Below are 144179 nucleotides of genomic sequence, written 5' to 3'. Positions count from 1 at the left end.
CACGGCAGTTCTCCGGGCGGATACAGACACCGCGCACTCATATAATGAGTTCACCCGCCAACTCAGGCTTACTTTCGAACACCCAGCGGGCGAGGTGGAGACCGACACCAAACTCTACCATCTGCGGCAGGGAGGATCGTCCGTGAGCCGGTACGCAGCTGAATTCCGGACCCTCGCTGTGCAGACCGACTGGGGAGATGCCGCGCTCCGGACATCCTTCTACGAGGGACTGGCTCCACGCATAAAAGACGAGCTCGCCGGGCGAGAGCTTCCTGCCACCCTGGAGGGGATGATCCAGCTCACCCTCCGTATTGATCAGCGTATCCTCTCTCGCCCGAAGCCAGCCCCGAGGACCCTGCCGCCTGCACCCACCTTCTCCTACACCGTACCACGACCACCCACTGCTCTCACCGCCCCCGCTAATGGATCTGTCGGATCTCCACCTCCTGCCGTGGTTGACACCGGAGCCGTGGAACCCATGCAACTAGGACGCGCCTCCCTGACCGTGGCGGAACGCGAACGACGGTACAGAGAGGGGTTATGTGCCTATTGTGGGTCAGCGGCACATCACCGGGCGATCTGTCCACTTCGCCCGGGAAACGCCCAGCCCCGGTGAGTTCGAGGAGAGACTCACCGGGCCCTCTCCACCTCTCCACCACGACCAACGCCACCATTTCACGTCTCACGGTCCAGGTAATTCTCCAATTTGGCCACAAACGAGTTCGAGGTACGGCGTTCATCGATTCCGGTGCCGCTGGTAACTTCATTGACTCAACTTATGCCAAAAAATTGGGGATGAAGATTGAGGCGTTATCCCAGCCAGTTCAGATCACTTCAGTCGACGGTCGGCCCCTCTCATCCAGCCCTATCACTCACCAGACCCAACCAATCACATTCATCATCGACCAACACCAGGAACAGCTCCAACTTCACCTCACCTCCATCTCATCTCCTCCCATCATCCTCGGCTACCCGTGGCTGCTGCAGCACGACCCCCTCATCTCCTGGAATCAGAATCGTATCCTCCAGTGGGGACCGACCTGCACTGAACTTTGCCTACGGGCCCAGGCTGGGACGTGTTCCACGGAGTCCGAGGCCCCCGATGTCGACCTCAACGCCATCCCTCCTGCCTACCGTGACCTGGCTGGAGTCTTTTGCAAGAGGAGAGCCACCCACCTTCCACCTCATCGACCTTATGACCTGGCGATAGAGCTCCAGCCGGGTTCCGTTCCCCCCCGTGGACATCTCTACTCTCTGTCCAAGACCGAGACTCAGGCGATGGAGGAGTACATCACCAACGCCCTTCGACACGGAACGATCCAGCCCTCCTCATCTCCGGCGGCCGCAGGTTTTTTCTTTGTGAAAAAGAAAGGGGGGGAACTTCGCCCGTGCGTCAACTATCGGGGGCTAAATAAGATAACCATCAAGAACCGACACCCTTTGCCGCTCACCAACTCAGCCCTGGACGCCCTCTCTGGTGCCACCGTGTTCACTAAGTTGGACCTCCGGAGCGTCTACAACTTGGTGCGCATCAGAGAGGGCAATGAGTGGAAAACGGCCTTCATCACACCCACAGGACACTATGGGAGTTTGGTCATCCTGTTTGGACTATGTAACGCACCCTCGGCCTTCCAACAATTTATCAACGATGTCCTCAGAGACATGTTAGGCCGATGGGTGTTCGTTTATCTGGACGATATTCTTATCTACTCCCGCACCATGACAGAACACACCCAACATGTCCGGGCTGTCCTAAAGACATTGTTCGCCCACCAGCTGTACTGTAAGTTGGAAAAATGTGCTTTTCACCAGCACTCCACCACGTTCCTGGGTTTTGTTATCTCGCCCCAGGGTGTGGCCATGGACCCGCAGAAACTAGATGCTGTGCGCCATTGGCCCCTACCCAGGACGCTCAAACAGCTTCAACGGTTTCTCGGGTTTGCGAACTTCTACCGTCGCTTTATCCGGGGCTACAGTACAGTTGCAGCACCATTGACCAATCTGACCAGGCCCGCATCTCACCCCTTCCAACTCACTCCTGCTGCCATCACAGCCTTCAGAGAACTCTGCCACCGATTCACCACCGCCCCTATCCTCCTTCATCCTGATGCCAACCAACCATTCGTTGTGGAGGTGGACGCGTCGGACGTGGGCGCTGGCGCTGTTCTCTTCCAACGAGGTCCAGACCAGAAGCTACACCCATGTGGCTTCTTCTCCAAGAAATTTAATCCCACTCAGCAGCGATACGGGGTAGGGGACCGCGAGCTGTTGGGCATAAAGCGGGCCTTGGAGGAATGGCGTCACTGGCTCCAGGGCGCCAGTAAGCCATTCGTGGTCTGGACGGATCACCAGAACCTCATCACCATCCGGAACCTCAAACAGCTGAATCCACGACAGGCACGGTGGGCATTATTCTTCGAACAGCTGAGGTCCTCCAGTGGGGTCACTCTTCGCCCGTCGCCGGACACCCGGGAAACAGAAGAACTCTACAGTTCGTGAGACGGGCATTCTGGTGGCCATCCATGAAGAGAGACATCGAGGAGTTCGTTCAGGCGTGCCCGGTGTGCGCCAGGGCTAAGGACACCAATTGACCAACCCCCGGAGAGCTTCAACCTCTTCCCGTTCCTCGCCGGCCCTGGACGCACATCGCCTTAGATTTCATCACGGGCCTGCCGGTGTCCGAAGGGAAGAACACTATCCTCACTATCGTCGACCGGTTCTCCAAAGCAGCTCACCTGGTGGCCCTCACCGGACTCCCCTCAGCTAAGGACACCGCTGAGCTGATATTGGAACACGTAGTCCGCCTGCATGGGTTCCCCAAAGACATCGTCTCGACAGAGGGCCCCAGTTCACCGCCCGGTTCTGGAAGGCCTTCTGCCGTCTGATCAACTCCACCACTAGTCTGTCCTCCGGCTACCACCCCCAGACTAATGGTCAGACGGAACGGACCAACCAACAACTGGAGCGCTATCTGCGATGCTTCGTGTCCGACCACCAGCGCTCCTGGGCCCGCTACCTCACCTGGGCAGAACTGTCTCACAACCTTCACGTCTCCTCAGCTACCAACTTGAGCCCATTTGAGGTATGCTACGGGTTCAAGCCTCTGATGTTCGCCCATCAGGAACCGGAGGTTGACGTACCCTCGGCCCAACAGTTGGTCCGTAGGTGTCGACGGCTATGGGAGCGAGCCAACCGGAACATCCAGCGCACCAACGCCAGTTACATCACCCAACACCGCCGTCGACACCCTCCGGGACGGTTGTTTAAAGTAGGTGACAAGGTCTGGCTTTCCACCAAGAATCTCCATCTCCACACAGAATCCCGGAAGCTTTCACCACGATTCATCGGACCATACCGCATCAATCTACAGATTAACCCTGTCACCAGGGCCTCCGAGTGGCGCAGTGGTAAAGCGCTCGCCCTATCATCCGGAGGTCGCTGGTTCGAACCCCGGGTGATGCTGTTTTCCTCTCACAGCCGGAGGCACAGAGAGAGCTGATTGGCCGAGCTCTCTCAGGGGGGCGGGATGAGAGGTACTTGCGCTCCCACATTAGTCACGGCGCTACAGCCAATCAGGGGCATCTGTGAGCTCGCGCACACGGAAGGAGCGGCTAGCGCTTTCCTCCGAGTGTGTTACTCCGCCCCTAACGGTGCGTGAGCGAGCAGTTCGAAAAGATGCGGTCGGCTCGCGTCACGTGGTTCGGAGGAAACACAGGATAGCTTTCGTCCTCCCGACTGAGTGGTTGTAGTAGCCTTGATGTGTGTGGGAGCCCCCTAGTGACGGGGAGTAATTGGCCACGACTAGATTGGGGAGAAAATCGGGGAAAAAAGAATTGGACAGGACTAAATTTATAAAAAAAAAAAAAAAAAAACCCTGTCACCTACCGGCTCCAGCTGCCTGCGGCGCTCCGGATCCACCCGGTCTTTCATATCTCACAACTAAAACCCTTCACCACTTCACCTATGGTTCCTGTTACGTGCGGCTGTGGTGCACGTGTGTGCGCGTGCGTGGCTGCTGGTGCTGCTTTCTCTCTCTCCCTGCCTTTCTCTCTCTCCCTCGCTCTCCCTGCTGCAGGAGGTCCCGCCCTGATTGAGCGTGTCGTGACGTGCGACAGGATTGGCTGGCCGTGGAGAAGCGCGTCCTCTTAAGCTGGCTGGTGAAACCCGGAAGCGCGCGTGTTGGGAGTTGGAGATGTGTGTGTTGTGTCGGAGAGTGTACTTGCTATTTATTATAAAACTGTTGAGTCGCGCCGGTGTGTTTGTGGGTTGTACAGTATTGGTTTCTTTTTTCTTTTGTTTATATCTTTGTTTGCTTTTGTTGTAAATATTATAAATAGTTTCTGTTTGGTTGTATATACTTTTTTTTCTTTTTCTTCGGAAGCAGTAGGGGTTGGGTGCCGTTTCCTTTAAAACCCATTTTCTCCTGTTTTTCTGTGTTAGTTAGGAAGTTAGGTTAGTTTATGTATTTTGTTTAAAGTTTTCTTTTTGATAGGTTAGTTAGCTTGTGGGAGGAGATAGGGGGAAGTTTTGTTTATTGTTTTGGCCTTGGCCCAACCCCGAAGCCTAGAGCTTCCTGTATGTGTATGTGTATGTGTGTGTGTGTAAATAAAAGACCACGCACACTCTATCCTGTGGTGAAGGATTCCTTTTTTTTTATTTTCTTTTTTTTCTTCTTTGTTGCGGCCCTGAAACCTAGACTAAGGGGTCGTAACAAGTGGGGGCTCGTCCATTGCCCGGGCGTAACAAGTGAGGGGTCGTCCATTTCCCCCATAACAAGTGGGGGCTCATTCGTTGCCGGGAGTCACAAGTGGGGCTCGTGTATTGTCCCAGTAACAAGTGGGGACTGTTCATTTCCGAGCATACTCGGCTTTGGTTTGTTTGGCTGCCTTCTTAGGTTGGACAGTAGTGTAATAATGGCTTTTGATTTGATAGCTTTTACGCTTGATCCTACCTTAGAAGAATTTGACCGGTGTCGTAAGGATGACTTGTTCGGCATTGCAGAATTTTTTGAAATTGATGTGCCACGCAAGGGTCTTAAAAAGGAGATAAAAAAAATATTACGTAAAACATTAATTGAGCAACAGATTTTACCTCAGGTGGCTGGAGAGTACACTGAGGACGAGGATGCTTCAACGCCGACGGAGGTTGACGGTAAGCCGTCGGTTGCGCCACAGTCACCCTCCACGCCCCCCAGGCATAAGGTAATTAAATCACCCACAGTAACACCGATTGACAGGTCAGAACAACTTTTGGTTCTAAAAACGAGGGAGGTAGAGCTGGAAATAAAACGAGAGGAAACAGAGACTCAAAGACTTCGGTTGCGGGAGCTGGAGCTTGAGATGGAGCGGGAACATTTTCGGCGAGATTTCAGCCGGTTACACCGGGCTGAGAGCGCGCCGGAGAGTTCCCCTGCCTCTCCATCATTCGCTCAGTTGCCTGCAGCAGCTGCGCCGGGCTCTTCTTCTTTTGTTTCTGCCCCAGTTACTACTTCCCCACCCCAGTTTGATGTAAGCAAGCATATTGTTTTAGTACCTCCTTTTAGAGAGACCGAAGTGGATAGCTATTTTATAGCTTTTGAGCGTGTGGCGGCTACGTTACAGTGGCCAAGAGCAATGTGGGCTCTCTTGTTACAGTGTAAGCTGACTGGTAAAGCGCAGGATGTGTGCTCTGCGTTGCCTATTGAGCAAAGTTTGGATTACGACACGGTCAAACAGACGGTCCTACGTGCCTATGAGTTAGTGCCTGAGGCTTACAGACAAAAATTTAGGTCCCATAGGAAGGCAGATAGACAAACCTTTGTTGAATTTGCCCGTGAAAAACAAACATTGTTTGAGAAGTGGTGTGCTGCAACAAAAACTACCACTTTTGAGGCTCTTAAAGAGTTAATCTTGTTGGAGGATTTTAAAAATTGTATTTTTGAAGATGTTGTATTGCACCTGAATGAGCAAAAAGTCACTTCTTTGTCAGCAGCTGCTGTTTTGGCTGATGAGTTTGTGTTAACACACCGTACTGTATTCTCTCCTGTTATAAGAACTGATAAATTCGCTGCCCGTGGGGTTGAAGGGCAGGTGAAACCTTCAGCAGGCAGTGTGAAACCTGCAAGAGGGGGTGTTTTTAGAAGTTCTCAAAATCGTTCAGGAGGAGGTAGGGTCTGTTTTTATTGTTTAGCTCCTGATCATCTGATTTCAGACTGTGAGGCCTGGAAGAAGAAAAACACATCAGTAAAATCAAAGTCTGTGGTTTTTATAAAAAAACAAACAAATCAGATTTTACCTGAGCAAACAGTGGCAGCGTATAAGCCTTTTATGTTACAGGGGTGGGTGGCAGACAGCCCTGAAGGCGTGCGCAGAGCAGTGTCCATCCTGCGAGATACAGGTGCAGCGCAGACGCTAATGCTAGCTGGTACACTTCCACTGTCTCAGACCACCTATACGGGCACTGATGTTATTTTACGTGGAATCGGAGCAGGCTGTATTACAGTTCCACTTCATCAGGTACATCTTGAAACAGAAATAGTGACGGGGGTAGTATCTGTTGGTATTTGTACCGAACTCCCTGTTGAAGGAGTTCAGTTAATTTTAGGAAACGATCTGGCAGGTGGTGTTGTTTTCCCTCGCCCGATTGTAACAGAAAAACCAGTGACAGATGATAATTTTGTTTCCAACCTGCCTAAAGTATTTCCATCATGTGCAAGGGCAGGTCACCAGCTTGTACTCATTTTTATGTGTTTATGTTTAGGCATAATTAGGTATATGTCCTCCGTGTTATGGACTTTAACGGACTGGTGGAGTACGTCCAAAATTTTTGCTTGGAGCGGAAAATGTTTTAGCGGACGCACTGTCGAGAGCGTGAAATTTTCTTTTAGTCAAAATGAGATTTTGACTTTTATGGGTGGGGGTGTTACGTGCGGCTGTGGTGCACGTGTGTGCGCGTGCGTGGCTGCTGGTGCTGCTTTCTCTCTCTCCCTGCCTTTCTCTCTCTCCCTCGCTCTCCCTGCTGCAGGAGGTCCCGCCCTGATTGAGCGTGTCGTGACGTGCGACAGGATTGGCTGGCCGTGGAGAAGCGCGTCCTCTTAAGCTGGCTGGTGAAACCCGGAAGCGCGCGTGTTGGGAGTTGGAGATGTGTGTGTTGTGTCGGAGAGTGTACTTGCTATTTATTATAAAACTGTTGAGTCGCGCCGGTGTGTTTGTGGGTTGTACAGTATTGGTTTCTTTTTTCTTTTGTTTATATCTTTGTTTGGCTGTTGTTGTAAATATTATAAATAGTTTCTGTTTGGTTGTATATACTTTTTTTTCTTTTTCTTCGGAAGCAGTAGGGGTTGGGTGCCGTTTCCTTTAAAACCCATTTTCTCCTGTTTTTCTGTGTTAGTTAGGAAGTTAGGTTAGTTTATGTATTTTGTTTAAAGTTTTCTTTTTGATAGGTTAGTTAGCTTGTGGGAGGAGATAGGGGGAAGTTTTGTTTATTGTTTTGGCCTTGGCCCAACCCTGAAGCCTAGAGCTTCCTGTATGTGTATGTGTGTGTGTGTAAATAAAAAAACCACGCACACTCTATCCTGTGGTGAAGGATTCCTTTTTTTTTTATTTATTTTTTTCTTCTTTGTTGCGGCCCTGAAACCTAGACTAAGGGGTCGTAGGCGTATGATTCTCATACCCACCCCCCCTGCTCCTCCTCCCCGAATCATTGACGGCGGTCCCGCCTACACCGTGCGACGGATCCTTGATTCGCGGCCTCGGGGCAGAGGCACCCAATACTTGGTTGATTGGGAAGGCTACGGCCCCGAGGAGCGGTCTTGGGTTCCAGCACGGTACATCCTCGACCCCGAGCTCATCCGGGACTACCGTCACAGGGTATCCTCCACCTCAGGACCGTCCGGAACCGGTCCTGGACAGGGGGGTACTGTCATGCACACTCGGAACGCGACCAGCACTAGGACCCGGAAGTTAAGCGGTCGCGAACCAGGAAGTATAAAAGAGGTAAACAAACCATAGCACCTCGCTCAGTCATTGAGTCGCCGATGCCACGTCGGAATTCTTCAAACCGTGAGTACTCACATTCTTGGTTTAAAATCCTGATCGAGTGTGTATTTATAGGACGCGGGTTAGATTGTGTCTTTCCCTTACTCCCCATTCGTGAGAGTCCTTAGATCAAATAGCGTGATTATCCTGCCTACTTGTGTTCTTCCGCGTTTGGGTTTACCATTTACGCAACAAAGGGCTAACCGCTAAAGCTACGTCTTCTGGTCACTCCAGGTTAGTTCTTGACAATAATCCATTTCTTCTGTGTTTATAGTATATGGTTGAAACTTTAGAGGAAAAAATAAGACTTTATCATTATTATTGTTGTTTTTTTAAGCCACTTAAGCTGTAATGTGCCATACTGTACACTTTCTTAGCTGACATAGTAAATGTGGCTTGCATTTCTTTAAGAGACAGTTTTGTTTTCTTTAACACATTTATTGCACACACTACTGGCAACAGATTATAAGTAGCTGAGTCCACATTTACTAAGGTGTTATTTCAGATGAGATCTAATCAAGAATTTCAACACATCCTGTCATGATCTGACAGAAAGGTTGATACAATCTGTGCATGAACAGATGGTATACATTTGTATATATTATATGGTATAAATCTTATTTGCACAAATCTATTTCCTGTATAGACACATGTCAAATGTTCTTCAACTATTAAGTTTCTATAACCTAGTATGTGGTATAACGTTTTTCCTTTTTATTACGTATTCAAACTTGTGCTAGTTAGATTGAATCCTTCCCCCAAACATCTCCAAAAATATATCTGGTCAAAACTTCCTCAAGAAGGCATTTTCTTTGTCCATGTGGTCAACTGCAAACTTTAGTCAAACATGAAGGTGTGTGAAGGTGTGTGTGTGTGTCATGAATGGTGATATAAAAAACTCAACCATAGACTGTGACCCTGGTGTTTCAGCAGTGGTATACTTTATTAGTATAATTTCAGCTATTTTTTATGTGGTATGATATAATATTTATTTTTTGTATCAACTCTTACAAAACTTACAAATTTTGGCAAAGGTATGAAAACTTTTGAGCAACTACGTGAGGACCAACCATTGTACAGTAAATATGGGTGAACAACATGGCAACATTTACTACCAATGCTATTTTTCTTAGCCTTTTCTTGGGGTCTAAAAATAAAGTGGTAGTAGAAGTATAGAATCATGCACAGTAATTATGGTAATACTTTAAGGTGCAATTTACTGTACAAAATAGACGCAAACAAGTTCAATGGTTATTCCGCCTCACATCTGTTTACAGATGACATTTGACATGTCCTCTATGTCCTTGACATACGCATACTGTCTTAATCAGGCCATGGAGCTGTCCGGCCCAACTCCCCTGGCCAATAGATGCTGGAAGTGCACACCACTTACTAATAGACTAAAAAGCAGCACTCCCACTTGCCTCCATCAGCTTCCCTTTTCTGCACAAAACATTTTTCTTTAAGGACTTTACCCATGATTATCGAAGTTGAACTTTTATTTTCTCTGTTTATTAAACAAAGATATAATTAATAATAACATAACTTTATTATTTTTTTTAATCTACAATATAAATCTTATTATATAAAAAAATCCAAATAAAAGTAGAAAAGTATTATTCTGTAAATATCTATAAAATATACAATAAACACGTCAGAAAGGACATAAAACAAAAACTTATTAAAAAGTAAAGTAAAAAAATGACCAAGGAACAAGCCACAAAAAAATTTATGTAACAAAATTTTTTTTATTAAAAAAGTAAAAAGAATAGCCATAAATAATTCATAAATTGCTTATCAGAGGCATGATCATGACAATAATTTTTTTTGCATTAAATTGCAAAATAACGGCTGCTCAAACCAAGGCAACACAACATTTTAAATTGTAAAAATGTTCAGTAATAATAACAATACATGTAATAACAAAACAGTACAGTACAGTAACATTTTGGTATTTACTTTCTACAGGTCCTGTGAGGGGACACATGCACAGTACCTGTAATCGCTCCTTGGCTCATTGTTTCTCTTTCGGTTTATTCCAGAGTACCCCTGTAAAAAAACAGTAAGCAGTAATTTAGAAACTTTCTCTAGAATTGTCAAGCAACAATAACAACTCAGATAGCAAGGTGATATTTATACTGCATTGTCTAACAAAAACATGTCCCAACCCATTCCTAACATTAACAAAGTTTGCTTAACAACTAGAAATTTTAATATTAGCCCAAAGAGAAATCAAATATAACAAAATAATTAACTACTGTATATGATTAACTCTATAGTACCTGATTAACAGAAATAATAATATATAACTATATAGATATAAATAACTATATAGATAGTAATTAACTTTTAGTATGCAATATTTGATTAATTCTAAGAAAAGAGACATTCAAGGCCATGATAACCTCTTGGATTTTGGGATGGGACCACTGTTGTAATTAGTCGTTTTTTATACCACCTGTACAAATCTTTGCATCTAAAATTTTAATCATATACCAAGTAAATTAAATACATGTTTATATATTACACAAAAATAAACTGCTCCCTCACATTTTAAACATACAATAAGGCACCAAAATTATCTCTGTTAATAATGATGGTTAACACTTAACATAAAACAATGAACACTATTTAACTTTCAAAAGACAATTTAAAACAATGTAAAAAGGCTTGGTGAGCACAAAATCCATGAAAATATAAATGCTTGAGTTACTCACATGTCAGCACTGAAGTAAGTTCTAAACACATTTTCACAAACTTGACAGCTTGCTAAGCATGAACTTTATGCATTGCTTTTGCTAGAATAACTTTTATGAATAAAATATTGCCAAGAAAAAAAATAAAAAGGGTTGGTTTACAGTTTAGTTCAGTTTGTTGGTGCAGATGCCAATAATTGCAGACTTGAAGACAAAGGACTTCCTTGTGCTTCTCTTTGGAATTTAAGCTTTATAAATAAGATTGTTTTTGCAGTACGTTTACATATACTTGAATGAAAGTTATCTTTTATATTGCTGCTTCTAAAAGTTATGTTAAAGATAATAACACAAAGCAAATTACCTCAATAGAACAGTAATGAGATTTGATCAGCTTTGCACTTATATACTCCAAAAAAATTTTCCAAAAAAATACTGAAATGTACCGTTATGTAAAACATAAGCAAATTGGACTAGACCACAGTGCATTGCAAAATACAGAAGATAACCGTATTAAATAAATACAGAAGACTACTAGTAAAAAGTGCAAAATATTTCCCAGAATACATTGTTTTCTACAGCACATTACTGCTTTAATGGAAAACAGTACATTACTGACAGATTGTGGCTGTTTTTTAACAGCAGTTTTTTATAGTGCACCAATTCCAATAACATTAAAACTTGGGGTATGGCTCTGTAGTCCACTGGTGGTTTGCTGTGGTGTCTGCCACTACGACATTGGCAGCCTTTGATAGGATCCTTTGGGTGCATGCAGTTGTATGTGTGTAGTGAGAATAGCAGGGTGCTCAGGACACAACCCTGGGGGACTTCCCTGGTGAGGGGTGGCTGAGACATGTCTACCCATCCATACTGTGGTCTGCCAGCTAGGATGTTGAAGATCCACTTACACTAAAGTCTGAGTCCCAGGTGCTCCAGTTTGGTAGTGAGTGTGGAGGGATTCATGGTATTAAACGCTGAACTGTAATTTACAAATAGTATTTTAACATAATTCCCCTTCCTAGTCTCCAGGTGGGTGAGTGTTGTGTGAAAAAGGTGTGAAATGGCATCATCGACCGACCGGTTTGGATGCAAACTGTAATAGCTCAAGCAAGTCAAGTAGTTAGGAGATAATGAATTCTTTGACCAGCCTTTTAAAGAATTTCATTAACTGAGTGTGAGGGCTACAGGGCAATAGTTGTTGAGAGAACCATGAAAGAGTTTCTTTGGGAACAGGAATGAGGATGGCCTTTTGTAAGAATGACAGAACACTATTATGCAAATTTAATTTTAAAAAATTGCTATTCTTTAACATGGGAATAGGCAGGGTTAAAACTGTACTACAGCCAGCCCCTAGAGGGCCTCAGAGACATTTAACTTCATTTTTGATTCCCTTTTATGACATCCAGTCATATATACTGTACAGTCACTGGTTCAGACAATGTAGCAGACAGTTATGGCATACAAATTAATCGACCGGCTCAGCAAGATGTTGCCAGTGGTGTTGTTTATAACAGGTAAGTCATTTTAGCCTAATTAGTGTTACTTTTACAGACCTTGTACTTATTTGAGATATAATTATATATATATCTTAAATAGATCCAAAGGATAAAGCTGTTAGTATTTTGTGACATGGGGGTTACATGCTCATCTCTTTTCTAAATGTATTATGTAAATCATAGGAATATACACAACAGTGGGATTCACAATGCAAGTGAGCAATTTTACAGATGAGGACCCACTGTTTGGTCAAACCACTTTGAAGTCATGGAAAAGGTTAGTATTATCTTTTTTTTTTTTTTTTAATATTTGTAAAAGTCACTGACATCTTAGTAATTATATGTAATTCATGTTTTTTTTTAGCATTTTTTTTCCTTGCCCTTCCACTGGAGATGTTTTCGAAATCACAGAAAAAAGCTGTTTTACCTGTATAATGAATGTCACTGGTAAAGTTTGTTTTCTTTAGTAATGTTTTACTAAAGTACTATTCTACAGTATGTGTATTTAATACAAAGGCAAGACATTTTTATTCATATATTACAGTACACTACACTGCCTGGCCAAAAAAGTCACCATTTCAGAAATGAAATAGAAATGACTAGAACTGGATTAAGAACCCTTCAACACATTATTAAAACCTGGAAGGATAGTGCTGAACTGTTAACTTTGTGACATAAAATAAATGGTAAAAAGATTTTAAATTAAACAATTTTAGTAAAAACATAGCTTTGTTTAAAAGTGAATGTAAAAGCATTTCCATACGCACACAATGTGACAAAAACTCACCTGAATGTATTGAATGATCAGGGTTTCACATCAATAGAGTTTTTTTTCTCTGATGATGCAACCATATTCCAGGACTCTAATAGTGAAAAAGTGGTTCTGGGAGCATGAGGAATGAGTTTTATACATGAACTGCCCACCACATTGTGTGCTGTAATTAAAGCTAAAAGTGACTAAATAAAATTTTAGAGTATGCGACTTTTTTTTTTGCCAGGCAGTGTATTGTACTCTAATTGATAAAGTAAGGTTGTTTGTAAAAAGAACTTTACCTTTGGAGAATGCCATGGCAATATGTGACCCAGTCTGTGAAAATTCAGTTTTGGTGATTTACTTTTTTCCACATAAATCCATATGCAAAAGGATTCCATGTAGAGTATAGGAAAATCACACACAAAAAAAGACTTTAGCTTGGTTTCCACAGACTGAGTCACATAAAAGTGTGCTAAATCACTTACAGGATCAACAAAAGTCCTGAGGCCAATCACATCTGTTGCATACAGCAGGAGCAAAGTTAAGGAGCAGCTCATGGTATATTATATTTTTCTCACATTTTCAATGACATAAATTTAAGTGTTATGTATGATGAGAATTTACAGTATGATTTTGCTAATTTTTGGTAATTAGAAGTGAGTTTTATTCAGAATTGACAAGCTGTTCATTTTGTGTTTGTTTCTCATGTCAGCTTAATTCTTGTTAAAACCAGTTTCTCCTGTTAAAAGTGTTAAACACATGCACTAATCTTTTAGATTGTGAGTAATATTTACTCACAAATTGATTGTGTAAGGAAAAGAGATGGTGTGGTGCAGTTGCTGATAAAGTATTGCTGTGTAGGCCATGCGCAAAAAAACTCTGACCTAAGCAGGGGCTTATTTATACTGTAATACCTAGTCACCAAAATAAGAGGTTATTAAAATGTAACCATAAAAAAATCATAGTAATCATATTATATTTTCTTTTGTTCGTTCATTTATTTATTTATTTTAGTTTGTTTGTTTATGTGACAAAGTAAGGCCTCAAATACAAGCTAGCCATTTATTTATGCAAATAACCATTTATTTGAATTAAGGGATACTTGGAATGCAAATTAATATTAAAGCTCATGACTCTTAAATAAAACATCTCTTAACACTTAGGTTTGTAATCATGTTTGGACTTCGAATTCATCAACTGAGTTTTTAAACAGAAAATGTACACATGAGTCTGGACATCAAGAAAAGAGTCAAATCTATCCTGATAAATTGGGTATGTTTCTGCAGTACATCATATAGAAATTATTTACTTAGGAAACTGCTCAGTGATGCTCATTATTGCAATTTAACTACTTTAGTGTTACAGGTAACAGAAAGAAATGCCAACAACAACAACAACAAATATGCAGGTGGTCAAGCACTACTTCATGAAGGTAAAACAATCTGAATACAACATTTGAAATATTTTTTCGGCATATTGGTTTAATCCATATTGTTTAACGTGCATTTATTTGTTAAGCTAACATGAAAAACCAACATGTGCTGTACACAATGTCTTAAAGAATAATTATTTAAAAATTTACAAAAATTTGTGGAAATGTATGATTATTATATACATTGCATAAAACAAATGTATGATTATTTCCATTCTCTTGTTGATTGTCAAAAACTTGAGCATGGTTCAGTGTCGATATGAGATCCTCAAACTGCTGAAAACCCAGGACTCTGCAGTTGGGAATAACCTAGGCAATATTAAAGATGGCACAAAACAACACATCAGGCTGCTAATGCGCTCATGTGAAAAACCTTTCACCAAAGGTGCATGGTGTATGTATCAAGGTATTCAGGCCATAACAGACTACAAGCCCCAGTGATTACCCCCACAGAACTTAAACCAATCATCATGAAATGCTTCGAAAATCTATTTATGAGTAACATCAGGACCAGACTCCAGACCAGTGTAGAACTGGATACTTTGCAGTTTGCATTCCACTCAACCCTTCCACAGAGGATGTGGTCATCCAGGATCTCCCCTTGGCAGGAGTAAAATATTTGTTATTAATTATACTGTTTAATTCCTATACTTAAATTTTAAATAGATTTTTAATATACTGTTAATGTATGTTTGTACTTTGAGCAATGAAGAAATGGCAGAGGTCTATTGAATGATGCTGTTACTGATAAAAATGAGGGCATAATTTTCTCAATTTGAGCAAAATGGATAAATCAAGTGGTTTAATGATGCAATTAGTAATGTACTGTACATTACCTTTTTTAGGCCACATATTCAAATATTTAAAATATGTCTCTCTTACTGTATGCATGTGTTTATCTAAAAATGTAGGGAGAGAGATTGTTTTTGTGCTGGATGGCTCTGATGCCATTGGAGAAGACGATTTTGAAAGGGCCAAAGACTTTATTTATAATTTGATGAATAATATTTGGAGAAAATGTTTCAGGGTAAGTAAGGGATAATCATAACCATACACCGTCAATTCTATGAGTTTACTAAAATTCAGTTTACTGAAATATCTAGTACAGTACTCTGCAAAAGTCTTGAGCCTCCCCTAATTACTTCATGTTTTTAAAGAGACAGCCTTTCTTGTATTTTTTCAATGTACAGTAGGGTTGAGGAATAAACCCTACAATGAAGGGTTGAGGAATAAACCCTACATTGCTTTTTTGGCTCTCATTTTCAGTCCAGTCTCTGTACCTAACCAGTTTCAGAGCAATTCACTGTCCTAAGAATCGTTTAAGCATAAAAAACATCTAACTTAAAGCATAACCCAGTAGAAACATGTGCATATGATGACTGATGATCTAGCTGGTAATTATCTAGCATGGCACTTTGTACTGGTGATGCAGAATTCTAAATGGTCAGAACAGACGTGAGAGGAAATGAGGTTGCTTCTGAGCCTGGTACATAAACAAGTATTTTTTTAATTTTTGGGCACTTTGCACTTAATTTAATATGAAGGACTCAATGGTGACCCAAGACTTTTTTACAGAAGTGCATTAATAAACTTGCTAGAATATAAACTGTGGGCAACAGTAATATGTATATTAGTTTTATTACTTAAACTTTTTTTTATTTTACCTATTAAAACATATGGACTGTGCACATATGTCTGTGCAAAAATAAATTTTTGAATTCTGAAAGTTAACAAAAAAGAGAAATACAAAGAAATGTTAAAATTGTGCTGAAGGAGGCTAATATGTTTAATAACACTTTTCAGAAAAAATCATTATTGTGGCTGTCTGAAATTATTTAATCTGAAAGTTATTGTGTCAAAGTTATGTTTTTTAATTTTTTCCAAATTTCCAAATTATTTTTCCAATATATTTTTTTAATTAATCTGTGCCTTGTGTAGCTTGTTTGTATATGTGTTAAGTTTTGTATATGTAGAGTATACACTGATCAGCCTTGATCACTTGACCACCCGGCCTATTATTGAGTGGGTCCCCCTTTGCCACCAAAACAGCAATGACCTATGTGCTTTGATACCTTTCTATGGGAACCGGCCTACCCTGGCGAGCCTTCACTCGCCATGTGCATCAGTGATCCTTGCCCACCAATGACACTGTTGCCAGTTTACAGATAATCTAAAGAAAGAAAACTTGTATGGTCTTGTATGGCCAAGTTTTTTAATTAATGTACAGGACTCAGACACAGTCTCAGTGTTTAAGTCTAGGCTAAAAACCCATTTATTTAGGCAACATTTTTGTAAATAGATTTGCCTTATTTAAAGGAGCGGATATCGGGGAATTATGGACTGGTATGTTTAGATGCTGTCCTCCCAACTCTCATTGATCACTCAGGTTTGTTGACGGTGAGGTCGCTTTACATCTCAGGGACCCCTTATGTCTGTGTTTTCTTCTGGCTCTTCCTTTTACTTATGCTGTCATAGTTAGTCCTGCCAGAGTCCCTGCTTGCACCTTGCACTAAATATACATTCACATTATACAGTGTGAGACTGTGCCCATACTGTACCTAACTGTTATCTCTCCTACTCTTCAGTTCTCTCCTCTTCTCTCTCTCTCTCTCCTGCTCTGCCTGTCTCTATGTCAAGCTATACAGTACATGTCGCTCCTGAACTGTCAGTGATCCAGACCCGTCTGACTCGTCCTGGTGTCCCGCTGCTGGTTAAAGATCTCATCGCATGGATGCCCCGTGTGGTCTGCTTGGGATGCGTGTGGTGACTGGGGACGGTTCCACTTTTCCACAAAGATGGGCTTGGCCTCGGCGGATGCTAACAGCTGTTTTCTAAGAACTTGTGGCTGCAGTCACTCGAAAGTTCAGGACTGGTACAGTATACCTGTACAGTATACCTGAGCCTCCAATAATGAACTGGACACCATATTAACTTAAACACTTCCAGCCTTCTAACACACACAGTATGATTGCAGATCAATCCCTGTTATCCGTTTTCACCCAAATGAGGATGGGTTCCCTGCTGAGTCTGGTTCTTCTTAAGGTTTCTTCCTACTGCCATCTGAGGGAGTTTTTCTCTGCCACTGTCGTCGTCGCCCTCAGTTTGCTCATCAGCGACAAACTTATCATTCTTACACATTCACATTTCATATAAACTTAAATAATTCTTTAGATTGTGTAAAGCTGCCCTGCGACAATGTCAATTGTTAAAAGTGCTATACAAATAAAATAAAATTGAATTGAATTACTGATGCACATGAGGAGCGAAGGCTGGCCTGTGTAGTCTGATCCCATGGAAGCAGAGTATCGATCAAATTGATGAAAAGGTTATTTGGTTGCAATAAAAAGGTTTCAGAACACACAGTGCATTACTGTTATAATACCTACTTAATATTAGGCAGAGGGGCATAATGTTATGACTGACTGATGTGTATGTATAGTTGGCCTACAGTCAAATTCTCTCTTTAGTGCATCTTTGCAATAGTGCAGTATGGAAGAGATATAAGGACAGAACTCTCTCTGCAAGACAATAATGATCATCTCCAAGCTTTGGATAAGGTGAAGAGCATAAAACGCATTCAAGGCCTCGCCAACATTGCTTCAGCTCTCTATCATGTTCTGTATGTACTCAAACAAGTACAATAATACAACTATATATTTTACTCATCTTGATACAAAGTCTGTATTAGCTGTTGTGTTCTGTACTACCCACAGCACAAACATTTTTGTTCCTCAACATGGATCAAAAGAGAACACAGAGAAATATATTATTCTACTGTCCGATGGACAAACGGCTGTAGAAACAAGAAATTTCATAGGGGATGTAAACATGCCGGATATGAGAGAGATAGCTCAGAATTCTCTTGGGGTAAGAGTATACTTTCACAGTCCATATCTTAACTCTTGTGAAAAGCAAGTAGGAATTGTGTATACAGTATGCCAAGATATAGTATTAGTTCACTGTCACAGAAAAGCTTTATTCTTTTTCATTAAATTTTGTAACTATAAATGCAACTGTAATTAATTTTGGATATTTAATAATAATAATAATAATAATGATAATAGTTTTTGGGATACAAACCAACGTTGCCGCACCACAAGTGTCTGGACCCCTTGAGTTGTGTAGCGTGTGCGCACAAGGCAGAGAGGTCTCAGATCTACGTCTGGGAAGCTGACTCAAGGACTCGTGAGCCCAGAGTGGCATGAACATCCAGGCTATAAAATCTAACAAATGTGTGCGGAGAGGTAACCCTCTGCGTCACACACTTGCTGCAGGGGAATACCTCATGCTAGTGCAATAGATGAGGCGATCCCCTTGGTTGAATGAGCCCTGATTCCTAGAGGCGAACTAAGCCCACGCGCCTCATAGGAGAGGGCAAAAGCATCTCTCACATAGTGTAGTGGCGGCCGCCCCCCGGTTTGCCCCAAAACATGTAAAAGCTGCTCTGGCTTACGCCACTGGCTGATGCGGTGGACGTAAATCTGAAGAGCACGTACTGGACAGTAAGTGAAGTCTCTCCTGCTCCGAAGCTGTAAGGCGGAGGACAGAAGGCTTCAAAAAATAATAGGGTGCATGTTGTAAATGGAACTTTCGGGAGATAGTTCAGTAAGGATGCAAAATGGCCCTGACTAGCCCAGAGGCAAGTCTAGGCAGGATGGGGAGACTGACAAAATTCAAAGAGGTAAAGGCCATTAGAAAAACCATCTTAAGGGTCAGAAACCTGAGGCGCTGACTTTAGTGGTTTAAAAAAAGGGGGGTGTTTTCCCACAGTAACCCCATCAATCAGGACGTGACAGGCTGAAATAGCAGTTACGTACGTCTTGAGAGTACTAGGGCACAAGCCCGAAAACAACTTTTCCTGCAGAAACTCCAGCACTAACACAATTCGGCAGTAGACTGGGTCTACCTGCTTCGTCATGCACCAACATTCAAATACATTCCATTTGAGGCCATAAGCTCTTCCAGGGGAGGAAGCCCTAGCATTTAGAATAGTCTTAATTACGCTGGCTGGGAGACCAGCTTGACTTAGTTGGTCCCGTTCAGGGACTGAACGTGAAGATTCCAAAGGTTGGGGCGGGGGGTGAAATATCGTCCCCTGCGCCTGAGACAGAAGATCCCACCTAATTGGAATCACCCATGGTGAGCCGTTGAAGAGGGATACTAGATCCGAGAACCACAATCTGGTCGGCCAACAGGGCGCTATCAAATAAGAGGCGCAAACGCTGTTGATGGACCCTTGCCAGGACTCCCGAGAGCAGAGCTATCAGGAAAAACGCATAAAAGCGTAACCTGGGCCACCATGTACGGGCCAAGGCGTCCAGACCCAGGGGAGCTGGAAGAGTCAGAGAGTAGTAAAGGGGATATTTGCTGATCTTGCAAGGCAAAGAGGTCCACCTCTGCTACATGAAATTTCTCCCAGATTGACTGACTACTTCAGGGTGGGGTTTCCACTCCCCGTGTGTCAGAGATTGACTGGACAGTACAACTGCTCCCACATTCATATGCCCTGGAATGTAAATTGCCCTGAGGGACAGGAACCTGGTGCGCTAGCTATTAGCGGCGCAAGCACAGTCCGCCCTAGCAATTAATGTATGAGACTTCCATAGTGTTGTCCACCCGCACTAGGACATGGCAGCCTCTCAACTGCTGGAGGAAGTGCTTTAGGGCCAGAAATAGAGCCATCATTTCAAGGCAATTGATGTGCCGCGCGAGAAGATGGCCTCTCCAGCTCCCTTGGGCTGGACGGTCATCTAAGACCGCACCCCAGCACCTGGGGGTAGCATCTGTCGTTATCATCTGCGACGACAAGACAAAGTTAGAGTGGGACCCAGAGTAAAAACCGGGGTCTGAACCACATAGAAAGGGTTCGAAGCACCTGGCGCGTAACCTTTATTGGGAATTGGCCCAAGGGCGAAATCCACTGGTTCTTAGCCACAACTGAGATGCTCTCATGTGCAGAAGGCCCAAAGGTGTCACTGTGTATACAGCTGCCATGAGAGCTAAGATCTCTGAAAGTGATGGTGACTTTCTGGTCTAGCTTGATTTCCTTAAAAGTGTTGAGAATGCTGAGACAGCTGTGCCCGCTTACGATTGAATCCCAATATGTTGTCCTTTGAACAGGAAAGAGCACGCTTTTCGTGGCGTTAGGTTTCAATCCTAAGAAACAAAGAGGAGCTAGGACAACATGCTGATGTCGAAGCACTAGCTACTGAGACTGGGCCAGCCAGTTGTCTATGTAATTCAATATGGATGCTCTGGAGTCATAAGAGCCAGAACTACATCCATGCATTTTGTATATGTGCGGGTAAGAGAGCTAGACCAAATGGAAGGACCCGATACTGGTAAGCTTTGCCCCAAAAGCGAACCTCAGGAACCTCCTGTGTTGTGGCAATATTTCTATATGAAAGTAAGCGTCCTTCAATCGATTGTCACAAATCAATCGCTTGGTAGGAGAGCAATCACTTTGACAGTCAACATTTTGAAGCTGTATTATTTATTTTAGATAGTGGGACAGCCCGCGAAATTTAAAAATTGGATGCAGCCCCCCCGTTCCTCTTGCAACCAAGAAATGCTGACTGTAGTAGCCTGACTCACTGTCTGGTATGGGAACATGTTCCATGGCCCCATTCCCCAGCAACTTCTGTCAGCAGATGCGCACTTTCCGGTATCACGGAAATGTGGTCCATGCCGTTGAAACGCGGAGGTCGATGTGCAAACTGAATCCTGTAGCCTTTGTCTACAGTCTTTAGTACCCAGGGAGATAAGCCTGGCAGTATCTTGCACGCTGCCAGCTTTTCCGAAAAGGGTACAAGTTTTTAGTACGACTGCACGTCGTACTAAAGCAGAAACTAAACACCGACCCCCTGGGTCCCCATGCTCTTAGGGAAAGAGCGCTGAGTACCCCCGAGTCCTGAGCGCGTAGGCTATCAGGACTTTTTTTTATCGCAGAAGACAGTGCGGCGATCTGATCTTGTGGAGGCGGTCTGTTTGGGGGGTGCTCGGCTGCTGACGCTCTCCTTCTGCGCCTCTCGCTCGGCGAGAATCAGATCTGGTCGAGGCTGGGTGGCCGACGGCCCCGACTACTGAGAACGGAGTGGGAGAAATTTTCCAAAGGCCTGTTCATACAGCCTAGCCTCTCGGAACCTAGTGGCGACGGTATTAACAGCGTCGCCAAATAGGCCGGAAGGTGAAACAGAAGCATCAAGGAGGAAAGTTCTGTCCTTATCCTTAATGCCTGTTAGATTTAGCCATATGTGTCTTTCAGCAGTCACCAAAGAGGCCATAGAACAGCCAAAAGCACAGGCTGTCTGTTTAGTCGCACGCAGGGATAAATCAGTAGCCCGGCACAGATCAGCCTAGAACGCCTGCAAAACCGCCATGGTGTGCAAGGAAGCGCCGGTCTGACCTGCTGCTTATAACGCTTTCCCTACAAGGGTAGAAGAAGTTCTACACAGCTTTGAGGGAAGTGTTGGTTTCCTTAAATGAAGATGATGCCGCAGGAGAGAGATAGCCCGCAAGCGTCCCATTATTAGGGGCATCATGGTGTAGCCTCGTGTTTTTGCATCCACGATATCCGAATAAAATAAAGGCGATGGAACAAAAATACGGGAAGAAAAAGGATTCCTCCAAGAACGAGATATTTCGGTGTGGAGGTCATCAAAGAATGGCCACCCGACAGGAATCTGTAGTGTAATTTTGAGTGTTTTGGGTGAGCTTGCTCCTGTGACAAATCAATATGCAGTCGTTCGACTGCGCGCATTATAACTTCAACCAGCTCCTCATATTCTCTCTCCTCGTTAGAGGAGCATTCTGAGGAAGCTACTTCCATTTCCACAGAAGCAGGAGAGTGAGTCTCTTCAACGCACCCACGAGAAGCACCGGAGTGCGCTCGTGAAGTGGAAGGAGAGAGTTCGGGATCGAGGGAGAGGGCGAGAGAAAGGAGGGACTCCATCTCTTGTGCGTCGGCCAAGTCAGCCTGTGATTCCCATGAGTGCAGCGCGGCTCGTGGCTCCCTAAAGAACGTGAGGCGTGCACGCGCGTGGCAGCTTCATGGGAAGAAGATCACAGTGCTCACACTCTCCATTAAGCCCTTCGAGAGCATGCTTTTCACCCAAACATTCAAAGCAGAAAGTGTGCATATCGCCCTCCAAAAGGAAATTATCGCACGGAGGGGAACATCTAGCTCTAAACTCCGCCATTATTGTCTGGTGAGTTTTATAAGCTGTAAAATCTGCTGTTAGATTTTTAGTATGCTTGTTGACACACACACACGCGCACAAAGCGGTGAAGACAAAAGATCTGAGGAATGTTTCCGGTTCACCTGTATTCATAACCTGCAGGTACGTCTAATCAGATGACCATAATTATGATCATAAGTTAATAGAAACATCTGTAAGGCCAAACTGTAAAGTGCAAGGCAATCAGTGAAGGGGCAAAATAAAAGTTTAAAAAAATAACACAAAGTTAGTTTGTGCGGTTAATGTCGGCAAAACGTCCTCCAAGCCAGATGGCAGTGTCAGCAAGGTGTTGCCAAGCTAGGGGGTGCTGCAGCCAAGATGTTCTGGAAACTTGGCAGGGGTCCCAGCATGATGCTTTCTAAGCTGGGTGCACTACAGGGACCGTGGTCTCAAAGCATGAACTTGTTGAAGCCAGGTGCCAGGCAGAATGTGACATGGAGCAGGCCATGGTTCTGCATCCAGGTTCTGCATCTAGGGTTTCTCAGGGCATGATTCAGTCAAATCAGAACAGGGCTCAGTTAAAGAAAAACAGGGCTTACAGAAAGCATCTTCAAGATAGCAGGAATCATCTTTGCGGTAAGAGGAAGCCTCTCCGGGCTTACAGATGCATCTTTGGGGTTATTTATTTCGGTAACAGGAAGCATTGGTAAACTAAAAAAAAGGCATCTGCTAACATGGCTAACATGAGTTGGTTCAGAACTAATGGCTTTATTAAAAAAAAAACACAGGACTAACTTGGGTTGGCACTTGCTGTTGGAGGTCTCACTGTCAAACTTCATCTGGAGGTGAGCCATCTGGGAAGCAAGCAGGGCCCTTTGTTCTTGTACCTCCAGCATTCATTTACCTGCTTGCTGTGTTGCAAAAGTCTAGCAAAAGTCCAGCTGTAAAGCGGGCTGCTCTGCCTACTTCTGGAGGGTGTGGTGTGCTCGCTTTTGCTTTGATCTAACAGCTCTTAACACGCACACAGTAGGGGGTTTCTCCTTACTCTGGACAGCATTGTACTGCCAGTAATTGGTTGAGGAGCTACTTCCTGGCCACTTTTTCTCCTATAAGCGTATTTCATGTTGCAAGCAAAGAACACGCCCTAAACTTAAATTCCATACTCCCAGGCGCTCCCAATTGCTGCCAATTTGTCGTGATTCAAAGTCAGTTTGGGAATGTTATTCTTTCAGCTCTTGAATCGTCCTTCTCCAGAAATATTTTGGGGAACTAATTTGTGCATTATGGCAATGGTTTAGTCTTGCCTTCTGTCAGAGATTTGTAATTACAGACATAGACAATATGTAAACAAACAGCAAAAAAAAAAAAAATAGAACAGTGACTATGCAGGCGTGAAAACAGCAGTAAACAGATGTAAAACCAAGACACTTTTTATTATCAACACCCTTAATATTTACTTACAGCACGTATTATTATCAGACCTTGTAATTGTAATTAAATAAAATAAAAAATAAAATTCAATTAAATTACATGAAATGTTATAATTGATTAAATAGCTATATATATATATATATATATATATATATATATATATATATTTTTTTTTTTTTTTTATATATATATATATATATATATATATATATATTTTACCTTTTTCTATTTTGTTTTATTTTATTTATTTATTTATGTATTTTTTCTTCTGGGAATAATCTGCTTTAACATTTATTTACTTATATACTAAAATAATCATTGTTTGTGGATAACAGAATGATTTTCTCTTCTTAGGTTGAGCAAGAGATGATAAAAATTGCTGGCAGTGAGAACAGGTTTTTCAAGGTTTCTAATTATTTCAACATGAAAAACATTCTCTCTTTTTTGGAAAAAATCATAAGTGTAACTGAAGGTAAATGTAAATCAATTTCTAACTTTCTGTATAACATCACATGTAATTGTTAAAACTTGATCGACAAACTGCATTATTCAGGTACTGTTTGTCAGGATGTATTTAGGTCACAGGCTAATCATATGAATCAACCAGTGATTGCCTTCACATCCATATGTGGGTCTTCTCCAAACAATTGCCACAAAGTTGGGAGCATGCAGTTGTGTAGAATGTCTTTGTACTGTATGCTGTCACTTCAAAGGAAGTAAGGGATCCAAACTTATTGCACCGTGACAGTGCCCCGTGTGCAAAATCAAGATCCTGTAAAGCATGCTTTGTCAAAGCCTAAATAAAAAAATGATTTGGGTGGTCTGCATAGAATCTTGATCTCAACCCTCAACCCCACTAAACATCTTTGGGATGAACTAAACCAGTGACTGAACCTAGGCTTTCTCACCTGTCACCTAATGCTCTTGTGACCAAATGAGCAACTCCCCAAAGCAGTGCTGCAAAATCAAATGAAAAACATTCCCTTAAGAGTTCATATTATTTAATTAATTAAAAAATTTCATGAGCTAAATTATAAATGCTATAACTTAGTAAAATATGAAAGTTCAGCTCATTAAGAACACATTATGAGCATAATTGCTTTTCAATTAATGTATTACAGTACTTCACAATAAAAGTTTTTTCTGCTGTTTAGATTTCCTTATGGGTAATATTTGTAAAATATCTCTTTCCCTTTAAGATGCAGGGACGGAGGTCGCTTTTGTCCTAGATGGTTCTACTAGCATTAGGCCTGAGGATTTCGAAATGGCCAAAATATTTATTCATGATGTGATGAAAAATATTTGGACAAAATATTTCAGCGTAAGTAAAGTTTCAGGGAAACAATTTGTATTTACACTTAGAGTTTAATTTTTAGTGACTTTTTTATTAAAAAAAGAAAACAATACAGTACTTGCAAATACAATTTACCTTTCTTCATATTCCTAAATAAATAAATAAATATAAAAAAATAAACAAAAGCACTCTGAAACAAAGAACAACAAGAACTGTTGACATAATAGCAAAATAACCTGTCCAGAAACCTTCCAACAAGCGCGCTGCCTCTTTAGTTGACATTAGATCGAATTCTGCTTGCAAATCAAGACACTGGTTCAATAATTCTGGAAAAGGGTTCAGTGTATAACTTTGATCAAGGTCACTAATCGCAGCTGTTCTTTAAGTTCTTTAAGCCTAGCATTAATCTTTTTATTAGCAAGAAGAGAATAAGAAATAATTTGACCTCTCAGATAGCATTTAAGTGTCTTCCATAGCAATGAATATGAAACTGAATCGTTTTGTTTGAAGGACAAGAACTCCTCAATAGAATTAGAATTGAATTCACAAAATTGTTTATCTGCCAAAAGAAGAGAGTTAAATCTCCAAAGTGTTGGCTATGTTTATAGGTAGAAAGTTGAATATCCAATAGCAGAGGTAAATGATCAGATATTACAATACCTGAATAGTCAGAAGAAATAACACCCGAATTAAGAGTTCTGTTAATAAAAAAATGAATCAATCCTGGAATAAGAATGGTGCACCTGGGAGCAAAAAGATTTTTTTAATTGAAGAATTGCGAAATCTCCATGGATCAATAAGATCGTTCTGTTTCATAAAATCTGAAAATATTTTAGACATAGATGATTGAGTCAGATTACGAGGATTAGATTGATCTGAGATTGGATCAAAAACACATTTGCCAACAAAACCTTTTTTTGTCTTAGGGTACCAGCAATAATGATATATCTACCATTCCTATCAGCGATAACATTGGTTGGTAATAATTAAACTTTCTTATTAATGAGAATAGCAACTCCTCTAGCTTTCGAATTAAAGTTTGAGTGAAAGACCTGACCTACCCATATAACCCATAATGATCTTTAATGCAGGGGGCCAGGGGTAGCTCAATGGTTAAGGCATTGGACTACAACTGCTCAGATGTACAAAAAAATAAATAAATGTAAGTCGCTCTGGATAAGAGCGTATGCCTAAATGTAATGTAAATGTTAATGTGAATGTGAGTCTCCTATAAAAATGCTATATCAGAATTTTGAGTGTGTGAAAACCTTAGATCTCTTAACAGGGTTACCCATACCTCTGATATTCCAACTAATGAATCTAAGAGGCATGCCTGACCCAGCAATGCTGGTATCTATATTCCCATTAACTATTCAAAAAGAAAAAAAACACAACAACAACCAAAATGCCAGTGATCGTAAAAAGAGCTGAAATGTGATACCCTCCCCCCAAGTCCTGTGCAAATAAATGTAGTGAGCATAGGTAAGATTGTGCTTGACTGATGAGTACCATATATGATTCAGTCTCATTATATAAAAGTGAAAATAAAAATAAAAAGCAAACAAACAGTACAGTAACTAGCGCAACACACTAAGAAAACAATGTGCAGGTAGCATTAAGCCTAATGAGAGCGTAAACACTTTTTAGGGGCTATTGAGGCTCACCTAAAAATTAAAGTTTTGACATAATCATTGACTTTTTTAAAAATATCAGTGGTATCTTTCCTCAGCGAGGCCAACAGCTCGACCTTAAGAGCATCAATATCAGGATTAGCTTGGCTCGAGGGGGGCTTTACAGGTGACAACGGCTCACTCAAGGATGTGGTCACGGTTTGCAAACTAGGCCTCAGTTGTGTTTGAATAGTACTGCGAGTTATTATATTTTTTTTTTGTTGCCATTTTACACAGTCTTAAGTAAAACTTCTCAACACAACGAACTACAGAATAAAACAGGACTGAAATTATGGCCAAAATGCGCAAATGAATAACAATTTAAATCGAAATCGGCAGGAGCTCCCAAACTCACGTCCTACTCCATTAAAGCTCAACCGGAAGTCCCAGTAACATGTTTTAAACATTAACCATGAGCCTTAAACAAACATAACTTTGAATTTTTTTTCTTAAAAATAAATAAAACTACCTTATGATCTAGATTCATTACATTACTTTTATTTTGATGATTATGGCTTATGAAAATCCAAAATTCTGTATCTCAAAATATTAGAACATCTCCTTAAAATTCAATCCAGAAATATTATGAAACTTTTAAAAATATGTCAATTTATGCGCTTAATACTTGTTCAGGGTTCCTTTAGCACAAATTACTGCACCAATGTCACATGGCATTAAGGCCTGTGGAACTGCTGAGGTGTAATTGAAGACCACGTTGCTTTGATGGCAGCCTTCAGCTTGTCCGTATTGTTGGGTCAGATATTTCTCATTTTCTTTTTGACAATCAATATCCAATAGATTCTCTATGGGGATGAAGCCAGGCAAGTTGTCTGGTCAGCTACTCACAGTATTATGATGGTCAACAAATCAGTTATTGTTTTTTTTTGGCAAAGTGGACTGGTTGTAAAACTGTGTTGACCTCGGTCTTAATAAAACACGATGGACCAACACCAGTAGATGACATGGGATCTCACATCATCAGATACTATGAAAACTTGACACTGAAGCAGCTTTAATTCAATTCATTTAAATTTTATTTGTATAGTGATTTTTAACAATGTCATTGTCACAAAGAAGCTTTACAGAATAAAAAAATAATAATTATGGAATTTTGTATGAAATGTAAAAAATGTGGCATGGAAAAACTCCCTGATATGGCAGTAGGAAGAAACCTTTGAAAGGAACCAGACTCGTTGGGTGATAACCGATAGCAGGAATTGTTTTGCAGTCATAATGTGTGTTAGGTGGCTGGAGGGTCATGCTGGACTTCCAGAAGGCAGAGGAGGTCTGGATCACTGACAGCTCAGGAGCGAAATGTATAGCTCGACAGAGAGACAGGGAGAGCAGGAGAGAGAAGAAGAGAGAAAAAAGGAGAAAACAGAAGAGTAGGAAAGATAACATTTGTCACACAATGTATCCAAAACTGGACCTGTCTGAATGTTGGAAGCGGGGCACCAACACTCAGACAGCTCCAGAGGGCAGAGGGGGTCCAGAGAGCAGAGTCCCCCAGATCTTCTTCTTTACCTAAGGCAAATCTATTCACAAAAATGCTTGGCTAAATAAACTAAGACAGTGTCTGAGTCTGAACTTTAATTGGCAGTGCATTCCATAACTTTAGAGCTTTGCAAGCTCTGCCTCTGCGGTATTTTTCATAACAGGCAATACTGACAAGCATCCTGCATTCTTTAATCAGAGTAGGTGAATCGTAAGACAATTTCATTTTTTTTTATTCCTACTAAGTCCTGACTACCTTTTCTAAGCTGTAAATGAGAAAACTTATAATGAGTTCAAGTAACACAAGCAAAGAGACAAAGAGGCCAATAGGAGGTCATTAACTACTTTGGAAACAACTTGGATTCTGTTCCTCTCCACTCTTTCTCCAGACTTTGGGACCTTGATTTCAAAATTAAATGCAAAATGAGGACGGCCTGGGCTTTGGTCCCAACAGGTAGTGGTGGTTCTAGTGTGTATGGAACAACAATACTGTTATACTGCTAGCCTATATTATTATGCTACATACATAATATTATGAGTGGTGATATGTACTGTATGTGATATATGTAATATACATTATGTGAGATATGTACATGTTAGTGATGATCTGCATACTTATGTCTTTTGTCTGTTTTTTTTTGTCTTTTTTCCTGTTGCTTTGCCCCACACCCTTGCCACCTCCCTTCCCATCTCGGACTCCTGAGTTAGAGACCTTCAAATTCGGTATATTGTCTCATTCAAAAACTAGAATCAGGTTAACAACAGAATTTATTAACGCAGACGATGACTTGCAAAATGAGAGGTGCAAATGAGTGATAAAAAAACTGATCATGCATATGTTATCATTCTAAACTTTGACTTTGCCCCCCTCCCACTTTACATGCAATGAATATACTGTAGTATGTATAAGTGTATTAGTGTATAAATGTAGTGTATACATACAATTTTTCTTTTCATTCTTTCCTCAGTACAAGTTTGCGATAGTGCAGTATGGAAATAACGTAAGGACAGAACTCTCTCTGCAGGAAAGTAATGATCATCTCAGAGCCTTGGCTATAGTTAAGAAAATAGATCAAATTCAAGCAACCACCATGACTGCTTCAGCCCTCTACCATGTTCTGTAAGTACCAAAACACTTTAATGACTTTGCTCAAAAGTTTGTTGATAGGCAACATTCTATCAATGTTTACAGCAGCTCTTACTACAAAAACAATATAAGCTTTTGTATCCTGTACTACCTATAGCACAGATGTTTTTGTTCCTCAAAACGGATCAAAAGAAAACAGCAGAAAAATTATTATTCTGCTGTCTGATGGAGTATCGACAGATGGACATGAACTTCCTGGTGTTTTGGACATGCTACAGAGGAAGGGAATTGTTCGCTATGCTATAGGGGTAAGCGTATTGTTTTTAAAAAGAGTGTTTTTTATGTCCCAAAAGTATTTTTGTATACTCTACTTGCACATTTTCATTTATACTCTGGTACACATTCTCAAAATTTGTAGTAAATCAACAGTGCTGTGTACAAATTGATCTAAATTACTAATATTTATTACAGTATGCTTTCATGTGTAAAACAATTTAAGTATCTTTAAATATCCTGATTTTAGCCTGTTTATTAATAAATGTGTTTTATGTGTTTTTTTCCTGTTCAATACGCTTACTATTCAATTTAAATTATGGCAATTAACACCTTTAATCTTTTACATACTGTATGCTGAAAGAATTATTTTTTTTACTAATAAATAATGTTTAATTCTCAGCTCAAGACAAGCTTAGTAGATGAGATGACATGGATAGCTGGTAGTAAAGAAAGATTTTTCAAGGTTGCTAAATATAATGCCTTGAAAAACATTCTTTGGACATTGGAAAAGAGAATAATTGGAATTCAAGGTAAATCACTATATTTGTATATAAATACAAATGTATTAGCCTTTTAAAAAATATTATTATTTGCATTTGTTTATACATAAATTGTTATTCAAATTTGTCAGGGTGTCTTTCTACACTCAACAAAAATATAAACGCAACACCTTTGTTTCTGCTCATTTTTCATGAGATGGACTTAAAGATCTAAAATTCATTCCAGATACACAATATTACCATTTCTCTCAAACATTGTTCACAAATCAGTCTAAATGTGTGATAGTGAGCACTTCTGCTTTGCTGAGATAATCCATCCCACCTCACAGGTGTGCCACATCAAGATGCTGATCTGACATCATAAGTAGTGCACAGGTGTACCTTATACTGCCCACAATAAAAGGCCACCCTGGAATGTGCAGTTTTGTCTCGCAGCAAAATGCCACAAGCATTGAGGGAGCGTGCAATTGGCATGCTGACAGCAGGAATGTCAACCAGATCTGTTGCTCGTGCATTGAATGTTCATTTCTCCACCATAAGCCGTCTCCAAAGGCGTTTCAGAGAATATGGCAGTACATCCAACCGGCCTCACAACCGCAGACTACGTGTAACCACACCAGCCCAACAAAAATTTTGTTTACAGATCACCAATTTCTACACATTAGGCTTGCCTTAATTTACATTATTGAAATATGGAACTTTATTTAAAATTCTTAAACATTTTAGATTTACAACCCTGGAAAGTTTTATAGGAAAGTCTTGTGCCTGAATGTCTTGTGACTGCATCAGCCATGCTGATATTCAGGATACAGTAATAGCACTGCCCCATTAAGGAAGTGGTCTCCTGAGTCAGAGAGACTGCTTTAAAACTACACAGTGGGAATATTGAGGACATTGTACACTGCACTACGGTTTACATCAACTTTTGCATGGATGTTGCTGTTCCTGTAAGAACTGTACGCTGCTTTGCAAACAACAAGCCCTGGATCACAAGTGACATCAAGGCTCTCCTGAATAAAAAGAGAGCTTTCCAAAGTTGTGATCAGCAGGAGATCAAGCGCGTGCAGAAGGAACTCAAGGTTCAGCTCAGGGGATAGAAAGAGCAGTACAAGAGGAAGCTGGAGCAGAAACTACAGAACAACAGTATGAAGGAGGTGTGGAATGGAATAAAGACAATCACTGGGTGCAGTTCAAAATGGCGTGAAACCATTGAGGGAGATGTGAGGAGAGCAAACCAGTTTAACAACTTTTTTAATAGGTTTGACCACTCCAACTCATTCACACCTCAGAGCACTGTACCTTCAACCATCTTCTACGTTCACCACTCCCTCTCTCCCAATACTCATTTGCAACTCAGAACACTACAAACCTCACTGCTCCTCCTTCCAACTCTCTCCAGTCTAGTCTCCAGCTTAGAATATAGAAAAGAGGAAACTGTCCCTCCACCTGAAATCACAACAATCCAGGTATGTAAAGAGCTAAAGAGACTCCGCCCCAGCAAAGCAGCCAGGCCAGATGGAGTATCACCTCAACTACTGAAGGCCTGCATGTTGGAGCTTAGAGAGCCTCTTCAGCATCTTAAACCTAAGCCTGGAACAGAAAAAGGTCCCTCAGCTGTGGAAAACACTCTGCATCATGCCAGTACTAAAGAAACCATGCCCTGAGGAGAGGAACGATCACAGACCAGTCGCTCTGACATCACACATTATGAAGACCATGGAGCGGACACTGATTCATCACCTGAGGCCACACATCATGCACTTGACCCCTACAGTTTGCATATCAGGAGAAGGTGGGTGTGGAGGATGCCATCACCTACATGATCCACAGATCTCTGTCTCTGTGTGGATTACATTCCTGGACTTCTCAAGTGCCTTTAACACCAACCAGTCGCTGCTCCTTAAAGACAAACTGACAGAGATGGGAATGAACTCACAGCTGGTGGCCTGGATTACAGACTACTTGACAGACAGGCCTCAGTATTTACGGCTGGGGGACTGCAGGTCTGACACAGTGTTCAGAAGTACAGGAGCGCCGCAAGTGACTGTGCTTTCTCCAGTCCTGTTCACCTGTACACGTCAGACTTCCAGTACAACTCAGAGTCCTGCCATGTACAAACGTTTGCAGATGACACTGCGATCGTGGGCTGTATGAGGAACGGAAAGGAGGAGGAGTACAGAAAACTGATCCAGGACTTGCATGGTGTAACCTGAACAACCTGCACATTAACACCACTTAGACCCGTGAGATGGTGGTGGACTTCCGGAGACCCAGGCCTCAACCAGAACCTGTAACTATCAGTGGTGACTGTGTGGAGCTTGTGAGGACATACAAATACCTGAGGGTGTAGCGGGACAACAAACTGGACTGGAATGCCAACACAGATGCTCTGTATAAGAAAGGACTGACCGCTTGTACTTCCTCAGAAGGTTGGCATCTTTTAACATCTGCAAAAAACTGATAACAATGTTTTACCAGACGATGGTGGCTAGTGTGCTCTTGTATGCAGCAGTGTGATAGGGAGCCAGCATGAAGAAGAAGGACACCACACGTCTGGAAAAGCTGGTGAGGAAGGCAGGCTCAGTGCTGGGTTCAGAGCTGGAAAGCCCAACATCTGTGTTAGAGCGCCAGGCACTGAACAGGCTCCTGTCAATCATGGACAATACATCACATCCACAACACAACACAATCACCAGACAGAGAAGCAGCTTCAGCAACAGGCTGCTGTCTCTTCTCTGCTCCACCGACAGACTGAGGAGGTCATTCCTCCCCCACGCCATGAGACTGTTTAACCGCACATGTGGGGGTGGGGGTTTGGGTAGTCAGGCAGTATCATAACATCCTCACTATATGCACAAAAACCACTGACTTTGCACAATAATATGCACAGGGCTATCAGCTATCATAATTGACTGCTTTTAGCTTTGATTACGGTGCACATTGTGGTGACCACTTCATTGCATAAAAATGATTCCTCATGCTCACAGAACTATTGTACACTTTTATGTTTTGAATCCTGGAATAAGCCTGATAATTTTGGAAGAAATTCAGGTTGTCGACTGACTTTATTTTATAGCACCATAACGTTGCTGAGCCTATAAAATAATCTCAATCTGGACTCATCAAACCACATGATCTTTTTAAATCTTCAAATGATTCAAAAGTCCAATCTTTATGATCCACAGAAAATGTAACAAAACAAAAAAAACCTTATTATTCTCACTAAGTGGTTTTCCTGAGGCTACACAGCTGTTTAATCTAAATTCTGTGAGTTTTCATCATATTGTACTTGTGGAAATGCCCTTACTTTTATAAATAAACCTATCTGTGATTTCTACAGTTTTTTACCATGTATAGCATTTAAGTGATCTCCATTTATGATTTTTTTTTCTGACCACATTTCTTTCAGAATTAAAGGCTCAGGATAGTCCTTACAGGTTTTTAATAATGTGTTGGACAATTCTAGTAATTTATATAGCAGTAAATTTTCTTTGTTTTCAGGACTTGATAAAAACAAGTAATAAAAAATAATAACAAATTACAAGACAAATTGAGTGTCAGATTTGTGCTAAATTTGATATCCAACCAAACTTTGTCTAGACATGATCTGAAACTGTTTCAACTCTAACCGTTTTAAACATGTTTCATTTCCATATACTGTACTGTACCTGTCTCCAGTTTAAATATATTTGTGGAATCCCTTTTGCTTATCTAAAGATGCAGGTATAGAGATTGCTTTTGTGCTGGACGGCTCTGGTACCACTGAGGCTAAAGATTTTGAAATGGCTAAAGACTTTATTTTTAATTTTATGAAAAATGTTCAGACAACATGTTTCAGTGTAAGTAAGGCATTAAAAGTAACCATTGACATTTACAATGAACAATTTGCAGTAATTTAATTTCAATTTCATTGCAGTAATTTAATTTCATTATTAAAATTTTAATAATTAAAATAAAATGAAATTTTTATATTTTAAGTGTAGGTTAACTGTACAGTGTTTCAATCTTCTCTTTAGTGCAGGTTTGCAGTAGTGCAAAATGGGACCACAGAACTCTCTTTAAAACAATATACTGACAGTCCCAAAGCCCTATATAAGGTGAAGAAAATAAAACAGATTCGTCAAATCAAGACTTTTCCAGCCCTCTACTATGTTCTGTATGTAACAAGTTTGCACAACAGTACTGTTTGCACAAAACTACATAATTGGTTGATGCAGCTATATATTGGCTTCTGTCCTGTACTACCCACAGCACAGATGTTTTTGTTCCTCAACATGGATCAACAGAAAAGGCCAAAAAAGTAATTATTGTACTGTCTGATGGACAAATGACAGGAGATAAAAGAAATCTCACAGAGGTTTTGAACATGCTACAGGTGGAGGGGATTGTTTGTTATGCTATTGGGGTAAGTATACAATTGTTCACTATTTAATAGCCCTAGTGACAAGAAACAAACCAAAAAAAAACTTATATGACTAGTTAGTTTGGACCAAGCAATCTTATTGGATGAGCAGCTTTCCACGAGTGGTGATAATGTACGTAACACTGCTAAGATGTTGAACAATACAGCAGGCATCACTCCTCATCCCAAGTGTTAATTTTGTTAATTACACTGTTCCTTTCAGCATGGGTGCAAGTAGGTCTTTACGATCCACCTTATGAGGGGAGAGCAACTGCCTGATTAACTTGATGTGTGTGACAATGGCTTGTACACCATAGAGCACTAGCTTTCCTTTCAACAACAGAACCTGGAAGTTAATGGAGCTTATATTCTAAAACAGAATATTTGGAAACTGAATGAGAAACCCGTGAGATTTACAGGACTGTCCACCACCTCCATGTTTTATTTAATGTTTCTTTATAAATGAAGAAACAAATCATAATCTGTGGATAATAAATGGTGTTTGTGGAACTGTTGTATAAAAGCAATATCATGCCTGAGGTTGTGCTGTTGTGCTGAATATCATCATGATGATAACCAACACAACAGCACTCCCTCTCATGTAATATTTCCTAATTATCATATTTGTCAAGTACAGTAGTATATTTACAGATATATTTAAGAAACATTATTAAAATGTGGTTATTACATTTTAACATATATTCCAGTATTGCTTTACGAAAAATAAACATTTGGCACTCAAATAGATAAATTGGCCTTTGTGTAAATAAGGAAGTGTCACCTTGTTTAATGTTCTCTTATTGCATTTTTCTCCAGACTTTGATATGCCTAATTTTCCTCCAGAGAATGGTATTAAGTACATACAGTTTTGATTCATGAATCAGTAACAGTTTAAAAGTCAAGTAATATTAACAGCAATAATAGTACTAAATTATTAAGTACAAGGAAAGTAAAGATGCATAGATTGTTTTTTATTTTAGTTATTAGGCTTTGACAGTGTGGAAAAAGTTTTTTAGATTTCTGTGTTTTTCTTTGCTGTTTATTTGTCACACTTAAATGATTCAATCATCAAACTAATTTTATTATTACACAAAGATACACTTTAACATTACGTGGAAGTCCGGGCCAGTGCCTAAGGAGCGGTAGACTGGGGTGGTGGTTACCCTCTTCAAAAAGGGGCACAAGAGGGTGTGTGCCAACTACAGGGGCATCACACTACTTAGGCCTCTTTGGGAAAGTGTACTTTAAAGTGCTGGAAAGGAGGGTTTTTAGAATGCTTTTGTCAGACAAGTTCTATTTAAGTAATTTCTTGATTCAGCAGATCAGGCAGTAATCACCCCTGGGTGTGGCAAGTGAAATTTAACTATTCAAGCATTTTTCTAGATTGCCTGACCCATGCTTGTTTTTGACAATATATGTACTGTATGTTTCAATTAAGGCCACATGCAATTGTATCCTTCCCTGCCACTTAACTAAAACCCTATAACTATCTTGAATTACAGCTTTAATTATTTGATTGTGTTTATTACAGTATGCTTCATATTAAATTGTGCTCTTAATTTAATTTTTTATCTTTTATTTATCATGTCCTAAATAACATTGTATTTGCTACACAGTGATGTTTATATTCTCAGGTTGGGCTTCAGAAAAATGCACAGGCAATACAAGAGATGACAGAAATAGCTGGCAGTAAAGACCACTTTTTCAACGTTTCTAATTATGCTGACTTGAAGAACATTGTCTCTTCTTTGGAAAACAGCATAATTGGAATTGAAGGTAAACCACATTATTCTAAAATAAATGAAAATGTATTATAATACCTCTGCACCAATACCAAATAAATATCTGAAATGAGTGCCGTGCAATTGTATTCAGTCTCCCCGACCCAATACTTTGTAGAACCACCTTTCATTGGAATTAACGCTACAAGTCGTTTTGGGTAGGTTTCTAACAGGTTTGCAGATCTAGAAAGTGAAATTCTTGCCCATTCTTCTTTGTAAAATGCCTCAAGCTCAGTCAGATTTGATAGAGAGCATCTGTTAATAGCAATTTTCAAGTCTTGTCACGGATTCTTAAATTCAATTCAATTCAGTTTTATTTGTATAGCGCTTTTAACAATTGTGATTGTCGCAAAGCAGCTTTACACAATCAATACAATTATTTAAGTTTGTATGGAATGTGAATGTGTATGAATCAAAATGGTAAAATAGTCCCTGCTGAGCAAGCCGAGGGCGACAGTGGCGGAAAAAGGAAAAACTCCCCGAGATGGTAATAGGAAGGAACCTTGAGAGAACCAGACTCAACAGGAAACCCATCCTGACGTGGGTGAAAAAGCAGGAATTGATCTGCATTCATACTGTGTGTTAGGGGGCAGCCAGTTCAGCTATAACAGTTGCTGTGACTGTCGGTGACAATCCAGAGCCCAGGCCAGGGAGCAGACAGACAGGCTAAACCAACCGTCTGCTAGCTGCATAGAGTCGTCACTCAGGGTTCACTGTATTGAGACTGTGTCTGTTCCCCGAGCTAAAAACAAATTTAGAAAGACTCAGAAAGTCTGTTTTAATAATTTAATTAACATAGATATTACAAACTCGGATCACACTGAATGCGCAGCCGGCACCCCTGATCTGAAGCTAGGACTGTTAAATATTAGATCTCTCGCATCTAAAGCAGTTATTATTAACAAAACTATCACAGACCAGGAGTTTGATATATTATGTTTAACTGAAACCTGGATTAAACAGGACGAGTATGTAGCTCTAAATGAAGCTAGTCCTCCTGGATACAGCTACATACACCAGCCTCGGGTTAACTGGTAGAGGAGGAGGCGTCGCAGTTATTTACAACGATAATCTGGCTATCGTACAAAAACACAGATTTAAATTTAATGCATTTGAAATTCTCTTTAGTAACATAAAGTCAGCTCAGACGATTCCGCTAATCATCATTTACAGACCTCCAGGGCCGTACTCTGAATTTCTCTGTGAATTTGCAGATTTCCTTTCAAACCTTGTCATTTCCGTAGACAAAGCGTTAATTGCTGGAGATTTTAATATTCATTTTGAGAATCCAGAAGACCCTCTGAGAGCAGCATTTATGTCCATACTGGACTCAGTAGGAGTAAATCAGTGTGTAGTAGGACCCACTCACACTTTGGACTTAATATTATCCTTCGGATTGAGTATAAGAAACATAATTACAATTCCACAGTCTGAAGTTATATCAGATCACTGTCTTGTCTCGATTAAAGTGTCTCATAGTAATAATGTACGCACAGCACCGCGCTACCGCCTTAAACGTACATTCACATCAAATACCACACAGAGCTTTATCGATAATCTTCCAGAGTTATCAACTTTGATTGGATCGCCATCTGATTCCACAGAACTGGATCAAGCGACTGAATATCTAGAGTCAACACTTCGTCATAGCTTAGATAATGTAGCTCCAGTTAAAAGAAAAATGATTAGAGATAAGAAACTTGCTCCTTGGTATAACGATCACACACGCACTCTAAAACAAACCGCTCGGAAATTAGAACGCAAATGGCGTCAAACTAAATTGTTAGTTTTCCAAATAGCATGGAAGGAGAGCATCCTGAACTATAGAAGAGCTCTCAGTGCTGCTAGGTCAATGTATCTCTCCACTCTTATAGAAAATAACAAAAATAATCCTAGATTTTTATTTAATACCATAGCTAAATTAACTAAAAACAAGACCACTGCAGAAATCTCCACAACAACAACATACAGTAGTGAGGATTTCATGAACTTTTTCAATAACAAAATCATAAATATTAGGCAAAAAATTCAGGCTTTAAAACCAGACAATTTAAGTGATACAGATGATAAATTAATCACATCACATCAGAACCTAGAATACTTTACTCCCCTTGAAGCGAGTGAACTAATTTCACTCATCTCCTCTTCAAAATCGTCAACCTGTGAATTAGATCCTATACCGACACATTTTCTCAAGCAGATAGTTCCAGCAATAACAGAACCCCTGTTAAAAGTAATTAACTGTTCACTCAGCAGTGGGTATGTTCCTAAATCCCTTAAATTAGCAGTTATTAAACCACTAATCAAAAAACCTGACCTTGACCCCTGTCAGCTTTCCAATTACAGGCCGATATCAAACCTCCCGTTTATCTCTAAAATTCTGGAAAAGGTAGTATCACAACAGCTATGTTCATATCTACATAGGAATAGCATACATAAATTGTATCAGCCAGGATTTAGGCCTCATCACAGCACAGAGACAGCACTCGTTAAAGTAGTAAATGACCTCCTAGTGGCCTCTGATCAGGGTTGTGTCACTATACTTGTGTTACTCGACCTCAGTGCAGCTTTTGACACTATTGATCATAATATTCTCCTTCACAGATTAGAAAATGTAGTAGGAATTAAGGGAACGGCCCTCTTATGGCTCAGATCCTATTTGACTGATCGTTATCAGTTTGTAGATTTAGATGGTGACCATTCCTCATGTTCTCAAGTTGAGTTTGGTGTTCCACAGGGTTCTGTTTTAGGCTCACTGCTTTTTCATGCTTCCTCTAGGCAACATAATTCGTAAACATGGTATTAGTTTTCATTGTTATGCTAATGACACACAAGTATACGTTTCAGCAAAACCAGATGAGAAAAACCAGCTTACTAAAGTTGAGCAATGTGTGCAGGACATAAGTGATTGGATGTTAATTAATTTCCTTCTGCTTAATCCTGATAAGACAGAAGTTCTAGTCATAGGACCACAAGCAGCTAGAAGTAAGCTTTCTGAACACACTGTGATTTTAAATGGCCTTTCTGTTCCATCAAGTGCAACAGTAAAAGACCTCGATGTGATTATAGAGTCAAGCCTTTCATTTGAAGCACATGTAGATAATATTACCAGGATAGCATTCTTTCACCTCAGAAATATTGCCAAGATAAGAAATATATTGTCACTAAACGATGCAGAAAAACTAGTTCATGCTTTTATCACGTCTAGGTTGGATTATTGTAACGCCTCACTGTGTGGTTGTTCAACTAGGTGCTTAAACAAGCTTCAATTGGTCCAGAATGCAGCAGCGAGAGTCCTCACTCGAACCAGAAGATATGAGCACATCACCCCTATCTTATCTACATTGCATTGGCTTCCTGTGAAATTTCGCATCGATTTTAAAATACTACTCTTGACGTATAAAGCATTAAATGGTCTCGCGCCGCAGTATCTGAGTGAACTGCTAGTGTCTTACAATCCGCCACGCCTACTTCGATCAAAGGATGCAAGCTGCTTGTAAGTACCGCGTATTATTAAAACTACAGCAGGGGGCAGAGCTTTTTCTTACAAAGCCCCAAAGTTATGGAATAGTCTTCCAAATAGTGTTCGGGACTCAGACACATTCTCAGTGTTTAAGTCCAGGCTAAAAACCTATTTATTTAGCCAAGCATTTTTATAAATAGATTAGCCTTAGGTAAAGGAGCAGATCTGGGGGACTCATGGACGTAGAGTATTAGGTGAACTGGTATGTTTGGATGCTGTCTTCCCCACTCTCATTGATCACTCAGGTTTGTTGACGGTGAGGTGATTGGTTGCCTTACATCTCTGGAAGCCCTGATGTTTGTGTTTCCTTCTGGCTCTCCCTTTTTAGTTATGCTGTCATAGTTAGTCCTGCCGGAGTCTCTGCTTGCACTCTGCACTAAATATACATTCACTTTTTACATTGTTTGACTGTGACCATACCTAACTGTTATTTCTCCATCTCTTTGCTCTCTCCTTTTCTGCTCTCTCCTCTCTCTCTCTCTCTCTCCCTCTCTCCTTTTTCCTCTACCTATCTCTCTGTCGAGCTATACATGTCGCTCCTGAGCTGCCAGTGATCCAGACCCCCTCTGCCCGCTGGACCTCTCTAACTCATCCTGGAGTCCTGCTTCTGGTTGAAGACTTCATCACATGGATGCCCCCGTGTGGTCTGCCTGGAATGCGAGTGGTGACTGGGGTTGGTTCCACTTTTCCATGAAGGTGGTCCTGTCCTCGACTGATGCAGACAGCTGTTCTCTGAGGACCTGTGACTTCTGTCGCTCAGTAGTTCAGGACTGAAATTTCTCACAGTCTACCTGAGCCTCCAGGAACAAACTGGACTTTAATCTTACACATCTCCTCTTATATTGAACTTCCAGTCTCGCATATTATTATGCACATCAATCCCTGCTATCTGTTTTCACCCAGATGAGGATGGGTTCCCTGTTGAGTCTGGTTCCTCTCAAGGTTTCTTCCTATTACCATCTTAGGGAGTTTTTCCTTGCCACTGTCGCCGTCGTCCTAGGCTTGCTCCTCAGGGACAATCATATAATTTTGATTCATACACATTCACATTTCGTACAAACTTAATTCCTGTTGATTGTGTAAAGCTGCTTTGTGATGATGTAAATCGTTAAAAGCGCTATACAAATAAAATTGAATTGAATTGAACTTTTAGGAAATTCCAGTCCCGAACTATCAGGCAACTGCAGCCAAGTCAAGTCCTTAAAGAAACAGCTGTCAACACCAGTCGAGGCCAGACCGTCTTCATGGTAGAGTGAAACCATCCCCAGACACCAGATGCATCCCAAAGAGACACACGGGGCATACATGTGACGAGATCTCCAACCAGAAGCAGGGCACCAAAAAGAGTGGGGAGGACAGCATTTAAACATACCAGTTCACCATAATACTCTACGTCCATGAGTCCCCCAGATCTGCTCCTTTACCCAAGACAAATCTATTTAATATATAAATGTTTGATTAAATAAATAGGTTTTTAGCCTGGACTTAAATAATGAGATTGTGTCTTAGTCCTGGATACTATTTGTAATGCTATTCCATAACTTTGGGGATTTGTAAGAAAAGGCTCTGCCCCCAGCTGTAGTTTTCATAATATGCGGTACTGACAAGCAGCTTGCATCCTTTGATCGAAGTAGGCGTGGCGGTTTGTAAGATACTAGCAGTTCACTCTGGTTCTAGTGAGGACTCTCGCTGCTGCATTCTGGACTAGCTGAATTTTACTGAGCATTTGCATTTAGGCCAACAAGTTACATTTTGGTCTCATCTGACTAGAGAACCTTTTTCCACATGTCTGCTGTTTCCCACATGACTTGTCATAAACTGCGAACAGAACTTTTCATGGCCTTCTTCTTGCCACTCTATCATAAAGACCAGATTTGTGGAATAATTTACAAACAGTAAGGTTTATAGCACAAGTTTAGATCATTTTGTAAATTTTTTTCAATTCTTCTGCCAAATATGTTTATCTGAAGATCCAGGGACAGAGATCGTGTTTGTTCTGGATGGATCTAAAAGCAGGGAGGAAAAAGGGGAAGATTTTGAAAAGGCTAAAGACTTTATGAGTTATGTGATGAATTATATTTGGACAACATGTTTTAGGGTAAGTACATTCAAAATGCAGATTCTTTTAGGTTGTAAAAAATGAAACCAAAAAAATTTCACGGTAGATGTTTTCAACATTTAATTAGCTATTGTAAACAAAAAAGCCTACACATTCGTGAAAAATGTGTATATAAGAGTACAAACTTACAACAGCAATTATTGCAATAAGTGTGCACACCCCTTCATTCTGCATGTAGTTTATATTATGAATGTGAATGTGAATATGAGCTTTTACCACATTTTTAGAAACTTACTTTTAAATTAGCAGAAAGTGCTTGACACAGTGCTGTTATGAATTTGTTCTTTTGGTATTCAGCTGGTTATCTAATATAATGCATAGCAGACAGCTAGCAGTTAGACACCTGAAATGCAGCTGTGACTCAAATCAGCTATGCCCTTCATCAATGCAATGAAAATGCAATAATTTTTATGGCTTAATAGAATTTAATTGAGTTACCTAAAAAAATATTGTTTTCGCCTGGCCAAAAATTAATACACTGTAATATTTCGTTGACCCACCTTTTGCTTTGATTATGGCCCATATTCGACCATGGCATTGTGTAAAACGATCATGCAATTTCGAAACATTTATTTCCATCGAGAGTTGCATTAATTTCTCTCCAAGATCTTGTATTGATCATGAAAGAGTTAGACTCCTGCAGAAAGCCTTCTCCAGCATTTTCCCAAAGGTTCTCAATGGATGCTAATACGGGTGTAAAAATTATATCTCATGCTCTCTAAACCACTCTTTCAAAATTTGAGCTCGATGGATCCTGCAATTGTCATCTTGGGATACGCCCATGGTATCAGGGCCATTTTTTTTGTTCCCTCTTTGCCATGTTTGTTGTTCCCAGCTGCTGCAAGTGTACACCCGCATGTACATTATCATAAATTAGGTCCAATTTAGGATATATTATATATTTAGAAATAAAAGTATTAAAATATTAAATTTACTCTCACAAGGTCTAGCAACGCTACTCTAGTCATGAAGGAGACGATGGTGGATGTTAGGAACTGTAAAACTGTGATTAAACCTGTTACTATCACGGCTGAGGAGATTGGGGTTGTCGACTCTCCAACAGACTGATCCAGCTTCGCTGTCACAAGGAAACGGTTCAGGAAATCGTTCCTACCATTTACAGTTGCACTTTACAGCGACTTACCTCTATGTAACAGATGACAATAATAACAATACTCACTGCTACTTTATGCACACATACATACTTTGACAATTTGCACATCTATCTATCTATCTATCTATCTATTTATCTATCTATCTATCTATCTATCTATCTATCTATCTATCTATCTAAACTGCCTTAAAACTCCCCTAAACTGGGAAAATTACTCAATTCCTATCAGCAGCTGTGAATCAAAGCAATTTTAGAAATAAATTTAGATCAATTAAATCCGATCATTTAATAATTAAACTAAGCAACTTGCCCCTCAAAAAAGCCAGAAACAAGCATATTTATCAAACGTGAGAGAAAGGTCATCTAATCACTTATCAAGTTATTGTGCTCTTCATGCAAAACAAAAGCCACCAGCGGGTGGCAAGAGCAGCCCATGACTGACACAACAGTACAACCAACACTAAATGTAAAACTGCTGTACAATTATTAACAGACATCCAAACCATCCGAACATATTGAAACTTAATTAATGTATGGGGAAAATGTCTTGTTCTTCTTGCCCTTCATGTCTTTTCATCTGCTCTGTAACACACACACACACACACACACACACACACACACACACACACACACGTAATCATTATTTTTAATAATAACTTATTTTATAATAAAAATCTTCTAAGCATCTTAGTCCTGTACTTAAGAAAATAGTAGCAGCACTTAACTAATTTAAAATCTTCAGTCTTTATCACTTACAGTGTATATACAGCTGTTGGAACTAATAACTAGTTTTCCACCCATTGTCTTTTTAACTGCTATGTTCCTCCGAAAACACATGTAAGCACTCTAATTAAGGCAAAATTTTAGCCTAGGTAGAAGCACTTACCTTATTTTAAATCCATCTTCACGGTCTTCATTTACATCTGCCTCTGCTTTCTGTTACTCCACTTACAGAGTACATATAGGTATTGAAATGCTTGAGCATCTCCAGACTTAGGACAAAGGCCTTGCAGCACATGCCTTGTCTCTTCATGCCATATTTGCACACATTGCAAGCAATGACAAAGTGGCAAAGTCTTTGAGGGCATGGTCTCCACTGCTGACCTTGTAATAGAGCTCTTCAGCTCAAAATGCCTCTGTTTGGCATTCTACTCTGTGAAAGAACATACCAGAGTGTGGGAAAAGATTTCTTGACCTGCTTTTCGGCTATCCAATGTATTGCTCTGTCCTTTCTGACTGCTGATGACTTTACCATATACTATGATTGGATAATAGCAAAAATCTGACAGATCTTTGCTCCCACCCCAATCTCTATAGCAAAAGGACCCCTTTCTCTCCTCCCCTAGAAAAAAATTCAGCCTAACATGTGAAGAGATTTAGGACATCATCACATCCTCCAATCACACCAACTGTTTGTTAGACCCAATCTCTTCCACTCCAGGCCATCTCAGAAGACCCAACCATCAAGCTTTCATATCATCTGGTCATGTTCCTGCTGCATTTAAAAAGGTTAGGGTTCTCTCATCCTCAAGAAACCCTGCCTAGATCCAGCGGTCATGCATGCAGCAACATTTGACACAGTAAACCAAACTATTATCTTGTCCATCCTTGCAAGCATTGGACTCTGGTGCATGGCATGGTTCATGGCATGTTTGCTTCCTACCTAGAAGATCGGTTGTATGGGGTGACATGGAGGAGATCAACATCTACTCTACGAAGGGTCTCTTCTGGTGTCCCACAAGGCTCAGTACTTGGTCCTCGTCTGTTCTTCACCTATACCCTGACGTCTCTTGGTGAGCTCATATCTTTGCACAGCTTTTCATATCAATATTAATCCAAGATGGCACCAGTGAGGTTAGCTGGTGTCACGACTGCTCTGACCTCTTTTTCTTTGTTTTTAAAGTATCGAACATCAGTAATCAGAGCCATTTTAATATGGTCATTGCCTTATGTAATCTGCATGAAACATGCAATTTTTATAAGCATATCACTTGCCTCACTAGGGGCAAAAGGACACTGAATCATACAGCTATACAGTACAACAGTCAGGGATGGCTACAAGGCAACAATTGGTGGTGCTTTACAAAACGCACTCGAGGACGCAGACTGGGATATGTTCTGGCACAGCTCTGATGAAATCCATATATTTACAGAAGTGGTTGTGTGATTCGTTACAAAACGAGCAGATGATACCATTTAAAAAAAATGACCATCAGAACGTTTCTCAATCAAAAGGCCATGGGTGGATAAAACCATCAGCAATGCTCTGAGATCTCTCACACCGCTAACTATAGCGAGGGACTTGCGTTGGGTTACATGGACCTATACAAGGCTCCATACAATGTCCGAAAAGTGGTGAAGAAGGCGAAGCAGCGCTATGGGAGAAAACTAAAATCACAGCCTTAACAGTGTGACTCTAGGGGCCCGTGGCAGCGGCTAAGGACAATAACAGACTATATGGCACCAACATTCGGTATGATGAACAGGGACATGTCTCTGGCAGACGAGCTGAACACCTTCTATGCTTGCTTCGAGGCTGCAGCTAAAGACGTTAGCAATGCTAATGAAAATTGTTTAGACTCAGATAATATATAAAACGAAAATATTTAATTATTTATTGTGTGGCCTGGTACCATTTGATCCACGGACCGGTCCCATGGGGACCATTGATCTAGAGTATATGTACTTATGTAAATTCTCTTCTCAGTGCAAGTTTGCAGCAGTGCAGTATGGAAGCAACATAAGGATGGAACTCTCTCTGAAAGAAAATAATAACCTTCTCAGCGCCTTGGAAAAGGTGAAGAACATAAAACAGATTTATGGGATCACAAAAACTACCTCAGACCTCTACTATGTACTGTAAGTACACCAATGTGCATCAGTGGCTGACATTAATCCAGATTTATAGCACATGTTACTACAAAGCTACAAATTAACTTCTATGTACTACCTATAGCAGAGATGTTTTTACTCCTCAAAGTGGATCCAAAGATAATGCCAAAAAAGTGATTATTTTACTGTCTTATGGGGAAAAATCATTACATCCAGGAAACCTCACAGATGTTCTGAACATGCCACAGATGAAGGGGATGGTTCGCTATTCTATAGGGGTAGGTGTACTGTTTTAAAGCTAAACTATTCATCTGAATGTTTTACATGTGCCATTTAATGCCATACAACTGTGACATAGAATCTTATATAAATCTATTTTGGCATGGTTTATTTTAGTTAAGTTACGTTTAGTTTAGATTTGATTCAAATTTTAAAAAACTGTTAAGATATTAGCTACCATTCTTTTCAATAATTGCCATGACCCTCCCATTCCTGGAGTCTGTCAGTTTCTTGATCTGTTTATGATGAACTTTTGCTGCAGCAAAATGCAGCATGGCATTCAACGAGGTATATTGTTATATCTATTAATAAAATTAGCCTATAAAATTGTGTGACAAAATTCTATATTTAATAATCACAATGAACAGTTTCTTTTACTTATCATGTGCTGAAAGAGCTAGTCTTTGCTGAAACAATAATGTTTTATTCTCAGGTTGGGCCAGCAGTTTTGAATAAACCAAAGGCAATACTGGACATGACAGAAATAGCTGGCAGTGAAGATAGATTTTTTAAGATTTCTAACTATGAATCTTTGAAAAACATTCTTTCTTCTTTGGAAAAAAGCATAATTGGAATTGAAGGTACTGTAAATCTTCTGCAGTATGCTATTGCTTGGGTTGGTTAATACTTAATACAGTATGTCCAGGATCAGAATAATTTTGGGACCTTGTGTGATTTGTGATAATTGGTCACGGTTGTCTGTGATCTTAATCCCGTGTAAATCGGCCATGTCTATAATTTGTAAAGTAAAAATTTCTCCGCAAATTACCTACAGCACCATATTTCACCGAATATCGAGTTCCTGTGATAATATTAGTCCTGTGCAAGTCAGCATGTCTCTGATTTGGCGGTGTTATATATAATTTTTTAAGTTTGCTTTTAAAAAATACTTTTTGGAAGTATTTTGGGTGCTGGGTCATATCGCTATACGCCAGACAACAGTAGAATGTGCAGAAACAGAAAGCTGAAAACCATCAGAAGACGAAGGCAAAAAAAATAATTATAAAGTGATGGATGACATGTATAGCAGGATGCGGTAAACACTGCTGTTTATACTGTATCATACAGCTAGATCTATAATGACATTTCCAAACATAGTGCACAAATAATCGAGTAGGTTCACGTCATAATTTGTGGTTAATGTGTTACAGATAAATCAAGCGTACAGCTCGAGCTATTAGATTTTAACCTGGTAAAATGTGAACGAAGCAGGGCACAATAACTTTTTTCTTTTTTTTAAATCCATCTAACTGGACAGCTATAAATTGTCTCTCTGCCTCACACACAGTCTGCATACTTGCACAAACACACACTCCCCTTCTTTTTTTATCGCCTTCTTTTATCGTCTCTCAAAAGATACACACTTCGGGGCATATACTATATATACTGTACAGTGGCTTGCAAAAGTATTCGGCCCCCTTGAACTTTTCCACATTTTGTCACATTACAGCCACAAACATGAATCGATTTCATTGGAATTCCACGTGAAAGACCAATACAATGTGGTGTACACTTTAGAAGTGGAACAAAAATCATACATGATTCCAAACATTTTTTACAAATAAATAACTGAGTACAGTCAGTTGCCCATAGACATTGCCTGATGAGTGCTAATGACTAAATAGAGTGCACCTGTGTGTAATGTAATGTCAGTACAAATACAGCCGCTCTGTGACGGCCTCAGAGGTTGTCTAAGAGAATATTGGGAGCAACAACACCATGAAGTCCAAAGAACACACCAGACAGGTCAGGTATAAAGTTATTGAGAAATTTAAAGCAGGCTTAGGCTACAAATAGATTTCCAAAGCCTTGAACATCCCACGGAGCACTGTTCAAGCGATCATTCAGAAATGGAAGGAGTATGGCACAACTGTAAACCTACCAAGACAAGGCCGTCCACCTAAACTCACAGGCCGAACAAGGAGAGAGCTGATCAGAAATGCAGCCAAGAGGCCCATGGTGACTCTGGACGAGCTGCAGAGATCTACAGCTCAGGTGGGGGAATCTGTCCATAGGACAACTATTAGTCGTGCACTGCACAAAGTTGCCCTTTATGGAAGAGTGGTAAGAAGAAAGCCATTGTTAACAGAAAACCATAAAAAGTCCCGTTTGCAGTTTGCCACAAGCCATGTGGGGGACACAGCAAACATGTGGAAGAAGGTGCTCTGGTCAGATGAGACCAAAATGGATCTTTTTGGCCAAAATGCAAAACGCTATATGTGTGGCGGAAAACTAACACTGCACATCACTCTGAACACACCATCCCCACTGTCAAATATGGTGGTGGCAGCATCATGCTCTGGGGGTGCTTCTCTTCAGCAGGGACAGGGAAGCGGGTCAGAGTTGATGGGAAGATGGATGGAGCCAAATACAGGGCTATCTTGGAAGAAAACCTCTTGGAGCAGGACAACGACCCTAAACATAAAGCCAGGGCAACAATGGAATGGTTTAAAACAAAACATATCCATGTGTTAGAATGGCCCAGTCAAAGTCCAGATCTAAATTCAATCAAGAATCTGTGGCAAGATCTGAAAAAACTGCTGTTCACAAACGCTGTCCATCTAATCTGACTGAGCTGGAGCTGTTTTGCAAAGAAGACTGGGCAAGGATTTCAGTCTCTAGATGTGCAAAGCTGGTAGAGACATACCGTAAAAGACTGGCAGCAAAAGGTGGTTTTACAAAGTATTGACTCAGGGGGCTAAATAATTACGCCCACTTTTCAGTTAATTATTTGTAAAAAATGTTTGGAATTATGTATGATTTTTGTTTACTTATTTCGATAAGTAAATTCAAGTAAAATCGCAAGCCCCAGGCCTTCGAGTGGCGCAGTGGTAAAATGCTCGCCCTATCATCCGGAGATCCCGGTTCCCGGGTGATGCTGTAACTTCTCGCAGCCGGAGGTCTAGAGAGAGCTGATTGGCCGAGCTCACTCAGAGGGGAGGGATGAGGGGTACTTCGTGCTTCCACATTAATCACGACTCTACAGCTAATCAGGGGTGTCTGTGAGCTCGCGCAAGCGGAAGTAGTGGATAGGATAGTGGTTCAAAGGAAAAACACGTGATAGTCTTCAGCCCTCCAGACTGACTGGTAGTAGTAGCCTTAATGTGGTAGCCCCCTAGTGACGGGGAGGAATTAGAGACAACTAAATTAGAGAGAAACTCTGGAAAAATTCCAAAAATAAAATAAAATAATCGCAGGCTTCGCTTATCCCGTGCGAATGTGACAAACAAAACTTAAATGTCAGAGGGTAATACTAAATCACACAAGGCTCCCAGATAATAGTAATCTTGTGGTAACCAATTTACTAAATACTATTAGTTAGATATTGTTTGTCAGGATGTATTTTAGGTTACAGCCTGTAAAATTTTTGTCTATTAAGCAACTTGCATACAGCTAATAAATAACTTCTCTTAAATAGGGAAGAGTGTACAGCCATTCTGCCTTGCCTAGGATTCTCAAAGGTAATTTTTATAAACTCTGTTGCCCATGATGCTGTAATTTTGGCTCCACCCAGCTTCAGTCATGTCTAGGATACATCTCTAGAAAAGGTGTATAGTTACAGTACTTTTTTTAAATACTAAAATGAAATTTATATTCTGTTTATTTTTTAATAGGACAGCATGAGAGCAACATCTTCATGCCCCACGAGATCCCAAGAATAATATGTTATACATCTCTGAACAGTTTAATTCTGAACAGCATTCACTCACCTCAAGATAAACTAGGCATAAATATAATAAACAAACAAACACAAACACACATATGTATATATATATATATATATATATATATATATATATATATATATATATATATATATACTGTGGTGTGAAAAACTATTTGCCCCCTTCCTGATTTCTTATTCTTTTGCATGTTTGTCACACTTAAATGTTTCTGCTCCGTTAACCGTTAACTATTAGTCAAAGATAACATAATTGAACACAAAATGCAGTTTTTAAATGAAGGTTTAAGTTATTAAGGGACAAAAAAAAACTCCAAATCTACATGGCCCTGTGTGAAAAAGTGATTGCCCCCCTTGTTAAAAAATAACTTAACTGTGGTTTATCACACCTAAGTTCAATTTCTGTAGTCACCCCCAGGCCTGATTACTGCCACACCTGTTTCAATCAAGAAATCACTTAAATAGGAGCTACCTGACACAGAGAAGTAGACCAAAAGCACCTCAAAAGCTAGACATCATGCCAAGATCCAAAGAAATTCAGGAACAAATGAGAACAAAAGTAATTGAGATCTATCAGTCTGGTAAAGGTTATAAAGCCATTTCTAAAGCTTTGGGACTCCAGCGAACCACAGTGAGAGCCATTATCCACAAATGGCAAAAACATGGAACAGTGGTGAACCTTCCCAGGAGTGGCCGGCCGACCAAAATTACCCCAAGAGCGCAGAGACAACTCATCCGAGAGGCCACAAAAGACCCCAGGACAACATCTAAAAAACTGCAGGCCTCACTTGCCTCAATTAAGGTCAGTGTTCACGACTCCAAGATTTCCAAGGCGCAAACCACTTTTAAGCAAAAAGAACATTAAGGCTCGTCTCAATTTTGCTAAAAAAACATCTCAATGATTGCCAAGACTTTGGGGAAAATACCTTGTGGACCGACGAGACAAAAGTTGAACTTTTTGGAAGGTGCGTGTCCCGTTACATCTGGCGTAAAAGTAACACAGCATTTCAGAAAAAGAACATCATACCAACAGTAAAATATGGTGGTGGTAGTGTGATGGTCTGGGGTTGTTTTGCTGCTTCAGGACCTGGAAGGTTTGCTGTGATAGATGGAACCATGAATTCTACTGTCTACCAAAAAATCCTGAAGGAGAATGTCCGGCCATCTGTTCGTCAACTCAAGCTGAAGCGATCTTGGGTGCTGCAGCAGGACAACGACCCAAAACACACCAGCAAATTTACCTTTGAATGGCTGAAGAAAAACAAAATGAAGACTTTGGAGTGGCCTAGTCAAAGTCCTGACCTGAATCCTATTGAGATGTTGTGGCATGACCTTAAAAAGGCGGTTCATGCTAGAAAACCCTCAAATAAAGCTGAATTACAACAATTCTGCAAAGATGAGTGGGCCAAAATTCCTTCCAAGTGCTGTAAGAGACTCGTTGCAAGTTATCGCAAACGCTTGGATTTTTTTTCTCCCTAAATAATAAAAATCATCATTTAAAAACTGCATTTTGTGTTAACTTGTGTTATCCTTTACTAATAGTTAAATGTGTTTGATGATCAGAAACATTTTGTGTGACAAACATGCAAAAGAATAAGAAATCAGGAAGGGGGCAAATAGTTTTTCACACCACTGTATATCGAGTTTCATTCAATATATATCGAGTTTCATTCAATATATTCAGAAACCATTCAATATATTCAGACTTTTCATTCAATATATGGAGTTTTCATTTAATTCTCTCATGAATATTTTCCTAAACGGCTTGCCATAATATATATCCTACTGTAGGTGGAATTATATATTATATTATCGCCCTCAGCTTGCTCTGTGGGGACAAACCTGATCATTTTGAATTATACATATTTTATACACATTTCCCTAATTTCCTTTTGATTATTTCAGTAAATATGCTTTGTGATTTTAACAATGATCATTGTTAAAAGCTCTATATAAATAAAATTGAATTAGAATATGTTGTTTTTACTGAATAAATTTTTCTTTTTGTAACTATATATTTGTATTTAAATAAACAAGGTTTTGCTTTCTCAGGTTGTTTTTAAGATGTTTATTTCAGACTCTTTTGTGATACATTTTGATTTCATCATTTTAGTTTTTCGTTAGGCTATCAGGTATCTTTCTAGTTGGCTGGTATGAAATCCTGCACCCACATCAGCTATTTCTGGATCATGTTCGACACCCCTGCTTTATAGTTTGGACAAGTTTTACATAATGTGACTAATTAACAAATTCAGTGTTAATAACAAATGTGACATGATAACACATTCAATCTTGTTTTTTGATTAAATATGTTAATAACACAACACCCTCATGTAGCTGTGACAACCCTTAAAATAAATATTGTTTTGATTATACAAGAGGTTGTATAAGTTTAACATACACTGATGGCAACAAGTATTGAAACAAAAGTGAAGTTGCTTTTTTTATATAATGACAATCTAGATAATAAGAAAAATTTATTTTAAGCAATGAAATTACCATACAACCGTAAATATTTAATCCTATTCAATATTCAGTTATCTATTCTTCAAAACCTGCTGCATTCAGCTGAGCATTGCCATATGCAGTACATCAATGCTCAGCTTGGACTATGCCATCACTCGCTGAATCATGCCTACTTGATTACTGAAGATCATGTGAAGCAGATGGTTTCTTGACTGATACTGCATACTTAACCATTGTCCAAAGTTTTCTTCTGGGTTCAGGTCTGGAGACCCAGGATATGGAAGCAGAAGTTAAACACCATTGTCACATGGCCAATTTTTCTGATTTTTGAGTTTATTGCCACAACTCCTCAGCCAGAGAGGCTAGAACTAACTAGTGACATCTCCTGTTTTGTGCACAAGGAGAACATGGCATATAATACATGGCATGTGTTGTCTTCAAACTTTAGGCCACCACTGTAAATATTTGAAGTCAGATACAAATGCAGGTTAATATATTATAAACCAAAATTGTTTTAAAAAATAAGAAAGTAATGCAGCAACAGAGTCAAAACCAGAAATAGGCTACAAGATATAAACAGCTTGCCCTCTTCACTACAGAATCTAGGAGTGAAACTGGTGAAAGTGTGACCACAAGACTAGGTTATGTATAGTGCATGTGCAGTGAACAGCAGATATGTGTAATCAAAGGTACAAGCAGGTGAAATGAACGCAATTTGTGGTGTTGATGAGAAATGAAGTTTGTTTCAACTATTCTGTTATTCTGCTGCTGGAAATTGGAATCTGGGAATTGAAGTAGTGAAAAATTATTCCCACTCATCAGAAGTGAATCTCTGTGCTTCTTGGGCTGCTTTCACGAGACCAAACAGGTGGAAGTGTGATGGAGCAAGATCAAGACTAAAGGATGATGCCCACCTATATTAACACCTCAAAATGAAGCTCTTACAAAGTGCTAACCATGTGGGCAGAATTGTGTGTGGATATTGATGTAAGCTTACAATGGCTTCATGTTTAATCACTTCAGCTTTTCAATAAGCTTCTTATACTGTAAAGTACTGTTGATTGCTGAACCTTGCTGAAACTGTAAGCATCAGTTATATGCCTAATGGGTGACTTTTACACTTTTTCTTGGTCAGTAATAAAGGATGTTTCTATTCCATATTTGCTGTTTGCTCTCAGGCTCATAGTGATGAATTCATGTCACTATTAATGTTTATCTTTAAGAAACTTTCACCTTTCTTGAATTATTGGACCAAATTGTGTTTGCAGATATCCAAAGAGTTGTTTTGCCTTGAAAGAACAGTGAAGGTAAGACAGTGCGGCCAGACAGACTAGTTTTAAAATTCTCACAAAAAGAACAAACATACATTGATCTGTCCACTCATCATTGAAGGTTCAGTTTCTATAGTTTATTTTCCTTTTTTTTCTGTTTCGTGAGGATTTGGGCAGCTTGTAGGTGCCTTCCCATCATTTCTGTGTCTTCCACATACTCTGCCTGTACATGGTAAATTATTGCGTTGATTGGCTGTGTTGAGTGCCACGTACTGTATAGTGACACTAGACTGAAGGTTAAAAGTGTTATATTCCTCCAAATGGGTGCTAATTGTGCCAACACTCTCCCATCTTTTCATCTCGCTTCATTCTCTCAATTATTTTCACTTTTGTTTCCATTGTAACTGCTCGGCACTTAGTAGCAGTACCGGCTTCATCTCCCTGCTTTTATACTTGTGTCCGGACATCCTGGGCTTGTACTGCTCTTTGTGTATTGCACGCATTGTGACAATGCACAGTGGACCTGTAATCTAACTTCCGTGATTGAACATGCATAAACACATGTTTATATTTTCAAATGTTTTTAACTTGATTGGTCGTACATTGTGGACTTGCTGTATGGCGCAGGTTTAACTTCAGGCAAATCTCCTACCAAGATTTCATTAAATTCTGTATATATTGGGGCAAGAAAAGGTATGTGAACCTGTCAGGATTTCATGGTTTTCTGCATTAATTTCTCATAAAATGTAGCAAAACTGATCTTTCATGTCTATATTTAGAACAACCATGAAAACCTCATAATACTCTTTCACCTTTAGATAATAAGAACAATTTGCCAAATAAGAACAAGTGCCAAATACACTCCATGGGATTACAGAAGGATTTGAGACAGCCTACATTCACTGAGAATATATGGTTAGTTCTTCAAGATGTTTAGAACAACCTACCTGTAAGTTCCTTCAAAAACTGTGTGCAAGTGTACCTAGAAAATTGATAGCAATTATTTTTTGCAAGTTTTTACACTGGTTGCAACAAAAAAAGCAACATTCATTGTTGATTTTTACGTTACCACTGTCTCTTATTTGAAGAAAATTTGTATTACAAATGTGTTTGCTGCAGTTGCTAGTGTTGAAAATATACCAACGCGGTATTTCAACCTAGTTCTAATTCAGAACTTCCCCACATCCTGTCATACTCAGGCAAAAAGGGTGTTAAAATCTTTAAATAAATTAGAATTTTAAATCTATTGCTCCTAAAGTGCAGGTCAAAGAAGTGTTTCTTTTTACCATTTTAAAATCATAACTATGTCTGCACAGATTCTCAGCCTGAGTCGATTAAACTAACACATTTAGATTATGTAATAACAATGTTCTCTGTAAAATGATCGGTTCACTTTCACTTCAGCTTTATAGCACAGAAGCACACAAAAACCGCCCAGTCACATGTTCCATTTTGAAAGACGCAAACCACTGTGGGCTTCCTGTAAATGTCATAGAATTTTTGTTTCTACTTGTACAATATACATTCTTTTCTAATTTAATTCAACAATTTTAATTAAAAATTATACTATTGATGACAGTGAGTTAAAAAAAAAACTTTAAAATGTTGGAATTCTTGATATTTGGTATGTCCCACTGTTTGCTTTAAGGACTGTATGCACTTAAGTTGTCTTAGACTCAGTGGTCGAATTGTAAAAAAAAATTCAAGGCGGATGGTGTGGTGGCGGTTATAAGTTATTAGTATTTTTTGGTGCAAGTATTTACTTACTCACTCACTCATGGTCATACAAAATGGTTGTGAAATATGTATAACTTTTAAGAACAGTTTTATTAACAAAATATATTTTTTTATTAAATATTACATATTTCACTCACTCACTCATCGTCTATACCGCTTTATCCTGTATTGAGGGTCGCATATTAAATATTTCAAAATATATCATTAATTAAAAGCTCAATTAAGTCAACTTGGAGCCATCAAAACAAAACCTGGATTTAAACATTTAATTGTCATTATTATCATTTGATGGAGGCGGCACGGTGGTGTAGTGGTTCCCGTCTCTGTGTGCATGGAGTTTGCATGTTCTCCCCGCGCTTGGTGTTTTTTTTAAGTGGTAAAGCAGATGAGTGTAATCATGATTCGGAGGATTACAAGAGTACAATAAAAACCCTTAGTAATTTAATGGTACAGTACTGTAATTTTGTAAGACTATGCACCAGTCTCTCCCTCTCTCTCTCACACATGCCTTATGTTGCTTACATTTAAATATGGGCCTGTGTGTGTGTTTGGGTTTCCTTTTTCATCTACTTATCTGCCTACACTGTATAATAATGTAAAATACGAAAAACAGAAATGATCTAGCAGCTCCGAGATTTCCAAAAAGAAAGAACTAATATTATAATATATACAATAACATTGCTTAAAAAAAGAAAAACATAGCTTCTTCCTGATTTAATCTTTTAATTCAAGCTCTGTTTTTAGGTAACACCCTAAGTAATGAGGTGACAGCAGTTATAACCAGCTCCCCCATGTGACTGGGTGGTTGTGTGAATGATTTTGGCTGATGTTGCTTGATAAATCTGCCATTTGTAAAATGTAATTTGATTATTTTGTTCTAGATTTCTTTCTAGGTTAATTATGTTTACACCACAGCATTGTTGAAACAACAAATATGATTCACTAGATGTTGATTAGGTGTCTATAAAATCAGCCCTTCAAGCTACAGGGCAAATACGTTGTATGTTTTTCTTTATGATGCTTCATATTTACAGCATTTATATCAAATGCTCTTATCCAGAGCAACTCACAGAATTGGTGACTGATTTAAAACATATTCTCATGCTAGGACAATAGGCCATAGTATAAAATGGCTAAAACCCTGTTTGGGGATGTCTGCACAGAATAAGCAAAAAAAATAATAAAGTCAACGGTAAATAAAAACTAAATTAACTTTTTTTTGGGAGGAAGTCCGTCTTAGTTTAAAGAAAGCCAAGGGATTTACTTTTTACCATCTGCTTTCCAACGAAGAGACGAAAAATTTTTTCTTTAAACCTTGTTTAATAGCAGGGCCAGACAAGTTGAGTCTTGACAGGAACATTGCACAGATCCATTGTCTTAGTTTGCAGACAAGCATTATCATTTAAATCTGAAGTGAGCAGCTACAGAAAGCCATTGAAGACGATGCAAGTAAGGGCAAAGTATTTGAAACAATTACAAACAAGTTGTTCAGGTGCATTATTGGTCAGTTTTAAGGATCAGGTTACAATTTCATATATAGATTCATATACACACCATGTGTGGCAAACTATCTGCCAGCAAACACCATTCCTGGAAACTCTCACACGGCATGTGATTTGTCATTGCTTTTTTTTTTTTGATCAGACGTTTAATGTTAAACTGATGGATTTAAGGACAAAGCATGGCATGGAAGAATCATTAAAACATGAACTTTGTTTAAAGCAGAATGTGTGCATGACTTGTCTATAAATGTCTAGGCTTGTCTTAAAGTGTACGATCCAGTTTTCAAAGAAAATATTCCTGCCTCTTTTTTCCTTTCTGGGAAACATGACAAGTTTAAAAATTAATACCTTTTGTTTTAAGACAAGGATGTGGAAAGATTTTCTCAGGTGCTAAAAGTGAGAATCTTTCGGCTTAGAGCTCAATTATCATATAAATCAAGTTCTTTCACTTTTTTTAGAGGCAGCAGCTTGTAGAATGAGTAGAAATGTTCATACAAAGGGCAGGAAGACAACACAGGAAATTGTACATGTGCAGACAATGTAAGAGACAGTTGGGGCATACGAGTTACCCAACTGTCTCAGCAAGATGCATGCAGCTGTACTGTTTATAACAGGTATGTCTATATGTTTTTTTTTACTATATGGGCATCTTATATAATTGAGTAAGAAGTATAGAAATTCTATTTGATAAAAATGGATACTTGTTTCTTGATAAAAACAAAACAACTTTCAAAGAGCTACTTACTTATGTTTGTAATTTGTACTAAACATTATACATTTAATAATTAGTGAATATACTTTGACAGGGATATATACAGCAGTGGGATTCAACATATATACAACACCAGTGAAAAATTTTAGTACTGAAGACCCATTGTTTGGTCAAACCATTATTAAATCAAGTGATGGGTTGGTATCTTCTACTAACTTTTAAAAAGGCTCTAATTATTTAAAAGTATTGAATTGCATGTAATTAAATAGATTTGTGTTTTTTATTTAGAGTTTTTGTTCCTTCTCCTGCCTCTGGAGATGCTTACACATGCACAAACCAAGGATGTTCTAAAAACGTTTCTGGTATTTTATTTAATTTTTTTACTAATGTTTTTAAAAACTTAGTTTCTTTTAATGGCAATTATTATAAGGTTAAGTTTACCTTTTCACACTGCAGTATAATGTCAGATAGAAGTATACTAATAAATTAATTACAGGTGGAGGAAAAGGGCTAAGTCCAATTGCATCTGTGGCATCCAGTTTCAATGGAAATAAAGAGCAGCTTCTGGTATATTTTCTCATATTTTCAATAACAATTTAAATACTTTTTCCATGATAATGCTTTAAATTTATTTTAAAACCTAAATTGTATGTTTGTCTGCTTCTCATGAGAGTATAGTTCTGTGTCAAACCACAGTTTCCCCTATGAAAAGCGTCAGACATGTCGACTTCTCTTTTAGACAGCGAGACGTTCCCTCATGAATTGACTATTCAAAACTGCTGCTGATCCAGGGCCTGATAAATAAATGTTGTGTAGACTATGCACAAAACTGTAGCTTATACAGTGGCAAACACTTAGGGCTAATAGAAAAAATAAACTAACGAGAAAAAAAAAACGTCTTATTTGAAATTCTCAGGCAGAAGTTCTTTCCCAGCTCATCAGGCCACCTGCAGTCTCTCATGATGTCTTAGTCATAGGTCTGACCACAAACATTTCATGGCACATCCGCCCCAGTTTCCAGTAGATAATACAAATGGTTTTAATGAAACCAAGCGAAAGAAACTTCCCCAGCAACCATCCTTTTGTTGTTTTAATTCAAATTATCTGCGTGCCCACTTTATTATTTAAATAAATTTGCTATTGTCTATGACATATTTTCTATAGTATTGAATCCTATACAACCATAAATTTTTTTTATTAATGTATACAGTATATGACAGTAATAATAAGGTTAGATCAAAACAAAAACTCGGATTGATAGAAGATGATACGTGGCTATTTATTTATGGAAATAAATTTTAACAAAAAAAGACATACTTAAAAACAATTGACTATTTAAAGATTATGAAACCTTTAGGGGTCGGCGGCATTTTCTTTGCAAATGCAAAATATAAAATTATATATATATATATGTAAATTAATGTAATATGTAAATTAAACATTGTATATTAGCAAAGTTGCCAAATAAATGTTTGTTATTAAATTGCTGTTAAAAATAAAAAACAGACTTATGTTAGATTCTCATGCATGATGCATCTGATGATTATCCCAAAACCTAGGTTTGTAACCAAGTCCGGACAAGGAACTCATCAACTGAGTATTTTAATGGAAACTGTACATGGATATTGGACAGGCAAGTCAAGAGTAATATCTATCCTGAGGAGCTGGGTACGTGTCTGGACTAGATAATAAATAAAGACATTTTGTCATCAGTAGGGCCTTTCCTCACAATGCACTGTTTTAGTTTCACAGATACTCAAAAATAAAGCTACCACTACCAACAACAACAACAACAACAACAATAAATATCAGGACAGTCCTCATCAAGGTAAAGCATCTTAGGAAAAGTAAAAAAAAATCATACTAAGTACATTTTATAGGTAACATTTTTTTAATACTGTAAATGACTATTAGACTCCTGGAGGAAGAGAAGAGCTCTAGAAGAGGATCCTAACACTGATACAGATGACGACGATGAAGGTAATTTTAAGTTTGTCACACATGAAAAAAAATGGACATGGTACATCAGGTGACTGATGCATGTGCTGTCTGAGGTACTTACATCTGATCACTTCCTTAAACTACAGTTTGGATTCTCATAATAGAGGTAATATTTGTGAAATCATTTCATGTTTTGTTTTTTGTTTTTTTTAAGATGCGGGGACGGAGATCGCTTTTGTGCTTGATGGTTCTGGAAGCATTAATAAGGAGGATTTTATAATAGCCAAAGACTTCATTTATAATGTAACGCAAAATGTTTGGGAAACATGTTTCAGTGTAAGTGAGGAACTAACAGCATGAAAAATTCATGATATGATATCTGTATCAAACAGTGTAACAGTTGTTAAGATACTATACATACTAGAGTATTTTAAAAACTGGTTAAGAGATTTCTGTTTCTTTTTTTGAAACATTGTATCTGTGTTTTTACCTAGCAAAAAAGGTTATACACTACTGTACAAAATTCTTAGGCACCGTTCTTAAAAATTTTAATTACTAAACAACTGTTCAGCGAAATAAATATACCAAGATATAGGATGCTTTTTGCTAACATAAACATGAATAAAACTAGAAACCATGAGGAAGATATTCAAAAGATTTTTGCTACAGTGTACAAAGAGTCTGAGCGTTAAGTTCTAAAGATAAGTTACTAATTTAGAAAAACAATCATTATTAGTAATAAAGTCAATACTAATCACTACCCTCTTCCATGTACCCCCAGTGCAACTTTGCAATAGTGCAGTTTGGGAGAAATATAAGGACAGAACTCTCTCTGAAAGAAAATAATGACAGTTCCAGAGCGCTGCTTAAGGTGAAGAACATAACACAGTTATATGAAATCACCAAGACTGCTTCAGCCCTCTACCATGTTCTGTAAGTGCTCAAACCCAAACTTTCTTATTATGTGTTTCTTACCAAGTGCATTGATAGCAAACAGTCTATCAGGCAAATCTTACTGCAAAGTCTTCATTAGCTTCTGTCTCCTGTGCTACTTACAGAACAGAGGTTTTTGTTCCTGAACAAGGATCAAATGAGAAGGCCAAAAAGATGATTATTCTATTGTCTGATGGAGAAATGACAGGAGATAATAGAACTCTTTCAGATGTTTTGAACATGAAAGAGATGCAGGGTATTACTCGCTATTCTATAGGGGTAAGTGTACATGAACAGAACAAAATGTGCTGCAATTCATCTGCAATTATTTGTCCATATGTAAAAAATACTTCATTTACATATACAGTACATTTGAAAAATTTAAAAATGTTTTAAAGATGTCTGATAATATTTAAAAAGTTAGTGGTTTGTGTTGGGTACATTGGGTATTCATACAGCCAGACTTAACTATGTGTAAATGGAAATGCGTATTTATATTTTATTGTATAAAGATATGCATACAAAGGATTCATTAAGATTATAGCATTAATAAAGTGATGGTTTACTTTCAGGTGGGGCCAGATGTACTGGGTAAACCAAAGGCAGAAGAACAAATGATAACAATAGCTGGCAGCAAAGACAGATACTTCAATGTTTCCAATTATGCAGCCTTAGAAGAAATTCTTTCTTCTTTAGAAAAAAACATAATTGGTATTGAAGGTAGGTTATTTCAAAATCCATTTAAATGTGTGTTAACACATTGCCTAACATTGCTGATTTTACCATTGCTGATTTGTTTTTAAAGCAGGCTGCTGATTTTACTGATTCATATTAATGGGCTTCTTCTAAAATGTTATAATTTTAGTAGTGGACATTTCACATAATTTGGGCTAATAAATAAATAAGTGTTAACAGTCTCAGAATGTAGTAATTGGCCAAAGGTCTTCTGTTGTGGGAGAGTATTAAGGGCAGGAGGCTTTGCATTTTGTGGTTTCTCTGTAACACAACAAGCTGCATTTTGTGTATTACTAACTTCAAAAGAAAGGGTGAAACATATTTTGCACTTTCTACAACATTAGATGGTAATATAAAGGCATGATGTGTTTAGTTGTTCACAGTGGTATGAGAGGAAACTTTAGAACATGATATGGACTCGACTGCTAATGACTCGTTTAGGCGACTGTGAGCCGATTCTTTTTTAATAGACAAAAACTCCATTTATCGTGCACTGTCAGCGTCACAGATAGTGCAGATAGTTTATGTTCACATACAGCTACATGACCCAGCAAGTAAGAAAATATTTGAAAAAGCATAATAGGACCTCTTTAAGAGCATGCCAGTCAAACCTGTATTAAGTCAACTTGTCCAATTTATATGTCAAAAAGTTTGTATACTGTAGCAGTATAATGACCTGAAATGTAATTAAAGGAATCTTATATAGTATGTCAGGCTAGCTAAAGATTTTGATTAACAATGTGTGTAAGAGTTGATGAGTTGTCCTTTTTGCAGCAGGCGTTTGTTAAAACTTGCTTGTTACTATGGAATTATAAACATGAATTGTGATATATTTAATTAAAATAGTGTTACTTTCCAAATTTTTACTTGTTGTTTTTTAATTGATCTTTAACAAAATGTAGTGCCTTTTGCTTTTACCTTTAATGATAAGTTTTGGGGTCTATTTGATTGGTTGTTTTTTCAGGCCTACAGAAGGGAGCAGGATTTGAACTTCAGCTTGCAGAGGCTGGTTTTAGCTCTCACATTACCCATGATGTAAGTGCCAGATATTTTTCATCAACTATAGGGGGAGTTTTTAAAGTGGTTTCTGATTTTTTTTTTTTATATAAGTTATAACGAAGTAAAGTTTTTGCTTATGCAAAATTGACAGTTACACACCGTCTATCTCTACCTGTAGGATTCAATTCTTTTCGGTGCTGTGGGAGCCTATGACTGGAGTGGAGGAATCATTCTGAAACAAAATAACGAAGAGCCTGTCACATTTTTTAATGCAACCAAGGAAGAACCCAGATATTCTTATTTAGGTATGACCAACAGAAAGCATAAATGTTTAATAAAAATAACAAGTAAATCCTAAAGCTTTTTGCTAATTGCAGGTTACAGTGTGGCATCCGCAAATAGAGACTCAAAAACATTGTATATATCCGGTGCTCCGAGATATAACTTGACTGGTGCAGTATTTATTTTTAATGGGATCAATCAGGATTTGCTACAAGGAGATCAGGTTTGAAGAAATACTTGTAAAGAATGAAAGCATTGAAATACTTTGAAATTCTTTCTCTATAAAAAGAAATATTTTTATGTCTTTTTAAGCAGAAAGTGTTGCAGGTGATCTTTAACAATTATTGACATACATCATACGTCTTGGTTCTACAGGTAGGCTCTTATTTTGGATCAGTTCTCTGTGCCTTGGACATTAATAATGATAAGGAAACAGATTATCTTCTGGTTGGAGCACCGCTTTTCCATGTGAAAGGGGAAGAGGGCAAAGTGCTGATTTACAAACTGAATGAAGTACTGTATATATACTAATTACATCTTTCTTTCTAAATATGTATTTATTTTACATTTTACTTAAATTTAACTATTTAATGGATTTTTTATGCAGGGGAAATTTGAGAAAGAAGCCACTGAATTGCGTGGACTTGAAGCATACAGCTATGCGAGGTTTGGTTCTGCCGTAGCAGATATTGGAGACATTGATGGGAATGGATTCAGTGACGTGGCAGTGGGAGCGCCTCTTGAAGAATATAATGCAGGGAGTGTCTACATATATAACGGATTTAAGGATGGAATAAAGAATACATTTTCACAGGTAGGCTATATCATGTTTTACATAATTTCCACATTTGGTACTTTTACAACCTAAAAAATGGAAATGTTGGGCTTTTTTATGATTTACAAGGTGTTTAAAAAAATATTTTGTGGGTTGCATAATTATTTGTAATTCTAGGCCAATACTTTGTAGAAACCAATTTTACTTCCAATTACAGTTGTCACTTTTGCAACTAAGAGTCTTTGATCAGTTTTTCATCTTAGATCTTTATATCTTTGCGTACCCTCTGCAAAATTAGATGGAGACAATTTTTCAATAGAATTTTTTTTAAATAAAAATTAAACTACAGTAATGGGTTTTGACCATTTCAAGCCATTCAAATTCTTGGTTCTCAACCACTTACAGTAAGTGTATCTTTGGCAGTATGCTTAGGGTTGTTGTGCAGCTGAAAGGTAAATCTCATAAAAATATTCCTACACACTAATGCTACATCTATCATATGTTATAATAAAATGGTGTTTTTACATTTACAGTTTTATGTCAAGGACAGTTTTATTTTGTTTATTTTATTTTTGTATTTTTGGTCAAACACAAAAAAAACAGAGAACCTGTTTTCTTATGATTGCTCAGGCTTTTGTCTACCCCAAATAAGATTTCTAATGGCTTGTGACTTAATCTGTGAACAGCTTCTTTTATCTGAGCTGTAAATCTTTTTACCTCCTTCAGAGTTACTCATATTTTACATTTACAGTCAAACTTCGGATTGCGAGTATAATTTATTCTGGAAGCGCCCTTGTTTATCAAAACACTAGTATATCAAAGTGAATTCCCTCATAAGAAATTGGAAACTCTAATTATTTGTTCCACAACCCAAAAATGATTATATAAAATGAATAAGTCGAGAGGTGATACTGTGTAGAACATTTACATTTAGGCATTTGGCAGACGCTCTTATCCAGAGCGACTTACATTTTTATCTTATTATACATCTGAGCAGTTGAGGGTTAAGGGCCTTGCTCAAGGGCCCAACAGTGGCAACTTGGTGGTTGTGGGTTTTGAACTTGGGATCTTCCGAACCGTAGTCCAATGCCTTAACCACTGAGCTACCCCTGAGAACAACTCCCTCCCTCCTCTCGTTTTACACTCCCTTCCTCCTGTCTTATTTGAGAGGAGGGAGGGGGCTACTGTGTTGGACGACTTTCACACACACACACACACACATACATACATACATACAAAAATTTGCTCATCTGGCAAAACAGAAACTTGGTCTCAGACCAAGTTACTCGCAATCCAAGTTTCCACTGTATAAAAAATTAATTTAATGATAATGTGGAAAATTTGGGATATTTTTATATGTATAACCTCTCTCACTCCCTCACTCACTCATTCTTAATACCTCCTTACCCTGTATACAGGGTCGTGGGGAGGCCTAGAGTCTATCCCAGGAGACACCCTGGACTGGGTGCCAATCCATCACAGGGCACACACATACACATGCTTATTCATACACTATGGGGCAACTGTGGGAGGAAACCAGAACACCTCAAAGTACTCCACCAAGCACAGGGAGAACATGCAAACTCCATGTGCACAGACCCAAGACAGGAACTCTGGTGGTCCAAGGTGGCAGTAATAAGCCACAATGTCACCCTATGGAAACATTAATCTATACTTCTCTATAACTTTGTCTCAAACTTGTTTTGATAGCTTAGTGGATGTTGGTTTTGTTCTAAATCTTGAATCTGTTACTTTACAGGGATAGGTATATTTCTTTTAATATTATGTTATACATGCATACAGGGGACAGGTGATCTTTAAGTAATTTTGTCTGTTGACAACCGGTTGTCATGCCAAGGTCTGCCAGCATATTTATAGAGTAAGCAAGCACTCTATTGCTTTTTAAAGGCCTGTTTTTGTCTTGTTTTTTTTCCTCAAAGAGAATCACACCCTCGGACGTTGGATGTAAACTTGAATACTTTGGGCAGGCAGTGAGTGTCATGCCTTCTACAAAAGAAGACAAGCAACCACTAATCTGTGTTGGTAGTAAAGGAGCCATAAATTTCTTTCAGTGAGTAAAGAAAATTGCAGTGCAGAAATGAAAACAAAAACTCATGGTATTACAATCTAGTATCACACATTTCGTATATGACAGTATGTCCTACTTCATGACATTATCTAAATGCTATTTGATGTTGGTTATTCCTTAAACTACAATGCAGATTAATGTGGTTTATGTATAAGACATGGTTATAAGTAACAATTTAAGGGATACCAAAATATTTGTGCTATTTTGTGGCATATGTTGGGTAATGTCATTCTGAGCCACATGAATTATTTAGGGAAAAATTTCCAGAAGGTTATTGCTAACTTTAACCAGTTAACAACCTGTTAAATTAGAAAAACAAGATGACATATGATGACACAGTCATATGACCAAGCAAAAGATCATGACACAGAGCCATGATTTCATGCGTGTGGTGACTGGGTACGGTTGCACTTTTTCACGAAGACAGTCCCGGGCTAGGGCTGATGCAGACAGCTGTTCTCTGAGGACTTGTGACTGCAGTCGCTTAAAAGTTCAGGACTGGAGTCTCCTAAAGTCTACATGAGCCTCCAATTATGAACTGGACTCCATTTTAACTAAAAGACATAAACTGTATTATTGAACTTTCAGCCGCCTAACACAAAGTATCACTGCATTTCAATCCCTTCTATCCGTTATCACCCAAGTGAGGATGGGTTCCCTATTGAGCCTGGTTCATCTCAAACTTTATTCCTATTGCCATCTCAGGATCCCGTTTCCTTCCCACCGTCACGCTCGGCTTGCTTATCAGAGGCAATTTGATCATTTTGATCCATACACACTTTTCACATTGCATACAAATTTCCATGATTTTCTTTTGATTGTATAAAGCTGCTTTGCAACAATGACAATTCTTAAAAGCACTATACAAACTAACCTGAATTTCAGCAACTGTTGCATGCTGCCCAGGAATAATCTGAACTGTATTCGTAATTCTGTCCAATTCAGGTATTCCACACCAATTTTGGTTCTGGCCTATACTTTTTTCCTATTTAATGTGCTACATTATGTATGTGCATACCTGAGCATGACGCCCATATGTGCTTGGTGATTTGCCCCCCTTTAATGTTATAACAGCCTCCATTTTTTTAAAAAGCTTTTAACTTGATTTTTGAAAAACATTGTTATTTTGTTTTTACATTTGTTACTTTGTTTTCGGTTTAGTTAGTTTGTTTTTAATTTTGTTATTTTCTTTTTTAAATGTATTTAGTTTTTTCAGTTTTGTTATTCTGTTTTTGAATGTATTTTGTTTTTGGTTTTGTTATTTTGTTTTGCACTTCTTGGTCATTGTAGTATTTCTTGGAGTGATAAATCACGAATTTTTTTAATTTAGCATGAATTAGCTTATTTGCATTTATTATGTAGGGGATACACAGTAAGAAAAGAGTTGATGATATTTTTTTTCTTCTAGGACAATTCCTGTTATCATAATTAAACCAAAAATCACAATTAAAGCTTTAAGTAAAGAAATTAAACAAATTACCATTGATAAGCAGAACAATGATGGATCAAGCAAATTTGCGGCAAAGCTCAATATCTGCTTCAATTCACCAAAAGGAGACATTAAGTGTAAGTTGTTATACCCAAACCTAAATGTGTCAGCTTAACTTGTCTTTTATTATTTTATTGATGTTCATTTTCAATCATTTTTCTTTCTTCCACACTTCCTTCCTTCAGCTGGTGAACTACCAATTGAGTACCAGATTGATTTGGACTGGGGTAAAGAGCAAAAGCGGCTGGTTTATGTCAACCCTCATGAAGGGAGAAGGAGGTTTACCATGACAGACTCCATAACCTGCATTCAAGAGATAGCTGTGGAATACGTGGTAAGTTAATGTGAACCTCCTGAACATTAGTTCCCATGTTAAAATGCTAAAAGATTTGATTTAGTAATTTTCTTTTAATAAAGTGTTGTTGTTTTTTTGTATCTGTTTTCAGGGCTGTTCTGACTGTTTCTCACCAATCAAGATTAGGGTCAATTTTACATTAACCCCATCCACTGGAATACCTATACGGGTTCTTGATGTATATAATCCAAAAGAGGCCATAGAAGAGGTACATTTAAAATACTGTGAATTAAATATGGAACATGAATGGTAAATTTTTTAGAATTATTGAACCTGTATGTGTTTTTTTTTTTTTTTACTTTGTACATTTGCATTACTATAAAATGTACATACTCTGCAGATAGTTGGGTTACTTTGAAGGTTATAATTCATCTTAACAAAAGAATTAAATTTTTGTTTTGACTTACTCTAAAATAGTGGGAAAAAAGTAAAAATCAAAATGGTAACGTATAAGGTGTCAATTGTATATCATATATATTGGATAGATAGACAGATGAATTTTAAGCATTGGTAGCTTGAAGAAAGGCTTATTGGTTAAGGCATTGGCCTACTGAGCTACAGCACCACCACACTACTAACGTTAACTACTAGTTAACCCCCACCTGTTCAGTTGTATCCTATGTCTATTGGTATTTGCTTTAAAAAAACAAGCATTAGCCTTAAATAAACTTATGATTTCAAGAAGGTGTAAAGAGATACACAGCACCTAATTTTTACTTTTTTATGCCTCAGATTCAATTTGAAAAGGACTGCAGTCAAAACTGTATGGCTGCCATTTCACTGAATTCCTTTAAACTCAGGTGAAGCTGTCATTATGTCAGTGTTTGCAATCCTGGAGACTTATCTTGGTTTATTTTTTTATACTTTTTTCATACTTTTTTAACATTAACTTTTTCCATCATTATAGCAAAGATTCTATAATAATTGGAGAAACTCCAGAGATAACGTTTGATGGTAATCTTAAGAACTCTGGGGACAGTTCCTATATTACCACTCTGACCCTGATATATCCTGAAGTACTATCTTTCAAGGTAAATCGCAATTATCCTTAAACTTGTGTTGGCTTGAATGTTGAAGTTAAGAGGTGCCTAATTTCAGATGGGTTTTGAAGTTTAGATATTTTATAATGTTTTATTTCACAGAAATCTGAGCACGGAACATGTGAAAATAAAAATGACAAACATCAAATAGTGTGTAAACTTTTGCATCCCATATTCAGAAAGAATGCAGAGGTATAAGCATGATTTGTCAATACAATCCAATTTTTTAAATTATTTTTATAAGATTTTAATTTTTTATAAAACTGTCACTAATTTAATTTTTTATTTTTTTATTTTGCTGCCGTAGACCAGCGTTACTATCGTTTGGCAGCCTATGAACAGAAACACAAACAGCACAGCTTTAATTACTGCTCTCTTATCTGGGTTGGCATATTAATTTGTATCTTAATAAAGAAAGATTTTAAATCTCTGTGGTATGTTGTAGTAAAATATTTTATTAATTTGTATTTATTTTTAGTGGAAATAATGGCAGTGAGCAACTTGATTTTAAGACATATACTTTCACAGTGAAGAAAGCCCTTAATGTCCAGCTTGCTGCGTAAGGAAATTTCCAAATTAAAAAAAAAATATTTTTTACAAACTATGTATTATGTTGTTTAAAGAGAACCTTTTTTTTAAATTAAACAGCACAGCCGAGCCAAAAAGTCTGAATATTACAGAGGGGGATAAAAGCAAAAAACAAAAACTACATTTTACTTTCAAGGTAAATATTCTAAATCTTCACCTGTCGCTCCTTTGAGCGTTCATTTCTGCTGTATGTTGATGGTTCATAGCCTTTAACATTCAAAACTCTCTTGTGCTTGTCTGTTTTACATGTGCAGCTGCGTGGTGAAAACAAATATGGTGCCAAAATAAATTTGACAATAACAATTGAAAAGGATGCACATAAAACTGACATGATCATCGAGAATGTTGAACCAAAGGTACGTTCAGCCATGAGAGGCTTAATTTGATGCAATTTGCAATAACATGAGAATTAGTTTTTAAACTGAAGCTAAGCACTTCCAGATGAATGCTAAATGCAGTAAACGTAAATAAAGATGAAGCTACCTGAACAAACGTCTCTTAATGTATTTCGTTACATTCTAACATTGCTGTTTTTCTTTGGGTAGAACTGCTCATGGCCTTCAGATGCAAAAAGTAAGGTAAGGAACTGCTTATCAAATAAAAGATAAAGTCAGCATGTTATACTAGACAGTTTATTAGTAATATATAATGTTGTCTTGTGCAATATGCTCATGTTGTTTTTCTCTGTAGAGCATCTCCCAGATTGTGTGTACAGAGTTGACAGATTTGCAGGAGGTTAACATTACAGTCCAAACACATATCCATGACATTGAGGTAAACTGAAAAAACTACTAGTTTATTCATAATATTTTTTGGAAGTGGTTAATTTTACTGATTGCTAGAGGCAAAGTTGGTTCAGAAATATGCAGGGTAATACTAGAGATATCTGTATTTTAATGAAAACAGAATGTTGATTGTATGTCAATACATATTAATGTACAAGGTGCATTCACGTCAAACCAGGACTTTTGATTGTGTAAAATAACACCACACACCTTTATTTACTACATAATCCCCTGCTACTGTAATGCTTTCACTATTGCTTGAATACCATCAAGGTAATAAATTTCCTCATTATACTAGAGCCATGATTGGACTCCCTGCTTTACATCATCATCTAAAAAACTGAAAGTCAGAAATGCTGGCCTCCCAGGGACTGGTTTACGGGCCTGAACATCTTTGGTACTCAAAAGAGGCTGTTTTCCTGAGAGCATTCCACTTAATGAATGTTCATGATCACCATTCACAGTTTTACGACTTTCTTTAAAATGTCTACACCATACATGTTTCAAGGCGGCAAATGTCAACTGTTTTTTACGCCTTCATTCAAGAAAGATTTCATCACATGTCCTGGTTTAACAAGAATGCTTGTCATATATTCATTTTAAAAGATTTTCTATGCATATTAGTAGAAGTCACGACCAAATATAAACTTGTTCCTTGTCCTTTAAATAAAAGGGATCTGAAAAGATCATTGCCACGGCAGAAATTACATATGATGAGAGCATCTATCATGGAAAAAACATTATGAAGACATACCAAGTGGGTGAAATTTAACCTTTAAATAGATCCATAGATTCCTAAATATACAGTATATACAGTCATGTGAAAAAATTTGGACACTCTATGAAAATCTGGGTATTTTGTAACATTGTTTAATATATGAATATTTAAGTAATATATGTTTAATATATGAATATTGAAGTAATATAATTAAACAATTCAACCTGAAGAAAAAACTTTTATTTTTTTATTCTGTAAATTTTATTCTACAAAATGCATATTCTAACTGAGGAAAAAGTTAGGACACCCTACCCCTTAATAGCTCATGTAGCCCTTTGGCTAAAATACAGTGGGGCAAAAAAGTATTTAGTCAGCCACCAATTGTGCAAGTTCTCCCATTTAAAAAGATGAGAGAGGCCTGTAATTTTAATCATAGGTATACATCAACTATGAGAGACAAAATAAGGGGAAAAAAATTACATTGTAGGATTTTTAAAGGTTTTTTTTGCAAATTATGGTGGAAAATAAGTATTTGGTCAATAACAAAATTTCATCTCAATACTTTGTTAGATAGCCATTGTTGGCAATGACAGAGATCAAACATTTTCTGTAAGTCTTTACAAGGTTTTCACACACTGTTGCTAGTATTTTGGCCCATTCCTTCATGCAGATCCCCTTTGATGTTTTGGGGCTGTTGCTGGGCAACACAGCAACCTCCAAAGATTTTCTATAGGGTTGAGATCTGGAGACTGGCTAGGTCCCTCCAGGACCTTGAAATGCTTTTTACGAAGCCACTTCTTTATTGCCCGGGCGGTGTGTTTGGGATCATTGTCATGCTGAAAGACCCAGCCACGTTTCATCTTCAATACCCTTGCTGATGAAAGGAGGTTTTCACTCAAAATCTCACAATACATGGCCCTATTCATTATTTTCTTTACACAGATCAGTCGTACTGTCCCTTTGCAAAAAAACAACCCCAAAACATGATGTTTCCAGCCCCATGCTTTACAGTAGGTATGGTGTTCCCTGGATGCAACTCAGCATTCTTTCTCCCCCAAACATGACAAGTTGAGTATATACCAAAAAGTTTTTTTTCAGTTTCATCTGACCATATGACATTCTCCCAGTGCTCTTCTGAATCATCCAAATGCTTCTTTAGTCTGCTCTTACAGTCTGCTCTTGATGTGAACTTGCTGGGATAACCAGACCTGGCCATGTTGGCAGTCGTTTTAAAAGCCCTTCACTTGTAGACATTTTTCCAGACAGTGGAATGACTGATTTTAAAATCTTTTGATATCTTTTTAAATCCCTTACCAGACTCATAAGCTGCTATAATGTTTTGTTTTTCATTTTAAGATCTTGAAAAGTCTTTTCTTTAGTTTTAATTGTTTAATTAAATTACTTAAATCTCTCAATGTTGTTAACATTTAGATTAAATATCCATATATTTAGAAATGCTACAAAATACCCAGGCTTTCAAAGAGCGTCCTAATTTTTTCACATGACTGTACACTGCATCTGGAAAGTATTCACAGCACATCACTTTTTCCACATTTTGTTATGTCACAGCCTTATTCCAAAATGGATTAAATAAATTTTTTCCCTTAGAATTCTACACACAACACCCCCTAATAACAACATGAAAAAAGTTGAGATTGAGATTTTTGCAATTTTTTTTAAAATAAAAAATTTGAGAAAGCACATGTACATAAGTATTCACAGCCTTTGCCATGAAGCTCAAAATTGAGCTTGGGCGCATCCTGTTTCCCCTGATCATCCTTGAGATGTTTCTGCAGCTTAATTGGAGTCCACTTGTGGTAAATTCAGTTGATTGGACATGATTTGGAAAGGCACACACCTGTCTATATAAGGTCCCACAGTTGACAGTTCATGTCTGAACACAAACCAAGCATGAAGTCAAAGGAATTGTCTGTAGACCTCCGAGACAGGATTGTCTTGAGACACAAATCTGGGGAAGGTAACAGAAATTTTTGCTGCTTTGAAGGTCCCAATGAGCATAGTGGCCTACATCATTCATAAGTGGAAGAATTTCGAAACCACCATGACTCTATCTAGAGCTGGCCGGCCATCTAAACTGAGCGATCAGGGGAAAAGGGCCTTAGTCGGGGAATTGACTAAGAACCCGATGGTCACTTTGTCAGAGCTTTGGAGGTCCTCTGTGGAGAGAGGAGAACGTTCCACAACCATCTCTGCAGCAATCCACCAATCAGGCCAATATGGTAGAGTGGCCAGAGAGTCTCATCAGACTTGAGAGTTTGGTTTCTCTTGGTCTGAGAGTCCTTCAGGTGCCTTTTGGCAAACTCCAGGTAGGTTGCCATGTGCCTTTTACTAAGGAGTGGCTTCTGTCTGGCCTCTTTAGCATATAGGCCTGTAGTCTCAAGTAAACTTATTTCATGTTGGCATTATGGGGTGTTGAGTGTAAAATTCTGAGGAAAAAAATTAATTTAATCCATTTTTAGAATAAGCCTCTGATATAACAAAATTTGATGCGCTGTGAATACTTTCCAGATGCACTAATATATATATATATATATATATATATATATATATATATATATATATATATATATATATATATATATAAAATCATGTTGTTTTTTAACTTTTTAACTTCAGGTGGTCTCACTCATTAAGTTGACAGTTGTAAAGTCAACTCCACTTATTGTAGGCAGCGCCATTGGAGGGTTTCTCCTTTTAATCGTCATTATCATAATTCTTTTTAAGGTAAACTTTAGTTTTTCTTGCTACATCCTTGAATGGTCCTTCATTTATCCCTGAACGTTACCTTCATTGGTTAACACTTCATTTCTTCTTACATGCAGTGTGGATTTTTCCGTCGACGCCGTAAGATGGATCGAACTCCGAGTACCAACTAAAGACATCCACATCGTTGACCTGATTATCACTTATCATAAAAATTATGTCTTAGACAAGTCTGCAAATATTTAGTATTATTATTATAAAGATTATTTTATTAGCATTTTTAACACTGTAAAAATGTTATTATTGGGAATATATTATATCTTAAGCACTGAATTTATCCTTAAATTATTTTAAGCCATTTGTTTTTCTAACATCTTGAGGTATTTTGTACGCTGTTTACTTTTAGTATGTTCACAGCTTTTATATGTCCATGTATTACTGTAAAGGACATATTCATTTATTTATTCATCTTCTATACCATTCATCCTGTGTACAGGGTTGTCAAGCCTATCCCAGGAGACTTACAGTACTGTAGGGCATGAAGCAGGGTACACCCTGGGCAGGGTGCCAATCCATCACAAGGCACACAAACACATACACAAACGGACATCAAACCCACAACCCTGAAGGTGTGAGGTCACAGTGATAACACTGTGCTGCCACATAAAGGACATAATAAGAATTACATCCTTTTCCAAATTATATTTTTAAACAGATTCAAATATTTTGATAACTTCGCTTACCAAAAATGTATGCAAAAACTAATATTTGGTTACAGAGTGCATGTCCCTTATATAGAAGTTAATTGGAAAAAAAGAAACTTCAAATTCTGTTGGTACTTTAACAGTTCTACAACTACTGGAATGATTTACCGAGGACATATTACACATGTAGCACAAGTAAAAAATATTTTTATATTATAAAAAACCCACTGTTGTTTTATTCCTTAGTACATTTTAATATTATCATTCATTTCTTAATTGAATTGTTTAATTCATATGAAATAAAATAAAATATTAGCACATTTATTAATGTCCTGGAAAAATTATCAGGGTTTTTAATACCCTCAGTGTCAAATTATCAGACAGATGACCTGGTGGTGCCATTATGAGCATAAAAAACCTAAATATCCATTAAGCTAACTGCATCCTTTGAACTCACTGAACTGTTTATACAGTATTTCTCATGTTTACTTCCTTTTTTAACTACTGTTCCTGTTTTTCTGTTTCTTAATTTTACCTTAGCCCAGTTTTACCTGTTTGTAGTCTCTTGCCTGCCTTTTGGAAAGTGTTATAGACTGTGTTTTGGACTATTGAATGTTCCTTATTAAAGATTTCTTTTACCCACAATTGTATTTGCCTCCACTCTTAGATATTACATCTTCCCAGTACTGTAACAAGCAAAGCTTTTGTTATTTTAAATAAAGAACTGCACTTATAGAGGAGGCACATACAGTAGTAACAGTCTGATGTCAGTGTTACTCTTTGCATGTTTTTCAGTGCTTGAATTAAATTTGGTTGAACATTAGTTGAACTTTCTAACAATTAGTAAAAGATAAGACTTAATATATAAGACACTATAGCCATCCTAATGAAATGATCCAATAAAAATAAGCGCAAGCTATAGAATATTATTTATTTATTTATACTGTATCTTTATCTACACCTATAATACTTTTTCTAAACTATTAACATACCAACACATGTGTACATTACATAAATAAACACATTTTTTAGAAAACACATTTTATTTTTTAAAAATTAACTATAAATTTCGAAATAGAAAAAGACTTATTCTACATGTACTAACTACATCAAAACATGGAAAACCTGGCTTAATACCATATACAGTACAACTAGCACATGTTTTTATCTAAGAGGAACATATTCTCAATCATACCACTTACCAGGAACCTTATTTCTTTTTATGTTTCAGTTCTACCTTCATACAATAGACAACAAGAAGTCCATTTTTCTAATTCATCAATTTATCATATATTTGTTTATAATTCAACTTCCTTTTACTGTAAACCACTCATTGTTTTGTTTGAGTGTTGAATGTGCATTTATGGCAATATAACATCTAAACATAAATGAGTCCTCTTTACTCTAATCATAATACAGTAGAGAAAACAGTGACAGAATTGCTATTGCAATTGCTATAGTTAAAGCTTTATGTACAATTTCAAGTTGCTACAGTTGGCTTAACTAAGTTTAAGTATATTGCATGAAAGGAAAATCTAATAAACTATTAAAACTAAAATAATCAAAACTTTTATTTTATATATTGTAAAAAAAAGAATTTACTTAATGGATGTGGAGAAAACCTTAATATTTAAGGAACATAACTTGAAAGATGTAGAAAAAAAACTTATTATGGTGTCCATTTGAAGTTTATCCATAACACACATAAAATAAGGAGTAAAGGACTCGTACTGTACATTTTAGTATTAAAATATTTTAATTCTCACAAGTACCTCACAAGCACCTATAAACCACTATTTCTAGGATTTTTTTTTGGTAAAGTGCCTTGGACACTTAACCAAAAAAGCTTACGGAACATAATTAACAATAAGAGACGGCAATCACCAGAGTTCACCCGATACGATATTATTACATATAGTATATATGTTATAACTAGGTGCTGATCCAATTTCCAAAAATCTCAGATTAAACACATACTGACAAATGGACTGAGTATGTCAGTTAAAATCACCCAAACATTTGTTTATAGATTACTGGAGGTGCTCGTGTGAATGAAGCATACCGGAAACAAAATCATACTGGAAACTTGGTTTAATGTACCATGGTACATTTTACCAAAAAATAAATAGCCTAAATGAAATTGCATCATAACATTACCACTGTGTACTGCCACATAAATACAATATAGACATAAATAACTGTGGGGATTACTGAGGAATTAATTTTAGAATGATCCATAACACAACATTACTGCAGTTTGCCCATCACATAAACAAATCTAATCAAATCCTTTTTCATACTTCAGTATTTTTTTAAAGGTTGATTTGGGAGCAAATTTTCTGTTGGGAAATTTTGTAATGACTTGAAACTTTATCTGATGTCACCTTATTTGCACCTTTGTTGGGCAGTACCCATCTGACATTATTTAAACATTATGCAGTGTTTAGTCCTTCAACTATTTAAACATTTAGGAACATTTTGCAGTGTACCAGTAAGCAGGAAAATTTAATTAAATTCATTTGTATTTCTATAGTGCTTTTAACAATTGTTATTGTCACAAAGAAGCTTTACAGAATTAAAAATTAAGAAAATGTATGAAATGTAAGAAAATATGTATGGATCAAAATGATCAGGTTGTCCCTGATGAGCAAGTCGAAGGTGACAGTGGCAAACTCCCTGAGATGGCAATAGGAGAAAACCTTGAGAGGAACCAGACTCAAAATCAGAATGGAAACCCATCCTCATTTGGATAATAACAGATAGCAGGTGTTACGCTGCTGGAAGTTCAGTACAACAGATGATGTGTTTAAGTTATTATTGCGTCCACCTTGTTATTTCAAGCTCAGGTACAAAACCGTAGGAAATTCCAGTCCTGAAATATTGAGTGACAACACAATTCCTCACAAGTCCTCAAAGAACTGTCTACATTAGCTGAGGGCAACGGAAACACAGATGGGGGCTTCCTGGAAAGTAAAGCAACCAAGTCACTTTAACATCAACAAACCTGAGTGATCAATGAGAGTGAGGAAGAAAGCATCCAAACATACCACTTGTCCATATTTCTTTACATCCATGAGTCCCTCACATCTGCTCCTTTACCCAAGGCAAATCTATTCACAAAAACCATATCCCAGCTGTGCAGAGAAAGAGGCATCCCCTTCTAAGCCAGCCTCCCGCACCTGTGTTTCTCCTTTCAGTTCTGTTGTCCCAAGTACTGTGGCATCCCTGGATTTTTCACCCCTTCTCCTACTATCCTTGGAGATGTAGTGGGGGAAGCCTGAGCCAGTCTGTTAACAGTGGGGGGAACCTGGGCATTTCCAGGATTTTCTGGGATTGATGCTGCACAATGGAAGCAGAGACACTAATCTGGTCCCTGACATACCTCAGGACGCCCCAATCAAGCTTGCTGCATTCTGGTAAGTGTGCAAGTGGGCACAAACCGTGCAGTGGTGGACTCGATAGTACATTATGGTTCTGTTTGGACTATTGTCAACAATTCGATGAATATATATATATAAGGTCCCAGCTTGATCAGTTGTCCTTGTTAAAGCATTCATTTGCAGAGGCCTAGTGTTACACTCACCTAACCTTTCCCTCCCCTTTGTTTTACTGCAGGCCAGGCTTGACCTAAGATAGGTGATGGGGTATTTGATGCAGGAGCATGATCAAGCTTTACTCAGTGACTGTGTGTGTTTGTCTGTTTGGAAGCAATAAAGAGAATTTTTTGACTTCACAAATAAAATGCTTGTGTCCTGCGTCCATCTTTCTTCACAAGAATTATCTTGTCACACTTGGATTTTCCCCTCACAAGTTTTTTTTACAAAGCAACTTCATCAAATGCAAACCACATTTCTTCTTTAAAGCTAATGTATTACAGTAATGAAGCTAAGTACTGTGCAGTACTGTGTTGGACGGTTTTTAGCACAATTCCATTTCTTTAGGTGTTGTCTTTGCTCAATACAGGCAAATAATTTGAAGGGTTTTCTTTGACCAGGAAATGGCTGTTTAAATGAGACACCTAACATTTACACCTAACATTTGAAATATTAGTGTTAGGTGAGTTCCAGAGCACACAAAGATACTGTGTCTGTATACTAATCCAGAGATTGCAAGCAGTATCACTGTTGCTAGTAAAGGTGCAATAAAGTGCATAAGAAGGTATATTAAAATTTATGAAGGGTCAAAACCTTTTTCAAAAGGGTAAAAAAATAAAATATATTTACATGATAAAAAAAACATGATATTTTATATCATGTGAACATGGCTGCCTACACATACTGTATATGTAAAACAGAAATTCTGTTTGTATGGATTGGGCAGTATTCGTACAGGTAGGTAGTAGACAGCATCATAAACTTTTATGTCATACTGTGAGCGTGTCACAGGCCTTCCTCACTGTCTGGGGCAATAGGTCGCATATTCTACAACAAAAAACGGGTACATCAGGCCAAGCTCATAACTGCTAAAAGGGCTCAGACTGCAGATTGATTACAGCGACGCACATACAACCGGAAAAAATATGGGCTGTCGAACCATTGGAGCAGCGTGAGGAGCAGCAGCAGGTTAATAGCAAACTCCATTTCAGGTAATGGTGGCACACGTTCATCAGGATATGCACACGGGCAGAGCTGAGGGTATCCTCTAGCTAACAATAAATAAAATATCACATGAAAGATTAAATAAATATTCACTTTAAATGAGTCTATAATAGGCTAGTATTGGCATTAGCTTAATTAACAGAGACTTTCAGAAAGGAAGTAAATTATAAACTTATGACCACTAATGTTAACGACTGAATTGTTGTTAATCAATCACATGCTTTAACAGATGCATCCTTTTTTTTGTGTACTTTGTAAATCAAATGCAGCAATAACTCCACAACAAACTGCATGCTGTTAAATATTGTGTTAAAATACTGGTCCAATATAAATGTAAATACTGTAGATTCTACTCAAGCATGTCCTGTAGGCTCTACAGAGATCACCACTATCTTGGACATCAGCACCGGAATGTTTTTATTTTTTTTTAAGAGACGAGGATCACATAACTTAAAGAAACATCCTGACTCACAGACAACACTTCTTCACTTTCCTTTCCCCCCCAAAAAAGATATTGAAGTTAGTCCTCTTGTTTTTTTAGTTGCGTTTAAATTTTACACTTTTTGACTTTTTCAACAGAAAAAAACAAATACATGAGACTATAATTTGAATTAATTATAGATCTAGTCCATATTTTAGATTATTTAACAACAAAAAATAGATATCTTTAAATTTACTCAAACAACTGAATGCATGCGATAATAAAAAATAAATACTAAACCCTGTTTTTCAAGATTTGGAATTATGATCCATCCATTAGATGGTACAACCCTCCCGTTTGGTGTTGTAACCCCTTATTTGGTGTTATGATCCCATCTGGTGTTATAACTCTCTCACTTGGCGGTGTGCCCACCCGTGTGAGAATGCAGCAATATTCTTCTCCATTCCATTGTTTGTTTATATTGTGTTTAGCCTTCAGCAGGTTCAAAAAGAACCCTAGCTGAAGGTCAGATACAGTGACATCTGGTGGCAGGTGTATGATTTATAAAGGACACAGCAAGTAAGATTTAAAGAAGCATGTGGCACGTCAAGGTTTAACGCTCGCTGTAGAAATTATCTCCTGCTAACCGTAGAACCGCAGCAGTGACAGTGCATTTTCAAAATACTACACATTAAAATCATGACTGATACAAAAGTGCTTAGTCCTGTTGACTTTGCACTTTACTACTCCTATGAAAATAATTAACAACTACACACACAAATGGTAGTTACCAGGACACCTCATGACAGATGACCCCGTGTAGAGTTCATGTTTCACTAAGTGTAATATTGTTATTTTATGGGTTTCGTACCCCGTAATGCATATGTAAAAATCTATATATTTAGTTTATGTTATTCGTTATATTGCCATGAAGAAACTACACCTGCCTGCCTAAACCCTCTCCATTCTCATGCAGTGCAACGCTCGCGAGATCAAGAGGGGGAGTAAGTTAAGGAAACATGGCGATGTCTAATCTATTAAAGGTAAGACCTAACAGCTCGAAGATTTACTATTGTACTTCGGTAACTGACGCTTTGCGTCTTCGCTAACAACGCGATCAATTATTTTCAGTAATCCTTTGTACATAGGAGTTTTGTTCTGGAACCTTCCTGCAAAACCACTTTCAGCCAGGTAGTTCAGTAAAGAGACTGATTAGCCGAGCTGTTTTGCTAGTTAAGGGAACGAACATCACCGTTTTCTTTCCACCTGTATTCCGACAAATGCGGCATTCCTCGATATGATTGGTTAGTAACATCCGTGTCTTGCGCTATGATTGGTTAATACCTCCTGCCTTCACAGTTATGAGTTGAAGTCATTGGATAAAGCGCCGGAAGCTGCCTATTTTGGAATACGGGTCGGGAAAATATTGCCGCACAGCAAGCTAGCTAGCTAGCATCCAATCTTAGTATTGGCCCATTTTAGCTCGTTAGCTAGTAAACAGTCGTACCATTAATTTTATCCTTGACACTCAATTTTATATTGTCTGTCGTTCCTTTTTCTTTTGCTCTGTATATTAAGGTGGCAGTTTTACATAATTGCACACATTTGTTTGGATGCAGTTAATTTGCGGTGGAAAGAGAGTTAGCGTAGCTACCCAGGATGGCCAATAATTTGATGCCGGTTAGCAGCACTGGCTAAGAAATATTACGATTATTAAAACGTTCAAGGTTTTACACTATTACGTCTTCATCGCTTAAACAAGCAGCTATTTGATTTATATAAAGTCTTTAGTTTGTGTCCCGATGTGTATGCTTACTCACTTAAATAAATAAATAAATCATATATATAAATTTGCACATTAGCTTAGCTAGCTAACGCCTCCACTGGTCTGTACTACATTTAGTGTTACAGATCCTTTTATGAAGAGTTTGTTTGCAAATATTCGATACAGAGAGCTTTTTGCGCTAAAAATTTTTAGGTAACGAACTTGATGTTAAGTGTTGGTCAGTATACGGAAACAAGTTACCCTTGCAGCTGTCACCTGCCTAACATTTATTTATATATATTTGACAGACGCGTCTCTCTAAAGTGCCTTAGAATGAGAACGTACTGAAGCCTAGAGCTGGTTAAAGAGCTTAATTTAAAGGAAAACGCCACCCTAAAAAAATAGGTTGTGTTTAGTGAATTGCTGGTGACAATTTAGCAGTGGTGGCTCAAAGGGTTGAGGCTCTGGGTCACTTGGTTGTAGGTTCAAGGCCCAGCACTACCAGGCTGCCACAGTTGAGGCCCTTAAACCTTTCTGTGTTGTATTCTGTACAGTGTTATATATTCCACTGTGCTGTAAGGTACACGTGACAAAGAATTGAATCATAATCTTTTTTAATTTTGTGAGAAGTTAGTCGCTGTGCCCAGTGCTGAGGTTATAGGTCAGGGTCTTGTCCAGAAAGGGCCAGTGTGAGTGCAGGTTTCATTCCCTAAACAAGTGGATCCGATTAAATAGGTGGAATCAGGTAGGGCTTCTCCTTGGATAGAATAAAAGCTTGCTCCCACATCACCCCTAAGAGATGTCACCCCTGTCAAAGAAGGAAAAAGGAGAATTAGAAGTAAAAATGTCAGTCATCCAAAACATAAATAAAAAAGCTGAGATTTTGATGTTCACTCCAAGCTTACAAATCCTTGGCTTAAAGTTACAGAATGCAATGCAGCCATAGAGCAGTGTTTTGTGCAGAGATTTTAGTGAATGCTTTGACTGACTAATAGTGTTTATCATATGCACAAACATGATGGTAGCATTAGCATTAAAGTAGTTCAAAGTTAAAAGATCACTCTCTTCAGGGAAGGATACTACACCAGTCAAATCCTGCATGTTTAAACAGAAAGGGAAAAAAAAAATCAGTTAGGAATTTAATTATAAAAATAAATCTTTGTCATGAATGATTGAGTGGTAATTATAAAAATTTAATATGCAAGTCAGTCAGGGTTGATATTTTTTTCCCTCCCTGCTAGCGGCTCTCTGCCAGTTCTGGGAATAGTTCCAGAGCTGTGCTTCAGAAAATAATGATTATGATTCTGATCTGATTCTGATCCGATCTCAACATTTGTGATTTTCACTTGCAAATCATGCACACATAATATCTCAAAGCACCCTGCTATTGCCCCTTCTTATTATTTGTTTTGTAACAAGTTCGAGTGTCATCTTGTTTACTGTAAGAATGTCCGTGTGAGAATGTCAGCAATGGAGTGTCTGCTTTCCAAAAGAATACATTTAAACAAAACTGTGGTGTGTTAACGAAGATATTTTAATCTTTCTCAGAACAAAGGCTCCCTCCAGTTTGAGGATAAGTGGGATCTGATGCGCCCAATTGTCCTGAAGTTACTTCGCCAGGAGTCTGTAACGAAGCAGCAGTGGTTTGATCTTTTCTCGTAAGATTGATTACTTGAATTTAATGCTAATAATTAGACATAAGTCTGTCTAATTTTGCCTGAATTCTTAGTCTCTTTTAACCTTTTTTTCTGCCACAGAGATGTTCATGCGGTTTGTCTATGGGATGACAAAGGCCCAGCAAAGATTCACCAGGCTCTTAAGGAGGACATTTTAGATTTCATAAAGCAAGCCCAGGCGGTAAGGAAGGTCTATGTCCCCCCCCCAAATCTGTCCCTGTATGCAGATGTAACTCAGATTTCAAACTACGTGTTACATGGTTACGTGACCAACTAGAATTGTTTCAATACAAAGTGATTTAAGAACTGAACCACTTTCATATGGGGTCCTATACTGGATATAGATCTAGTAAGGTGCGGTGTGACAAAAATAAGAGCAATCATCACAGAAAGTGTAGCTTTTTCTCACTATTACTGCACATATTCCTGTCATTATCAAGATTATCAAGCCAAGCGTGGAGAACATGTACTGCATTTACTGTATTCAGTGCATGGCTAAGGAAATTGATTAATTCCTTGATGTTAAAACAACTGAGTTGTGTTTAAAATAGTTACTGCCGTTTCCAGTGTATGGCCAAAAACAAATGTGACTTCAAAAATGAAGTATTTTCCTGATTAAATACTTGATGATTACTCAACACCACTTCAACACCTCAATTCCTCTGCTCCTGAGTTCTGTCCTGTGGCCACTCATCACTAAGTGCTGCAAAAGCTAGCCATCTGGCCTTTTTCAACACCTTCTCAACCTAAGCGCACACAGCTGATGAGCAAACTGAGAAAATAGTGTTGCAGGCTTGGGCTATAAGTGCATTTTTTTTTTTTTTTTTTTTTTTTTCCCTGTCATAGATTTGTTGCTAATAAGATGTGATGCATGTGAGTTAGGGTCTTCAGATAAGAGATTAATTACAATTATGCTGAATATTGATTCACGTCACAGTTACAAATCTAATTTATGCTACAGAGCTCTATTCTGAGAAAAACATAAAGAAATTTGCAATTGCACGGTAATGATTTGACTGTACGCAGTCTGAGCAGTGACTGATACTGTCTTTTTTCATTTGTGGCACTGCTTTTCCAGAAATTATTATCAAGAACATGGCCCCCTTTTGAACCAACTGCTGTGCTACAAATTAGTACATCAGTTATAATTGATTGTTTGCCAAGTAATGTGCTATTTGGAAAATATATGAACAAATAATAATGGCTTAACTGTAAAATCTGCCGTGTCAGGAAGAGCAAACTGGTTGCATGTCCCTATCATCATTTATGTTCTTGCTGTTAGAATGGAAATTGATTTAACAAATAATTAATAGGAAACATGTTTATAGCAGTCTAAGTATCCTATAAACAAAAGTTATGTAGAAGAGATTAGATTACCATGGGGTCCTGCAGTAATTTCATCTTTTTCAGGTGCTATTTTGTGAGTTTATTTAGCCATGTCTGTTTTTCCCCCTTCTCATCTGGAAAAACTTGAAAGCACAAATACCTGTTTTTTTGTTTCTGATATTTGTTTAGTGAGGATGTACAGTGCTGTCATTACTAATTACTAATGCATATAAAACGAACACTGTTTTTTTTTAACAGATCACTGAGAAGATAAAACATATTAATGTAAATATTGCACAGAAACTGTATCTGAATAGGGTTAAAGCTTTATTGATATCTTCAAAGTCAATTTTCTTCTTGGGAATGAGTGATCTGCTAATCCTCATGCTTATATAAGTTTTTTTATTATTATTATTATTATTTTAAACTTCATGCTTTTCAGAGGGTGCTCAGTCACCAAGATGACACGGCCCTCCTCAAGGCCTACATTGTGGAGTGGAGGAAGTTCTTTACTCAGTGTGATATACTACCTAAGCCATTTTGCCAGCTTGAGATCACTCTGATGGGGAAGCAAGGCAGCAACAAGAAGTCCAACGTGGAGGACAGCATAGTGCGGAAGGTAAGCTTGAGACACTGGAAGCAGTCAGCTCAGTAAATAAACATCAAACATGGGATCTAACGTGTTTTTACTCCTCTGTCGATTCCCAGCTGATGTTGGACACTTGGAATGAATCCATTTTTTCCAACATTAAAAACAGGCTGCAGGATAGTGCAATGAAGCTTGTCCATGCTGAAAGACTTGGAGAGGCTTTTGACTCTCAGCTTGTCATCGGGGTACGCGAGTCTTATGGTAAGCACTGAAGAATTTGAATATTTTTGGTTAAGGATAGTTTGATTAGTTTTGCTTCATGATAGCTCAACCAGGGGGTGTTGTATCAGATTCGTGGGATTAAAGAATTTTTTTTGTTACAAAAAAAGTGCAGCAGAAATGTGCCATACAAGTCATTGTTTATGAACTGTTGCTAACATTAAAAAGGGCACTTTAATAATTAAGTACACAATGAATGTGTGAACGCTACATGAAAGTCCCTAATGTAACCATTTTGCAGTCAACTTGTGTTCCAACCCTGACGATAAGCTACAGATCTACAGGGATAACTTTGAGAAGGCCTACCTGGACTCCACAGAGAGGTTCTACAGGACACAGGCTCCTTCTTACCTGCAGCAAAATGGAGTCCAAAACTACATGAAATATGTAAGAAAATTTATCTCAAATTGATATGAGCATTTTATTGTAAATAGCAACTCCAAGCCAAGATATCTGGTAGCTGGTACATTAAAGGTGCATTGAAATCAGCAATTATTTTTAGTTATTACATGTAAGAGTTTTACCGGCACCCAGACAAAGCATAAAATAACTTGCCTTATATACCAGAACATCACGAGCCTATATTTCAGCAATGCCATAGCTGTCTAATCAGCTGTCTGAACATAAGCCAATAGGGCAAAATTGATGGAATTTCTCTGGATGGAAGGGCTATACACTTTCTCGCGTGATATTCTACATTCGGTAAAAACACTAGCTAAGTCTGTGAGCTCATGCATGTTGATAGTGCTTTCCTCTGAAAGTGTCCTTGGACAGCTGTTGATGCTGCATCAAAGAAATTGTAGTTGACTAGCTTCACATGTCCTAGCAGATGCACATATTATCTTTGTATCCTGTAGCACCAGTATTGCTATTCAGTGGAAAGTGTTTTTTGTTTAAAAAAAAAAAAAAGCATGGTTTGGAAGAGCTTGAGTGTCCATCAAAAGCTCTGAACGCAGCCCCACTGAACAACTCTGGGATGAACTAAAACTAGGGTTGCACCATTCTTACCAAAATGTGAATCACAATTTTTTCCAGGGGAATTGAGATCACGATTCTCTCAACTCTCTTGTATTAAATAAGTCATCTTTTCCTACTTTAATGCAAACAAAGTGAAACATCAAACATGTTTTTAAACATAAATATTAACAATAATACATTTAAATAACCAATAAGTGCATTTTGGACACTCGGACTACTACAGAGCTTCAATACGTGATACACCACAAGTTTTGGCATAGTGATTACTTTTCCAATCTTATTTTGGAAAAATTTGGGCGATCCTCGCCGAAGCTCATGGGCCCTGTGGAACTTTGCCGCCTCTCACCACGGCCCTGTGGAATTTTGCCGCCTCTCACCACGGCCCTGTGGAACTTTGCCGCCTTTCACCACAAGTCAAACCGCATAGGTGAGATAGGGGTGTAACTGTTTGTGTACGGATTGAGCATCATATGACACATAAAGCATCAAAGAGAGTCAATCGGAAACAGGTCGTCAGAATGTACAAAAAATAAAATAAAAGCTCATGATTGGCTGAAATTCAGCAGGCAGAGTGTTGTAATATTGAGCACACACAGGAAATACAGTTTGAGCACAATGCAAGTGAGCGTTTAAGCGAACAAAAATAAAACTGAATTTTTTTTTATTATTATTTTGGCATGAAAATACAGCATACTACCCCAACATTCAAGAGATGAGATGTTGCACTGTTTAAGTAAACTTGTGAATGCTGCGTGATCTGAATGCAGTGTAAAACGCGCAAGTAAATCGCCATCATTCAGAGATGACATCGCATGTATGTATGAATCGAGATTGTTAAATTATTATTTTTTTTTTTACTTTTTTTTTTTAGATTAAATAAAATTGCAGCTCTAACTGAAACCCCTCCTTAAACCCACTAAAGCTCTTGTGACTGAATGAGTACAAATTCCCTCTTCCCCAATATATAGTGGAAAGTTTTTCAAGAGCATTTGGATTTCCATGTTAAACACTCACATATGGGGTGGAATGTAATCCATTTTATTTCTAATGCACATTCCTTTTTTTTTTGTCATCTTTGCCACATGTAGGCAGACGCTAAATTAAGGGAGGAGGAAAAACGTGCACTACGTTATTTAGAGACACGACGTGAATGTAACTCTGTTCAAGCAGTGAGTATTTATACACCTTTGTCTTCTTTTGTATATTTTTTTCACCATTTTTGAGACAGTATATGGGTCATAACATTTTGTCATAACAAATTTTGAGTCATCAATAGAGAATTTACTTATTTTTTTAGCTTATGGAATGTTGTGTAAATGCACTGGTGACATCATTCAAAGAAACAATCTTGGCAGAATGTCCAGGCATGATTAAACGCAATGAGACAGACAGTGAGTATCGGAACAGCTGATTACCATTTTATATTAACTTTTGAGAATTAGTTTTCTTATTGCTAATATGTTTAACATGTCATTTAATTTTCAGAGCTTCATCTGATGTTCTCACTGATGGATAAAGTGCCAAGTGGAATTGAACCCATGCTTAAAGATTTGGAAGAACACATCATCAGTGCTGGCCTGGCCGACATGGTTGCTGCTGCCGAGACGATCACAACGGTCAGTGGAGAAAATGAAAACACAAAAATGTCTCTCTGAAGAAAGAGATCTACCATTTTTATGCAGGAGGAGTTTTGTCAACAAAATAAGTGCTGAAGTATTTTATTTTTCAAAAATACCTTATTTCTTGTTAATATTAGATTTACACTCTATATGGGTTATGCTGGTACAGTGTTGTATTGTTTTTGATGCATTTATTTCTGTGACCATCTGTACACTGTCAGTTTACACATCACACCAACAGCGAAGGTTTATAAATAAAACACATTTCTTTCTCACTAAATATTGGGTACAATATACTCAATATGACCAAATGTTTATGGACACCAGACTTGTAAACTTGTACACTTTTCAAACATCGCATTCCAGATTTATTCTCCTCTTGGTTGCTGTAATAACCTCCACTCTTTTGGGATGTCCATCCACTAGATGTTATAATATGACTAGGAGCATTTGTGTTCCTTCAAATTCAAGAGCTTTTAGAGGTCATGCACTTGATGTAAGGCAAGGAGGTCTGGTACTCAGTCAATGTTCCAGTTCATTCCAAATATGTTTTGGCCAACCAGGTAGTCATGGAGTTTGTGCATGGGGCGTTGTCATTTTGCAACAGGTCTGTCTCTTAGTTCCAGTGAAGTTAAAATGTAATGTTGGAGCATACAAAGACGTTGTATACAATTGAGTGCTTTCATCTTTGTGGCAGCCATTTGAGGAAGGAGCATTAATGGGAGTGAGTCCACATGATGTTGGCCATGTAGCTTACTGTACATTGACATAGTGCAGGCTATTGTTATTTCTACATTATGGTCTGAAATAAATGATACATACATATAAAAATAAATGTTTAAATGCCTAATGTTTCATTATGTGTTCAGGACTCTGAGAAGTATGTGGAACAGCTTCTCACTTTGTTCAACCGTTTTAGTAAACTTGTGAAGGAAGCTTTCCAAGATGATCCCCGATTTCTCACGGCCAGAGATAAAGTGAGTGCACTGGAGCGTATGTGTTAATGCGCTGACTCTATTAAATGTTTACTACAGTTTAATGAAAATAACTTCAGTATGACTCAGTACTCCACACTATGGCTTTGTGATAGGATGATGTTGATTGTCTATCACATGGTCAATACTGATATTTGGCCAACAAGATCACAAATAAGGGAACAGTTTTTAAGAGACGAATAGTAAAGAAATATTTGCATTTTTACTTTAATTTAATTATAAAGCATACTTTGCATCATAAAACCAATGGTTGGTGTAGACTATACGTTTCTTATTGATGATATCAAATGCCTTTTGACAGGTCTATGGATATCTTCAGTCCTGTTAGTGTTATGTTCAAATCCACAAATGGTGACCATTTAATAATGATGAGTAAAATATGTTTTAAAAACTTTGTAATGTCCTGTTCTTTTTTGCTAGGCATATAAAGCAGTTGTGAATGATGCTACAATATTTAAGTTGGAACTACCTATGAAACAGAAGGGGTGAGTCACCAAGCGCAGTAAATAAACTCTGCATTTCCTGTTCTGGTCCTCTCTGGCCTCTTTTATAAGCTAAGATGACTGTTTAGTGATCCAGCTCTGTACTTGTATGTGTTTAAAGAGTGGGCCTCAAAACACAACCCGAGTCCAAGTGTCCAGAGCTGCTAGCCAACTACTGTGACATGCTGCTGAGGAAGACACCACTCAGCAAGAAGCTCACCTCAGAGGAGATCGAACTGAAGTTAAAGGAAGTGGTAAGGGCATTGAATAGCATGTTGAGCTTCTACACAGTAAAGACTTCTCTTTCATAGGAAAGTCAGACTTAAAACTGTGTTTTCTTTTGCAGTTACTGGTGCTAAAATATGTCCAGAATAAGGATGTGTTTATGAGGTACCATAAAGCCCACCTAACCAGGAGGCTGATCCTGGACATCTCAGCTGACAGTGAAATTGAGGAGAACATGGTTGAATGGCTCAGGGTAAGGACAGGGATAGAAAAATGCTGCTATTTGCTTTTGACCTAATTGTAAAGGGATCTGCAAAGATCCAATTATACCATTTTATATATATATTTTTTTTAAATATTGTTATTCTCAATCTGTAGGAAGTTGGTATGCCAGCCGATTATGTCAATAAGCTAGCTAGAATGTTCCAAGACATAAAGGTCTCAGAAGATCTAAACCAGGTCTTTAAGGAGATGCATAAACACAACAAGCTTGCTTTACCAGGTGACTTTACAGTACAGGTGTTTTATCATTATATGTAATTATATATAAACCCCAAAAAAGCTGGGTTCTTATGCTGTCGTGTGTTCCGTTGTGCAGCTGACTCCGTAAATATAAAGATCCTGAATGCTGGAGCATGGTCACGCAGCTCGGAGAAGGTCTTTGTTTCACTTCCTACTGAGCTGGAGGACCTCATTCCTGAAGTTGAAGACTTTTACAAGAAGAATCACAGTGGCAGAAAGCTGCACTGGCACCACCTTATGTCCAACGGCATTGTGAGCTGCATTTTATTTTTCTCTGTGAATTTCACTTGAAGCAGCACATGATGATAAGCTTGTTTGTTTGTTTGGTACAGATTACATTTAAAAATGAAGTGGGTCAGTATGACTTGGAGGTCACAACCTTCCAGCTGGCTGTTCTTTTCGCCTGGAACCAAAGACCCAGAGAGAAGATCAGCTTTGAGAACTTGAAGCTTGCCACTGAGCTGCCTGATGCAGAGCTGAGACGCACACTCTGGGTGAGGGGTGAACATGCAAAGTGTAATGTTGGACTGTGGAATTTTTGTTAGGTTATGTTGTTTTATGTTATTCTAACACTGTATGTAGACAGTATACGCCATATTGGGCAAAAGTATGTGCTTACCTGACGCGTGTGCTTGTTAAATATACTGTTTGCATTCATTTCATCTTAGCTGTTACAATAATCTCCACTCTTCTGGGAAAGCCTTTTACACATTTTTTAGTGTGGTTATGGGGATTTTTCAGTTTCATTGTTCATTTTGTTTTAGTTCTTATTTACAGTGTTGAGTGAAGTTAAGGTAAGAACTTTATTGGGGTCAATTGAGTTCTTCCACTCTAATTCTGGCAAATCTTGTTTTTATGAACCTCTCTTTGTGCACAGGGGTATTGTCATGCTCAAACAAGTTTACGGCTCTCGGTTCCAGTGAACTGTTGCTAAATGTTTTGAGAATAGCACAATTATTAATTTTCACAAAGTCAGCTGCTTCATTGTTTTTACATCTCTTTGTCAGATGTTACTATGGTATACTGTAATATAATTACAAGCATTTTTTAAGGATCAAATACTTTTATTGACAACTACATTAAATATATTCAAAGGGTCAATATTTTTAGTGTTGACCCCTCTTTTTCGAGACCTATGCAATTCATCCTGGCATGTTGTCAATCAACTTATGGGCCACATCCTGACTGATGGCAGCCTATTCTCACAAGATCAATGTTTGTGTATTTTTGTTCATCAATGGGATTAAGGTCTGGGCAGTTTCCTGGCATCTGCCCCAAAATGTGTTGTTCCCTGAGCTACTTAGTTATTACTTTTGCCTAATGGCAAGGTGCCCCATCATGCTGGAAAAATTGTTTGTCATCAAACTGTTCTTGGATGTTTTAGAGATGTTCTGTGGGAATGTTTTTGTACCATTCCTTATACATGGCTGTGTTCTCAGAATTCTTTACTGTTGATATGACAGGACTGAGGGTTTGCAAAAGAGACTGCAAAACTTGTCACAATTCAGGGAAGAGGGGTATGATCTGCTGAAGATAGCTCAAGACTTCCAGTTGTAACATGACAGTAACTCAAAATTTTCAATCACAGGAATGGCTTCCATAAATGTTCTTGAGCAGCCCAGTGCCCAAACAATAAAGCTGATTTAAAATAGTGGTGCAGTGACTTTCCCCTTCCAGCCTGACAGAGCCTAAAGTGTTCTGCAGAGAATTGCTGCTACAAAATATTGACTGAAGAGTCTGAAGCCTTGTGTAAATGTCATACCATTTTAATGGTGTGAGAGAAATTCATTTTATACTAATGCAGAAAGTTAACAAATTGAGGAAAATACGAACAATTTTTGAATAATTCCTGAATGCACAGTAATTAGGTGAGGTAATTCATGCAGTTGTCACATTTTTGTTATAGTTGTATGTGTTTTAGTGCTGTGTTGATGTTTGTTTTGTGTTTCTCTCTCTCTCTTTAGTCTCTTGTTGCCTTCCCAAAACTTAAACGGCAGGTCCTTTCATATGAACCTCAAGTGAGCTCTCCCAAAGACTTCACAGATAGTACCTTGTTCTTCGTTAACCAGGAATTCTCCTTGATGTGTGTACCTCCTTTTTGATTATTAAACTTCATTTTAATTGTTTATGTCTCATATTGATTAATGTATCAGGGAAAATGGTTTAAATAGATTCCTGGTGTTGTCTTGTGTACTGTTTTGCTAATTAGAAAAAACTCCAAAGTGCAGAAGAGGGGGAAGATTAACCTGATTGGTCGTCTTCAGCTGACTACAGAGCGAATGAGGGAAGAGGAGAATGAAGGCATAGTTCAATTAAGAATATTAAGAACACAGGTATGTATTTTTTGGGGGGAGGAATGTTTTTTATAACTCTCATAACTTCTGAAAGTTAAATCGTGAATCATCATGATGCTGATTCATTTATTATGGAAGAGGTCATCAGCTGGCAGTGTGTGGTCCAGGATCCAGTAACGTATTTTGAAAAATCAAAAAGAACAGTATTCTCAGCTAATATATGGAAAGATTCCTATCACTTATTCACACCAGTTTTATTAATACCAACAAATATCTGTAGCACACACCCTGTTGTAGTTCATCCACTAACTGTACATGCATTAATGTAAAATAAACCCAAGAATTGTTTAATGTCTCTATAGCTTTAGAGACATTGGACAAAATTGACCCTGAAATGTCCAATATTGTCAACAAAAACATATCTCCAATAGATTAATCATTAAAAGTTGCTTTGGAACATAATATTAATAATAATAATAATAATAATAATAATAATAATAATAAAGAAATGTTATGTACCTTAGAGGCTTTAGTTGAATGCTGTGGTTTGCTGTATATTTTTTTTTCCCCCAGAGAGATTAGCTTTGACATGTTTTTTTCTCGTTTCTCGCTTTTGCTGTTGTAGGAGGCCATTATTCAAATAATGAAGATGCGAAAGAAGATCACAAATGCCCAGCTGCAGACCGAGCTGGTGGAGATCCTGAAAAACATGTTCCTTCCCCAAAAGAAGATGATCAAGGAGCAGATTGAATGGCTAATCGAGCACAAGTACATCAAGCGTGATGAGTCAGACATTAACACATTTATCTACATGGCATAGCACTGAGGTTCACGCTGGAAATGCCTTTCGTTCCAATCAAGACGAAGAGAGTGAACATGCAGCGGCTCAGCAGTGGGAGAGGAGTGCTGACACAACGGAGCAAACCAAGCTGGCTGCTGATCTTCTCGTGGAGTGATGGGCTTGTTTTACATGACAGTCACACACCAGAATAGCTTGTTTTCAAGAAAAATCCCTGCCTTACCTTACAGTAAAGAAACCTGAGATGAGGATGGGAGATTTCAGTGGAAAAACAAAAAATGAACTATATTTTTGCCAACAGGTAGTCAGTATGCATGGTGCGTGGTTTCCTTCATTTTTTTTTTTTTTTGTGAGTGTCGACATCAACAGCATGCTGTCGGTGAGAATGTCTGTCATCAGAGGAGCTTGTTTGTGTGTGCTGTGTTTGTGTGTGTGAGTGTGTGTCCTTGTCTGGTCCAGGCTCTCCACTCTTCTCCTCTCCAGCTCAGCTCTCAGCCTGGTCCAAAAGCTCTCACTGCAGCCACATGGGAGCTCCGTCACCAGGGTGGTGGACTGGAGCATTAGCACTTTACGCATTCTGCCACACATTCAGCATGGCCATGTTCCTGTCATCTGTTATGTGTTGCTTTGGATTCTTTATTTTGAGAATATATTAAACTTCGATAGTTAATGATGGTGTATTATCCTGTAAGGAGGCCATTTTGATTTCACCATGGAGTTCACTTTACTTTCCCCTTATTCATTATTACTGACTTCTCTTTAGGGCCTGCACAATGTCAGATATAGTTACAGCGTGATATAACACACACACGCACAGGCTGCAGTTCTGCTGCACAGTTGGAGGTTTAGTAAGCATCTGTTCTCTTATTACTGGTTTTGTTTCGACTTGCCCCAGAGAACACGTTACTCCTTTTCCGTTGACCTTCAAGACACATTGGCTTGTTAGTGATGGGCAGCTGTGTTGTTTTAAAACTGTTCTGTTGGAACGGTTTGGTTTCATGAAGCGGCTCTCAACACTAGAGCGCTTCATACCCTCATCAACATGTCAACATGCAAGGATCAATGTTATCATGATATAGAAATTATATAAGGAATATTTTCTAGTGTATTTCACTCATTTAATATCAGTTCTTTCTGACCGGTATCGTTACTCTGTTTCTAAATGTCATTTTTTAATAGCGCAGCCTCCCATACAATTTTGAGCAATGTGGTAGTGATACTGTTTTCCGTTATCAGTTTTGCGCGCTAAGTGATATTGCTATAATTTACAATTTTTGTTACTGACACCCTATTGTTTTTAAATGTCACACCAGTTATTAGTTAGGGTGTGTGACCTAAAGCAAGTGCTTTAAATTATCCTCTTGATTACTGAGATCTATGATGATGGATGAGGAAAAAATCATTACGTTTTACATAAAGCACCAAAACTAAGTACATGTGACATATTTCAAATCATGTTTCAGTATTTATTCCCATACACTTTTTAAATAGTCTTCTGAAAATCACCCATCTTTATTTTTTAGTCTACTTTCAATCAGTGTAGATATACTATGTGTATGGATAAATAGGTAACATACAGGGTTTATTTATAAATAATTTATTTCATTTGCTAATCGTTATACAATCCTGAGCCGCATGAATCAACCAGGTGTCATTACAATGTGAAAAACGAGCTCCCATTCACAGACCAGACAGGAAAAGCTGAAACACAAACACACTGACAAATGCTTCATCTGTAAACACATATACTGATGCGTGATTTGTTTGTTCATTCATTCATTCATTCATTTATTCTCCTTCAGTAAGCACTTTATCCAAGATAGAGTCATCATGGATCTGGAATTTATCCCAGGAATGGGTACAAGTTGTGAATACATTGGGCTTGGCCACCTGTCTGTCACATGGTATCATACACTTGTTCACAGCTAGCATAGCGAATGACCTGTTATTTTGGAAGGGTGTAGAATCATATAAGAAACCCACACAGCCCAGCGGAAGAATTTGAGAAATTCAGGACTGCGAAAAATCTATTGTCTAACTCAATTATTTTTCATTTCATAATGTGAGTGAAAGCGTAAATGGTTTTTGATGTTTCAGGTGTGTAATAATTCAGTTTTGTTTAGGTTTCTACAGCATGAAATGATTAAGTTTGACATCTGTGGTTTGAATGCAAGGTTTCCATTAAGTAGAGTGACACTACAAGACAATATTAAAATTTCTCAAAACTACCTAAAGAATGAATTGTTAATTAAATCAGATTTCTTATGCTATTTTATTGCAAGCGTATTTAATTTGACAATAAAATTTGATGGAAATGCATTTAAATTCAGGAATGACTAAGCAAATATTTACCCAAATTATTTTTTACAGCACAATGCAAGATGAAAGTAGTTCCAGACACATTGTTAATATTCTTTAGCTTATTTCAAGAACTTCATAATAGTTGTAACAATCTATAGTGGATGTGGCACGTGGTGAGTGCTGCAGTGTTAACTCGAGGCTGTTGTGTTTTGATGTAGAACACTGACATTTGTGTCAGATTTAAAGCAGCAGATTGTTGTGTGTTGTGAGGTTCCACCAAAGGAGTTATCCTGTGTCATGGGTCCTATAAGTTATAAAACAGTAGACCTTGAAGTAGCGTTGGATAATCTTGCAGCGAAATCCACAAAAAAAATTTTTTATCCAAACTGGCACTGGATTTTAGTCCATTTTATAGCATAAAGGGTTTCATAAGCTGTTTGTGTTTTTGTGTGCCGTTCGCTTTTTCCCCTCTCGTCCTACTTCATCCACATGTGAAAAGGCTGCAGTGAAGCATATAATCAGTATTCATTTTCTTTTGTGTCCTAAGATTCAAATAGAGTTGAATGAACAATTTTCAGTGTTAATTTCTGTGCAAGTGAGTAATTTTTCTGCACATGACTGGTTGGTCTTTAGGAAAATGAGGGCAAGAAATTAGGAATGCTTAGTTGGAACCAGCACCAATGCGAGTGACAAAATATATTCATTTACTCATTAAACATGCATTACTGCTTGGGATCACCTACAACCCTTAAGTTGTACAGACCTGACAGCTGTAAGCATTAAGACTTGGGTTTGTAATCCCCCACTGAATTCAGGTGAATGTGTGCCACTATGTTCAGTGAGCGAGTAGAGCTCGAGTGGATGTTCATCGTGCAGTCAGGGTGAACCGGTTTGGTGTACACCGTATGTTTATTTCTCTTCAAATAAGTTCTTTTTTATGTTGTATAATTTATTTCCTTGCATAATAAAGATGTCTTTTAAAGGAGGCTGATACGGCTTTGACTCTAGCTGACAGTTTTTTTGCACTACCTTTTTTCACCACAAAAGAAATGTTTTTTTGCATTATTATTTCAGCATAAATTCACACTGAATGTAAGCATGCATCAAGAATCATGAAGCTGGTAAGGAGCATTTTTTCTGCTGTTCAGATCAGCAGAGAATTACATTTAGAGGTGAGGAGATAAAAATTGACGGTATGAGTCCTAGTATAGACTTAAGTTTCACTATATCGCTTATGTCAGATTACAAAGCAGGATATACTTTAAAATATTGTGTATCATTCTATTCAATATTGGGAAATATCTAATATATATATATATATATATGTTTAAATTACAATCTAATGCTTCCAAACAGTTTGTAATTATATTTTGTAAAATACTCTCTTATAAGGATGTCATGATGCCTGAGAGAATGCCTCAGACAAGTGTGCTTTGACATTTTACAATATTGATATTAAATTGCCCAATTTTATTTGCAACTCAAGTTTATGATTAACACAATAAATGACTTAAAACACAGCAATTGCTGAGCAAGCATTTTGTTTATGAAAAAAAAGTTTATGGTATTCTTTAGTATCTAGACCAGGTGTTCTCAAACGTTTTAAATGTAAAATAAATTCCACAGATCCAATATCCAGATCCATTATTTTAAAACACTAACAGTTCATCTGCTGATGTATTAAGCTTATTTTGTAGACTGACATATAGGCAGACCATTATTTAGATTGCACTCATTTAATACACTCACTCACCGTCTTAATACGGTATTCAGGGTCATGGGGGGCCTGGAGCCTATCCTAGGAAACATAGGGCACAAGGCAGGGTACACCCAGGACAGGTTGCCAATCTGTCACAGGGCACACACACACATACACACATGTACACACTACAGGCAATTTTGGAAATGCCAGTTAGCCTAATCTGCATGTCTTTGAGCTGTTGGAGAAAACTGGAGTACCCAGAAGAAACCTACCAAACATGGGAAGAACATGCACACTCTATGCACACAGGCGGAAATCGAACTTGGCCAGGAATCGAACCTGACCAGGAATCAAACTCGAAGTTCAAGATGACAATGCTAACCACTACACCACCGTGCCGCCTTCATTCAATACAAGTGACTGATTAATCCAGCTGGTAACAACTCACAATTATTATATAATTCATGTACAAGGTCACAGGAAGCCTGGAGCCTTTCCCAGCGGACGTGGAACAAGGCAGGGTACATACCTGAAAGGGGCATCAGTACATTACAGTGGGGAATTTGGAAACACTAATTAGCCCATTCCACATCCATGGATGGAAGAACATGGCTTGGCAAGTTTCCTTTGGTTATGCCAGTCTCCTCTTACTGTCAAAAGACATGCAGATTAGGCAAATCGCCTGTATTGTGTGAGTGTGAGTCTGTCTGTGCAATGAGTTGACACCTTGTGCTTTGTGCCCTATGTCTCCTAGGAAAGGCTTCAGGCTTCCCGTGACTCTGTACAGAATAAGAAAAAAATAATGCACTGTACTATTTGTTTAGCTCGGCTAACTACCATCAATATGGCATTTAAACTATTAATTAATTTATTTTTTACATTTAAACAAAGCATGGAAAAAAGCTAGATGCATGAAAAAAAATGTTTTTGAAAGAATTTGTGTTAACAGTGATTACACATTTACAGTTTGATTCACATATATCACTGTTATGCTAACTTGTATATGAGTTTTAAAGTAAAACAACTGTCTATCTTTGGCTAATGCCTGGTGTTTGGACAGGTAAGTTCCATCACAGGCATGTCACAGGCAATCCTCACAGAATGTAACTGTATGCAAGCTCTGTCTATCTTCATCTCAGTCAGTGATCCCCACATGCTTCAAAGAGTCCATCATTGTTCCTGTCCCGAAGAAACCTCATCCTGCTTCATTCAATGACTATCGCCCTGTAGCCCTCACCTCAGTAGTGATGAAGTGCTTTAAACGCCTGGTCAGAGACTTCATCATTTGTTCACTACCCGACACACTGGACCCACTACAGTTCGCTTACCGTCCAAATCGTTCCACAGACGATGCCATCTCTCATGTCCTCCACACATCACTCACTCACCTGGACACTAGAAGGGGGAATTATGTTAAAATGATCTTCATTGACTACAGCTCTGCATTTAATACCATAATTCCCTCCACACTCACCACCAAGCTGGAGCACCTGGGACTCAGCTCATCTATGTGTCAGTGGATCTCCAACTTCCTAACTGGCAGACCACAGGCAGTAAGGATGGGCGGACACGTCCCAGCCTCCATCACTCTCAGCACTGGAGCACCCCAGGGTTGTGTTCTGAGCCCCCTGCTGTACTCTTTGTACACATATGACTGCGTGGCCACTACCAGCTCCACCACCATCATTAGGTTTGCTGACGACACTGTCGTGGTGGGCCTGATCTCTGATAACAACGAGACGGTCTACCTGAAGGAGATTAGGAATCTGGATAACTGGTGCAGAGGAACAACCTCCTTCTAAACGTCAGTAAGACAAAGGAGTTGGTAGTGGACTTCAGCACCAAGCGGGAGAGGAACTACCAGACCCTGTCATCAACAAAAGCCCAGTGGAGAGAGTGGACAGCTTCAAACACCTCGGTGTTTACATCACGCAGGACCTGTCATGGTCCTGTCACATCAATACCGTGGTGAAAAAGGCCCGACAGCGTCTTTAGCACCTCAGACGCTTGAGAGACTTCCAACTGCCCTCCAAGGTTCTCAGGAACTTTTACTCATGCACCATAGAGAGCATCCTGACGGAAACATCTCAACCTGGTTCGGGAACAGCACCATGCAGGACAGACGAGCTCTACAGAGCTCCCTGACCTGCACTCAATCTACAGCAGGCGGTGCTGGACCAAGGCCAGAAAGATCGTGAAGGACCTCAGCCATCCCCAAAATGGACTGTTCTCTCTGTTGAGGTCAGGAAAGCGATTCCACTCCCTGAAGGCCAACACAGAGAGACTGAGGAGGAGATTCTTCATGCAGGCAATACCGTCTCTCAATCACAATCACACCTCCACACAGTACTGACCCACACATATGGTTTTTACACACACACTGGACATTCTGGACATTTGTTTACACTATTGGCCACTGCACAACTACATTTCGTGGTCATCAAATCACATCAAATCACTCTATTACAAGTCACTTTAAATAAATCACTTTAAGCATATTTGCACTGTGGTACTGTGGTATCTTACAGTGGTAAGATGTGCTGTAGGTGTGACAGAAGAGTTCAAGGTGAAGGTGGGTCTGCATCAAGGATCGGCTCTAAGCCCCTTTTTGTTTGCTCTGGTGATGGACAGGATGACAGATGAGGTAAGACAGGAGTCTCCATGGACTATGATGTTTGCAGATGACATTGTGCTCTGTAGCGAGAGCAGGGAACAGGTGGAGGAAAATTTGGAGAGATGGAGGTATGCTCTGGAAAGCAGAGGAATGAAGGTTAGCCGCAGCAAGACTGAATACATGTGTGTAAATGAGAGGAACCCAGGAGGATCGGTGAGGCTACAGGGAGCAGAGGTAAAGAAGGTGCAGGATTTTAAGTACTTAGGGTCAACGGTCCAGAGCAACGGAGAGTGTTCAAAGGAGGTGAAGAGGCGGGTACAGGCAGGTTGGAATGGGTGGAGAAAAGTGTCAGGTGTGTTGTGCGATAAAAGAGTATCAGCGAGAATGAAAGGAAAGGTGTACAGGACAGTGGTGAGACCAGCAATGCTCTATGACTTAGAGACAGTGGCGCTGAAGAAAAGACAGGAGGCAGAGTTGGAGGTAGCAGAGCTGAAGATGTTGAGGTTTTCTTTGGGAGTGACAAGGATGGATAGGATCAAGAATAAGTTTATCAGAGGGACAACCCACGTTAGATGTTTTGGAGATAAAGTCAGAGAGGCCAGATTGAGGTGGTTTGGACATGTTCAGAGGAGAGATTGTGAATATATCGGTAGAAGGATGCTGAGGTTGGAACTGCCAGGCAGGAGGTCTAGAGGAAGACCAAAGAGGAGATTTATGGATGCAGTGAGAGAGGACAGGAAGTTAGTTGGTGTGAGAGAAGAGGATGCATAGGATAGGGTTAGATGGAGGCAAATGATTCGCTGTGGCGACCCCTAAAAGGGAACAGCCGAAAGACAAAGAAGAAAGAAGAAGAAGCATATTTGCACTGCATAAGTCACTTTTAATATGTGGATTGCACAACCATGGACATTACTATTCTTTAATTACCATTTATTCGGCTGCTCTTATTGTTTTACATTTTTACATATATTCTCCATATATTTTCTATATTGTGTATTTTTGTGTGCAGTTATTTTATTCTTAACTTTTATTTGTATATTTTTATTTTATTCTTCCCTATTTAAACTTACCCTTTATTTTAATTTTCATATTTATTTCCTATTCCTATTCCTATTCTTTTATTCTTAGGTCACGAGCAGTTGTCTAAGCATTTCACTGCATATCGTACTGTGTATGTGACAAATAAAATTTGAATTTGAATTTGGCCGAGCTCATAGCTACTAAAACCCTTGATCAAACTGCAGTTCATCTACAACGACACCACACACTCCATTCGCAGGTAAGGGGAGCATGCAGGCATCAGGATCTGCACACAGGCTATGATGATGTTGCCTACTGTTCAATATTCTTTAAGGAACGCCTGTGGCGTTCTCCATCCAAAACAGTCTTTAACCCAATTTAATAGGTTCCCTCCGATTCCCATCATGTGTATTTTGATTATAAGGTAGTACCACAGAGAACGCACACTCTCATGTTGGTCGACACGGTTTTTGTCTTGACGTATTTTCAAAAGCTGGACATTTCAGGACAAGCAGAGATCATCTGCTAGTGTTCCTCGTGGAATAACAGGTAGACTCCTGTGAGCAGAACAGCTCCTCCCATTTTCCTTTCATCTTACAGATCACACATTTGTCAGGTTCCATTTTCTATCTTACACTTGCTTGATACCTTTGAGCTTAACTTCACCTGAGTAGTTTTTATGCCCAAAAGGTCTCACAGTTTGACATAAAAGTTGATGAAGCTGTCCACTGTTATATGCTGTGAACAACACCTCCACTGACCAAACAAACATAAAACACATCATTCAGTGGTTTCTTAGATCCTTGCTCATTTCTTGTAACTTTTTAAAATAAAATGATAAAGCAGGAAAACCCTAAATGTGCAGGACATGGGGTCCTTCATTGCCAGGGATGGAGAACCACTGACTAACAAGTGTGTTCCTGACAGAACAACCCTTAGTCGGGTTTGATTAATAATTTGACATTTATTGTGCCTTTAAAGTTTAAGGCATTTTCCATTTGTTTTGGAAAGAGGCATATGTGTTGAAAAATGGAATTGGTGGTAAATAATGTTGTGATTAAAAAAGTCCCCATGTACTCTGCCACAAGATAGTGAGCCAATGATTGTTGACTAATTTGCATTCCTGAACCAGCATGCACTGCGATGCGTTTTTAAAATACTTATTTATAATTTTATACTAATTTACTGTGCCTGTTTTTCCACATTTTATAATTTTTGTTATATTAATATGTCTAGAGTGCATATACGTTATACATTTTAGTTACCTACCCTTAACGCAACGCTCATTAGGTATTTGTAGTATATATTCTTGTGTTATTAACACTCTTAAATGCCCGGATGAACCTCGGTGGTCCGGGGTGCAGGCTTCAAACCTGTAGCTGCTTAGCGGCAGAGTGGTTCAATTCCACCTTTCGGGCGAAGAAGTTGAATCAACGTTTTTTAATAAGAATTTAATAAATACTTCGTTGGAGATCACGGATTGCGTATGTGAGTGTAATGCGTTTTTTTTTCGTTTTAGGAGGGTTCAAACGGATATTCATGAAAGAATGTGAACATATTTTCTAGTTAGTCTGTACGATTCAGTTATATGTGTATCAAAAATATTGAAGTATATTCTTATAGTGAAGCCACTTTACCCGGATGTGTACCTTTCGCACAACCAATCAAAATGCCTGTTTTGTTTTACGTCACCGGAAGTGATCATAGTTGCCCTTGACAGACATGCGTGTGTGCTCCAACCAGCCGGGGATGCTTAGAGAATAGATCTGAAAAGCTGATACAAAACCTGCTTTTCCTCAGGTATGCTTCTTACAAAGCGTAATTGCTGTTGTTTAAAATGCGACCAAATAAATTATTGATCACTGCAAATCTATTGCTTATTAGCTTGATAGCTGCTCAGACACCAGCACCAAATGTTTACACTCGGTGTCTGTCTTATGCAGGATACAGAGTGGATCTAGATGGCTTGGGTTCATCTCTGAGATTTAAATAGGTTTTTATATGCATGTGTATATGAAACTGGCTGTTCAGTTTTTACCAATGATCATTTACAGGCAGCTTCACAGAATACTCAATCACTCAGGAGTAGCTAGACAGAGAGACAAAGAGAGAAAGTGAGATAACAGTCAGGTATAGTGTATAATGTGAATGTATGTAGATTCTGTGCAGAGTACAAGCAGGGACTCTGTCTGTTAAACTGACAACATAATTAAAAGGGAGAGCCAGAAGGAAGCACAGACCTGAGGGCTCACTGAGAAGTAAAGCAACTCCACAGTTACGCCACCATAAACCATCCTGAGTGATCTTTTAAGAAGAAAAAGACAAAGTAGAAGAGCAGCATTTTATTTACTGATAATGATAAAAAGCTAACCCAAAGACAATAGAAGTGAGTCTCTGATATTACAGGTTTGTGATTATTATACGGATATCATTAGTCAGAATTTCACATTCTGATTTAATTTTTTTTTTTTTTTTTTTTTACCCAAATAAGTTGCTAAGCTTATTAATTGTCATGTTCATTGTGATGTAGCGTTTCCTTGTTTTCCCTGGTTTGCGACTTAGGAATCCATATTTCTGTAAAGCTGCCCTGTGACAATGTCTATTGGTTAAAAAATATCCAGTATAAAACATATAAAAAGATATAACACTTTGCGGTAGACATTGTAAAAGTGTCCACTTTCCCTAAACCTGTTATATTTCTCCTCTTAAAGCGAGATGCCTTTACACAAATACCCACCTCGCCTGTGGGAAGCCTTAAAGTTAAAGAAAGGAATCTACGCCCGTCTGCCTCAGCATTACCTCAAAACCCTCCAGGACACATCGCCCCCGACTCCTGTGCATTGGAGACCTCTGGGGGTGAAATACAGAGCGAACCCGAAAACAGGCCACAAAGAGCGGGTTCAGGATGTACCCATTCCTGTTTATTACCCACCGGCGTCACAGGATGGCCTGTGGGGTGGAGAGGGCTGGATATCTGGCTTCAGATACGCCAATAATGACAAGGTGAGCTGCTGGATAAAATTGAGTTATGATAAACATAAGGTTAGGGTTAGATTTTAAGAGCATGTTGAGCATCTGATATCCTTTTTACAGTAGCATGAGGATATTCTCTGGTCACCAATTTATTAAAGAGTTTTTTAATACTACATATAAATATTCTTATTTCCTGCTTTGTTATATTTCTGCATGGCATTGTGTTACATAACCACAGTGGTGTCTAATATTTAAAGTGGTATTTGAAGCCTGTTAACTATTATACTTAATTGTGTGATTTGCCTTCCCTCCGTAAAATACTGGGTCATGTAGCAGGTGTTTTAAAGGAGAGCTGTTTACAGACAGTGGCACAAACAGCACGCTCAGAGTTGAGAGAGAGACTCTTTTGCTATGACTTAAAGGCTACAGTGAGCTAATGAAAACCATGTACTTTTGATACCTAAGTAAATTTTGAAGGATAAGTTCTTTTGTAATTTTACTCAAGAAGAAATGTAAATGGAGGAAATTTACTTAAGTAATATGTTACCAGAGATATCTCTACTTTCACTCAACTATAGGAATTGTGTCCTTTACCCACCACAGTTTTGTGAGACTAATGTAGAGTAAAACAGCACTAGAGTTTTGTTAAGTATTAAGCTACATTCTAAATTGTTCAGTTCCTGTGTCTAAAATGCTTCTGCAGCTTTCCGCACGAGTGCAGAAGACATGGAAACCTCAGCTCTTCAAGAGGGAGCTGTACAGTGAAATCCTCGACCAAAAGTTTAACATTACAGTCACAGCTCGGACGCTGGATCTTATCGACACCGCCTACGGCTTTGATTTCTACATTTTGAAGGTAACAACTGATTACTGTTTGACTTATCATAAAGATTTAAGACTAATTTTAACACGCCAACAGATCTAACACTGTATGCACAGTCACAGGGAGCACCCACCTTCATTAATCATTGTGCCAAAAGACATCACCCTGTGTACATCAGGAGTTGTGCGACTGGTGCTATTCTGACCATGTGCGTTACCACGTCAAATGGGAGTAAGTTAGAACCAAAGAGCGAACGTAAAATTCTGCATGAAACTGAGCAAATCTACCATAGATAGATTTGACATAATTCAGGATGTTTTACGGTGATGCTGCAGTGCGTAATTTGAAGTGGTTTTAGGTGCATGTGCACTTCAAGTCAGAAGAAAACGACGCTGGAAAACGATGAGAGATCAGAAGATTTTTAACGAGCTTAGCCACCGATAATGTCGAAACCATTTGGCAACTTGTGCATGATGATCATCAATGAACAATCCCCAACACTGCTGTCATTGTCGGTGTGTCATACGGAATAGTCCAGGCAGTCCATTCACATGGGATTTGAACAGCTGCTGACCTAGGAGCAGAAGGAACATTGCATTGAAGTCTGCTAAAAACTCCGTCACCGTGCCATGGATGACTATTTCTTCATGTTGAGGATCATTAACATTGACGATCTTGGGTTTATGGGTACGACCCTGAGATGAAGCAACTGTCTTTACAGTGAAAGAGCCAATTATCTCCCCGACTGAAAAAGGCGTGGCAGGTGCATGCTAAACATCCTTTTTGACATTTGCGGCATTGTGCTTTAATAATTCATCTCCAATAGTGAATTTTACTACCAGGATTTAAGGCGTCTGAGGGAGGACGTACGGCAAAAGCGACGGGGTCTGTGGCATGCGAATCTTGAAACTTTTTGATACCCCCTTATACAATTCAGTTAATTTTTGATTGAGTCCAGTTGCACTTTTAACTATTTATATAAACTTTTTAATGTTAAATTTCCTAAAATAAAGAATTTTTTACAAATATACCACCAGAAAATGCAAACTGCATGAGCAGTTGGTGCTATACCGCCACCTACTGGACTGGTGCCGAAGCTCAGCAGAAAAAAATAAATTATCGCCTTGTATGAGACATGATATTTAAAAAAAATCGTCCAGATGGGCTTCACAGCATTTCAGTGCTCATTTTAGATGATTTTAGTAGTTTGTTATACTTTAAAACTTTTAACAATATAGTCGCTCAGGACAGGTCAGAAAAAAAAGATATGTCATGTCACACTTAACTTCAGAATTAATTTTTCTATCAGACACCAAAGCAGGACCTGTGCTCCAAGTTTGGCATGGACCTGAAACGCGCTATGCTCCTGCGCTTAGCGCGCAAAGACACTGAGCTCTACCCAGATGATCTGGCTCGCAGAGAGAAGGTCTACAACAAATACAAGGTGCACAAAAAAAAGAGTAGTAAGTAAGTATATCACTTCTGTTGGATGTGGATCGCTGATATTTTTGTGTGTGTCATTGTGTCTGTTGGCTTGCATCGTGGTGGCGAAACAGCAGTTTGAGATTCCTGCTGAGGAGGCGGAGTGGGTCGGCCTGAGTCTGGAAGAGGCAGTCGAGAAACAGAGACTACTTGAGCACAAGGTGACGAGATTGTGAATAAAAACAATCTTTTTTCAAATTCAAGCCAGAGTCTACAGCATATACACCTCTGTAAAATATCTTTAAGTGTCTTTTACAGTCCACAAAATCATGAATGACTGCAATGGTGTTTAATTGAACACTTGGTAAAGTTTCATTGTAAAAATAGACAGTAGAAATGTTCACTTCATAGTGAAAGTTAGAATGTACGATATGCAGTGAAATGCTTAGACAACTGCTCGTGACCTAAAATAGAAGACTATGAATAGTAATAGGAAATAAATATGAAAATTAAAATATAGGGTAAATAAAACTAGGAAAGAATAAAATCTAATATAAAAACTAAAGTTAAAAAAATAAATAAATGTTCGACAAAAATACACAATATAGAAAATATTTTGAAGAATGTATGAAGAAATATAAAACAATAAGAGCAACTGAACGGGTAGGTATATATTTATGTAATTTTTGTGTGGAATGGTGTTAGAATAAATAATAATGAAAGAATGGTAATGTCCGTTTGTGCAATCTACGTATTTAAAGTGTCTAGTGCAGTGCATAATATGCTTAAAAAGTGATTTTTAAAGTGACTTGTGACAGAGTGATATGATGACCACCAGGTGTAGTTGTGCAGTGGCCACTACATATATTAGTTTACATATACAATTTAACGAGAACTGTGAGAACAACAGGTTTGGGACTAAACACCTGTGTGTCTATAAAGAAAACACTTGTTGGTGTATCTTAGCAGAAAAAAAGGCTTTGTAAAGGCAAGAGATAACGACAGGCTAAAACAGAGAGGGAGAAAATTAATCTTTAACCTAATGAGACTTTCAATTTACACGCGCACCAGTCATGGCCAAAAGTTTTGAGAATTTGAGGATTGACCACAAGTTCTCAATGGGATTAAGATCTGGGGAGTTTCCAGGCCATGGACCTAAAATTTTAACGTTTTGGTCCCCGAGCCACTTAGTTATCACTTTTGCCTTATGGCACGGTGCTCCATCGTGCTGGAAAATGCATTGTTCTTCACCAAACTGTTGTTGGATTGTTGAAAGAAGTTGCTGCTGGAGGGTGTTTTGGTACCATTCTTTATTCATGGCTGTGTTTTGGGGCAAAATTGTGAGTAAGCCCACTCCCTTGGATGAGAAGCAACCCCACACATGAATGGTCTCAGGATGCTTTACTGTTGGCATGACACAGGACTGATGGTAGTGCTCACCTTTTCTTCCCTGGACAACCCTTTTCCCAGATGCCCCAAACAATCGTAAAAGGGCTTCATCGGAGAATATGACTTTGCCCCAGTCCTCAGCAGTCCATTCACCATACTTTCTGCAGAAGATCAATCTGTCCCTGATGTTTTTTTTGGAGAAAAGTGGCTTCTTTGCTGCCCTTTTTGACACCAGGCCATCTTCCAAAAGTCTTCGCCTCACTGTGCGTGCAGATGCGCTCACACCTGCCTGCTGCCATTCCTGAGCAAACTCTGCGCTGGTGGCACTCCGATCCCGCAGCTGAATCCTCTTTAGGAGACGATCCTGGCGCTTGCTGGACTTTCTTGGACGCCCTGAAGCCTTCTTAACAAGAATTGAACCTCTTTCCTTGAAGTTTTTGATGATCCTATAAATTGTTGATTTAGATGCAATCTTAGTAGCCACAATATCCTTGCCTGTGAAGCCATTTTTATGCAACGCAATGATGGGTGCACGCGTTTCTTTGCAGGTCACCATGGTTAACAATGGAAGAACAATGATTTCAAGCATCATCCTCCTTTTAACATGTCAAATCTGCCATTCTAACCCAATCAGCCTGACATAATGATTTTCAGCCTTGTGCTCAACATTCTCACCTGAGTTAACAAGACGATTACTGAAATGATCTCAGCAGGTCCTTTAATGACAGCAGTGAAATGCAGTGAAAAGGTTTTTTTGGGATTAAGTTCATTTTCATGGCAAAGAAGGACTATGCAATTCATCTGATCACTCTTCATAACATTCTGGAGTATATGCAAATTGCTATTATAAAAACTTAAGCAGCAACTTTTCCAATTTCCAATATTTCAGTAATTCTCGAATCTTTTGGCCACGACTGTACACACACGCATACGTGCCAGGATGTTGATTATACCAGTAAGATCCACGCACTAAGACAGAGCAGGGGAGACGATTACCCACAATTCCACAGCTCAAGAGCGAGAAAAAACATTGGCTCACGTTGATCACGTGATGCTCGACTGTGATACTTAATATTCAGTATTAATAAACCAAGACTTGTTCGTTTTTCAAGTAAAAATTTATTAAAAATCTTTGCTCATCTTGCAGAACACTTGCAAACCACGTTACTCGCAATCCGAGGTTTCATTGTATATCAATACCTTTGTTGTTACTAGAAAAAATTTTAGTAATCATTTTATTACTATTTCATGAATTAAATTTTTAGGAAATACTGTCTGTAATGGAGTTCATGTTTTCACCGTGCTTGGTGGATTTCCTCCAGGAACTCCAGTTTCCTCCCACTGTCCAAAGGCGTGTAGATTAGGCTAATGGGTATTACCAAATTGCACATAGTGCCCTGCAATAGATTCACACAGAAGAAGGAGTACCTAGCCTCGTACTCCAAGTCGCCACGACCCTGCCCCCCCCCACACACACACAAAAAGCGGTATAGAAGATAAGTGAATAAATGAATGAATGAATATTTGTACATTTACAACCCAAAAGCCCCAAAATCTGTCATGATGTAGTGTGTGAATCATATGCCAGTTGCTGCTGGCCTGCAGAGCAAAAAAGGGGAAGATATGCACAAGCTTGGGGAAGATAAGTTCAGAACCAAACATGGTTTGTGTTTTATTTAAATTATTTTGAAGTGGTCTGACTAAAGTTTAAGAGGGTTTCTTTACAATGTCGGTATATCAGCTGATTAAGATGTTTTCTGGACTGCACACTGATACCGATACTATATGTTTGCATTCTTAACATGTAGCCTAAACTATTACTATTTTCACACAGCCCAACCCTGATACTAACCACGCACAAGAAAAACAGGAAACCAGATACCAAGTAACCGAGCTGGCAAACTGTGTTATACTGACTGTTATGTAAAATAAAATCTTGCTTTATAGCATTATGAACTTTGAGCTCACTTAGGCGTAGAGGTTCATAGCATTCATGACCATTGAATTGGACAGCTTTATGCAGTTGTTTGGTCTGAGAATAATGTTTTATGCAATTTGTTCAGATCATGACCAGTTAGTCAGAAATCTGAGGCATCCAGGAGCATACCATAATCTTTGCCTAACCTGCCTATCTTCTTTGTCACGCAGGATCCAGAGCCACTTTACAAGAGCCGTGTTGAGAGCCTGGTGAAGGAACTGGCCATGCAGAAGCTCACTGAACCCCAGCTTGTGGAAAAGAAAGACTGATGTGAAGAGAAATGAAAAAGTATTTATTGGGGTTTTGTTTTCTGCTGTAATTGCTTACTTTTGTACCGACGGCATTTACGATATGCCAATATCCTGTAAATATCTAACTTCTAGTCAAACAATAAATAAACATTTATCAGGAGAGATTTATGATGTGTGCTTTTCTTCTGCGTTAGATCAATCACTTAATTCTGCCAGCAGGTGGCACGGACTCAACTATAGTCCCTGTCTCAGAAGAAATCTTCATATCGTTTTCAAACCACAATGCATACACAACACACACATGTATCTAAGTGTATTAAAGAGAAGTCTGTAGCTCAACCAGTGTTTATATGTACAGTATATCACGCTAAAAGGTTAGTAGTTGGTACAATATGACAATATGTGGACTATTATGCAACATTTTTGTGTTGAACATTCCTGCTTTTTGTCTTTTTCTCACTTTTTTATATTAGTGCATAATACATATATATTTATTTTATAAAATTATACGTAATAATGTGTTGTGACTAATTTCAATGATAGCTTCTTTGCAGGTCAATCCACTAGCTGCCTGCTATGCATTATTTTAGCTAACCAGCTAACCGGAATTATAATCGTTTAATTTACCACAAGAAATGTAGAAGTTGATACAGCATGATGTGTATGGTATGGATGGACAGTTTGCCACAGTTCAATCAAATGCAAACTAATGTTAGCATATACATTGATATCCTTCTTGGTGTTTTAAGCTCAGCTTTTAGCTTGTGGTAACTAAGATAAATAGACTTTTTTTTAACCATTCTGCTCATTTGCCCATTTATGGATTAATCAGGGATTAGGCAGAGTCAGCTCCTGCCAAGATGATAACAACCGGACCTCCCACAGTTGAGCTTTAAAATGCCTCTTCAGGAAATATATGGTTGACGTTACAGAGGGTTTTTGTTACGTAGTCTGTGCTTAATTACATAGATGCTGAAACAGCGCTTTCGACCTTGTGCCCTAACTCATCTGGGATAGGCTCCAGGCCCCCCACGACCCTGAATACAGGATAAAACAGTCTAGACAATGAGCGAGTATGTCAGCTGGAGTGTAAACACACACTCCACTATTGGGAGACCTCTGAGACCTGTTAACTAAAGAAATAGAAAAATATGGTACATTTGAAGAAATTAGATACAGTCTGAAATTTAAATCAAGCACTATAATCTTAACCAATGTTCCACCACGTATTGTGGTTCCACGGCCGACTCAAGTGTATCATGTTATTTAAAGAACGGTCTCATTTCCGATCTAGAACAGTAATCAACTCTCATGTCAGTATTGATAATACACTAATACATTAGAGCTAAAATGACATTGTAATAAGCAGTGAGGACCGGCATGGCTATGATGTCCAATTGCCACACAAATAAGTGGTATTAATGAATATCATAGCTTGAAACGTTGCACAATACTGGAGTTTCCCCACTTGGGAACTTGGCCCAAGTTTCCTTTAAGAGCAGGACAATGACATGATGGAATCTGACTTCGCAGCATTTCTTCTGACCGTTCATTTGAATATGACAAGAAGGGGAAGGTCAATGAACCTTTTAATCCTGTCTGTTTCCTGCCCAAGTGTGTGTGGGCGATTAATGAACAAATAACATGTGATTGAAGCATGCTTCTATTGAAATAATTACACATGACAATTTAAGCAAGATTTTGGCCTGGGCTATATTTCTCAAGAATGAGGATATAAGGAAATTTCATAACTGTTGGTCTAGTCCAAATTTAGCAATGATATCACTTGTCCAAAAACCAAAGGATCTAAATCAAGCCTTTAATAGTAGACACACAGATGCGTACAATATTTCCAAAAAGACATGATAGTGCATTTTGGTCATGGTTTACTACAACATAGTTTACAAACATTTATTTATGTAGATGCCAGTCAATTCTTTACTGTTTCCAATCTGCTACGTCTTTGTGTTTTTTTTGTTTTTTTTTTACAATATATACAAATTGTTTTATTTTACAGAATGCCAAATTCTAAAACGTCAACTACTTTCATATCATTGCATTTAATGCTATTAGTTGACATTCTAAGTGAAAGATGTTCCAAAACCAGGCCTATTGTTAGCTATGCACATGCTCTACAGGGGTGTTATAGTGGGGGGGTTGTGAGACTGACTACCTAGGGCACTTGTAAGCCTGAAATAAAGCGTGAGAGATATGGATCAAGAAAGTAAGTGGGCCCAAAGAGACAGCTTATGTACAGGGCCCAAACTGTTCTACACCCCTGACACTGTGTATACATAAATATATATGGATGAAGGTGAGAATTTTGTGTTCTGCTCTAGACAGGTTAACACACAAAAACATGAAGCCTGTGCAATTCATAAATGACCAACTTGACAAGTACTCCTCAGAAACCTTCTTTTCTTTTTTCTTCAGAGAGAAGAACTACGTACTACCTAAGGTCCTGTGCATCTCCCTGACATGCATTACATCACCACACAGAAGGGCATCAAGCTCATACTTAAGAGACACTAGTCACGCGCTTCAAAGTAGAGAAAGGTTACAGTCTGAGCAGCCATTTTATGTAATGTATACAGACATAAAGACAAAGCTCATTTTTCAGACTGGGTCTTTTCCTTAGATTTGTCCTTCAGGTTCAAAGGGTCCACGGGTCATTTAAAGAGCCCTCAGGGATGGCACATGCACATGCCATTCAGGTTGAATCTAAACCTACGCTTCACTTGTACAGACTTAGTACTTATTTTTTAATTATGAAAACTGAGAAGCTCTTTTCACTTCTCTACTCTTATAAGTGTCTTCAGAGTTCTTCACGAGTCGTCTTCGGTTTTGACCTGACGTAAGAAAATGTCTTGCAGATCTTGTGGAAGTTCTTGGTTGTAAAATGGGTCAACAAACGGAAACATAGAAGGCTGGCCTGCTTCCATGTGATTTGGGTTTGTTTCCGTGACATTGGAGTTTGGATCCTGGCTGTTCAATAGCCAGAGAAGGTTCTGCGGCTCCAGGCATTCGTTGATGCTCACTAGTATGCTGTTCATTGTGTCTGGGTCCAGGCTGACACACGTGTCATCTCCCCTGAGACTGTTGTCAGGATAGTGTATCTCATCCAGGACTTGAGGGAACGGGACCTGACTCTCATCCTGGGCAGGAATTCTGCTGTCAGATCCTTCGGCGCAGAATGAATCAAACTGCTGTATAGGACCTGCTGTGCTCATCAGCGCATCTGGAGCAAAAAAGTAAAGTTGGACCTTCACTTGAACATCAATGAAACAATGAGTGCATACTTAAATTCTGAAATACTCCACCTGCGTTGCCACTGCAGTCCTCGTTAAACTTGCTGGATTTAATTTTCCGTTTGCGTTTGACCTCATACGGATCTGCACACCAAAAAGCAACAAAACAATGAGATGAGAGTTGGAGAACGGTATTGCATATCATTTCTTGATCTATTCATCTGTAACCATCTGTTATAGCTGGCTGGTGGAACAGCATATCTTAAATTGTGTGCAGCTTCAGTTTTTTCTCTGGCAGCATTTCAGAAAGAACTGAAAACTGCACCGGAAGCCTTTGAGCAGGGGAGTTAAAGGATGTGTTTCCACCTGTTTCACTTACAATGTTAATAAAGGGGAAAAAAGTTTATCCAGATTTGTTATGATATGCTAAATTAAAGAGGGAACATGATGCTCTGCTGATTTTAATGAGCTAAAATCTAACCACTGAAATTATACAGACAGTTGAGTGTCACTGGTTTAGCTATAAAAAAAAAAAAAAAGATAGTTTTTACCCTCAGCCGTTTTAAACTAATGACTAATTTCACCAGAGATTCATGAGTAACTCTTTCCCCTATTACTCATCCACCCTGGACAGAAAAAAACCACCCACTTGTAGGTTAGGATCCAGCCTCCTAATTATGTACACCTACCACATTAAAGCTTCATTTTTGCATTTTTTAAGAAATCAAAGATATACTGTAAAACTTGTGCAAGCAACTGTTCTTTCTAAGGTTGTATAACCACCATTCATTGGTTATAACCACAACTATTTAAAAAAAAATACAAAAGTCCCCACAATGTTTCATGTTGCAGGAACTATGGGTCACGTGCTGACCTGGATTGTGAGGCAGGTAGGTGAACTTCACCGGCTCACTGTACATGCGGTCTGAAATACGACGGAGAGACACGTTCACCTCAACCTCTTCGCCAATGTCCTGCTCCTGATACGGGGGTGACTTGAAGACAACAGCGATCTGCCGATGCACGTCGGTCTGTGCGAACTCAGCCTTAGCTTCCCAGTTGCCAAAACTGAAGATGATCTCAATGTCATCTGTAGAATTCCATCACACAAATACATGCAGACATTTTACTTAAGTGAAACAATTCTTACTGTTTCTATGATATACCCATTATACTGTAAAGCGCTTATAACAACGATCACTGTCGCAAAGCAGCTTTACAGAATCTAGCCGTCGTCCTAGGCTTGCTTATCAGGGACAATTAGGGACAATCATATCATTTTGATTCATACACATTCACATTTCATACAAACTTAGTTCTTTTGATTGTGTAAAGCTGCTTTGTGATGATGTAAATCGTTAAAAGCGCTATACAAATAAAATTGAATTGAATTGAATTAAAGCATGGCTTGAAGCATGAAGACCCCATGATCGGCAACCCAGCCAATCATAGAAGCAACCATGCATGAAAAGAACATGCAAACCCCATGCACACAGGACCAAAAGCGAGATTTGATCCCCAAACCTTTGAGGTGTGCTAATAAAAATGCTAGCAAATATATATTATAAAAGAATTTCCGTAACAGTCATTGTATGGTGTTACGTGAATTAAAATTAAATAAATAAATATTTTCTCAAATAATCAAATAGTTTACTATCGATTCAATTTTATAATAGTGCTGGTAACTGAACTTTCCAGTTTGTATACAGGGGAAACCCCTTTCACTCTGCAAGGTCAAATCAATCTTTTTTTTTTTTTTCTTCTTCCAGATGCATCTCTTGCTAATGCAGAACCTGAAAAACAATGGCACAGTACTGCTAGGAAAGCTACCTGTGAAGAGCCTGAGTTTCTTCAAAAACAGCAATCCCTCAGCAACACTTCTCTAATTATTTATCATATAGTTGTCTTTAATTGTGCAAGTTTGAACCAGAATAACATAGAATATAAACTGTAGATAGTAAAATGGAACAAGGTAAGATGTGCTTAAACTGAAACTTGATTTAACTCAAAAGTGACTAGCAGGAACGCTGACATAACAGCAACCAGGCATATCTCATATTAAACAAAATCCAATCATATTTTTCTTCCAAAGACCCAGACTTTACTATATTTTAATGTAGTTTTAAGGAATAGTTCTCCAGGCTTCCTGAAAACCTTTTGGCTCTTATTTTCAGTTCAGTTCCTGTACCTGACCAGTTTCAAATTAATGTTGTTTGTTAAGCCACACAGTGACCTATGAATCATTCAAGCATTAAAAAAAATACATCCAACTGCATAAACCGGTAAAAGCACAGTGGCAAATGATGATTAGTATTAGATTAGTTTCAATTTTATTTGTCATAAAACACCAAGGAAATGCAGTTAGCATCTAACCAGAAGTGCATAAGTAGCCTACCTACAATAAATAACAAATGTGGGAAAATAATGCTAAGGGTTTGGAGGTACAGGGGTATGAATGTTTATTGTACAAAAAGTGCAAAAGGTTTTTTTTTTATAGGATATACTACGGTAATATACAGCACAGCAGTGCAAACACTACGCAGTAGTGAAGATGTCATTTTGTCTCAGAGCTGTTTAGAACGTGAACTATATTTTGTTGAGAATTTTCTAAAATTAGGATTATTTACCATCAGGACAGCTTTACAGGACAGCCATTTTCTATCATCAAGCTTCTACGTTAATAAAGAACACCTGTATTACTGGTCATTTAATGCAATTATCCAATTAGCCAATCATGTGGCAGCACAATGTAAACAAACACAGGTATTAATTTACAGGAGCTTTAATTAATGTTCACATCAAGCACCAAAATACTGTAGATGAAATGCCCAGATGAGCTAGTTTTAGTAACAGAAAACGCTCATCACCTTTGATTTTTTTTTTTTTTATGCAAAAGTGTCAAGAATATTTTGTGCTGCAGTTCTACTTCTGGAAACGTTATAATAATGAGAGGTCAGAGAATGACTAAATGAGGGGTTACAGCAGCTCAGCCCTTTTTGTAATGACGGTGAGCAGAAAAACATCTCAGAATACACAACCTTAAAGTCAATGGGCTATGACAGCCAAACACCACATCAAGTTTAAATTCTGTCAGTGAAGAATAGGAATCAGAGGCTACAGTGATGCTTAGTTTGGTCTGGAAGTAGTTTTTCCAGGAAGTAGAGTAACTTGAACACTCAAAATAATCACCTCAGAATGCTCAAAATGTAAACCAATGGACTAAAAACAGCATAAGACCACACTGGGTAACACAGCTGGTCACCGGATAGAGAAGTGTCCACCTGGTCACCATCCAGTCTTCACCTGTCCAGATTGGGTGAGCCTGAGGTCAAAAGAGGATCAGATTCCTGTAATTTGGCTGATGGAAATCAGTGGTCTTCTGCTATTGTAGGCCATTCACCTCAAGGTGTTTTTCTGCTCACCATAGTTGTACAGAGTACTGATTCAAGTTGTCCTTCCAATCAACTTACACCAGCCTGGTCATTCTCATCTGACTTCTTTCATCAAAAAGGCTCTTTCACCCACAGACATTTTGTTTACACAGTGTTTTTTTCCCCCTACTAGACCATTCTATGTAGACTTTTTACTGCCGTGTCTAAAAGTTCAAGGAAATCATCAGTTTCCAAATTACATAAAACAACTTATATAGAACCAACAACCATGGCATGGTTAAAGTCACAGAGATCACATTTTACAAAGTACTGAAGGCCCTTTTATTCTTATTTTTATTTTGTACTTTTATTGCTTACTACAAAAAAAAGATAATACTGGGTTCCTAGGATGACGGGAGTAGTGCTCACCTTTTTGCACTTTGTCGCACAGCATGTAGATCTCTGTCTTGCCTGTGCAGGGACCTTGCACAATATTCAGCCTGTTAATTTTCAACTCCGCAGTTGTAGTAGCTTCTGCTCAGGTGCACACAGAAATAATATTAGAATTACCTCTTATAGTAATCATTATTATTATTTAATATAGAAATGCTATCCTGCTATAACAATGGTAAATACATTGACTGGCTTGGCTCTCGTAATTATTTATTTATTGTTTTATATTGTGAAAATTAAACAACCAGTTTATGTACATATGTATGTGAGGGAAGGGTAGCAAACTGGTATATTTGAATCTTAATGTCTTGGGTAAACTTAACAAAAAGTAAACACTGAACTGTATATAAAAAAAAAAAACTATGACGACACACACACAAAGACACACACAGAGGGGTTTAAAAAATGTATACACACTTCAACCGTTGCTCTTTTTAAAATTTGAATTGAATTGTGGCAGCAATGTTTGCTCTAAAGAAGTCAGTAGTTGCACCATTGTGGATACCATCATGTGACTATCTGAAGAGAAGCGTATATTTTTCATGTTAAAGTGTGTATACATTTTTTTGGGCCTCTCCTAATATCTCTAATTATAAGTATTATCTGATTACTGTGTTAAAAGACCCATCACTGGTCTTACTTTTGTCATAAATGGGGTTAGATACCACAGGGTATAGGTGGGTCCTGTCCCCATTTTCCCTCTCTAGCTCACACTGGAAGCATAACCGAACCACGTTCATGTCCATGTCCTCAATACTCTTCGAGTGGCCAGCTATTTGCATGAAAGAGAGACAGAGAGCATAACATAAATCTCTGACAAGCTTTATTGCCCAAATGGTATATGAACATCTAAAGTCAAAACAAGTCACATGCTTGGTGAAGTTATGGTTTGCATGTGAAAAAAAAGTACAAAATATTAAAACAATTTTAAAACATACTGCTGAATGGATCGATGTTTTTCTTCTTCCTCCTCGTCAGAGATGCATCCAGTTCCTTCCTCCGAACACACTGGATGCCCAAATTCATAAAACTGGAAAAGACATATATAACCTTATATGTTTTCTTTAAACAGAAAATTTATATATTGGAGTAATACATATTAACATCCTTTCACTGAACAGTCTGTCTTAATTCACAGTATAATCCTCCCAAGATAACAATGGATATTCAACTCTATCGAAGTTACTCTAAACAGTTCTTCTGAGTGATGTATAATAGTTTGTGTAATATTCATCAGGTAAAAACTACTTAAAATTACATGCCATTCAGAGTTCTTTATATTTACTTAAACAATGCCAAGAAATCATCAGTAAATATTCTGAATGAAAGTGACTAAAGGTGCTGAAATGTACCTGTGACGCCGTGTATTGTGAGGGTTAAAGCTGATCACACAAATGCCATCTGAACAGTCTTTTCCAACCAAGCAGTGTGGGTGTGGGCGATGAGGGAGGTCCTTTGTTACAAGAGACACTGTGACTGTTACATTTTTTATGTTTTTAATTGGGCCTCGAAGCTATTTGAAAAAAAAAAAAATGAAAAGATTATTACTTAGGAATAAACCATTACTACCTATACAGTGATGTCATATTCCAATCCAGAGTGCCATATATGGAAACCCAACAGTTTAAAATGAAAAACTATCTTCTGTTTGTTTTTTCTGTGTGGTACTTCCCTCCCACAGACCACACCAGTGCAGCGCCTTTCACAGTGACACTTTCTTTTTCGTACCTCAAAGTTAGCACTTGGATTAACACCATTCATTTAAACCAAAACAGGGACAAACCCCTTTATGTTTGGACTAGTCGGTACATTCCAGAAACAGCTACAGCAACGGTCTTAAATATTATTCGTACGTTTATTGCAAGCAAATTGTACACTTGTGCAAAAATGCACACAAACTCCCACATGGGTCAAGGGCGTGTAAAGCTAAAGACTGATGCTCTGCGTTATGAGTCCGTGTTGACTCATAAAAAACACCTGGCTTAACGCTAAGTCAGAATAAAGAATAAGAGTCAGAATAAACAAGGCTGCAACTTTTACCTGTCACAAGGTAACCAATCTCAAATCAAAAATATTTAAATGCATCTTTAATTTACTGGCTTTCTTCAAAAAAGACAAGATAAGCCAAAGCTAAGAGCTTAAATATCCCACACAAGTACTGTTCAAATGTAATAAATGTTATATGTAAAGTACAAGAAATGACAATAATAATAAAAACAATAATAATTTGGTGTGTAATGTACAAGAAGACAATGACAAAAATGATAACTTAAAAATATTCACACACTGGGTGTGCCTGGACCCACCTCGATGGCAGGTAGCGTCTTGTTGACATCAGTGCTTGAGGACCCTAGGATGCTACCAGCCGATCGTCCCTCACACTCATACCGGAACCTCATGCCGCGCTCCTTGGGCTGTTCCACTACCACCAGCTCTGGTTTATCCAGCAGCTGCTCCAGCTGTTCAGTGTCCCTGTGGTGAGGACGCACAGTTGGATCCACTGCTGAAGCAGTGTTCCGCCGCTGACCTCTGGAGCCACGAGATGATGGAAGAGCTGACATGTTGCCTGAACCGAAGTCAAAATTCTACCAGTGGGGACAGAACAAGAAAGAGTCATTAAAGCGAGGCATAAATGTCAAATAGAACCCCACACCTCATGTTGTTTGGGGTGAAGTTAATTGATCTTTATGTGAAACAGTGCGAAAGAAAGCACTTAATCAGACTAGCTTTTATGTCTAAGCCCTAACATACTGAAAAATATTATTATAAAAACTGTTAACCAACAACAAGTCTTTAGGTTATTCTTTAGTTTACAGCAAGAGGCAGATAAAGCAAAAATGTGAACAGAGAAAGTTTTTCTGCAGAAGGAAGAGAAGCAAGAAGAGGAGGAATGAAAGTCAAATGGAAAAAAATAAACACTTCTTTGAACGGAGTATTTAGGTCAGAATTTGAAAGTCACAAATCAATAGCGTAGCAACAAAGCATAAAAAGTAGTAGCTAGAAAACGGAAGAAACAGTTTGTTATGGCCAGGCGGTTGAAAGAGCAACGGTTCTGCATGAGAAAGAGAGAAAACGTCTGGACATGCCTGAGGAAGAATGCAGATGGCCTGCACAAAGAGCAGCTAACAAGAGCCAGGAGGAGCATGGTGAAGAAACAGGAAACTCATGCAGAAGGATCAGTGACCAATGAGAATGAAGAGAGGAGGAGCTGTTACATTCAAGCTCTTTTTGCCAGAAGAGGCGCACATGAGGTAGGGATCATCAACTGAAACAAGGCGTCAGATTACAACCCTAATGGCTCTGCTAAAATGCAACTTCTGTTCCATATTTTTTTTATATTCTGATCTACCACAAAATCACAGATTCATAGAAGCACGGACATTAAACACCTGTGCCTAAGCAGTGGGACTTTATAGTCATTGGGAGCATATCTTTATATATAATAAAGCAGTTTCTTTATAATATTTTTGTGGTTTTATTGTACCATACCTACTGTTTAACAAATCCTTTACATTTTTTTTTACATTATATTATATATTTACAGCACACAGTGATATGTTTTTCGTCTGCCATGTGGAACAGTGCACTCAATGCCCAAAACTCTGTCACTGGACGCGGTGCTGCTCCCAAGCCCGGATAAAATTGGTTGTGTCAGGAAGGGCATCCGGGGTAAAACCTATGCCAAGTTGTTGTGCAGATTAAATGGTCCACTGTGGCGACCCTTTGACGCTAGCAGCCGAAAGACTACATGACAGATGCCCTTGTCACAGAGTGACATATATTTATCTCATTATATACTATTAGTTAAACGTTTTGATACATCTTCTAATTAATCAGTCAAACAATGCTGAAGGCAGCCAAAGTATGCAACAATCTCCTTAAAACGGTTGATGTTGATATGTCTGCTACTTATGTTCTGTAAAACCTTCATAATGGCTCCAATCTGAGATGCTGTTAATTGTTGATACTTGAGGCTGAAATCTCTAAAAGAACTTCTTCGCTATAGCACAGGTACGTTTTAGTCTAGCTTTTTTGGGATGGTCTCATCATCTGATGGGTTTTCCAAATGCACTTTACAATACAGGTCTTCCAAGAACTGCTCCAGAACAGCTGACCTTCGTGTCTTAAAATAACACCTGACTGTTGTTGTTGTTGTTACTTAATTGCCTAAGGCTATGTGTTATTACAAAGTTTGGAAATCTCCAGAAAATGAATCAGTATACAAAAAAAAAAAAAAAAACACTGACGGAGAAGGTGTGTCCAAACTTTTGACTGGCACTGTACATTGAGGGTTAAGGGCCCAACAGCAGTAGCTTGGTAGTTTAAACCCCCTTCTGATCTGTAGTTTAACAGCTCATCCCACCCTCTGCCCACCACTGCCTTTTTGTTTGTCTTTTGTCATTTTGGTAGCTTTCTCTTTTTTTGATAAAGCTTTTGGTTTAAAATATACAAAAAGCAAAAGTGGACAAAAGACCACATCACACCTTTATGTTTTAAAGGCTGTCCAGCAGCAAAAGAAAATGGTATTATAGTTGTTTGCTTATCAAAGATCAAATTATGCCTGACAATAACTTAAACATATTATGTCATTGTTCTTAAACTCTCTGTAACAAAGGACCCTTTTAATATATCTCTCAATACGGTATTTTTTCAGCAGCATTTTTTAAAAATTATTTAGCTTATTTATCAAAATATTAGCATGTTCTATTCCCAATACTTTTGCAACAGTCAGAGAGAACAATGATTATAAGAATTCAGTGACAAACCAAATAACTGACACTTTTACAAAGATCTTTTTTTGTGTGTAATTTTCACTATTGAACTGCTTAAAGTTATATAAAAAGCCCCTGGATTTGCTTTGCAGACTAATTTTCGAGGCAAGTACAATGCTTTTACTAACCTTTGATGCTGTACATCTGGGGACCAGCACTGTAGTAGAACTGCATCCAGGTATTATTGCTGATGTTTGAAGCTGATCATCAGAGTCTGCAGGTGGAGGAGGAGGACCTGGGAGACGGTCCTTAGCTGAATTCTCCAATAGGAATTCATCTATGATCTCTATAGATGGATAGATGGCAAGAGGGATTGTGATTTTTGTTTTTTTTCCAAGCACAATGCTGCTTTGCCATTGTAATTTCGTAATTGTACAGAATTGTATATTGTAACTCTCATCAAGTCTGGCCTGGAGCTTATTCCGGAAGACAGGGTACACCTTGGAAAGAGGGCCAATACATCACAGGGGCGCACACCCACACGCTTATTCACACACTATGGGCAATTTGTGAATGCCTAATCTGCATGTCTTTGGACTGCGGGAGGAATCCAGAGAACTCCAAGGAAACCCACCAAGCACTGGGAGAACATGCTTACTCCATACACATAGACCCATGGTAGTAGTCAAACCCGGGCCCGGAAGGTGCAAGACGACACTGCTAACCACTAAGCCACTGTGCCGCTGCTCTTGTCATGCACTTTGTAAAGATTATTAATTAAAAAAAGATTGTTCAAGGGTTCTTAAAAGACTCATCAGATAATTTAGGGCTTGGCTATTATTACAGATACTACTTAGAACCCTTTCTAGAGAGGGAAAAACTGATTCTAGTGATTTCCATGGGGTTAAATGTGTGTACCATCAGTAAAAGCTTCATGTGCTTTATAAATCAAGAAAGACACAAGTTTTTTGTCTATGAAAAATAGGTATCCTTTAAATACAAATGACTTAATAAGAGGACTCACCGAAGTCGAAATCTAGAAAAGAGAGAGAACAAATAAACATGAATTACAGGCATGGACATCCACAGACAGGCTACTAAAACGAAACTGAAAGTTGTTTATGCTATAATACATGCAATGTCATGTCGTTCCCAAATATGGAAACGCCTGTCAACCAAATGTCAACAATATGAGCGACCCTGAAAAAAACCCGCAATTATTTATTTGAGCCTACATACATGTGTATTTTTACGTGTATATTCTTCACGCTGCTATGTGAGAAAAAGTACGCAGCCTCTAATTTCTTGATAAAATGGCGGCTCAGTATAGTACAGTATGATGTCGATGTAAACAGAATATAGGCTTCTGTTTATACCTTTTGTTTCAGTGCCAGTAAGTCTGAGAGGAAATTGACAATCGCAGATCGCCATTTTTCTCCGCGATCACCTTCTAAGTGTATTACAACAGTAACGTCGCAGTCCGGTGCCACAGTTACAACTAAACAAACAAAAAGTCACAAACTTACCATCTGGGCCCGGCGTGCCGTTAGAAACAGTTCCGTTCATTTTCATGGCAAGGTAAAGTCCGTTGAAGAAGATTATTATTAATATCAATATTTAAACGCCTCCGAGCTTCGTCTGAGGTCCCGGAGCGGCTGCGCTCGCGCTACACACTCATTTCCGCCTGCTCCGCTCGTCCAGCTGTATTAAAACAACGTACGCGTTTTCAAGGCAGTGTGTGTGTGTATATGTGTGTGTCCGCGCTAGAGAAAAAAGAGCTTTTGCTTCTGCTTATTTTACACACACCTCGTGCCAGTCGAAGTGTCTCACGGTTTGGAAGGTCTTTCACTTTACCATCACGTTCAAATCTTGTTTGTGGAAATTCCCTTACGTCACCCCTGGGGAACCCCCTAAAACTGTCGACATGGTAACGTCCCAACAGCAGGTAAAGAACAAAGTGCGGTTTCAGACTTTACGCTGTTAAAAAAGTAATAACAATAATAAAAAAACAATCGTAGCGATAGTGTGCGGTACAATTCTACCAAAAAAGGCCAACTTTAGGTGAGAAAGAATGTGACGTCATTTGTTCGTTTTAAAGTTATAGTAAGGGGGATTAGTTAAATATTTAATTAGAATAAATTACTACCAGTATTCGAGGTTACTTGCTTTTGTTGCCCTGTATCCTTAATGAGTCACAGCAATTACTTAATATGGATAGTAATAATTAAGTGTGTTGAATATTCTGTCTGATTCCTGTCTTTTTAAAGCTCTGTGGGGGGAAAAAGACTAAACAAAAACAATTAGTTCATCTAACACTGCTTACATCTCAGTAGTTCATCGTCATTGACATAACGCAGTGCTGAACTGCACAAACCATGAAGGTATAGATGACGTAATTTTTGCCTGCATACACCTGAGGACTGGAGCGCACCCTAGAGGCAATGTTGGTTTTCTCAAAACAAAAAGTCATTGCTCTCGGTTGTATAAGTACAATTCACTAGTTAATTTTTAAGATGTCCCACATAAAATTTACATGTAGTAAAGTAAAATTATAGAAGTTTAATTATATGTTACGTTATTTGTATTATTATTGGATTAAATTCTGGGTACAGTATTTAGAAAACGTATTTAATATTGTACATGTGCACTAAAATTTGTAAACTTCCTCTATTTGCATTTAATAGTTTATTTAAACATTTATAAAACTACAATTATTGTTGCTGTTTATAATTATAATAATAATTAGCTAATAGATAACTTATTCAGATTCAACATTGTCGCCTCGCACCTCCATGGTCGAGGGTTCAAATATAAATAGAGTTTGCATTTTCTTCCCTGTTTGTTGGGTTTCCTCCCACAGTCCAAAGACATGCAGATTTGGCTAATTGGAGTTTCCAAATTGACATGTAAATACCATGTGGGTGTGTATGTGTGTGTGATGAATCGGCACCACGTCCAGGACAGACCCCACCCCTGTCCTAAGTCAATAATGAGTGAATGTGTAACAAGCTTTACAAACATTACTATTGTTAATGATGATTATTATTATTAGTATTAATAATAATTTATTCATTGATCATTATTGTTTTTTGAATATATAGACAACCCCTAAATAGTTTAATGAAGATTGTTAATATTATGAAAATTAATACTAAAATACTAAAAATTATATTCTGTTAATCATGGTAGGTAATTCTATGATGTAATGTTTAGAGTAAACAATTGTGTCCGCCTTTAACTGAAACGCACTGAGCGCTATGCTATTGCGTCAGTTCCTTCATGGTACAAACAGTTGCGTAAGGAGGACGTTCAGGCTCAACCAATGGCCGCGCCGCACTGAGTGACGTGACCCAATCGAACATGATCACAAGGTTGCCAGATCAGCAGGCGTTCCACGCAGCACGAAACCGGCTGTTTTGACGATGAACAGATTTAAAATCTTAGTCACATACGTTATGGTACAAAATGACATTGAATGTCATTAAACATTAAAATAACATTGCTATCAATAAACAGCCAATTTCAGGATTTACAAGGCTAGTAGAGTAGGATCCGCAACCAAACTGGCAACACAATGAGCGAGGCAAATCTGAATCGCTTGTAAGTGCGCTGTGCAGATTCTGCTCCTCAGCAGCATGCCGTCCCCGATCCCTGTGACACGCCTTCTCCCAAGAGACTTCGGTCTCAACCTGGGCGTCTGCAGCAGCCCTCTCACCAAACAGCTAGGGCACGCGACTCTCCGTGTGCCGGTTAACGCCTTTCACGGGAAGCTCGCGTGCAGACTCTGGTCTTCTGTGATCCACTGGCGTGAGCTCGATGACCTGGAGCCCATCGGCTCCGGTGGGTTTGGCTTGGTGTTCAGAGCTACGTACTTCGGAGAGACGGTGGCGGTGAAGCGTGTCAAGTGCGCCAAGAACAAACTGGCTTCGCGGCAGAGTTTCTGGGCCGAGCTGAACGCGGCGCATCTGCGGCACGAGAACCTGGTACGCGTGATCGCCGCCAGCACGCAGGACAATGGCGAAGACTCCTTGGGCGCGAGCGGCGACGGCGTCATCGGCACCATCATTATGGAGTACGCTGGGGATGTGAACCTGCAGCAGGCGATCTACAGCGCCGCCGAGCCGCTGCGCCCCGAATCCTGCGTGCGTTACGCAACGGACATGGCGCGCGGCCTTTGCCACCTGCACGCCCACCGCGTCGTGCACCTGGACCTGAAACCCGCAAACGTCATCGTGTCCCGGGCGGGCGTGTGCAAGCTGGCGGATTTCGGATGCTCGTTAAAATTGGAAGTCGTGTGCGATCGCGATGCCTCGGCTCGCCGGATGGAGATCGGCGGCACGTACACGCACCGCGCGCCCGAGCTCCTCAGGGGAGAAGACGCAACACCCGGAGCGGACGTCTACTCCTTCGGTGTCACTTTCTGGCAGCTACTCACACGTGATCCGCCGTATGAAGGAGAGCGACAGCACATTCTGTATGCCGTAGTCGCCTTCAACCTGCGGCCTGATCTAAACAAGCACGTGTTCAGTCAGCCAGAACCGGGCCGCTCGTTTAAGGAGCTCCTCAGTCGGTGCTGGAGTGCGGAACCGAGTCAAAGACCGAGCGCAGAGCAGCTGCTTGCAGAGCTCTCCGAGATTCCACCATGATCACGAAAAACCCTACTCGTGTTTAAAAGAGTAGGTCTAATATAAACCCGACTTGTTCGACCTGATGCACTATTGTTAGCAGTCCCTATCTAAAGACACAGTGGACCATTTTTGTCATGTTTTAATATGATCTTAAAATATTCTTTGCAATTACTTTTTGTCTAATGTAAATAAGTGTTTAGTAACTGACACTTATATAAATAACTTGTTTGTAAATGTGCATTTGTTTTATTTCTGTATTTCAAATGGATTTGATTAAAACGTTTCATGTACAGTGGTCTTTTTAGAGTATATAACTCGGTGTAGCTAGATCTTTTCTCTGTTGCACTTAAAACTAGTAGTTGTGTGCTAATTGGCATAATGGAGTTCATCCTGTTCCACACCTGATCCAACTTGTCAGCTGATGTGCTGGTCCCCACAGGGCCTGAACCCAGCGCCTCTGCATCCTTTCTTTGTAGTTTTGAAACTCTGTGCAGTTTCCAGGTCTTACCTGCCTCTTTATGAACATATTAAGACTGGTTAAAGAATCTTACTCTAAATCAGCCATAAGATTATAATGTCGCCTACTATTGTGTAGTTCCATTTCTGCCACCAATACACCTTTGCCCATTTAAATTATGGCCTCCACACCGCTTCTGAAGGTGGGCTGGCATATCTGGCACCTAGCAGATCATTTAAGTGACTTTCGATTTAAGAGAGCAGTGTTGTGGTCGTCTTGGCTCTAACTTGTCCATCACTTTCCACAGTTGGATTGAGTCAACCTTTAACATTCCTCAAAATGTTACATATTTTTGCAGGATGCATTATCCTGCTGAACAAGGCTAGTGCCATCAGGAAACATTAATATTGCCATAAAGGGGTGTGCTTGGTCTGCAACAATACTTAGGCAAGGTGATATGTGTCAAGGTACCAGCCACTTCAATGTTTCCTAGAGCATTACACTCTCATATGCAGCAAGCAATAATTCTTTTGATTGTGTAGAGCTGCTTTACAACAATGACAATTGTTAAAAGCGCTATACAAATAAAATTGAATTGATTTGAAGCTGCGTTCTATTGTGTATTCTGACACCTTTATAATCAGACCAAGCATTAACTTGTTTCCCAGGAATTTGTGCTACAATAGCTCTTCTGTGATGTCTGATCAGACCCAGTAGTCTACCCCTCAAAATCTGTACATTCCAGGGAACTAATATATCCCACCCCCTGACAGGTGACACCACTTCCCCAGTTTTAACATTTTGGCTGATCTGTGTATCCTGGCATAGAATTATTTTTAATGCCAGTTATTTCTGTACCACTCACACATGTATGACCAAATGCACTGTAAGGTACAGTTAAAATGTGTATGGACACAAAACTAAAACTGAAATAAAAAGTTCTGCATCACACCTTTAAACTGCACTTATGCTTTACTAAAAACGAGTGATCAATCTTTAATGTACCAAAATAAAAGGCCAACAATTCAAATTTTAAAGGGGGGAAAAAGCAAGACAAAGAAGGCATTTTGTCCCAAAAATATTCAGACTACCCATGTCTTCAGAGCTTGCAGCTGTATTTAACACGCCCCAGTGGGTCCTGCGTTGGAGTGTGTGAATGTATCTGAAAGGAAAAATTCTGATGTGCTCAGGCAGTAGACCAAAGTTCCTGCTCTCATTTGTCAGTTTGATATTAGCACAATTAGATTTCACAAGCTGACTGTACAGTATATGAATATACAAATGAAACTAGTTGAGGCTGAAAAAAAAGAACAAATGTTATGAATCACCATTATTAACATATTAATAATGTTAATATAATTACTTTAATACCTAACAAGGCTGCATTATTTTTTTGTTGTTCAAGCTTAGAACACCAACCCTTAAAAAATTCACAGTCTCCAGTGAGTAGTATACAGGTTCATCAGCTCATATTCTCCAGAAGTTGTGCTGCTTTCCTTACACACTACTCACCCCTGTCCTGATACACAGCGCTCAGGCATGGAATGAGAAAAGAAAATGACAAAGAATCCACAAAGGGGGGGGAAAAAAAGCTTGCACTTGGCTTCTTTTTTTGTCTTCTCCATTCTTATACATTACAATATGTACTGCAAAAGCCCATGTGCGCTAACAGGCTTACTCATTAATCTTCATAATGGTAGTGCTAACCAACCCAAAAATATACAATACAGTACATCACATTTTTACTTCACCTTGACTGCAAAATGTGGGAGATTGAAAAATATTAGGAATTCTACATTAAATGAGATTTTTCTTTTTCTGTTGCAGATCTCATACAAAAAAAAGAGGAAAGATGAACTGAAATTTCACGCAGTGTCCTTTATAGAATACAGATATTCCAGTTCGCTTTCCTGACGATTAGACATAAATTCAGCTTTGAAGATGTTTGATACACCTTCGGTAGACAGGGGAGTGTAAAACACATTAATCGTTTTTCTTCTCCTCTTCTGGTTTATCTGTGATGGCGGCGCTGGCTGTCTCTCCAACTGACGCCTGAGCTGAGTTTTCACTGTTGTGGTCCAATCCACTCGTGCCGTACTCATTGACACGGTTGGGATCCACTCTGTAGATCCACCTCTGGTACAGGTAGATGAAGAAAACTACATCTGTTGAAGAAGGAAATCAGGTCTTTATACAAAAGCAAGGAAAACCTCAACAACCTGAAGAAATTAAAATGAGTTCATACATACCATCTCGAAGACAGCCTATCCTGTACATCATGGGCATTCTGATCACGAAGGCAAACAGGTCATCTATGAATGTGTTTAATGCTTTATAAGTGAGCATTCTCCAAGGAAGGTGCGCCACTGACTTCATCTTATAGTTGATGAACAGCTGTGGCGTCATTGTAATGAAGCCTGTAATAAAAAAATACATAAACAAAACAAACTAAGTCTTCCTTTTCAATACATACCATTCCTGACATTTTAGTTCAGGTCAAATCTGTTTGTTCTGTTTTAGATAAAGCGATCAAAGGCTTAATCGCATGTGTATCTAACCAGGGTAGTCTAGTAATACCATGTTCAGTGGAACTAGAACTGGAAGGGTATACATATTTTTGTCATAATCATGATGAGGGTCATCATGAGCTTAAGTTGGGAATAATACCCTCAGTAAAAACCTCTTTATCCACAAACAGGAGCAAAGCAGTTTGGTTTAATACCTTGTGTGTTTATACATACACAAGAGGACCACAGACTAAAAACATGCTCATGTGTACAGCCAAAACACTACTACAAGGCTGAATACCAGAAAACACACAATTAAGAACAAAAGGTAAGGAATTGATTATGAAAAGCTGAGGCGTGTGTTTAGTTTGGCAGCTCGGTTTTAAATTAGATGTCCATCAAATGCGTCAAGCAACAGCGGACTTAGATTTTAAACAGTACATATGTAATCTCTGATTTAAATGAATACATTTTACACTTGTTGGCTAAACCTCCATGACATAGGGTATGTGGTGAAAGTGATGTTATTAATATGATGTGAAATTAATAATGAATGTTGCTTCTTACCCTAAAATAAGATTTTATGAACTTCATTTTTTAATGAAGAAGTGCATTCTGGCATGTAGAAGCGATCCAATTATTAGGAGGGCTATATTTTATATATATAGTTTTATAGCTTTAGCATCTTGTATATAGTTCTGCATTGTTGTGATGTCATTCACATATTCCAGTAGCAGTACAGTTTACATGCAAGTTCGTCGATCACAAATGGCAGATGGACAGATTTTTAAAAACGGTATGCAAACATACTTTATGTGGGAAAGACATTGCTTCTACCTTTTTTGGATTTCTACTGTCAAATGTAATGTTACCAAGTGCTCAAGTGATCTCTGCTCACAATTGTTTTGTAACATCTCTTCCACAAAGTTGATTGTTTAACATACTATTAAAACCTGGAAGGATAATGCGAATGTTGTGTTACATGGACACATACACATTTAGTCATGGAAACTTATACCACATGGAAAATACACCTTTAAACATCTCTGCATGCTCCAGCAGCCATGTGAAGTTGTTTTATTTCACAAACGTGCTTCTTGTTTCCATCCCCACCATCATGTCTGTGCGTTAATGCGTGACTGACTAGTGTAACTGACTTCTTCTCATAGCTATACTTTATTTATTACAGTACATGTAATAACCCCATTTTAATACCCTGATGAAATGGTTAAGCAAACTGTGTGTGATAAGATTTTTAAACTAGTCTTTTGACATTCAGACTTGCAGCTCCAAAAGGTCTGCTCATCTACTTCTAATCTGTCTTGGATATATAACTAACATTTATGAAGTGATCAATATGGAATTTATGCAATCTGCACTCACCGAATGTTAACAAGAATCCATAGAGCATGCTGAGCACCCATGAGTACCAGCCTTTGTGCTCTACATAGAGTAGGCTGTAAACAGCATAGCACCCGAAGAGCGGGTACAGGAACCAGGACAGGTACTTAAAGGCCATCTAGATAAAAGAGCAAACAGAAATCAAACTTGTACGTCTTTAAAAATAATTTCAAATGTCTCCACTGAACAGCTCACTTACATCATCATAGATTTTAGTTGAAGATTCGACGTATGTGGACTTGTCTTTGAATATCAATCGTGGAAGTACTCCTGCAATCTTGTTCTCTCTGTCCAGCTGAAAAGACCGGAGACGAGATTACATTAGAAATAGTTTTTATTCAACAGCAGAGGTGCAACCTGGAAAAAAAAAGGTTGTTGCCACTCACCTTGACGTCCATGACTTTGGTGATCTTCCAGAAGTCAATAAGCAGCCCAATAAAGACGCTGACCTGCACCACAAAGTTGGTCTCGTTATCCAGGATGTAGAGAAGCACCACAAGGGACTGGAACACGCCAAATATGATGGAGCGCACAGACAGCCCCTCTAAAGACTGACGACTGTTCCAAAACTGGATATCTGAGTGACAGAAAGGGGATGAGAGAAACACAAAATAATGGTCACAGAATAAAAAAGGAGAATTTTTTAACTACAGTACTGCATTTTTTTAAATTATAAGTTCTAAAAGTGAATATAACCATATGTTAATAAGCATAGTCACTGATTATGTACAATTCTAACTTAAAACTATGATATACAGAAAAAAATATTTAGCAGTATTATGCAGACCAATTAATGTGTGTTCTCTGGTGTCACAAAAATCATACTGGTTAAAGGGATGTCTGTAATCTGATGGGACCAGATTAAAATGGAAGCTGTAAAGCAGGGCACAAACTGGATCCAGAGAGGGCAATGTGAGTGCGGGCTTTCACACCAACCAAGTAGAAGCCATGTCTGTTCAATTAGTCGTTTTTGATATTCAATAAACTAGTGGGTGTAGGTTAAGCTTGGTTGGAACGAAATTCTGCACCTACATCATTGCCCTTTCTGGATCCAGTTTGAAACCCCTGATGTAGAGAGATTTTAAAAAGATACATTAGAAACATTCAACTGGAAGAAGTTTAACCCAAAAACAATCCTGCTGTATGGTGTTACATTTAGACTCATTCCTGAGTTTTTATCTTGCACATGCGCTAATTGTATTTTCACACCGTCAAACTGCTAAATACTTTGACCAGGTCAGATCTTGCCAACAAAATCTACACGCAGTGTTCAGAACACATCCAATCCAATAAAACCAGGTTATAATAAAAATACTTGTACTAGAACTCTATACTATAGAGTGTATCCCAATTCTATATAAACATACTTATTTTATTTTTTTTAAAAAGAAAAAAATATATATTAGTACTGACCTCTGAATAAAAGTGATTTAAAAAAAGAGTATATATCATTAAATAAAATACATATTCCTGCCTCATATTGGATTTAATCTGATTAAATGTTTATTATTTTATTTAAATGTTGACATTATGAAAGTTTTTGTTTAACACAATTGACAACATTTCTTTGCTTTAATGTCTAAAAATAATTAATGAAATTGCAAAATTATATTTGTTTCCCTTTTTGTTGCTAATCCATTGCACAAAGAAAATCATTAAGAGGTAGCTATCCTCCTGATCCTAACCTGATTTCTACTGCATAAACAGTTTGGAAAACTGCCCATGAAACTCACCATTCTTGAAAGCCAAGAACTCAAAGATGCTGTGCACAATTGAGACGACGATAGTCAGGCCTAGTAGGTAGGGATTAGTCTCAAGCAGTGCCACCTGTTGAGCAAAATTTCATTAGAAAAAATCTCCAAGTGAGCAGGGATAATGACAAGAATCTTAAATATCAGGTTAGACCTTGACAGAGTCCTGGTCTTCATCAGACTGCTCGTACGTGTCCTCGCTCAGGAAGTTCCAAGGCGAGCGGGCATTCTGAGCTGCATAAAGCTGCCAGCGCCACAGAGAGAGCGGGCAGTAGGTCAGGCGCAGGGGCAGCTTCTTTAGAGTCTCATTTATGGGGTAGTAATCTTTCTGCAGGTTCCAGTAATCGTTGAAGTAAACGATGGGGTAGTAGTCACCACTCACTGCATCAAACTGGACATCTGAGAGAAATAAAGAAAGAATTTTTGGTACTCAACATTACAAAGATAGACAGGCTGCTGAGGATGTAAATACTTACGTTGATCAAGGGGCGGGGGCACCGATCCTTTGACCCAGGCTGTGTGATCATCCACCATGTTGATAGTCAGGTTAGGATGCCAGTGAGATATAATCTCCACTGGACCATGACTTTCTGCACGCTATAAAACACACACAAACATTTTCTTATTCCACATCTGATTAACAGGTAAACTGTTTTAGGGTTGCACTGAACCAGCTGATAGAGTTTATATTAACACAGACCTTAATCATCTCAGGATCAGCTTCTGTCTCTCCTGTCAGCAAGTTCTTTGTCTTTAGAAACTTCCTCCGCTTGAACTTGTTTAGCACTGGTACAGAATTAAGCAAGTATGCAGTTATTACCCGAGTCTCAGCACTGAAATTGTGCCACTTTTTATTATTGTGAACTCTTATTGTCTGACTCACTTCGTGTAGCATGAACGGTGGCCAGTCTGCGATACTGGCCTTTGCGTTTTGGATCCGGATGGAAGCCACTCTTGGTGAGGTACACGTGGATGTATATAGAGCCGTTCTTCTGCACACTCTGTATAAGAAACTCAGATTAATTGCATCTAGTCTGGCAATAAATATATCAATATTCATAGGATGAAGTTAGCCCTGCTTTCCAGATTTAGCTTTAATTCACACAAAATACCACAGTGGACAACTTAAGATTCCATTAAGCACAATTCATGAGCAGCTAAAGTGTCTGTGGTTAGGTTTATATAAAATTGCCATCAGTCCACACAACTAAATTTAATAAATTCGTTGTGTAGCTGAAAATCTGTGCATGAGGATACAGGGGTATTTCCTTTAAAACCCACTGCCTCCTTCAGCTTTATACAGTCTTTATACATATCTTAATACTCGTCTCTTTTATAACAAATCTATTGTCTGAAACAAAGGTATTTGTTACTATATGTATGGTATCCTTGAATCTCTAGTTTACATGACAATTACTGCCCTGAAATACTCTTTACCTCAGGTGTGTCCAGTTCCATGTGATGCTCATAGCAGCCATCCCCTGCTTCTCCCGTGGTCCAGTCTCCATAGACCAGATCCCGCTGAAACCAAAACAAAGCTTCTGTGCTGTTGAAGTCTGAAAATACCTCCTTTTCAGATAAATACACATAAAGATCCTAGAAAAAAAAGAAAACACTCATTGTTGCTTGTGTCATTATTAAACACATCTGTGTGTCATAAACATAGCACAGCTTACTGCATAACAGTGAATCAGAAAGCAAGCCTCTATATGGGGGAATCAGAAATCTAAATGTCGGCATTTCTATTCACTATTCATTCTATTCTTCATCTAGCTTCAGGCATATCAATGGCAGATAAAGCATTAAGCATTGCAGAACCCAAGCCATCTGGTTCACAGCCAGAGCAGACCTTAACAACAGATAAGACGTCACTGTAATACTTATGTTTATGTTTCTAGCACAGTACCATAAGGGTGTCCTTGGGGAAAAGGTTGCGGCTGGGCACTCGGGGTGCGCCTGCAGGGGTGCTGGGGTCAGGGGTTGATGGTCCTCTGCGAAACCAGCTGCTGATGGCCCATATTATGAAGATCCTGAAAAAGGAACAATTACACCAATGCACCATAAATACTAGTAATGATTCGGTTTATCAGCTGATATTTGCCTTGTGACTTGGAATTGGCCTAGAATTGGCGTATGTACTGTATGTCCATACGTACGAATGTACATAATATATACACATAGATAGATAGATCTAAAGCTCTAAATCAAAGTAGCTTGATGATATTGGCCATGAATAACAAGAATCCTTAAAAGTAGTCCACTAGGACAAGTGCTACTCTAATTAACAATGTTATAAATTACTGCTCCTAAATGAAGATTGTGTTAATTTCCAAACTTGTCAAACTGCTACATGAGAGAAGAACTCAGGGATGGTAGCATGCAGTCTGAACTATTTTTAAAATAAAATGAAGGGTTATGACTAAGGGGTATGATTACATAACCAAAAGAACTGGTGATATAACTGAGCACTGTTACACTGTACATCACTGTCACTATACAACTAATGTGCACAGCTTTTCCTTCCAATCTGCCAGAAAGATGATCATCACAAAGCTTTCTGTTTTTGCAGCAGGCAGCTCACTGACATACGAACTCACCGGAAAAGGACGCCCTTAATGACTTGCCAGGCGTTGGGTTGCTGCTGCTGCTGCTGCTGTTGTTGGTCCTGTGCAGTCACACCTGTCTGTGCAACCTGGCCTGAAGCAGCTGCACCATTACTGCTCACCTACACAAACACATCAAATCTGTTCATGAATCACCGATCATCATTACAACGATTTAAGAAACATCTAACAATACGGTTATAGTTTGATAAACAATTTTTTAAACAATACATAACCATAATTGGAGATGAGAAATAAAACGATTGCATTGCATAACACATCACCACACTGTCTGCAAAATAAATTTTTAAAATCATTTTTAATTAATGGATGTTTATATTTGAGGTTGTAAAATGTTGCCAATCCTCTAGAATCCTACAGGTGGCATGCTCTATTCACACATTGGCAGGCATTGGCACAGCATTCTGTGTGATAGAAGCAAATCATTTGCTAAGTTTGTTTAGAATTTAAAGAAAAATAACTATCATTAAATATCATTGAATCACAATATTTATAAAATCATAATACTAACAGAACCGCAAAACAAATCACACCTAGCTATCATGATAATATCGTATGAGCTGGTCCCTGGTGATTCCCAAACCTAGTTATGAATACCATATCACATTAATGTTTAATATGTGTTATAAAGCCTACTGAATCAGATAAAGTCAAGACGTGATTTTACTTTACTGCTACACCAACATCTGAAACAACATCCAATTGCCAAATGATTTTTAACCACCACTGATCAATCCATCATCTACATTTCAGTAAATACATCCAACCCAGTTTTGGGACTGTAACAGGTTTAAAATCCAATAATGTGACAAAGACTATACATATATGGACAATATTTCTTCAAATGGATTGAAATCATTTCGGTAAGAGATTTCAACTTAACTATTTACATGGCACTGATCTGATAATATTTGTGTTTACATGCACAAAGCTTTCAAGATTTCTCTTTAGAAGACTTTCAAGACTTCTGTTTAGAATATAACTTTGAGTGTTGCAAAGTGGTCTGAGGTTAGGATTCTAAACTTTTCTAATAAATCCCGCCTTCTGCATTAGGACTGTTTGAAAGTTGTCTCATGTATGGTTGGTTAGAGGGTTTAGCCATTTGATTATAGTTGATAAATACAGGAAGAGATTCCTGATTAGGAATGAAAGTAAAATTCCCTCCATGGAAACTCATCACGTCACCTAATGTTACCGCACGTTGGGAAAATATGCACCGAAAAAAAATTAACAAGAGAGAAACAACAGCTTCAATTGAATTGAGTTTACTTGGCTAATATTTACCTACTGAACAAATTATGTAAGGTTTAACATCACCCCTCTGATTCTGATTAAAAATTCATTCTGATCAGGCTATATTGAGCCAGACTGTTCCGACTGAGGTGTTTTCATAATGCTTAGGATTATTATTTTATGCTCCTGATTATTATTCAGATTTGGGTATTATTCCAGTTATTACTGCAATATTAGGGTCCATGTAAATGCTCCTATTGTCACAAGAGCAGGAGTCACTAAGTATATTGCAAGTTTATTGTAAGTGATACTAATAAGTTCAGCTAATCCTAGTTGAGTTAAAAAAAAACACAATACATAACATAACACAAACTACTCCAACTGTAATAATTCTATGCAGCTGATTGTTATCACGTTTTCTCACCAACAAGAAGTTATCAGACAAACTATCTAAAATTAATAAGAAACTATTAAGAGAAACAAACCCTTCTTTAACTAGGCTTAAATGTTGCATGAAAGGTTATATGATTAAATGACAGATTGGCACTACGTGATACACTGTACCGACAGTGCTGATATTTCACAAAAGGCACAATATACAAATGGAGGCTTTGACAAACAATAAACGCTTTATTGTGCGCCGCAACATCCTGGCCAACTTCAGCTGCTGCAGATTAGATCATCTGTGATGTCTTTGGGCATTTACATGAACAAATGAAAATTGGTGCGTCATTAAATGATTTAAATATAACAGATTGTATTACTGACAGAAATTTAATATTTTCTCTCAAGTTTTTCTTTTGTTTAGTTTTTAACAAAGGCCTAAACATTTATTAATGCTTTGTTTTCTAAAACAAATGGCAAGTCAAGCAGACGCTTCATTCTGTGAAAGTTATAGTAGTACAAGTGTCAGACATATAAGACTAAAAGTAAAAACAGAGATAAGATAAATGCTATTACACACCCTCACAACTGAACACAAACAATGCTTGGAACATATTCTAGTACTTGTAGTTGTAGTTGTCTGGAGCACACCTTGATCAGCCTTAAATTTATAATTCTGTTTTCATTTTTTCTAAACGGCAGCAAAAGTTCAGGAGCTTTAACGCAAGGCTGACTTTCTGAACATTACGAAGTCCCTCATATTTATTACGTGATTTAGTCAACAAGATCGAGGAAGCGTTTTGGAGTGTAAATGATTCAACATGAGTTGCTTCGGGGCTCATATCCACATGACTGGCGTAACCTTAAAATAAACCAAAAATCTTAATCATTAAATCCTACCTCACCACGCAAGCAACAAAGGCGTGAAGGTTTCACAATCGAGATCCGCACAACAGGGCGCGAGGTCGAGCTGCAACATGTTAGTCAAAATAAATTATCAGTCTTGATGTGTACACTTGATTTTTTTACTTATCAAAAATATATCCTAATGCAAGAGCACAGCAAGCTCTATCTATACCTAGCTTCAAGGTACAGTTGTGAGGACATGATGTAAGAAAGATGCTGCAATGATGCTGTTATTATTACACCATAAAACAATGTTTCAACTGAACAAATGATTTCATTAGCAGCACGCAGGCTGATAATATATAGACTACAAAAAAACAGAAATACAACGCAAGAAAATCCCTTAATACTTTCCCAGAAACTGTATCTACAGATTGCAAAAACTGTGATCAGGCCACTTAGCAGTGTTGCATTTCTGGAATTCTTCTTCTATGCTATGCAATACAGCATCCTGTGTGGTAGGCGCAAAATTATATACCAAGTCTATTTAGAGTTGTAACAAAATCTGAATGAAAGAAAAAAAAAAAGGGAAAAAAAGACAGCAAATATAGATATTTATAAAATCATGTTACTTAAAAAACTGGCACCTAGGTATTGTGATGATAGCGTATGGTCTGGTCGCTGGCAATTTCCATCCTTAATATATAGTGTGTGCATTTATATTGTTCGGTTGATCTGCTCTGTGCGCGTTGAGATCTGAGTGCACACGGCCTAGCTTTAACTAGTGCTGGTCGACCCTGTTGGTTTGGATTTTTACATTAAAAGGAAAATGCGGGGGGTCACCAAGGACTTGTCTTGTAGCAAATTACTTCAATATCGCTTTAGAGGTATTGGAATTTGTTACAGTCACATAAACTAGTTTATTTAAAATCGAATTCAGCATTACAAAGCTGCAATTCACCGCTCAGACTTATGCCATTTCTGAATTTTATCCACGTCCTGATCAACAGACAAAGGGGGTAATTGGTGCTAGGCTGAGTGACATAGATATTCTCTTTCAAACAGTAAATTGCATAGTTAGTATTTTTGATTTAATAAACAAATATATCTGTATCTTGATTAATCTACAGCAAACATGTGTACACATGAAAATCATTTAAGGGTAAGTTTTACTTTAATTTCGAACTTTAAGCAGCCATGTTGATTTAAAGTTGCTTCGCAAAGATGGGAAAAAAAGCTTGGATTTGGAAATAAAACCCCATGTTGACTTCTCTACATCCGTTTTGGTAATATTTTATGTCACGAAAGACACGGTCCCCATTTTTCCTATGTATTATCATTAGATTAAGCCTTGACAAGAGCAGAGTAACAAGATGTTGGATAATGAGTTCTTGTTTTACATTCCTAAAATGACAAAAAAAAAAAAAGAAACAAAAAAATACCAAAGGATTTTCTTTCGGCCCTTCTTACTTTATAGTTCAGCAAAATAAATCAACTATTGAATAACATCGATGTTATGTCACTGAAAATTATTTTCCAGTCCTTGTGTGAAAGAAAAACTTTAGAGCTACAGACAATGAGAGGGAAAAAAAAGAACATATGTAATACGTTCATTCGGAAATTATTTGTAAAATTATTTAAGTGGTTATTGGGATAATTTGTCGGACAGTGTTATAGTTTTTTAATTCTCGGGAGAATAGCATGCTGTGCTGCAGTCACGATACCGCTATTACTAGTATAGTTACAGAAGCTTCTAACAGGTGAAAAAAAACATCAGTAGAAGGGCTTTAGTAGTGAGAAAGGTTGTGAGTAAAAATCACAGCACAATCAAGATGATGCCGTTGGACCTTAAGCAAAAGCTTGATGCTGCCTTAGACTCATGAACTTGAGGTAGTCTAATTAAAAACAAGTTCCTATCTAAGGCACACTGTGAACTCTAAAAGCATCCATTTGTTACTTATTGTTTATAACAGCACTGCCCTTAAACAAACTACAAAGGGGGATTGGTTAAATCTCTAAGACTGACCATACTAATTGTTCTGAAATGTTAATCATCCACACTACATTCAATACTAAGGTTAGCCGACTAGCTCATTTCTCTTCCACTTGTCATTGTCCATAGCTACAGTTTCAGTCCAACATGTTGCTCAAACCGTCAGTGAAAACAGCTATTACTCCTGACAAAAAAAAAAAAAAAAGTACAATCTTTAATTTTTAATCGCTAGTAAAGACTGATGTTAAATTCTCCAGAATGCACTGTAGCTATACGTTACAGTTATGTAATTAAGTAGAAACTTAACTTGGGTGCTGAAATGATTCAAGAGATTCAAGAGCTAACAATGCAGTGGACTTCGCTTTAAAAAGGGTAAACCTGAATCATTTTCAACCTTAACGAATATGACAGAAGAACAGGCACTTTTATAATCTTTCTTTTTTTTATAACTGTTTGTTTGGTCAGTCTTATAGATCAAACAAGCAAATATAGCTGTATGGTGATTGACCTAAAGCAATATCTCACTTAAAGGTTTAGCGCTGACACTGTGGGCTGCAATGTCGATCTGATCAAAATGAATCAGACTTTGGGGTCTCAGAAATGATTGCGGGGCCCTAATATGAAAACACCTTTAAAGAGATGGTCTTGAGGATGATACAGCATACTTGGGCATGGATTTATTCATTTTGATTCATACACATTTTCTCACAAATTTTATACTCATTTCTCTAACTTTCTTTTGATTCTGTAAAGCTGCTTTGCGACAATGACCATTGTTAAAAGCGCTATACAAATAAAATTTAACTGAATTCAATTGTTTAGACATGACATCATCAGTGCCATCTATCTCCTCAAAATTCTTTGTGTGAACGTAGCATGTGCGAGTTTCATCTATAGTGCATAGTACATAGTGTAAAGGTTAATGAACCCTTAAGATGTTGTTGCAGACCTCATATTAGGAGCACTATAATTGACATGATGAACACACGAACAGATGAGGATGATGACGTTCCTTCAATAAAGCACAGTGCGACACTGATATAAAGGACAAAACATTATTTTAATGTAAGACAGGACAAAATGTCCGAGTGAAAGTCAGCTCATCAAAAAGCAGACAGGATAACAAGATTGTCACACACACACACACACACACATCCAGCTGAAAGACCAAAGACCTGATCCGAGGACTGAATCGTATCTGATTATTATAGATGAAGCTGTTGCTAAATCCCCGGGCCTGTGATCTCACCCGCTGTGTAGTAAAAACCATCACACACACACACACCACGCCAACCAGACTGACCTGTAAAACTAACCTACACGCCTCTAACCCGCATGCCGCGACAATAAGACTGTACAGATTGGAGCTGGCGGTGAGGCGAGCCACCTAAGCCGCTCATCTGCACTGAGCCTGCTGCTTAGCATCTGTCTCTCTGTCTGACAGTCCATTAGCCACCGAGCTAACACCGGGCCGAACTGGATGTCACCCTTAATCCAGTGCATCACACTGTCAACTTCATTAAAAAAAAAAAAAAAAAGTCACGTGTCCTCAAATTCAACGTAACAACTGACAATAGACAGGAGAGACACTGTCAGGTTAACCATAAATAACCTTTACTAGCCTAGCTACAATTTTTATTACCTCTCTTTTTTCCTTTTACTACCCGATTTCTGTCAAATACCGCCTACCGCTGATGGGTTGGTTGATTGTTGTGACTCATACAAAGCATTTTTACATTTCATAGGCTGTCCGCTTCTGCGCGTCGCCTACTATTCAACCGTAACGGAATGAAGCGCACCAATCCAAACGCAGAAGGCGGGACCTTTACTCGGAATACAGGTGGGAAACTGCAACGCGACTAAACGCACAGTGAATCAGGGGAATCGTTCATTCCGACCGGCATCAATTTGGACTGTTGTAATAAAACCAACAAAGAGTTTCACCTGCTGAACCTATAAAACAACTAATTTATTTTTTTACATGGAGGCTGGTGTGTTACGTCTATATTCACTATTTCTGTCGCACTTACCTCGCCGTTGCTCACGGTGGATTGCTGTGTTGCTTCGGTCTCCTGCGCCGCCATCTTCCTTGTCTCTGTCCTACACTGTAATGTGGCGTTCTCGGTATGTAGCAGACGGTCTCGCGGGATTTGAGACTAACGTTAGGATACCGCTATGTGATCGCGAGATTTGTAAAAACGGCATGTGATCGCGAGCTACTTCAACCTGCTTATTATCCATTTTCATTATTCAAGAAATAAATTTTACTTCAAAATCATTTTGGTATTACAGTAACTTGTGGTTTTGTTAATCGGTTATTTCAGATAGTAAAAAAATACACTTTGCTTATTTAGGTTGTCTAGGCATGAAAATTATTCAATAAATATTTTTTCTCTTGTTTTTTCTAAAACACCTGTAAACTCTCTACTGTTGAAGCTTAGAGCTGTTTAGATTCACAAGCAAAAAATTTCAGGTAAACAGTGCCATTATTTTCTGCACTAACTTGGAACATATTTTGAATCTTTTTAACACCTGCCTGTAAGTTGCTTTAAACTTTTTAAAGTTGCTTTGGTTTAAGCATCTGATTGCAGTCAAACAGTGGCATTTTTTTTCACTTGAATGTATTTTGTCTCAGCAGGCATTAAACATGAATGTACATTGTTGTAAGTTACGAAAGGTGTATCAAAAAGTTTCTAGACTAGTTCTGTAAAACAACAACAACAGATGGCAGCACAAGGCTGCACTCAGTGTCACAGGCAGCACCAACCTTCACATTGTAAGTCAGTGTGCCAAAATACATCAGCCTGTGTACATCAGGAGTTGTGAAACTGGTGTTTTACTGACCATGTGCGTTACCATGTCTCCTATTAGAAAGTTAGAATGAAAAACGAACGTGGAATTCTGCGTGAAAACTGGGTAAATCTGCCACTAAGTCGTTTATCATGATTCAGGACGTTTACAGCAATGCTGCAAAGAGTTGTTTGAGGTGTTTTGAGTGGCACACGCTTCAAGTGCAGAAGGACATCGTCAGGAGACGACAAGATCAGAAGGACTGTCAATAAGCCCAACCCCTGAAAATGTCGAAACCATTTGGCAACTTGTGCATGATGATTTGTCATATGGAACATTCCAGGCAATCCTCATGTGCGATTTAAACATGCGCCATGTTGCTGCTGACCCAGGAGCAGAAGTAACAATGAATTGAAGTCTGCCAAGAACTCCATCACCATGTCGTTGATGACTTGTCCTTCATATCAAGGATCATTACCCGTGACGAAAACTTGGATGTATGGGTATGACCCTGAGATGAGGCAACAGTCTTCACAGTGGAAGAGCCCATCTCCACAAACATTCGCAGCATTGTGCATCAACAATTTGTCCCCAGGGGCGAGAACAAATTTCTACCGCCAGGTTTAAAGGCGTCAAACGGAGGACGTACAGGAGAAACGACCAGATTTGGGGCACCCGAATCTCTTTTTATTATTTAAAAAGTTTTTAAAATAACTTTTTGATACGTTTTGATATTTGCTCATCACCAAACATTCCGGACCCTTGATCTTAAATTGAAATCAGTTCTGGACTGTGGAATATTGAGTTTGAGAACCCATAACCTAGACCCAGGGTTGTCACTTTGTCTTACAAAGAAAACTACTACTAACTACCCAACTGACTGACAAAATGACTGACTGTCTCAGATTTAGGTTGGGTTTATTTCATCAGCAAACAGTTAAGTATAGCATGTGTGATAGTTATGCAATATAGATTGATAAAATGCAGATGTTTTATGTAATCGGCCATATGAAAAACAGAACATGTGTCCTGGGAAGTCCCATGTATCTTCTGAGAAAAATGTTGAAAAAAGGGACAGTCTGGCGACTGTACCTAGGAAACCAGAATATCTGGAGGAAACCCACCAAGTACAGTGAGGACAGTGAGAACTCACACACATTCACACTAGACCAGATACAATATTTGACCTTTGTATGTGAGGAAACCTATTAAAATGTGAAATATAAAAGTCATTATCAGGAAAAATGGTATTAGCTGCACTGGGTGTGCCAATATAAAGAGAATTATATTATTATTTTAAGATTTCCACTTTTACTTACCAGTTTGCATCATATGCTTTATGCTACACTAAAGCACCATACTTTAATGCTCAGCAATTTATTTGCAGACATGTATTCTCACTATTTTCACATCTTTATATATTGTATTTTATTTTTTTATATTCTATTTAAATCTTTTGGACCTGTTTTTTTCTTCCAGCACTATTTATTGTAATGTTAACACTGCCAACATTAATTAATTAATTAAGGGTCACAGGGGCCTGGAGCCTATCCCAGGGGTTTTGGGGGCACAGGGTGGGGTACACCCTGGAAAGAGTGCCAATCAACCACATGGTACACACTCTCACACACTCATTCACACACTACAGGTAATTTTTCCACACACACACAGATCTAAGGCGGGAATCGATCCTCAACCCTAAAGGTGCGAGAACACAGTGCTAACCACTGTGCCACCTTGCCAACCTATATATGGAAATTAAATATATGTATGTGTAAATGAATAAATGAATCTGTGTGGAATAAAATCCATGGATAGTTTACTTTTGGGAGATTTTATTTTGTTTTGCTACTACTCTTCTTCTTTTTATTATTATTATTATTTTTATGGGCAATATAACACAAAGCAAACAAACCACATGGCGTAACAATATAAGGGTTAAGACCCTTGTTTGACATATGTCACAGCGATATATTGTTTATATCAATTTGTTGAAGATATGCAGTCAAAATAGGTTAAATATAAATTATAATAGATTACTAATAGTAGGATGACATTTTTAAAGTGTTTGTGACACCTCTGTTACTGTGGGTTCTTATGGGCTACAACCTACTGGAAAACAGTTAAATAACAGGTCATTGAGGGTCAGAAATCTGGCTGATAAGCAAGTGATCAAATACTTATTTGACACAGTAATTCACAAATAAATAGTTGAAAAATCATACAATGTGATTTCCGGATTTTTCTTTTTAGATTCTGTCCCTCATAGTGGAAATGTACCTATGCTGAAAATTGTAGACCCCTCCATGACTTCTAAGTAAGAGAACTTGCAAAATCACAGGGTGATCAAATACTTTTTGATCTCACTGTGTGTATATCTTTTTTTTTTTCCTTAACAATTTGGCATTTCTTATGGTTGCAGTTCTGCCTTGATGAAGTGTCTTGGTCTTATGGTGTAATGGTAGTAATAAGCAGGCTGCAGGGTGGAGGTGTTTGTTGACGGTGAGGTGATTGGTTGCCTTACATCTCTGGAAGCCCTCATGTTTGTGTTTCCTTCTGGCTCTCCCTTTTTAGTTATGCTGTCATAGTTAGTCCTGCCGGAGTCTCTGCTTGCACTCTGCACTAAATATACATTCACTTTTTACATTGTTCGACTGTGACCATACCTACCTGTTATTTCTCCATCTCTTTGCTCTCTCCTTTTCTGCTCTCTCCTCTCTCTCTCTCTCTCCCTCTCTCCTATTTCCTCTACCTATCTCTCTGTCGAGCTATACATGTCGCTCCTGAGCTGCCAGTGATCCAGACCCCCTCTGCCCGCTGGACCTCTCTAACTCATCCTGGAGT

The 144179-nt window shown here is 38.5% G+C and overlaps 7 protein-coding genes and 1 non-coding gene across 18 annotated transcripts; 6 read left to right on the top strand and 2 right to left on the bottom strand.

Annotated features, from left to right (window-relative positions):
• Positions 1–11654: 11654 nt before the first annotated feature.
• Positions 11655–50135, top strand: itgae.1 (integrin, alpha E, tandem duplicate 1). 7 transcript variants are annotated; one of them, XM_053507208.1, is made up of 24 exons: positions 11655–12222; positions 12388–12481; positions 12569–12651; positions 13446–13516; positions 14122–14230; positions 14316–14390; positions 15302–15417; positions 17858–18009; positions 18104–18257; positions 24353–24470; positions 25198–25319; positions 29425–29576; positions 29701–29851; positions 30220–30349; positions 34037–34158; positions 34336–34475; positions 34571–34724; positions 36356–36497; positions 41996–42123; positions 45966–46117; positions 46218–46368; positions 46803–46950; positions 49788–49830; positions 49984–50135. In XM_053507208.1, exons 1-23 carry the CDS (start codon positions 12162–12164, stop codon positions 49817–49819), a joined length of 2757 nt encoding a protein of 918 aa, XP_053363183.1. In that variant the 5' UTR covers positions 11655–12161; the 3' UTR covers positions 49820–49830; positions 49984–50135. The 7 variants fall into 7 exon arrangements, 4 of the variants coding, with proteins under 4 accessions (XP_053363183.1, XP_053363182.1, XP_053363184.1 ...); XM_053507207.1 differs by having other exon boundaries at positions 46215–46368; XR_008361336.1 differs by lacking the exon at positions 49984–50135 and having other exon boundaries at positions 46307–46368; positions 49788–49826.
• A 7373-nt stretch (positions 50136–57508) lies between these two features.
• Positions 57509–73521, top strand: itgae.2 (integrin, alpha E, tandem duplicate 2). The gene is made up of 32 exons (XM_053507134.1): positions 57509–57641; positions 57834–57936; positions 58028–58101; positions 58236–58306; positions 59299–59407; positions 59484–59567; positions 59654–59719; positions 59895–60016; positions 60462–60613; positions 60739–60892; positions 61186–61333; positions 62313–62383; positions 62526–62652; positions 62725–62852; positions 63005–63142; positions 63237–63443; positions 65345–65475; positions 66902–67059; positions 67168–67316; positions 67429–67545; positions 68070–68137; positions 68245–68368; positions 68480–68569; positions 68685–68761; positions 68856–68936; positions 69026–69101; positions 69220–69321; positions 69511–69543; positions 69656–69739; positions 70424–70507; positions 73106–73213; positions 73312–73521. The coding sequence occupies exons 1-32, from the start codon at positions 57614–57616 to the stop codon at positions 73363–73365; spliced, it is 3318 nt and encodes a 1105-aa protein (XP_053363109.1). The 5' UTR covers positions 57509–57613; the 3' UTR covers positions 73366–73521.
• Positions 73522–79891: 6370 nt separating this feature from the next.
• On the top strand, positions 79892–94833 carry cul5a (cullin 5a). Its single transcript, XM_053507125.1, has 19 exons — positions 79892–79958; positions 82229–82338; positions 82438–82537; positions 84125–84301; positions 84391–84532; positions 84792–84937; positions 86617–86697; positions 86826–86919; positions 87014–87144; positions 88017–88124; positions 88563–88627; positions 88746–88878; positions 88971–89102; positions 89228–89351; positions 89448–89623; positions 89704–89865; positions 91336–91454; positions 91581–91704; positions 92291–94833. The coding sequence occupies exons 1-19, from the start codon at positions 79935–79937 to the stop codon at positions 92483–92485; spliced, it is 2343 nt and encodes a 780-aa protein (XP_053363100.1). The 5' UTR covers positions 79892–79934; the 3' UTR covers positions 92486–94833.
• A 6600-nt stretch (positions 94834–101433) lies between these two features.
• Positions 101434–101520, top strand: trnastop-uca (transfer RNA opal suppressor (anticodon UCA)). Its single transcript has one exon. It is a non-coding gene; the product is annotated as a tRNA-Sec (tRNA).
• Positions 101463–109356, top strand: mrpl28 (mitochondrial ribosomal protein L28). Of its 4 annotated transcripts, none has more exons than XM_053507133.1 (6): positions 101463–101589; positions 102813–103104; positions 103778–103930; positions 105207–105341; positions 105457–105540; positions 108857–109356. In XM_053507133.1, the coding sequence occupies exons 2-6, from the start codon at positions 102817–102819 to the stop codon at positions 108953–108955; spliced, it is 759 nt and encodes a 252-aa protein (XP_053363108.1). In that variant the 5' UTR covers positions 101463–101589; positions 102813–102816; the 3' UTR covers positions 108956–109356. The 4 variants fall into 4 exon arrangements, with proteins under 4 accessions (XP_053363108.1, XP_053363105.1, XP_053363107.1 ...); XM_053507130.1 differs by having other exon boundaries at positions 101465–101589; positions 105454–105540; positions 108857–109346; XM_053507132.1 differs by lacking the exon at positions 101463–101589 and adding an exon at positions 101882–101901 and having other exon boundaries at positions 105454–105540; positions 108857–109346.
• Positions 109357–110742: 1386 nt separating this feature from the next.
• relb (v-rel avian reticuloendotheliosis viral oncogene homolog B) lies at positions 110743–123069 on the bottom strand. Of its 2 annotated transcripts, XM_053507128.1 has the most exons (12): positions 122248–122654; positions 121746–121757; positions 120910–121067; positions 119096–119274; positions 118316–118594; positions 117362–117522; positions 116948–117039; positions 116650–116781; positions 115986–116090; positions 113060–113275; positions 112258–112329; positions 110743–112175 (listed from the first exon to the last, which is right to left on the bottom strand). In XM_053507128.1, exons 5-12 carry the CDS (start codon positions 118568–118570, stop codon positions 111763–111765), a joined length of 1446 nt encoding a protein of 481 aa, XP_053363103.1. In that variant the 5' UTR covers positions 118571–118594; positions 119096–119274; positions 120910–121067; positions 121746–121757; positions 122248–122654; the 3' UTR covers positions 110743–111762. The 2 variants fall into 2 exon arrangements, with proteins under 2 accessions (XP_053363103.1, XP_053363102.1); XM_053507127.1 differs by lacking the exon at positions 119096–119274 and having other exon boundaries at positions 122248–123069.
• Positions 123070–123922: 853 nt separating this feature from the next.
• mos (v-mos Moloney murine sarcoma viral oncogene homolog) lies at positions 123923–125894 on the top strand. The gene has a single exon (XM_053507129.1). The coding sequence runs from the start codon at positions 124357–124359 to the stop codon at positions 125365–125367; it is 1011 nt and encodes a 336-aa protein (XP_053363104.1). The 5' UTR covers positions 123923–124356; the 3' UTR covers positions 125368–125894.
• Positions 125895–127156: 1262 nt separating this feature from the next.
• On the bottom strand, positions 127157–140662 carry clptm1 (CLPTM1 regulator of GABA type A receptor forward trafficking). The gene is made up of 14 exons (XM_053507126.1): positions 140576–140662; positions 134063–134190; positions 133372–133495; positions 132903–133061; positions 132349–132466; positions 132166–132251; positions 131942–132062; positions 131620–131864; positions 131448–131541; positions 130101–130291; positions 129914–130009; positions 129697–129832; positions 128056–128223; positions 127157–127971 (listed from the first exon to the last, which is right to left on the bottom strand). Exons 1-14 carry the CDS (start codon positions 140627–140629, stop codon positions 127790–127792), a joined length of 1902 nt encoding a protein of 633 aa, XP_053363101.1. The 5' UTR covers positions 140630–140662; the 3' UTR covers positions 127157–127789.
• Positions 140663–144179: the final 3517 nt, after the last annotated feature.

Source organism: Clarias gariepinus, chromosome 11 (genome assembly GCF_024256425.1).
Source record: "Clarias gariepinus isolate MV-2021 ecotype Netherlands chromosome 11, CGAR_prim_01v2, whole genome shotgun sequence".
Taxonomy (NCBI): Eukaryota; Metazoa; Chordata; class Actinopteri; order Siluriformes; family Clariidae; genus Clarias; species Clarias gariepinus.
The sequence above is the reverse complement of the archived record's forward strand: the minus strand, read 5'-3'. Positions and strand labels throughout refer to the sequence as shown.

Coding starts and splice junctions, on each gene's coding strand:
- itgae.1 (XM_053507207.1), top strand. CDS start 12,162: ATGGCATACAAATTAATCGACCGGCTCAGCAAGATGTTGCCAGTGGTG. Junction 13,517..14,121: donor AAGTTAAGGAGCAGCTCATG/GTATATTATATT, acceptor CTTAACACTTAG/GTTTGTAATCATGTTTGGAC. Junction 46,118..46,214: donor TCAGACCTCTACTATGTACT/GTAAGTACACCA, acceptor TACTACCTATAG/CAGAGATGTTTTTACTCCTC.
- itgae.2 (XM_053507134.1), top strand. CDS start 57,614: ATGCATGCAGCTGTACTGTTTATAACAG. Junction 57,642..57,833: donor AGCTGTACTGTTTATAACAG/GTATGTCTATAT, acceptor ATACTTTGACAG/GGATATATACAGCAGTGGGA. Junction 69,102..69,219: donor AACTACATTTTACTTTCAAG/GTAAATATTCTA, acceptor TTACATGTGCAG/CTGCGTGGTGAAAACAAATA.
- cul5a (XM_053507125.1), top strand. CDS start 79,935: ATGGCGATGTCTAATCTATTAAAG. Junction 86,920..87,013: donor TAAACGCAATGAGACAGACA/GTGAGTATCGGA, acceptor TTTAATTTTCAG/AGCTTCATCTGATGTTCTCA. Junction 88,628..88,745: donor CTACCTATGAAACAGAAGGG/GTGAGTCACCAA, acceptor ATGTGTTTAAAG/AGTGGGCCTCAAAACACAAC.
- mrpl28 (XM_053507130.1), top strand. CDS start 102,817: ATGCCTTTACACAAATACCCACCTCGCCTGTGGGAAGCCTTAAAGTTA. Junction 103,105..103,777: donor GATACGCCAATAATGACAAG/GTGAGCTGCTGG, acceptor ATGCTTCTGCAG/CTTTCCGCACGAGTGCAGAA. Junction 105,342..105,453: donor AGGTCTACAACAAATACAAG/GTGCACAAAAAA, acceptor GTGGCGAAACAG/CAGTTTGAGATTCCTGCTGA.
- relb (XM_053507127.1), bottom strand. CDS start 122,293: ATGAAAATGAACGGAACTGTTTCTAACGGCACGCCGGGCCCAGATG. Junction 118,595..120,909: donor CCAGATGTACAGCATCAAAG/GTTAGTAAAAGC, acceptor CCCCACTGGTAG/AATTTTGACTTCGGTTCAGG. Junction 116,782..116,947: donor AAACATCGATCCATTCAGCA/GTATGTTTTAAA, acceptor TCATGCAAATAG/CTGGCCACTCGAAGAGTATT.
- mos (XM_053507129.1), top strand. CDS start 124,357: ATGCCGTCCCCGATCCCTGTGACACGCCTTCTCCCAAGAGACTTCGGT.
- clptm1 (XM_053507126.1), bottom strand. CDS start 140,629: ATGGCGGCGCAGGAGACCGAAGCAACACAGCAATCCACCGTGAGCAAC. Junction 132,467..132,902: donor TGGAACTGGACACACCTGAG/GTAAAGAGTATT, acceptor TTTCTTATACAG/AGTGTGCAGAAGAACGGCTC. Junction 127,972..128,055: donor GATAGGCTGTCTTCGAGATG/GTATGTATGAAC, acceptor CTTCTTCAACAG/ATGTAGTTTTCTTCATCTAC.